This window comes from Oncorhynchus kisutch, linkage group LG3 (genome assembly GCF_002021735.2).
Source record: "Oncorhynchus kisutch isolate 150728-3 linkage group LG3, Okis_V2, whole genome shotgun sequence".
NCBI classification, from domain to species: Eukaryota; Metazoa; Chordata; class Actinopteri; order Salmoniformes; family Salmonidae; genus Oncorhynchus; species Oncorhynchus kisutch.
The window spans coordinates 32476887-32603417 of NC_034176.2; the positions used below are offsets into that span (position 1 = coordinate 32476887).

General features: G+C 45.5%; 4 protein-coding genes across 7 annotated transcripts; 3 read left to right on the top strand and 1 right to left on the bottom strand.

Moving 5' to 3' along the window:
• The first annotated feature begins 36142 nt into the window (after positions 1-36142).
• On the top strand, positions 36143-48216 carry rgmb (repulsive guidance molecule BMP co-receptor b). The gene is made up of 3 exons (XM_031804472.1): positions 36143-36906; positions 44409-44932; positions 46839-48216. Exons 1-3 carry the CDS (start codon positions 36798-36800, stop codon positions 47589-47591), a joined length of 1386 nt encoding a protein of 461 aa, XP_031660332.1. The 5' UTR covers positions 36143-36797; the 3' UTR covers positions 47592-48216.
• Positions 48217-57435: 9219 nt separating this feature from the next.
• On the top strand, positions 57436-74414 carry erap2 (endoplasmic reticulum aminopeptidase 2). 2 transcript variants are annotated; one of them, XM_031804473.1, is made up of 20 exons: positions 57436-57508; positions 58374-58948; positions 59046-59215; positions 59410-59548; positions 59639-59773; positions 59865-59985; positions 60205-60359; positions 61048-61161; positions 61295-61426; positions 61575-61706; positions 62071-62142; positions 62258-62433; positions 62550-62629; positions 63204-63387; positions 66861-67017; positions 73019-73203; positions 73363-73524; positions 73597-73737; positions 73968-74049; positions 74172-74414. In XM_031804473.1, the coding sequence occupies exons 2-20, from the start codon at positions 58601-58603 to the stop codon at positions 74316-74318; spliced, it is 2832 nt and encodes a 943-aa protein (XP_031660333.1). In that variant the 5' UTR covers positions 57436-57508; positions 58374-58600; the 3' UTR covers positions 74319-74414. The 2 variants fall into 2 exon arrangements, with proteins under 2 accessions (XP_031660333.1, XP_020328707.2); XM_020473118.2 differs by having other exon boundaries at positions 57447-57639.
• Positions 74415-82894: 8480 nt separating this feature from the next.
• Positions 82895-100657, top strand: lnpep (leucyl/cystinyl aminopeptidase). 2 transcript variants are annotated; one of them, XM_020473171.2, is made up of 22 exons: positions 82895-83309; positions 87340-87434; positions 87575-87777; positions 87919-88030; positions 88268-88525; positions 88769-88959; positions 89140-89278; positions 89517-89651; positions 89778-89898; positions 90149-90300; positions 90500-90613; positions 90705-90842; positions 90979-91119; positions 92939-93099; positions 93181-93269; positions 93458-93641; positions 93964-94120; positions 94219-94403; positions 94717-94878; positions 95952-96092; positions 96298-96379; positions 96474-100657. In XM_020473171.2, exons 1-22 carry the CDS (start codon positions 83288-83290, stop codon positions 96603-96605), a joined length of 3114 nt encoding a protein of 1037 aa, XP_020328760.1. In that variant the 5' UTR covers positions 82895-83287; the 3' UTR covers positions 96606-100657. The 2 variants fall into 2 exon arrangements, with proteins under 2 accessions (XP_020328760.1, XP_020328768.1); XM_020473179.2 differs by having other exon boundaries at positions 90979-91110.
• A 7372-nt stretch (positions 100658-108029) lies between these two features.
• slc14a2 (solute carrier family 14 member 2) lies at positions 108030-121471 on the bottom strand. Of its 2 annotated transcripts, XM_020463286.2 has the most exons (10): positions 121344-121470; positions 119660-119731; positions 113130-113325; positions 112334-112523; positions 112107-112235; positions 111383-111575; positions 110608-110755; positions 110352-110486; positions 110172-110221; positions 108030-108775 (listed from the first exon to the last, which is right to left on the bottom strand). In XM_020463286.2, the coding sequence occupies exons 1-10, from the start codon at positions 121365-121367 to the stop codon at positions 108398-108400; spliced, it is 1515 nt and encodes a 504-aa protein (XP_020318875.1). In that variant the 5' UTR covers positions 121368-121470; the 3' UTR covers positions 108030-108397. The 2 variants fall into 2 exon arrangements, with proteins under 2 accessions (XP_020318875.1, XP_020318884.1); XM_020463295.2 differs by lacking the exon at positions 119660-119731 and having other exon boundaries at positions 121344-121471.
• Between the last annotated feature and the right edge of the window lie 5060 nt (positions 121472-126531).

A 126531-nucleotide genomic window follows, 5' to 3' on the forward strand; every position in this document is an offset into this window, starting at 1 on the left:
AGCTGACTCTACCATCCCTGGCTGACTCTACCATCCCTGGCTGACTCTACCATCCCTGGTTTACTCTACCATCCCTGGCTGACTCACCATCCCTGGCTGACTCTACCATCCCTGGCTGACTCTACCATCCCTGGCTGACTCTACCATCCCTGCCTGACTCTACCATCCCTGGTTGACTCTACCATCCCTGGCTGACTCTACCATCCCTGGTTGACTTTACCATCCCTGGTTGACTCTACCATCCCTGGCTGACTCTACCATCCCTGGCTGACTCTACCATGCCATCCCCCCTGGTGTCTGTGCCATCTTTCCTTACCTCCCCTCTCCGTGGCTTAGCTATGTCTGAGTGCTGCCAGGCACAAGACTGCAGCCAGAATTTACTGATGTGCCCAAAGCTTCACTAAACATGCGGTTTGTGTGTGTGTATTTGTGTGTGTGAATGGTCTGGGATGGCTGTGGGAAAGGATTAGGCAGCTTTAGTTAGGCTTTGTATAATAAGCAGCGCTATGCCTGCTCCGGATGGAAACCACCCAACACACACACACACACACACACACACACACACACACACACACACACACACACACACACACACACACACACACACACACACACACACACACACACACACACACATGCACATGTACACAGACACGCACATGCACACACACACACAGATACACGCACACACACACAGACACACACACACAGACACACACACACACACAGACACACACACACAGACACACACACACACACACACACACACACACACACACACACACACACACACACACACATGCACATGTACACAGACACGCACATGCACACACACACACAGATACACGCACATGCACACACACACAGACACACACACACAGACACACACACACACACACACACACACACACACATGCACATGTACACAGACACGCACATGCACACACACACACAGATACACGCACATGCACACAGACACACACACACACACACACACACACACACACACACACACACACACACACACACACACACACACACACACACACACACACACACAATGATGGAATCATCTCTGCTGTTAACTACCTCTGTGAGTTTGGGTAGTTTTAGTGTGGAGTGCGTGTGTTAGGGTGGAGTGTGTGGGTTAGGGCTCCCTGGCTGTGGTAATTGGGGCCGATGGAGCAGAAAGCAAGGGATAAAGTGAATGATGAAGGGACAGATAAAGAGAGGGAAGAGAGGGATGGAGTGCTGCACATCGCCTGGAGGAGAGCCACTCTGATTGGCAAACTCAACGCGTGGTGTGTGTGTGTGAACAGCTTAGCCCTCTCTCTGTGGATCAATTAGATGTAGGAGTGTGGACCCAGGTGTGGATCACTCCTCATGGTAATAGGGTTTAGATTGGTGTGTGTGTGTTTAGATTGGTGTGTGCGTGTGCAGTGTGCGTGCTAGCGCACTGTGTGTTTTACTCAATGTTCTACTAATTTAGCAGAGAATATGAATTTGAAACTTGGATTATACCTTCAGATGTATTCTTTAAACACCAGACCAAAGAAATGCATATTCTAGATATTCAGTGGTTGTCTGAGAACATTGCTCAGTGACAGCTGTGTGGATCTGTGTTGAAGAAGTGGAGTTACCACTTCAGCTTCTAGAAAACTGTGAGCTGACAATTGACCATGGCTGTATGTCTGATCATCACAGTATTCTGAGGTTAGTTCAGGTTAGGTTAGTGTTCATTCAGCTAGAAACAGCCAGCTACACACACACGTACGCTCATCCTGAGAACCCTAGTGTGTCTGTCTGTGTGTTTGTTATGTGTGGGTGTGTATTGCTGAGTCCACGCATGTGTGTGTGAGGTGCTGTTTGATGTTCAGGAGAGGTTAATACATGTGCATTTGTATGAGGCCCCTGCAGCTGCTAGCCCCTTCCTCTGTCTCCATGTCTCTCTCTCTCTCTCTCTTTGTTCCTATTTGTCTCTTTCTTTCTCTCTCTCTCTCTTTCTCTCTCTCTCTCTCTCTCTCTCTCTCTCTTTCTCTCTGTCTCTCACTCTCTAGGTCTCTCTCTATATATACTGTATATATATATATATATATATATATATATATATATATATATATATACTGCATGTCAATTACATGATAACATATAGGTAAGTAGAAAGATGGATGGACGTGCATAAGACTGGTTATGTGGGTCAAAATTATAATCCCATTTCACCTTTATGAATGATTGTCTTTTTGGACACTTCCAGAAGTGTAAAAAAAAAGTTTGATTTCACCTAATTTTAACATTCTGTCATAAGGAGCACATATAAAAATCACTATAGTACATGCCTTTAAGTACATGCCTTTAAGTGGATCATAAAGTAACAGGGTGGACCGTAACAGGGTTGACGATTAAATCAGCCATGAATCCCCTTGTGCCAGGGGGAATGGAAGTTTGTTAAATTGTTCAAACCTTTCTAGCCTGTCTATCTATGTGTAACAGGGTTGACGTGTTGTGTTCGACCCGCTCAGTTTTCCACCGGAAAACATCAGAGAAATTGCCAAAATGAGTAGAACCAGCTCACCTGCTTTTAGGCTATGATTTGACTATTAGTGAGCTACAATCTTCATAGAAATCACAGAGGGACATGTCTAAATGCAGAATTTGGGCACTTTAGCAAGTCTTTATTCATATAAAAAAAATGGAATTCTCCATGCAGTCTATATTAAATGGCACTTCATTTAATATAACAGGCTTTTAAAATTAAATATTGGTGCACGAGAGAGAGAGAGAGAGAGAGAGAGCGAGAGAAAGAGAGAAAGAGGGAAAGAGGGAAAGAGAGAGACACGGAGGAGAGATAAAGAGATGGAGTGGGTGTCGTAAAAGAGCGAGAGAGAGTTGAGACCACTCCTGGGAGCGTAAATGCTTCCTCATCAGTAAACAGTGAATAATTCATATATATATTTATATATATATACACATACAGAGAGAGAGAGAGAGAGAGAGAGAGAGAGAGAGAGAGAGAGAGAGAGAGAGAGAGAGAGAGAGAGAGAGAGAGAGAGAGAGACAGGTAAATGATATTCGTGTCACAGACCTTCCATTTTTACAGCAGACAGCCCAGTCCTGAGTGGACGCTTTTATTATTCACTACACTATGAACTCTCAGAGACCCTCAAGACCTCAAGTGTGTGTGGTGTGTGCGTGTGTGTGAGAGAGAGAGGGAGATAGATAGAGAGAGAGGGAGATAGAGAGAGAGAGAGAGAGAGAGAGAGAGAGAGAGAGAGAGAGAGAGAGAGAGAGAGAGAGGGTGAACAAGAGGACAAGGTGGGGCAGCACGCAAAGCTCCCCTAACGGTGACCCCAGCACACACTCGGCTCTCTGCCAGGGGGAAATGGATTGAGCAGACTTCTGTCTGAACCAGTGGTGTAGTTCTGACCCAGATACACACCCTCATGGGAACCAAAACAGCGAAGAAGTTTAGCCTCGCTCTTCAGGGCTCTTAGTATCGCTGTTTCCCTCATACAGGGCTGGCTCTACCTTGAACTCCACTACATCTACAGTATATACCATACAGTAATACAGTAGCATCCACCATGTCCCCTTTAAATCAGGAGCTGTAGGAGATCGACCTCTACATTGGAGACAAGTATAACTAAAAGTGCATGGTGCGTCATAGACAGAATCTCTACTGACTTGTATTGACATTATAACCTCTGACCCCTGAACATGACTCCTGACACAGGCGTGTCAGGGATGTACACTATTCTACACAATACTGTGCTTATGGTGATGTTGATGTCATAAATATGATAGATGACACAGAGGCTGAAGCAGTCAGCAGTTTGTTCACCCCTCACACACAACTCACTGCATTATCACACACAAACACGCAAACACAAAAACAGCATGTCCTGCAGACTGGACAAGCTGAATATTTGCAATATATTCTGTGTTTCATAACTCCAGCCAGTACACTCTTATTATGCTACTGTTATTACAGAGATGCTGCTTGGTTTTGACAATCTGGACGAAATACAATAAGCAAGTGGAATAGTAATAATAACAATATTTTACCAGCTCACATTGTACTCTTCTCCAGTGGTGGAAAAAGTATCCAATTGTCAAAAGTAAAGTTACCTTAATAGAAAATGACTCAAGTAAAGGTGAAAGTCACGCAGTAAAATACTACTCCAGTAAAAGTATTTAGTTTTAAATATACTTAAGTATCAAAAGTAAATGCAAAAGTATGAATAATTTTAAAAAATCCTTATATTAAGAAAACGAGATGGCAAAATCTTCTTGTTTTTAAAATTTACGGATAGCCAGGGGCACACTCTAACACTCAGACATAATTTACAAACAAAGCATTTGTGTTTAGTGAATATGCCAGATCAGAGGCAGTAGGGATGACCACGGATGTGTGTGAATTGGCCCCTTTTCTGTCCTGCTAAGCATTCAAAATGTAAGGAGTACTTTTGGGTGTCAGGGAAAATGTATGGAGTAAAAAGTACATTATTTTCTTTAGGAATGTATTGAAGTAAAAGTAAACATTCTAAAAAATATAAATAGTCAAATAAAGTACAGATACCCCCCAAAAAACGACTTAAGTAGTACTTTAAAGTATTTTTACTTTGTACTTAAGTACACCACTCAATATTTGATCACAGTATTATTTAGCATTGACATAAAACAGCCAGACAGTAATATGATGAAGGCCCACTGATATGAAGGAAATGGGTTTTGTCCCATTGTTTCTGTAGTGATTGTGTGTGCGTGTGTGTATGTGTTGTGTGTGTGTGTGTGTGTGTGTGTGTGTGTGTGTGTGTGTGTGTGTGTGTGTGTGATGAGTGCTGTCTGGGGCATTGACCTCTGCCCCAGTGTTCCTTTAGATCAAGCTCAACTCAGGACACCTATCTTCCTCCAGCAGAACCCTCTCTTGTCTCAACACAGATCTGAAGATATGACAGAGAGTGAGAGAAAGACAGAGAGTGAGAGAAAGACAGAGAGTGAGAGAAAGACAGAGAGTGAGAGAAAGACAGAGAGTGAGAGATGTGAGAGAAAGACAGAGAGTGAGAGAATGACAAAGAGTGAGAGAAAGACAGAGTGAGAGAAAGACAGAGAGTGAGAGAGAGACAGAGAGTGAGAGAAAGACAGAGAGTGAGAGAAAGACAGAGAGTGAGAGAAAGACAGAGAGTGAGAGATGTGAGAGAAAGACAGAGAGTGAGAGAATGACAAATAGTGAGAGAAAGACAGAGTGAGAGAAAGACAGAGAGTGAGAGAGAGAGAGACAGAGAGTGAGAGAAAGACAGAGAGTGAGAGAAAGACAGAGAGTGAGAGATGTGAGAGAAAGACAGAGAGTGAGAGAAAGACAGAGAGTGAGAGAAAGACAGAGAGTGAGAGAAAGACAGAGAGTGAGAGAAAGACAGAGAGTGAGAGATGTGAGAGAAAGACAGAGAGTGAGAGAAAGACAGAGAGTGAGATATGACAGAGAGTGAGAGAAAGACAGAGAGTGAGAGAAAGACAGAGAGTGAGATATGACAGAGATGTGAGAGAAAGACCGAGAGTGAGAGAAAGACAGAGAGCGAGAGAAAGACAGAGAGTGTCACGACTTCCACCGAAGGTGGCTCCCCTTACTGTTCTGGCGGCGCTCGGCGGTCGTCGTCACCGGTCTACTAGCTGCCACCGATTCCCTTTTCAATTCTGTTAGTTTTGTCTTGATTGTTTTCACCTTGTTACTTATTTGTTGTTAATTATGGCCTATTTAAACTTCCAGGGCCCGCATGCTTTTGTGCCGGTTTATTCTCACTGTCAGTGGTGAAATTGTTTTGCTTATACGTATTTTGCTGTCTGTTATTTTCCCTGGTTTCGGGGACATACCTGATTATTGGTCATTATGCCTGTTTGTTGGCTAGATCCAGCTTAATAAACGTATCTCTGCGCCTGACTCCACACCCACCACTCCTAGCTATCCGTGACAGAGAGAGAGAGAACTGTCGTTGTCATGTTTCTCTTTCTCTCGAACGGGTGACTTTAACTGTCACAGAAACCCTGAAGAAAGAGCATCAAACAAATGAAGCTCCCAAGTGGAGCTGAAGGACGGGACTGAAAACAAACAAAGGATAACTATGTCAAATATACTGTGTCCGTAAAATGTGTTTAGTATAAGCTGGAAGTAGAAGCCTAAGTATTGTTGTCCATTAGTTTAGGGGGTGTTGGTATGGTTAGATGAAAATAATACATGGAAATCCATGTCAAAATATATATGATATATGTATTTACAAAAAATGTATATGGAGGAATAGAAATAATGCTGACAATTACATTGATGGAAGCCACAACCTATCTGCAATATTAAAGCTGATCCCCCCCACCACAAAAAAAGGAAGGAAGCTCCTCTTTCTATCTCTCTGCAAGAAACCTCTCTCTCTCTCTCTCTCTCTCTCTCTCTCTCTCTCTCTCTCTCTCTCTCTCTCTCTCTCTCTCTCTCTCCTGTCTCTCTCTCTCTCTCTCTCTCTCTCTCTCTCTCTCTCTCTCTCCTTTCTCTCTCTCTCTCTCTCTCTCTCTCTCTCTCTCCTGTCTCTCTCTCTCTCTCTCTCTCTCTCTCTCCTGTCTCTCTCTCTCTCTCTCTCTCTCTCTCTCTCTCTCTCTCTCTCTCTCCTGTCTATCTCTCTGTCCCGTATATGTTGTAGTTTGGGTGTTTGTGGATTGGGGGTGTGTGTGAGGGGAAGCACATACTTAGACAAACACAGTAAGTCAGGCAAGTTTTTCACAGTGGAGTGGTTGAGAGAGCTCTGTGCAGGGTTCACACACACACACACACACACACACACACACACACACACACACACACACACACACACACACACACACACACACACACACACACACACACACACACACACACACACACACACACACACACACACACACACACACACACACACACACGCAGACCCAGCTGCAATCTGAGTGGAGTATCATTGAACAGCATATATTCGTCTTCCTGGGTGTCTCAGCTCATGCCTCTGTGTGTCTGTATGCTAGGAAGCTAAACGCTGTACACTCACACAGCTGTGGTCACCTACTGACAGTTACTATGTTGTGTGTGTGATAGACAGGATGAGCTGTACCCAGGTGCATGGCTGGAGGGGGAATGGAGAAATGGGGGAGAGGAAAAGGGAAGAGAGAGAGAGCGAGAGAGAGGAGGGTTACCAGTTGGGGCCTGGGTTTGTGTTTGGGTGTGAGGGGGTCGTAAAATCATAGGAGAGGAAATCAACGCTGAGCTACACACACACACACAAACTGAATTCTACATAAACTTACCACCTGCACCTGCTTCTCGACACCACATCACCACACAACTCACCCTCACACCAATATCCCCTTCTTCATCACCAGTGCACCAGTTCACAAGATCATCCTCGGCCTCCCATGGCTCCAACGCCATAACCCGTTGGTTATGGTCGAGGATGAGAATGGTTGAGGATGAGAATCACGGACTGGTCACCCGAATGCCGGAGGACCTGTTTTCCTGTTCCCTCTCATGCTGTTGCCCCTGTAATCTGGGACGTAGATGTGGACATTCGCCAGGCTAGACAGAGGGAACCCGCTCCCACTACCTGTCCTCCTGAGCGGATCTACATTCCCACAGGGATAAGGGAGCGCCTGGGCACACACAGCTGTCATCGTTGGACTTCCTGGTATCACCCATACTATACAATCACTCTCAGAGAAGTATTGGTGGCTCACCTTGGTGCCGGATGAAACTCGTTACGTCAACTCCTGTTCTGTCTGTGCTCAAACTAAGTCCCCCTGGCACGCTCCAGCAGAGAAACTCCTTCCCCTTCCCGTCAGTCCATTGACTTTGTTACCGATCTCCCCTCCTCTGAAGGTTTCACCACCATTCTGGTGGTTTAGATAGATTTTCTAAATCCTGTCGTTTTATTATTCTCTCTGGTCTCCTCACAGCTTTCCAGGTCGCTGAGGCACTATTCCAGCAGGTCTTCTGACATTATGGCCTTCCGGAGGACATTGTCTCTGACCATGTGCCCCAATTCACATCACAGGTATGGAGAGCCTTTATGGAGAAGCTCGGGGTAACAGTCAGCCTCACTTCCAGGTATAGGCCTCAGTCCAACTGGCAGGTGCAGAGAATGAACCAGGAGCTGGGGAGGTTCCTGAGGAGTCAATGCCAGGACCTGCAGGGAGAGGGGGCCCGATTCCTTCCATGGGCAGAGTACGCCCAGAATTCGTTACGTCACTCCTCCACCGGGATTACTCCCTTCCAGTGTGTTCTGGGTGTCGAGCCGGCTCTGGCTCCGTGGATCCCGGGCCAGACCGATGCTCCTGCGGTTGATGAGTGGTTCAGGTGCACAGAAGAAGTGTGGAGCGAGGCTCACGTCAGACTTCAGTGCGCCGTCCACCGTCAGAAGGAGCAGGCAGACCGCCACCGCAGTGAGACTCCAGCGCGCCGTCCACCGTCAGAAGGAGCAGGCAGACCGCCACCGCATTGAGACTCCAGCGCGCCGTCCACCGTCAGAAGGAGCAGGCAGACCGCCACCGCAGTGAGACTCCAGCGCGCCGTCCACCGTCAGAAGGAGCAGGCAGACCGCCACCGCAGTGAGACTCCAGCGCGCCGTCCACCGTCAGAAGGAGCAGGCAGACCGCCACCGCATTGAGACTCCAGCGCGCCGTCCACCATCAGAAGGAGCAGGCAGACCGCCACCGCAGTGAGACTCCAGCGCGCCGTCCACCGTCAGAAGGAGCAGGCAGACCGCCACCGCATTGAGACTCCAGCGCGCCGTCCACCGTCAGAAGGAGCAGGCAGACCGCCACCGTAGTGAGACTACAGTGTTCCATCCTGGGGATTGCATCTGGCTATCTACCAGGAACCTCCCACTCCGCCTGCCCTGCAAGAAGCTGAGCCCCTGGTTTGTGTGGCTGTTCAAGATTCCCCAGAGTGTCAACGAGGTGACTTATAGGTTACAGCTTCCCAGTGATTACCATATCTCACCTTCTTTTCATGTCTCCCTTCTCAGGCCGGTGGTTCTGATGCTGTCCATCACAACACCCCTCCACCCCCCCTGGACGTCGAGGGAGGTCCCGCCTATGCCGTCATATCCCTACTGGACTCCCAACGTCGTGGAGGTCGGCTCCAGTACCCGGTGCCCTGGGAGGGGTACTGCCCAAAGGAGCAGTGTTTGATTCCGGTGGAGGACATTCTGGATCCCAACATCATCCGTGATTTCCATCTTCGCCGCAAGGACCGACCCACTCCTCGTCCTCTGGGCTGTTCCTCTGGCCGGCGGCGTCTTGCAGCTTGAGCCGCGCATTGGGGGGTGGGGGTGGGGGGGTACAGTCATGTCTACTCCCGGTCCTCCCCTCCGGCGTTTGACGTCGCTGGTCTATTAACCACTGGTCCTGGGAATCATCATTACGCACACCTGTTCTCCATTATCTCACTCATTACCTCCCCTTTATTTGGCAGTATTGTTTCTGTTTCTGTTTGTTCATGTCTAGATGCTACTCCTACGTCGTATCGTTCCATGTTTGTTGTTATATTAAACTTACCACCTGCATCTTCTTCTCGACTCCCAGTGTCTACGTTACAGGATGAAACAACTAAAAAAATCCTCGGTACACACTACCCCATAATGACAAAGCAAAAACTGATTACAATTTTTGGGGGAAAATGTATTAAAAATAAAAAACAGAAATGACTTATTTACAAGTATTCAGACCCTTTGCTATGAGGCTCGAAAATGAGCTCAGGTGCATCCTGTTTCAATTGATCATCCTTGAGATGTTTCTACAACTTGATTGGAGTCCACATGTGGTAAATTCAATTGATTGGACATGATCTGGAAAGGCACACACCTTTCTATGTAAGGTCCCACAGTTGACAGTGCAAAAACCAAGCCATGAGGTCAAAATATTGACATTTTTTATTTTTTATTGAACCTTTATTTAACTACGAAAGTCAGTTAAGAACAAATTCTTATTTACAATGACGGCCTACTCCGGCCAAACCCGAACGACGCTGGGCCAATTGTGTGCCGCCCTATGGGACTCCCAATAAAGGCTGGATGTGATGCAGCCTGGATTCAAGCCAGGTACTGCAGTGATGCCTCTTGCACTGAGATGCAGTGTCTTAGACCACTACACCACTCAGGAGCCCTGGGGAAGGGTACCATCATACCATCCTTCTTAAATGGAAAAAGTTTGGAACCACCAAGACCCTTCCTAGAGCTGGCTGGCCACCCGGCCAAACTGAGAAATCGGGGGAAACGGGTCTTGGTCAGGGAGGTGACCAAGCTCTAGAGTTCCTCTGTAGAGATGGGTTAACCTTTCAGATGGACAACTATCTCTACAGCACTTCACCAATCAGGCCTTAATGGTAGAGTGGCCAGATGGAAGTCACTACTCAGTAAAAGGCACATGACAGCACGCTTGAAGTTTGCCAAAAGGCTCCTAAATATTCTTAGACCATGAGAAACAAGATTCTCTGGTCTGATGAAACCAAGATTGAACTCTTTGGCCTGAATGCCAAGCATCATGTCTGGTGGAAACCTGGCACGATCCCTATGGTGAAGCATGGTGTTGGCAGCATCATGCTGTGGCTATATTTTTCAGCGAGAGGGACTGGGAGACTAGTCAGGATCAAGGCAAAGATGAACGGAGCAAAGTACAGAGAGCTCCTTGATGAAAACCTGCTCCAGAGCGCTCAAGACCTCAGGACAATGACCCTAAGCACACAGCCAAGACAATGAAGGAGTGGCTTCGGGACAAGTCTCTGACCTTGAGTGGCCCAGCCAGAGCCCGAACTTGAACCTGATCGAACATCTCTGGAGAGACCTGAAAATAGTTGCGCAGCAACGCTCCCCATCCAACCTGACAGAGCTTGAGAGGATTTGCAGAGAAGAATGGGAGAAACTCCCCAAATACAGGTGTGCCAAGCTTGTAGCATCATACCCAAGAAGACTCAAGGCTGTAATCGCTGCCAAAGGTGCTACAACAAAGGACTGAGTAAAGGGTCTGAATACTTATGTAAATGTGATATTTCAGTTTTTATGTTTATTCAATTAGCAAAATATTCTAAAAAACTGTTTTTGCTTTGTAATTATGGGATATTGTGTTTAGATTGATGAGGGAAAAAAAGCAATTTAATCTATTTTAGAATAAGGCTGTAACTTAACTTGAAAAAGTCTTGGGGTCTGAATACTTTCCGAAGGGACTGTATATGGTTACAGGGTGTTATGTGATTTAAGGCACAGCCAGAGGGAGAGTGAAGCTGTGAAATATGAACGCTCTCATTAGCACAGTTCCACTGAGAGTTCGTTAAGGTTTCAGGCCAAACGAGCATTTAATGTGTGACATGATTTAATGAGATGATCATTCTACACTCTCTGTCTCGCTTTTTTTTCACCCCAGTCCCAATTCTCTGGTCTTTCTCCTGAAGAGTGCATTTGTGTCCTCATTTGAAGGCTTTTGAGTGGTGTAAGTATGGACAGAGGAGTTTCCACCCTATATTCTTAAACTGGCAGGCCTTTGATGCTCATTTGATTCTTTGGTCCGCTGCAGAGATAGTCAACATTACAATTATTACAGACATGTGGTGATCTTGTTGACAGAGATTGTATGACTGGCATTGTTTAATGTTTTTTTTATGATTGATATATAGAAATGAATAGAAAGCCTATTAGTCTTATGACCCTATTTCCACATGATTCCCTCGCTGTGTGTCTGTGTCTCAGTGTGGCAGCATTGATGTGAATTGACACATTGATAAAAAATATATCTGTCTGAATTATTCAGCATGTTATTTTAGTGTCAGCATGTGTGTGCGCTTGTGTGTGTGTGTGTGTGTGTGTGTGTGTGTATGTGCGTGTGTGCGTGAGTGAGTGAGTGTGTGTTTAGGTGTGTGTACGTGTGTATTTGGAGGTCAAGGGATTCACTGAAGTCTGGTTGTCACAGAAATCTACTTGAATAATAATGACTCCACAGCTGAGTCCCTCTGAGGGAGAGAAAGTGAGAAACAGAGAGAGAGAGAGAGGGAGTTGTAGAGGGGTAGAGAGAGGGGGGAGAGTGAGATACACACAGAAACATTCACATTGGAGCTATGATAACGTATACTGTAATGCATGTCTTTTAATGAGTAGCTCAACCTGACTGTCTGTCTGTAGCCGATGAGAAACACAACTTTCCATGTCTGACTAAAGCATCTCACTGAGACCAGGCTGTTTGTGTATGTGTTTGGTGTCCAGGGAGCAGTACAGTAGAGTCTGGAAGAACAGCTGTGGGGAGATCTGGGAACTGAGACATGGTTTTTCCACACACACACACACACACACACGCACACTTTAGTGTGTATTTCACATTATTTCATCAGCAGCAGTGCTGAGGATGTTTTCTTCACTAATGCGACACAAAGAAAATGTGCTTCTCGGCGAGAGAGAGAGAGAGAGAGAGAGAGAGAGAGAGAGAGAGAGAGAGAGAGAGAGAGAGAGAGAGAGAGAGAGAGAGAGAGAGAGAGAGAGAGAGAGAGAGAGAGAGAGAGAGAGACACAGACAGGGCGGGGGGGACTCATTAAGGAGACAATAGAGTTGAGGGGAATTCGATTTTTTTGTAAAACATGTTTCATATGCAGGATCCGCATCAGACATCAGCAATGGATCTGTGATGCAGTCAAGGTGTGTGACAAGGGGTCTAACAATAAGAATTGTGGTGAAATATTCTCCTCGGAACTAGTCTCCATAACAAAGCTGTTTGGATCTCAGTGGGACTCCAACACCCACGATGCCTCAATCTGTCTCACATGTCAGGAGATGAAAGACATGCTATAACACACTGCTCTTCTGTGGGACACACACTGGAGCTACAGTATGCTGTGTGTGCTGATTTACACTGTTTTCATCATCTAACCCTATACACTGAGTGTACTAAACATTAAAAACACCTTCCTAATTATTAGTTTACACCCCTTCAATTTCTCAGGCATGGAATCCACAAGGTGTTGAAAGAGTTCCAGAGGGTTGCTGGCCAATGTTGAATCCAATGCTTCACACAGTTGTGTCAAGTTGGCTGGATGTCCTTTGGGTTGTGGACCATTCTTGTCTCAGGATGGTAAGTTGGTGGTTGAAGATATCCCTCTAGTGGTGTGGGGGCTGTGCTTTGGCAGAGTGGGTGGGGTTATATCATTCCTGTTTGGCCCTGTCCGGGAGTGTCCTCGGATGGGGCCACAGTGTCTCCTGACCCCTCCTGTCTCAGCCTCCAGTATTTATGCTGCAGTAGTTTATGTGTCGGGGTGCTAGGGTCAGTTTGTTATATCTGGAGTACCTCTCCTGTCCTATTCGGTGTCCTGTGTGAATCTAAGTGTGCGTTCTCTAATTCTCTCTTTCTCTCTTTCTCTCTCTCTCTCGGAGGACCTGAGCCCTAGGACCATGCCCCAGGACTACCTGACATGATGACTCCTTGCTGTCCCCAGTCCACCTGGCCGTGCTGCTGCTCCAGTTTCAACTGACCTGAGCCCTAGGACCATGCCCCAGGACTACCTGACATGATGACTCCTTGCTGTCCCCAGTCCACCTGGCCGTGCTGCTGCTCCAGTTTCAACTGTTCTGCCTTATTATTATTCGACCATGCTGGTCATTTATGAACATTTGAACATCTTGGCCATGTTCTGTTATAATCTCCACCCGGCACAGCCAGAAGAGGACTGGCCACCCCACATATGCTCTCTCTAATTCTCTCTTTCTTTCTCTCTGAGGACCTGAGCCCTAGGACCATGCCCCAGGACTACCTGACATGATGACTCCTTGCTGTCCCCAGTCCACCTGACCGTGCTGCTGCTCCAGTTTCAACTGTTCTGCCTTATTATTATACGACCATGCTGGTAATTTATGAACATTTGAACATCTTGGCCATGTTCTGTTATAATCTCCACCCGGCACAGCCAGAAGAGGACTGGCCACCCCACATATGCTCTCTCTAATTCTCTCTTTCTTTCTCTCTGAGGACCTGAGCCCTAGGACCATGCCCCAGGACTACCTGACATGATGACTCCTTGCTGTCCCCAGTCCACCTGACCGTGCTGCTGCTCCAGTTTCAACTGTTCTGCCTTATTATTATACGACCATGCTGGTAATTTATGAACATTTGAACATCTTGGCCATGTTCTGTTATAATCTCCACCCGGCACAGCCAGAAGAGGACTGGCCACCCCACATAGCCTGGTTCCCCTCTAGGTTTCTTCCTAGGTTTTGCCCTTTCTAGGGAGTTTTTCCTAGCCACCGTGCTTCTACACCTGCATTGCTTGCTGTTTGGGGTTTTAGGCTGGGTTTCTGTACAGCACTTTGAGATATCAGCTGATGTACGAAGGGCTATATAAATACATTTGATTTGATTTGATTTGACATTCTGGATACACATGGGAAACTATCAGTGGCGACCCGTCATTCAGGGCAGGTGGAGCAAATATATTTTTTGGGGGACTTGCCTGTTTTGCATGTTATTTTGACATTAATACATGTCACATATCAGTTTGCAAACAGGGTAAAACAAATATAACAATGAGTTAATAAAGCTGCATACAAACATGGTCTCTTTTTTGTTTTCTTGAGTAAGGCAGCTCCACAATACAGGTGTTTCAGCCTAGCTCAGTGCTTTCTATTGTGGTGGGGCAAGCCAGCAGAAAATACGGAGCGTTGCACCATGATTGGCTCAGTGTTCTGTCACTCATTTGGACACCATGTCACCACCAAGTCTAAGGGTAGAGCTAGAACATTCTAGCCCCTTGGGTGCTGCCGTAGAGTTACATTAGAAGTGCCCATCCAAGAAGGCTCAAAGCCATTGACCACAGATAAAATGACATCAAATCACATTATATGTACAATAGCTTTGATTGGACTGATCATGTCAACATCATACTTTACATTTTTTTTAGCTAGCAGTCATCATCATGAATCAAGTCGACAATCTAATAGCAAATCCTTTTTAATCTTTGTCACATGGAGATGAATAATGAAAATAAATTATAGATAAAATGTATTGGTGCTCATCGGCCATAAACATTACACAACAAGTTGGAAATCGCAAATTTAACAATGAGTGGTTTGGAACGAATCAGTGAAAGTGGCTAACTACAAGCATTGCAAAGCAATCACTAGCCTGCTATTCAGCGGAGTGGCTGTGTGGTCCCAAATCTGGGATGAAGTGGCTAATTTCCAAGTTTAAAATGATAAACATTCAACATTGTCCATGCTGTCAGTGAAGCATGATTTGTGCCACGCTCAAAACAACTGTTAACCCGGGACTGTGAAAATTTGACTTCAGTGAGTTCAAGACAACTGGGAAGTCGGGAATAAATTAGCTCCGACTGGGAAAATATGTTTTCAATGGTCACCCAACTCGGAATTCTAAATCCGGCCTTTTTCCATGTCATCATAGATCATCATGATTTAACCTTATTTTTTTCAGAGTTCCTAGTTGTTTTGAAAGCACCATGAATCCATAGAATGCAAGACTTTGATGACGAAATTGTCCCATGAAGGACCGCCGCACCACCTTCCAAAAATGTACTGTATGGTGCTGCATAAATGATGCAATATGCCAGGGAGATATGTATACAGTAGCTAAGAAAGTAATGCTAAGTATATGTTGTGTAGTAAGATGTTAGTAGTCCATGTCTCTCACCCTAATAATTTGCTATATTTGCCCTCTTAATTTCGCCTATTGTTCTGACTTGGTGGTGCACTTGTTTTAGAGAAATGTAATCATTGAATATTGTAAGAGCTTTCATTGTCTGCTTATATGCCCCCTTTATTTATCCTACGGTTCTGACTTGGTGTACAGAGAGAACACTGTAAGAACGGCCCATGTTCTGAATTCTGTTGCTGTACATTTCAAAAGTGCTAAACAAATAGTTATATTGACTACGTCTGTCCTAGCTCGCTCATGAATGTCTTAATCGAAATGTCGGATTGCCTCTTATCCGCTTGACATCCCCTTTATTCCATAGTTTGTACATCTCATTTGTCATTAGAAACCACATTTGTTTAAGCAAGTCAGCGACATCAGCTGTTTTTTTAAAGGCAGGTTAAATAACAAATTAGGCTGAGTGAACTGTTTCGCAGCCAGACAAGGCTCCGCTGAGAGCCAGCTGAAGCAGTGGTAAACTGTTGGGACTGCTGTTGGGACAGCTTTATGTAGGCCCTAACAGTTTGTGGGCACCGTTTGTTACTGTTATAGTGCAATTAATGTATTGTTTAGTGTATTTGCTTTGCTGGTATGCATCCCCCCTCCCCCCTCAAAGATTTACATGCTAAAGCCGCCACCGGAAACTATTGAGCGTTTTAAACCCAGCGGCATTGCAGTTCTTGACACAAACCGGTGTGTCTGGCACCTACTACCATACCCCATTCAAAGGCACTTCAATATTTTGTCTTGCCCATTCACCCTCTGAATGGCACACATACACAATCCATGTCTCAATTGTCTCATGGCAACAACAACAAAAAATTCCTCCCCTTCATCTACACTGATTTGAAGTGGAGTTAACAGGTGACATCAATAAGGAATCATATCGTTCACCTGGATTCACCAGGTCAGTCTATGTCATGGAATGTTTTGTACACTCATGTACAATGTATGTTAATTAATTCCCCTGGGACCCGACTTTCTCCTCTCCTCTCAGTGCTTCCCTTCTCAGGATTGTTTTCTCATTCAGGTGAGATGTGTGGACTGCTACTATCCCCCTCTCTGTGTGTTGTCTATGTCCCTGTCGCATAGCTGAGAATATGTGTGTACACCCATTCTGTCTATCTGTACTATGGAGTTCTGTCTGAGCTAGATCCAGTCTGTATGTTTGTTTTCCATTAGATATGCTTTGTTAAACATACACACAACATAGCTCAGATTCCAATTATAACGCATAATGACACGTAATTACACTGATTAGAAAATATTTAACATCCACATGAGATATAAAATGCACATAATCCAATGTGTAATATTAATTTGTGATATTCTAGCAATAGAAGCGGTCTATTTTTGCATCTGCAGACTGTAGTGCTATTGGTTGGAGACTGGCATACAGTACTCTGATCTGTTGCCTATTGTGAAGACCCCCACACACACACGCACACACACACGCTGTGGGTAATGAAATGCTTCACAGCTCGTTTGGCTTCTGCTCTTCAAAAAGAGCTGCACGGCACTGGGTCTAAAATACAACTATTAGATCTATAATGACTCTCCTGCCTACTCCCTATGGAACTACACACACATACCCACGCATACACGCACGCACGCACATACACACACACACACACACACACACACACACACACACACACACACACACACACACACACACACACACACACACACACACACACACACACACACACACACACACCCTGTTAATTCTATGCATTATACATTCCACCCATCTGCCACTCAGAGCTCTCAATCCCATAGGGGGGCAGAGGAGGAGAGGGAGAAGAGAGGGGCTCCCTTCATCTGTTTTTAACAGCTGGAAAAAGGAGGGAAGGTTTAGCATGATCCTACAGATGTAGGATCTTAATTTGAGCCTGTTTGCTCAAGTTGGAAAATAGTCCTGCAGCAACAGGAAATGGGAATTGTTAAGTGGATTATAATTAATGGATGTCTTTGTAGGGGATGATACATTTTTCATTAGGGCAAATCAAGTCTAAAACTTAAAAGAATGAATGACAAACTTTAGAAGCCTTCGCAGGAAATTATCATTAATAAAGGAGTGATCAAATTAAGATACTACATCTGTATTTAGAACTCTCTTTCTCCCCCAAACCTAGTCACATTCCCTCTCTCTATTCCCCATCTCTCCTCCTTTCTCAGCCCTCTTTCTCTCAACGGCCTCTCCTCCTCTCTCTCTCCTCTCCTCTCTCCTCTCCCTTTCTCTTACTCTCCATCTCCCCCCTCTCTTCCTCTGTATATCTGTCAGGAGCCTGGCTGGTGGAATGTGAGGCCTTCACCTGTGTTTGGGCCTCATTAACAAACACCCAGAGAAATACACTATGTGTCTGCTCTATGAGTGATTTATACACACACATACCACCATCTCTTTCTCTCTCTCGCACACTCTTTCTCTCTCTCTCTCTCCTCTCCCTCTGTCTCTCTCTAGCTCTCTCTCTCTCTCTCTCTCTCTCTCTCTCTCTCTCTCTCTGTTCTTCTCTGCTCATATTCCTACATTACACATACACCTGCTTTGTCTGTCTGTATGTATGTCTGTGTTCCATTCTCCGGGGGATCAGGAAGCTGCCTGGAGACCAGACCATCTGCAGCCTGGAACCTCACTATACCTCCGATCTGATCCCTCCATCTGGGAGAGAGCGAGAGGGAGGAGAGGGAGACGTCTGTGAATGAGCCTGTCTCATTGTCTCAGAACCATGATGACTGTCATGAGATGCTGTGTTGCATCCTTGCAAGAATCAACTCAACCCACACCTCCATCAGGTGTGTTGCCTAACCTACACCTGTGTAACAACCCTGCCTCTGACTTCTTTTTTATAAGTGTGCAACAAGCTCTCACAGTCTCACTTCAGAATCCGACGTTTGTCCATAAACATCAAATTTAGAAGGTTAAGTTTAGCATTAATTCCAAATGTTTAAGGTAAGGGTTAAGGTTTGGGATAGGGTTAAACCAAAAACAACGCAACTGTTATGTTTAGTAATTAATTCCAAATGGTTAAGGTAAGGGTTAAAGGTATACTTCAGGATTTTGTCAATGAAGCCCTTTATCTACTTCCAGGTGGCAGGTAGCCTAAGAGTTAGAGCGTTGGGACATTAACTTGAAGGTTGATTGTTCGAATCATGAGCCGGCAAGGCAGTTAACCCCCACAATAACTGGGGCTGATACATCTGATGTCGATTAAGGCAGCCCCAGCACCTCTGTGATTCCCTCACCATTGCCCCTCACCATTCCCTCACCATTGCACCAGGCTGGTTTTGAAATCATCTCCCAACGTCCTGGCTACCTGGACGGACGTCCAATTTTGCCTTGGATCTTGAGCAACTTGGCTGGTGTGTGTATACAGTGGGGTTCGAAATGATTGACACCCTTGATAAAGATGAGGAAAAATTACTGTTTAAAATAAATAATTCAAATACTGAGCTATACTGAACAAAAATACAAACGCAACATGCAACATTACAGAGTTACAGTTCATATAAGGAAGTTAATCAATTGAAATAAATAAATTAGGCCCTAATCTATGGATTTCACGGCTGGGCAGGGGCGCAGCCATATGGCCGACCCACTGGGGAGTCAGGCCCAGCCAATCAGAATTAGTTTTTTGTTCAGTGTATATTGTATACTAAAACAAATTGGGAAATTATATAATTTTATACTAATACAATTGCTCAGAGAAAGAGATTTCGTTTAGCAAGTAATACTTTTTTCTCTCAAAATTTTTTTTTCAATACCTTTCAATACCTCACCTTGCAAGGATAACGGCACTGAGCCTTTTTCTAAAATGTTTTATGAGTTGGAGAACATATTGGTAGGTGTCTTAGACCATTCCTCCATACAGAATCCTTCCAGATCCTTGATATCCTTTATCTGTACTTAAGGATGTGTGAGACAGACACACAGCTGCCCTGACAAACAGACACACAAACATTCATCCAATCCGACCACTAACTGCATGATCCTCCTCTGCCTTATTACATTCCTCAGCTGTTCCACTCAGTGTGTGAGTATGGTCTGGATGAGGACACAGGTTTTGTTGTTTTCAAGTGGCACTGTCCTGCTTTTATTAGTAATATGTACAGTATACTCATGGTATACATCGTTCAACCAAATACTCCCAGGTTCCTTCTCGACAAGGCAACAACATTAAGAAATCTTTAAAAAATAAGAATACCAACATAAAGTGAACATATATATATATATATATTGTAGCATAAATATAATACAGGAAGGAACTATTTATAGTACAATATTTACACGTGTATTGAGGAAGGGGTGGGGATGGGGGACAAGTGTGAGTCTGGTAGCAACAGTTGTGATGTGTGCTAAGATGCAGAGAATCAGAGCAGGTGGTCAGTCCATTTCAAGTGTTCAGCAGCCTGATGGCTTGTAGATAGAAACTCATGCTCCGATACTGCCTGCCCAATTGTAAGAGAGAGAACAGCTCGTGGCTGGATGGTGTGGGGACCTTGATGATGCTGCGTGCCCTCCTCAGGCACCATTTCGAGTAGATGTCCTTGATGGGTGAAAGCACGGTCACAGTGATGTGCTGGGCCATCTTCGCCACCTGCTAGAGGGCCTTGCGGTCTTGGGTGATGCAATTTCCGTACCAGACCAGGACGCTCAGAATGGTGCAGCGGTAGTATTTGGAGAGGACCTGGAGTCTCCTTAGGAAGCAGATTTGATTTGATTTATTAGTATCCCCATTAACCGACATCTAGTCTTTCTGGGGTCTGGTCCGACATATAATGAAAAAGACATTACAGACAGAAGACTCTACATTTTACAGTGCCTTGCAAAATTATTCATCCCCTTGGCATATTTTCCTATTTTTTTGCACTACAACCTTTAATTTAAATGTATTTTATTTGGATTTCATGTAATGCACATACACATAATAGTCCAAATTGGTGAAGTGAGATGAAAAAAATAACTTTAAAAAATAAAAAATAATAATAAAAAACGGAAAAGTGGTGCGTGCATATGTATTCACCCCCTTTGCTATAAAGCCCCTAAATACGATCTGGTGCAACCAATTACCTTCAGAAGTCACATAATTAGTTAAATAAATTCCACATGTGTGCAATCTAAGTGTCACATGATCTGTCACATGATGTCAGTATACACCTGTTCTGAAAGGCCCCAGAGTCTCCAACACCACTAAGCAAAGGGGCACCACCAAGCAAGCAGCACCATGAAGACCAAGGAGCTCTCCAAACAGGTCAAGGACAAAGTTGTGGAGAAGTACAGATCAGGGTTGGGTTATAAGAAAATATCTGAAACTTTAAACATCCCACGGAGCACCATTAAATCCATTATTAAAAAATGGAAAGAATATGGCACCAGAAGAAACCTGCCAAGAAAGGGCCGCACACCAAAACTCACAGACCAGGAAAGGAGGGCATTAGTCAGAGGAGCAGCAAAGAGACCAAATATAACCGTGAAGGAGCTGCAAAGCACAGCAGAGATTGTAGTATCTGTCCATAGATCGACTTTGAGTCGTACACTCCACAGAGCTGGGTTTTACGGAAGAGTGGCCAGATAAAAGATAAAAGAAAAAAATAAGCAAACACATTTGGTGTTCGCCAAAAGGCATGTGGGAGACTCCCCAAACATATGGAAGAAGGTACTCCCGTCGGATTAAACTAAAATGTAGTTTTTTGGCCATCAAGGAAAATGCTACGTCTGGCGCAACACCATCCCCACAGTGAAGCATGGTGGTGGCAGCATCATGCTGTGGGGGTGTTTTTCATCGGCAGGGACTGGGATACTGGTCAGAATTAAATGAATGATGGATGGCACTAAATACAGGGAAATTCTTGAGGAAACCTGTTTCAGTCTTCCAGAGATTTGAGACTGGGACGGAGGTTCACCTTCCAGCAGGACAATGATGCTAAGCATACTGCCAAAGCAACACTTGAGTGGTTGAAGGGGAAACATTTAAATGTCTTGGAATGGCCTAGTCAAAGTCCAGACCTCAATCCAATTGAGAATCTGTATGTATGACATAAAGATTTTTGTACACCAGCGGAACCAATCCAGCTTGAAGGAGCTGGAGCAGTTTTTCCTTGAAGAATGGGCAAAAATCCCAGTGGCTAGATGTGCCAATCTTATAGAGACATACCCCAAGAGACTTGCAGCTGTAATTACTGCAAAAGGTGGCTCTACAAAGTATTGACTTTGGGGGATGAATAGTTATACACACTCAAGTTTTCAGTTTTTTTGTCTTATTTCTTGTTTGTTTCCCAATAAAAAATATTTTGCATCTTCAAAGGGGTAGGCATGTTGTGTAAATCAAATGATACAAATCCCCCCCCAAATCTATTTTAATTTCAGGGTGTAAGGTAACAAAATAGGAAAAATGCCAAGGGGGTGAATATGTTCGCAAGCCACTGTACATACATTTAAAAACATTAACATGTAGCCAGTGTGTGTGTGTACATCAATTAGTTACACATACATGTCAGTACATACACACAACATGTAGGTCACATGGGGAAGAGGAGTTGTGCCGTCAGGTGTTGCTTTGTTTGTTTTATGAAACCATGTTTGCTGTTCATTTGCACTATATACTGTAAGATGAAAAAGAGTTCCATGCACTCATGGCTCTGTACTGGACATGGGGACTGTGAAAAGACCCCTGGTGGGATGTCTGGTGGGGTAAGTGTGTGTCAGTGCTGTGTGTAAGTTGACTATGCAAACAGTTTGGATTTTCCAACACATTAATGTTTCTTATAAAGTCAGTCTTTCCTCAACTCTTAGCCAAAAGTTTAAGTGGCTTCATTAGCTGTGTTTGCTGATATGTACAGTGCCTTGCGAAAGTATTCGCCACCCTTGAACTTTGCAACCTTTTGCTACATTTCAGGCTTCAAACCTAAAGATATAAAACTGTATTTTTTTGTGAAGAATCAACAACAAGTGGGACACAATCATGAAGTGGAACGACATTTATTGGATATTTAAAACTTTTTTAACAAATCAAAAACTGAAAAATTGGGCGTGCAAAATTATTCAGCCCCCTTAAGTTAATACTTTGTAGCGCCACCTTTTGCTGCGATTACAGCTGTAAGTCGCTTGGGGTATGTCTCTATCAGTTTTGCACATCGAGAGACTGACATTTTTTCCCATTCCTCCTTGCAAAACAGCTCGAGCTCAGTGAGGTTGGATGGAGAGCATTTGTGAACAGCAGTTTTCAGGTCTTTCCACAGATTCTCGATTGGATTCAGGTCTGGACTTTGACTTGGCCATTCTAACACCTGGATATGTTTATTTTTGAACCATTCCATTGTAGATTTTGCTTTATGTTTTGGATCATTGTCTTGTTGGAAGACAAATCTCTGTCCCAGTCTCAGGTCTTTTGCAGACTCCATCAGGTTTTCTTCCAGAATGGTCCCGTATTTGGCTCCATCCATCTTCCCATCAATTTTAACCATCTTCCCTGTCCCTGCTGAAGAAAAGCAGGCCCAAACCATGATGCTGCCACCACCATGTTTGACAGTGGGGATAGTGTGTTCAGGGTGATGAGCTGTGTTGCTTTTACGCCAAACATAACGTTTTGCATTGTTGCCAAAAAGTTCAATTTTGGTTTCATCTGACCAGAGCACCTTCTTCCACATGTTTGGTGTGTCTCCCAGGTGGCTTGTGGCAAACTTTAAACAACACTTTTTATGGATATCTTTAAGAAATGGCTTTCTTCTTGCCACTCTTCCATAAAGGCCAGATTTGTGCAATATACGACTGATTGTTGTCCTATGGACAGAGTCTCCCACCTCAGCTGTAGATCTCTGCAGTTCATCCAGAGTGATCATGGGCCTCTTGGCTGCATCTCTGATCAGTCTTCTCCTTGTATGAGCTGAAAGTTTAGAGGGACGGCCAGGTCTTGGTAGATTTGCAGTGGTCTGATACTCCTTCCATTTCAATATTATCGCTTGCACAGTGCTCCTTGGGATGTTTAAAGCTTGGGAAATCTTTTTGTATCCAAATCCGGCTTTAAACTTCTTCACAACAGTATCTCGGACCTGCCTGGTGTGTTCCTTGTTCTTCATGATGCTCTCTGCGCTTTTAACGGACCTCTGAGACTATCACAGTGCAGGTGCATTTATACGGAGACTTGATTACACACAGGTGGATTGTATTTATCATCATTAGTCATTTAGGTCAACATTGGATCATTCAGAGATCCTCACTGAACTTCTGGAGAGAGTTTGCTACACTGAAAGTAAAGGGGCTGAATAATTTTGCACGGCCAATTTTTCTGTTTTTGATTTGTTAAAAAAGTTTGAAATATCCAATAAATGTCGTTCCACTTCATGATTGTGTCCCACTTGTTGTTGATTCTTCACAAAAAAATACAGTTTTATATCTTTATGTTTGAAGCCTGAAATGTGGCAAAAGGTCGCAAAGTTCAAGGGGGCCGAATACTTTCGCAAGGCACTGTATATGGTTGACTCATCAGCATACATGGACACACATGCTTTATTTAATGCCAGTGGCAGGTCATTGGTAAAAATAGAAAAGAGTAGAGGGCCTGCGGTACACCACACATTACTTGTTTGACATTAGCGAAACTTCCATTTAAAAAAATATATTAGATAGATAGCTCTGAATCCACTATATGGCAGATGTTGAAAAGCCATAACACATATGTTTTCTCAACAACAGGTTATGATCAATAATATCAAAGGCTGCACTGATGCTGTTGCGCCTTTATGACAAGAGTGGAGAATCTCTAAAACAATGGGTTAAAGTTATGTATTGTAACTCTAGGTGTAAAATAGTAAATATGGCTACATCTCAGAGTATTAAACTGTCAAGTGGAGAAAAACAAGGTTGTCCATGATCAGCATATCTATTTATTAAGGCCATCGAAATGTTGGCTATTAAAATTACATTGAACAATAATATCAAGGGTCTAGAAGTCCAGAGCTTAAAATCAAAGGTGTCATTTTATGCTTATGATTAATATTTTCTTTTAAATCCACAATTTAGATCCCTCCAGCATCATAGAGGATCCAGATAATTGTTCTAATATCTCTGGAATACAACCAAATTATGATAAGTGTACTGTTATGTATTGGATCACAAAAAAATACAACTTTTACATTACCGTGTAGTTTGTAAAATATACTGTGTCCATAAAATGTATATAGGTTCAGAACTTTTGTGAAACAGCACAAGTTGAAAACTATAAGTCAAATACAAATCTAAACTGGATGGTCTTCAGAGGTAGATGGGAGGGGTTGAGGGTCACTGAAGGATGGGACTAAAAACAAATAAAAGATAACTATTGTAAAATATACTGTGTCTGTATGTATAAGTTGGAATGGAAGCCTGATTTTGTTGACCATTAGTTTAGTTGAATTAGGGGAGGGGTGGTAGGGTTAGGGGAAAATATATTTACAAATATTTTTTAAAGTGTTGGTGTTATTGGTCCATGACAAGCCCTCAGTGATGTGGATGCCAAGGAACGTACAACTTGTGACTCTCTACTACAGTCCCATTGATGTGGATTGGTGCATGTTCCCTCCACTTCCCAAAGTCAAAAATCAACTCTATCAGAACTGAGGATAAGACCCAGATGCAGACAGCTAGTCACAGATAAATATTGACCCAAACAGGGGGCAGGCAAAAGACAGGTCAAAGGCAGGCAGAGGTACGTAATCCAGGGCAGAGTCAATAAGGTACAGAACAGCAGGCAGGCTCGGGGTCAGGACAGGCAGAGGTTCGTAAACGTGCCAGAGTCAGGCAGGTACAGAACGGCCGGCAGGCTCGGGGTCAGGGCAGGCAGAATGGTCAGAACTGGGGAAACTAGGAAACAGAACTTGAGAAAGCAGGGAGACAGGAAAACACGCAGGTAAGACCTGGCAAGACAAGAAGAACTGGCAACAGACCACCAGAGAACACAGGTATAAATACACAGGGGATAATGAGGCAAATGGGTGACACCTGAAGGTGTGTCAAAGACAGATGAAACAGATCATGGTGTGACAAACTCCTTTGTTTTGTTGACATCGACAGAGAGGTTCTTGTCATGACACAACAATGCAAGTTCACAGACCTCCTTCCTAGGGTTCCCCTGTGTTAAGAGTAAGTGTGGAGGAGGTGTTGTTGCCAACCCTCACAGACTATGGCCTGTAGTCTGCCGATCAAGAAGTCTCAGATCCAGTTGCAGAGAGTGGTGTCCAGATCCATGGCTTTTGGGGTCAAGCTTGGAAGGAACAATAGTGTTGAATGCTTAACTGTAGTCAATTAACAGCATTCTCACATAGGTGTTCTTCTTGTCCAAATTTGTTGCGGCTGTGTGAATAGCAATGGAAATAGAATCTTAAGTGGATCTGCTGGAGCGGTAGGCAAATTGGAGTGGGTCCAGTGTGCCTGGGATGCTGCCCTTGATGTGGGCTATGACCAGACTCTCGAAGCACTTCATGATGACAGAGGTCAGCATGACGGGCAATAGTCATTTGGGCATGTCACCTTGTTTTTCTTGGGCACCGGGACGATGGTGGTCTCCTTATTCATGCAGCTGGGCAGCCTGGGACAGGGGTAGGTTTAAGATGTCACAGAAGACACCCACCAGCTGGTCATCACACACTCTGAGGCTGCGGCCAGGGGGCCGGGACCAGAGATGAACTCACTCAGGCAGTGCCTTTTTTCAATGCTGAATTGAACTTCATTGAGAAAACAGAAAGGTGTCAATGTTTTTTTACCGTAAACATTCTTTCTGAATTTAAAAGTAATCCAAGTAATCATCTAGTTTTTTTTAAAGTATCTGTAATCGGATTACAATATATTTGCTTGTAGCATAAATTATTACAGTTGCAGTTTTTTTGTAATCAGATTACATGTAATCAGTTACTCCCCCACCCTGTTTGTCTATCGGCTGCCTGTTTCAGATGTTGTAGATGCAAGGCCTAAATGAGAGGAAAAGATGGGGGAAAAGAAGAGGAGGAGAAGAAGAAAATAAGACATTGAGGAGGGTGAGGTGAGGACAAGATTGCTCCAGAGAGTGAAAGGGAGGTGGAATAGGATAATTAGGGATGGAGAAGGAGAGAAGGAGAGTGATGTGGAATAGGAGCTGTGTTGTCTTCCCTGCCAGGGGGCCGGGACCAGCGATTAAGGAAGCTCTTTGTATGGCTGGGAGAGGCACAGCTCTGCTCTGCTCTGCTATTGGTCCAGAATAATGTAGGAACCAATCAGAGACAAGATATCTGTGTCACATCCACCCCAACCATCTTACACATTCTTCAACAATGTGATTTACATATCTATCTCATCTATCTCTCTTTTTTCTCTACCTCCAGTTCCTCTTACACTCTCTTTCTCTTTCTGTCTCACCTGATGAGTGTTATCTAGACACACAGTCCAGTCTGATAGCTGAGTGTAACCTAAGGTACTGAGCGGTAAGGCACATGTGAGGTAAGGTGAGTATGTAAGGTAAGATAGGTGGTAAGGTAAGATGTACTGTAAGAGACAGAGATATCCAAGTGAAACACACCATTATAGGGTTGAGTTACCTACTAACCTCACAACACAGAGACACATGTTGTCATAGGGAGCTTTATCATTGGCTCTCATCAGGTCACATCAGATACCTGTGACTATCGTACTCTGACCACCCCAGTGTGTGTTTGTGTGTGTAGCTCAGCGTTCTGCTGTCCTGTGATTTTATGAACCCTCACACCCAAACACAAACCCAGGCCTGGTAATGGCCCCTTGTGTGTGTGTATGTGTGTGTGTGTGGTGGGGGGAGGGGGGTTGTGTGGGGTTCTTTGCTATTTAGCACAATAATAGCTGCTGTCAGTTCCCAGGTGAGTCCCAGAGCTAGGAGTCCCGAGACTGTGGTCTTATTCTGTTCCAATCCTACTCAGGCAGGTAAATGAAAATTACAATTAAACTGTTTGTATCTCTTATCATCCATGTACCAGTAGACAAAAGAATCTGTCTGTGAGGCTGTATTTACTCAGGAAGGGCCTGGCTAATGGCTGGCTCACTGTGTCTCTGTGACCCCTGCTCTGGATAGACTTTGGGGTCAGACTGGAGCAACAATAGCTACTTACACAGGTCACAGGTGTTCCCTGACCTGGTTTTAAAAACTGAGACATACAGTTGAAGTCGGAAGTTTACATACACTAGGTTGGAGTCATTAAAACTCGTTTTTCAACCACTCCACACATTTCTTGTTAACAAACTATAGTTTTGGCAAATTAAATAAATCATTATCTCTACTATTATTCTGAAATTTCACATTCTTAAATTAAAGTGGTGATCCTAACTGACCTAAAACAGGGAATTTTTACTTGGATTAAATGTCAGGAATTGTACAAAACTGACTTTAAATGTATTTGGCTAAGGTGTATGTAAACTTCCGACTTCAACTGTACAGTATCAGTCAAAAGTTTGTACACACCTAATCATTCAAGGGTTTTTCTTTATTTGTACTATTTTCTACATTGTAATAACAGATATGGAATTATGTAGTAACCATTAAAGTGTTAAACAAATCAAAATATATTTAATATTTGGCATTCTTCAAAGTAGCCACCCTTTGCCTTGATGACAGCTTTGCACACTCTTGGCATTCTCTCAACCAGCTTCATGAGGTAGTCACCTGGAATGCATTTCAATTAACAGGTTTGCCTTGTTGAAAGTTAATTGGAATTTCTTTCCATTTCTTTCCTGAATGCATTTGAGCCAATCAGTTGTGCTGTGAAAAGTTAGGGGTGGTATACAGAAAATAACCCTATTTGGTAAAAGACCAAGTCCATACTATGGCAAGAACAGCTCAAATAAACAAAGAGAAACGAAAGTCCATCATTACTTTAAGACATGAAGGTCAGTCAATCCGGAAAATGCCAAGTACTTTAAAGGTTTCTTCAAGTGCAGTTGCAAAAAACATCAAGCGCTATGATGAAACTGGCTCTCGTGAGGACCACCACAGGAAAGGAAGACCCAGAGTTACTTCTTCTGCAGAGGATACGTTCTTTAGAGTTAATTGCACCTCAGCTTGTAGCCCAAATAAATGCTTCAACGAGTTCAAGTAACAGACACATCTCAACATCATCTGTTCCAAGGAGACTGTGGGAATCAGGCCTTCATGGTCGAATTGCTACTAAGAAACCACTACTAAAGGACACCAATAATAAGAAGAGACTTGCTTGGGCCAAGAAACACGTGCAATGGACATTAGACTGGTGGAAATCTTTCCTTTGGTCTGATTAGTCCAAATTTGAGAATTTTGGTTACAACTGTCATTTCTTTGTGAGATGCAGAGTAGGTGAATGGATGATCTCGGTATGTGTGGTTCCCACCGTGAAGCATGGAAGAGGAGGTGTGATGGTGTGGGGGTGCTTTGCTGGTGACACTGTCAGTGATTTATTTAGAATTCAAGGCACACTTAACCAGCATGGATACCACAGCATTCTGCAGCTACAACAGGGCAATGACCGAAAACACACAAGAAGGAGAGTGATGGAGTGGTGCATCAGATGACCTTACCTCCACAATCACCTGACCTCAACCCAATTGAGATTGTTTTTGGATGAGTTCGACCACAGAGTGAAGGAAAAGCAGCAAACGTGCTCAGCCAATGTGGGAACTCCTTCAAGACTGTTGGAAAAGCATTCCTCATGAAGCTGGTCGAGAGAATGCCAAGAGTGTGAAATGGTGCCGAAGAGGATTGGCTGATGTTTTACATGCTCCTAACCAACTGTGCTATTTTGTGATTTTTTTTGCATTGTTTGTCATTTATTTTTTAAACTTATTTTGTACATAATGTTGCTGCTACCGTCTCTTATGACCGAAAATAACTTCTGGACATCAGAACAGCGATTATTCACCTCGAACTGGAATGAGTCCAACGAGTCCAACGAGAAGGATATACTGCTTTCCCGGGAACAGGCCCAAATCCACGTCATTCTGCGTGAAGAAAAGACGGAGTTAAAGGGGGCGGAGGTCGGGCCTTCTGAGAATTCGTAGGCGAGTGAGTAAACTCCCACTGCCATCCGTTCTATTGGCCAACGTGCAATCATTGGAAAATAAAATTGATGACCTACGATCAAGATTACCCTACCAACGGGACATTAAAAACTGTCAAATCTTATGTTTCACTGAGTCGTGGCTGAACCACGACACGGATAATATAGGGCTGGTGGGATTTTCCATGCACCATCCATCTCCATATTCAACCTCTCCCTGACTGAGTCAGTAATACATGTTTACATGTTTACATGTATTACTACATGTTTCAAGCAGACCGCCATAGTCCCTGTGCCCAAGGAAGTGAAGGCAACCTGCCTAAATTATTACTGCCCCATAGCACTCACGTCGGTAGCCATGAAGCGCTTCGAAAGGCTGGTCATCGCTCACATCAACAGTATCCTCCCGGAAACCCGAGATCCCCTCCAATTCGCATACCGACCCAACAGATCCACAGATGACGCAATCTCAATCGCACTCCACACTGCCCATTCTCACCTGGATAAAAGGAACACCTATGTGAGAATGCTGTTAATTGACTACAGCTCAGCATTCAACACCATAGTGCCCCAGAAGCTCATCACTAAGCTAATGACCCTGGGACTAAACACCTCCCTCTGCAACTGGATCATGGACTTCCTGACGATCCACCCCCAGGTGGTAAGGGTAGGCAACAACACTTCTACCACGCTAATCCTCAACACTGGGGCCCCTCAGGGGTGTGTACTTAGTCCCCTCCTGTACTCCCCATTCACCCACGACTGGGTGGACAAACACAACTCCAACAACATCATTAAGTTTGCTGACGACACAACAGTGGTTGGTCTGATCACCGACAACGATGAGACAGCCTATGGGGAGAAGGTCAGAAACCTGTCAGTGTGGTGCCAGGACAACAACCTCTCCCTCAATGTGAGCAGGACAAAGGAGCTGATCGTGGACTACAGGAAAAGGTGGACCAACAGGCCCCCATTAACATCAACAGGGCTGTAGTGGAGCGGGTCGAGAGTTTCAAGTTCCTTGGTGTCCACATCACCAACGAACTTTCATGTTCCAAACACACCAAGACAGTTGTGAAGAGGGTACGACAAAACCTTTTCCCCCTCAGGAGACTGAAAGGATTTGGCATGGGTCCCTAGATCCTCAAAAAATTCTACAGCTGCACCATCAAGAGCATCCTGGTTGCATCGCTGCCTGGTATGGCAACTGCTTGACATCTGAACTTGACGCACTACAGAAGGTAGTGCGTACGGCCCAGTACATCACTGGGGCCAAGCTTCCTGCCATCCAGGACTTTTATAATAGGCAGTGTCAGAGGAAAGCCCCAAACATTGTCAGAGACTCCGTCACCCAAATCATAAACTGTTTTCTCTGCTACCACACGGCAAGCAGTACCGAAGTGCCAAGTCTAGGTCCAAAAGGCTCCTTAACAGCTTCTACCCCCAAGCCATAAGACTGCTGAACAATTAATCAAATGGCCACCAGACTATTTACATTGACCCCCCCCCCCCCCCTCCATTTGTTTTGTACACTTCCGCCACTCGCTGTTTATTATCTATGCGTAGTCACTTCACCCCTACCTACATTTACAAATGACCTCGACTAGCCTGTACCCCTCACATTGATTCGGTGCCCGTACTCCCTGTATAAAGCCTTGTTATTGATATTTTATTGTATTATTTTTTACTTTAGTTTATTTGGTAAATATTTTCTTAACTGTTCTTGAACTGCACTGTTGGATAAGGGCTTGTAAGTAAGCATTTCACGGTAAGGTCTACACTTGTTGAATTCGGTGACAAATTGTCACGTGTACTCCCTCGCCGGCCTCTAGGTCACCAGGCTGCTCATTATGGCGCACATCTGTCACCATCGTTAATCACACCTACGCGCCATCAGGCTCACCTGGACTCCATCACTTCCCTTATTACCTTCCCTATATATGTCACTCCCAGGTGTAATTGTTTCTGTTACAATTTCATGTCTGTGCGTTGTTCATGTTTCTTGTTTTGAATTATGTTGCGTTTATTTATTATAACACTCACTCCCTGAACTTGCTTTCAGACCCTCAGCGCACATCGTTACAGAATAACGCCTCACCTAAGGGAAGCATCAGGGAGTGTTTTTTAAAAATTGTTTTGGTTTCGGTGGGAATGACGTCAGGTCCGGGAGCCGCTACAGGCTTTCATGCCTCAGCCAGATCGCCAGGCTCTCCTGCCTCTGTCGGCTCATCAGGCTCTCATGCCTCAGCCGGGTCGGACCGCCAGGCTCCCCTGCTTCCACCGGCTCGTCAGACTTTCATGCCTCAGCTGGATCGCCAGATTCCCCTGCCTCAGCCGGTCTGTCAGGTTCCTGTGTTCCAGCCGGTGACAGGTTCCCGCGCATCAGCAGGGGTGACTGGTCCGCTCCTGATCCCCGGGATCGTCACCTTGGTCGGCGTCCTGCAGCTGGAGCCGCGCGTCGGGGATAATGTCACGTGTGCTCCCTCTCCGGCCTCTAGGTCACCAGGCTGCTCATTATGGCGCACACCTGTCACTATCGTTAGGCACACCTGCGCGTCATCAGACTCAGCTGGACTCCATCACTTCCCTGATTACCTGCCCTATATATGTCACTCCCTTTGGTTCCTTCCTAGGCATTATTGTTTCTGTTCCTGTGTTATGTCTATGTGTTGTTCGTGTTTCTTGGTTTGTATTGTGTTGCGTTTATTTATAAAAACATTCACTCCCTGAACTTGCTTCCCAACTCACAGCGCACATTGTTACACAAATAAAGTTTGATTCGATTTTGATTTGAGTGTGCAAAGCTGTCATCAAGGCAAAGGATGGCTACTTTGAAGAATCTAAAATCTAAAATCTATTTTGATTTGTGAACACTTTTTTGGTTACTACATGATTCCATATGTGTTATTTCATAGTTTTGATGTCTTTACTATTATTCTACAATGTGGAAAATAGTAAAAATAAAGAAAAACCCTTGAATGAGTACATATGCACATACATACATACACAGACACAGACACACACAAACACACACACACACTCATATACACACTCATATACACATACACATATGCAGGTGTTCCCTGGCTAACAGAGGTGTGAGTCATGGAGTGACAGAAGGGCTGTTTGAGGGAATGGAGAGAGGGAGGGAAAGACGGTTAGATGGAAGGAGGGAGGGATGGAGGTGTGGAGGTGAAGAAAGGGTGTGTGTGTGTGTGTCAGTTTCAGCCTCCCCTGCTCTCCAGGCTCAGCTGTGGATGTAATTAAATGGATTAGTATGGAAATATGAATTTAGCTTGATGAATAGAGTCAAGTATGTGCACAGTTCGAGTGTGTATTTGTGTGTCTGTGTGTGTGGTTAGAATGTGTGTGTGTGTATCTGTGTTTAGTAAGAGATGTTACATTAGCCTTAATGAATAGCAGATGAGAGCTGTAATTGAACCAAGCAACATTTGTACCTGTTGCTGAAATGACAGACCAGGTAAAGAGCGTTTACCTGGTCGCTCCAAAATAACATTTGTGTTTTCTCCCCTCTGAAATAGACTAATGTTGAGATAATTATCCACATCATGTCATGTTGTGTAGAGCCAGCTATGTGACTCAATCCCAGAAGATGTGAAGAGACTGTCCCCAGAGCAGAGAGGAGCTAACAGGAAACAGCAGATGTAATCTAATATCAGTGTCTGGTTAACGAGGATAATTTCCTCTGGCCATGTCCGACGAGTTTAGTTGTGTGTGTGTGTGTGTGTGTGCTGAAGGACAGTGGGGCGTATGTGCGGTGTGTGCTGTGAGTATGGGGGGGTGTACATATGAGTCATAGCTGTAGTTATTACATGATCGGACTCCCTGCATTTGCCTTTTATTGCACTGACTCTATGCACACTCACTGGACTCTACCCACACACTCACACATACTTACACTGACATCCCAACACACACACGGCATAGCACACGGACACATGCATACTGACAACACACACACACATTCACACTCACCACATATGCTGCTGCTACTGTCTATTATCTATCATGTTGCCTAGTCAATTTACCCCTGCACGCGTATCCGTACATAGCTACCTCAAATACCTTGTACCCCTGCACATCAACTCAGTACTAGTCCTCCCTGTATATAGCCATGTTACTTTTACCCTTTATTGTCATCGGTTATTCACTGAGAATTTATTCTTCATGTCACTATGCATTTTAGAATGTTTGTATCTTAACTCTGCGTTGTTGGAAAATGACCCATAAGTGAGCATTTCACTGTTAGTCGACACCTGTTGTTTCCGAAGCATGTGACAAAGTCAAATGTGCTTTGATTTGACCAACCTATAACACACACCAAACATACAGGTAACTGCCAAAATAGAGGATAACTTGAGCAAATGAGAGATACAAAGTATATTGAAAGCAGGTCCTTCCACACAGGTGTGGTTCTTGATTTGATTATTAAACACATAAAACATTCCATCAAGCTTAGAGTCCTGTATAAAAATACCCAGTTGTTCATTACCTGGGCTACCATGGCAAGAAGAAGAGATCTCGTTGAAGGAGGGTTCTCAAAGGAGCATAGGGGTTTTAGGGTGTGTGTGTTTGTGTGTGTCTCAGTCACATGATCTCAACCCAACTGAACACTTATGGGAGATTCTGGAGTGGCACCTGAGACAGCGTTTTCCACCACCATCAACAAACCACCAAATCATGGAATGTCTCGTGGAAGAATGGTGTCGCATCCCACCAATAGAGTTCCAGACACTTGTAGAATCTATGCCAAGGTACATTGAAGCACCTGGCGGCACTGGCGGTTTGCGGTGGCCCAACGCCCAATTCAGACACTTTATGCTAGTGTTTCCTTTATTTTGGCCGTTACCTGTACCACACCATCCACAGAGCCGCTCTGTTCCATACTCCGGCAAGCCTACAGAACACACACACACACACATCGTGACCACACTGAGTAGAAGTGATGTTAATTTGAACAGAGATTCCTACTGGTGTCTAAGTGTTCCCAACACCTGGCACATTCCAGCTGGACTAAAGGAGAGGATTAACAGACACGCACGCGCACGCACGCACACACACACACACACACACACAGTGTGTTGCTGTGAAGCAGAGAAACCTGAGATAGACTCACAGGAAGCATATGATGAGGCAGAGAGAGGGGTCATAAATTATGAGTGTCGGTTTGAAGACGTTTCGCCATGATAGAGTGTCATCATAATAATGAGTTAGGGCTAGTAAAACTTCACATTGTCTAAGTCTTTGTCTGGCTTCTGGAAATAGTTTTTTTCAGGCTAGTAACAGCTAGACCTACATATAGCCATAAGATGATCCACAATGACTTAAAATGCCTTACTGCATCTATACATTATCATTATTATTTTTAATAACTGAACACTGTTCCTCTCTCTCTCTCTCTCAATTTAAGGGACTTTATTGGCATGGGAAACATATGTTTACATTGCCAAAGGAAGTGAAATAGATAATAAACGAAAGTGAAATAAACAATAAAAAAATTGCAGTAAACATTACACTCACAAAATTTCCAAAAGAATAAAGACATTTAAAATGTCGTATTATGTAGATTATGTAAATATTTTCTTAATTTTGGGTCAGTCACAGTGGTCAGGTATTCTGCCCCGTTTAGGGCCAAATAGCATTCTAGTTTGCTCTGTTTTTTTGTCAATTCTTTCCAATGTCAAGTAATTATCTTTTTGTTTTCTCATGATTTGGTTGGGTCTAATTGTGTTGTTGTCCTGGGGCTCTGTGGGGTCTGTTTGTGTTGGTGAACAGAGCCCCAGGACCAACTTGCTTAGGGGGCTCTTCTCCAGGTATATTTTTCGGATGAAGGCTTTGTTATGGAACGTTTGGGAATTGCTTAATTTTAGGTGGTTGTAGAATTGAAATTCTCTTCTCTGGATTTTGATAATTCGCGGGTATCGTCCTAATTCTATTCTGCATGCATTATTTGGTGTTTTACGTTGTACACAGAGGAGTCTCAATTTGGTGTTTGTCCTATTTTGTGAGTTATTGGTTGGTGAGCGAATCCCAGACCTCACAACCATAAAGGGCCATTTGTTCTATAACTGATTCAAGTATTTTTTTAGCCAGATCCTTATTTCTATGTCGAAATGTATGTTCCTTTTGATGGCATAGAAGGACTTTCTCGCCTTGTCTCTCAGATCATTCACAGCTTTGTGGAAGTTACCTGATGTTTAGGCCGAGGTATGTGTAGTTTTTTGTGTGCTCTAGGGCAATGGTTCTCAACCCTGGTCCTGGGAACCCAAAGGGGTGCACATTTTAGTTTTTGCCCTAGCAGTACACACCTGATTCAAATCATCAAAGCCTTTCGATGAGTTGATCATTTGAATCAGCTGTGTAGTGCCAGGACCAGGATTGAGAACCGGTGCCCTAGGGCAACGTGTCTAGGTGGAATTTGTATTCTCTCTCTCTTTCTCGCTCTCTCTCTCCCCCGCGAAGCCCAAGGCTGACAGGGCGGGCGGGTCCTGCTCTCTCAGAGGCGTGTTTTCCGCAAAAGGGTTGGTTGATTTGCTATCGATCTGAGGAAGAGAGGAGAGGGGAGGATTCTTAGGTGAGGCCTGGAGAGAAAGAGAGAGAGAGAGAGAGAGGGAGAGGGGGCGAGAGAGAGAGAGATAGAGAGAGAGAGAGAGAGAGAGAGAGAGAGAGAGAGAGAGAGAGAGCGGAGCCGAGATTTATTGCTACAACAAGACTAAACTCAACCAGGACGGAATAGCGCTGCTAGAGACAGGAAATCTGATGCAGGGAGCGAAGAAGGAGTGAAAGTGTTTGGTGGAAGGACTGCTATTTTTCAATCGCTACTGTTTTTCCCCTTTCCTCCTCCTCTCCTTTTCTTTCCATTCCTCCTCCCTGACCGATCGCATTCCGCGTAGAATCTGCACTTTAATGCCCCTGCGCACCCGAGGAGTGGAAGGAGAACAGAGCGAGGGAGAAGAGAGCGAGGGAGAACAGAGCGAGGGAGAAGGAGAGCAGAGGCCTGACTTTAACGGAAACCCCGCCGCCGCACCTCACCCCTCTCCCCCGTGGCTGCCTGTCCCCTCTCCCCTCCTGGCCCTGCATGGACGGGGATGGGGAGAGCCGGATGTTGTTACCGCGGGGCTGAGCGCCTCGCATCCTCGCCTTCCCTGCGACCGCTGCTGCTGCTGATCGTCGCTCTCTGTTACGGGGCGCACAAAGGTAGGCTAACTAGATAACTTCAAATGTTGTTAATTTTCCTCAGTAGCCTCATCGGGACCTAGTTCCTTGTCCGCGGAAAACTTCAGATCGAGCGCTGTGAATGTGACTTAACAGTTAGAGGCTAATGGTGAGTTAATAACCAGTTAATAATGCCAAAACTAGGTATTTCGGATTGGCCTAGCATTTGGTTAAGATTAGTCTATAGTGCATTTTATAGGCCTGTGTGTTGTAGCCTATTGGAGTGTATTCGAACCTGAACCTCCCGTTGTCGTTGTGTTATTGTCTGATATTGCTTGTCTCTTTCTCTCTCCCGCGGACCGCGGTAGCGCAGCAGTCAGAAGGGAAAGTGTTTCCTCCCCCATCGCTCTCTTGTTTCTCCGGAGTTTCTCCAGTGGTGGCTCTGCCGTGGGTCGCTATGGCTGATAGAGAAAGGGAAGGGTGGCTCTGCCGTGGGTCGCTATGGCTGATAGAGAAAGGGAAGGGTGGCTCTGCCGTGGGTCGCTATGGATGATAGAGAAAGGGAAGGGTGGCTCTGCTGTGGGTCGCTATGGCTGATAGAGAAAGGGAAGGGTGGCTCTGCCATGGGTCGCTATGGCTGATAGAGAAAGGGAAGGGTGGCTCTGCCGTGGGTCGCTATGGCTGATAGAGAAAGGGAAGTGTGGCTCTGCCTTGGGTTGCTATGGCTGACAGAGAAAGGGAAGGGTGGCTCTGCCGTGGGTCGTTATGGCTGATAGAGAAAGGGAAGTGTGGCTCTGCCGTGGGTCGCTATGGCTGATAGAGAAAGGGAAGGGTGGCTCTGCCGTGGGTCGCTATGGCTGATAGAGAAAGGGAAGTGTGGCTCTGCCGTGGGTCGCTATGGCTGATAGAGAAAGGGAAGTGTGGCTCTGCCGTGGGTCGCTATGGCTGATAGAGAAAGGGAAGGGTGGCTCTGCCATGGGTCGCTATGGCTGATAGAGAAAGGGAAGTGTGGCTCTGCCGTGGGTCGCTATGGCTGATAGAGAAGGGAAGGGTGGCTCTGCCGTGGGTCGCTATGGCTGATAGAGAAAGGGAAGGGTGGCTCTGCCGTGGGTCGCTATGGCTGATAGAGAAAGGGAAGGGTGGCTCTGCCGTGGGTCGCTATGGCTGATAGAGAAAGGGAAGTGTGGCTCTGCCGTGGGTCGCTATGGCTGATAGAGAAAGGGATGGGTGGCTCTGCCGTGGGTCGCTATGGCTGATAGAGAAAGGGAAGTGTGGCTCTGCCGTGGGTCGCTATGGCTGATAGAGAAAGGGAAGGGTGGCTCTGCCTTGGGTCGCTATGGCTGACGGAGAAAGGGAAGGGTGGCTCTGCCGTGGGTCGCTATGGCTGATAGAGAAAGGGAAGGGTGTCTCTGCCGTGGGTCGCTATGGCTGATAGAGAAAGGGAAGGGTGGCTCTGCCGTGGGTCTCTATGGCTGATAGAGAAAGGGAAGTGTGGCTCTGCCGTGGGTTGCTATGGCTGATAGAGAAAGGGAAGGGTGGCTCTGCCGTGGGTCGCTATGGCTGATAAGAGAAAGGGAAGTGTGGCTCTGCTGATGTCTTGGTGTCAGGTCCTTTACATCCAGCCAGACTAACAAAGGCTTGTTGACACAGTTTTAAAATAATGTAGGCTTATAATAATAATGGGAATGTAAATTATAATTCGGTATAATTATGTCACAAATGTATACATTTTAGCCTACTTTTCCTTTTAATACACAAAAGAATATGAGTTCAGTGTAATAGGACCAAATGGAGACAATAGAATAGAATGAAATGTAATAAACCAGAAAAGAACAGAACCATATGGAAACAGTGTCATCAAGAATCTGTTCTTAATTGAATTCATATGTATCAATAAAGGTTAAATAGAAAACAAAACAGAATAGAATAGAATAGAACCATATAATCTGGAATATATTAGAAGGGAATCAAATCATACAGAAACTGTGGGATTGGTAAATAGAATAGGCTAGAATACCAGAGGGTGGTAGTAGGCTACTTGAAGTCATCCTATAGAGGCTGGGTTTGCCCTTGTGACCCAGAGCTAGCTGACTGCTGTGCCTACACAGAGAGGCCTGTTCTGGACTGGCACTGTGACAGCCCACCACCCCTCTCTGGATGTCGCCCAGCCATAACCCAGACCCCAGGCCCTGTCATCCAGCCCGCGCTCATTGACTCTTGAGTGTATTTGTGTGTGTGTGTGCGCAGCAGTCACACCTCTGGTAATTCATTTAACACAGTCCCAGGCAGCTGGACATGACACTGTCTGTGCATAGTTCTGTTCAGTAGGGGGATGGGGACGGTTTGAGAAGCATGAAAAGCACGTTGACGCTCCCTGCCAATAAGAATTTACATTTTAAATCAGTTACATTTCAAATGATCTATTTAGAAGTTGGTCCTATTTCACTTTTCTAAGTTACTTCAGGACACCATATAACACATTTTACATTATAATTGCATTTAATTGATTGACACTTTTAATTTGTCATCATGTCCTGTCTCATTGTGAATGTCAGATGTTGCAACGAGGAGATATACACAACACACTATTTAGATGACTTGGTGTGTGTGTGTGTGTGTGGCTAGCTAGTAACAAGACTTGGTGTGTGTGTGTTATAGTGTGTGTGTGTGTGTGTGTGTGTGTAGCTAGCTAGTAACAAGACTTGGTGTGTGTTATTGTGTTGAGGGTGTGGTGTGTGTAGCTAGCTGGTCTGTGTGTTATTGTGTTGAGGGTGTGGTGTGTGTAGCTAGCTGGTCTGTGTGTTATTGTGTTGAGGGTGTGGTGTGTGTAGCTAGCTGGTCTGTGTGTTATTGTGTTGAGGTTGTGGTGTGTGTAGCTAGCTGGTCTGTGTGTTATTGTGTTGAGGGTGTGGTGTGTGTAGCTAGCTGGTCTGTGTGTTATTGTGTTGAGGGTGTGGTGTGTGTAGCTAGCTGGTCTGTGTGTTATTGTGTTGAGGGTGTGGTGTGTGTAGCTAGTTGGTCTGTGTGTTATTGTGTTGAGGGTGTGGTGTGTGTAGCTAGCTGGTCTGTGTGTTATTGTGTTGAGGGTGTGGTGTGTGTAGCTAGCTGGTCTGTGTGTTATTGTGTTGAGGGTGTGGTGTGTGTAGCTAGCTGGTCTGTGTGTTATTGTGTTGAGGGTGTGGTGTGTGTAGCTAGCTGGTCTGTGTGTTATTGTGTTGAGGGTGTGGTGTGTGTAGCTAGCTGGTCTGTGTGTTATTGTGTTGAGGGTGTGGTGTGTGTAGCTAGTTGGTCTGTGTGTTATTGTGTTGAGGGTGTGGTGTGTGTAGCTAGCTGGTCTGTGTGTTATTGTGTTGAGGGTAGGGTGTGTGTAGCTAGCTGGTCTGTGTGTTATTGTGTTGAGGGTGTGGTGTGTGTAGCTAGCTGGTCTGTGTGTTATTGTGTTGAGGGTAGGGTGTGTGTAGCTAGCTGGTCTGTGTGTTATTGTGTTGAGGGTGTGGTGTGTGTAGCTAGCTGGTAACAAGGCTCCACAGCTGTCTTCTCATAGTGCTCATCACCACCGGACGCATCAGACCAGCTGGGGAGTCATCAGCTATCACTCCTGATATTATATTGCAGTGTCATTACCGCCAGCCATCCCCACAATTTACCGTTATTCAGCCCTGTGTGTGTGTGTGTGTGTGTGTGTGTGGACTGAAACAGAAGTGAGTGTTGTCTGAAGCGGAGGCCAGAGCAGCTGTGTATTGTCCCACAGTCAGTCACAGTTATCAGTACGTTCATACTAGACTCACTGCACAAAGACCAGTGTGATCAGAAAGACCTGGAGACGCACGCGTTTGCTGTGGAGTTTTACTCTCACGATTCAGCCTGAGAATGAGAATGTGTGTAGTCGTTCACTCATTGTATCTGTGAGTAACTCTCTGTGTGAGTGGGTGAGTGAGTGAGTGAGTGAGTGAGTGAGTGAGAGAGAGAGAGAGAGAGAGAGAGAGAGAGAGAGAGAGAGAGAGAGAGAGAGAGAGAGAGAGAGAGAGAGAGAGAGAAGTGGGCTCTGGATCCTTGGTGTTTAAGTAAATACAACACTGATAAAATAAAAGCGTTTACTTTAAAACTGTAAATCACCCAGTCCTCCATCGGTAACACAATGGAAAGGCCAAGTGCTTTATTATCTAAATGTTGAAAGTGTGGGCGACGTAGAGAGACGACATGGTGCATGTGACCATGAGGCAGAGAATGATGTGGGTGCTGGAGATGGGGGTATGAGCAGGTGGGTCTGGGCAGGGTCATGTCCTTAATGTTTGTTTGTGTTTGTATGCTGTCATTTGTATGTGTATGTTTTGTATTGTTAGAAAAAATATATACAACACGGATCAGTGGCTGGGAGGAGAAGTGACTCCTGGACAAGGAGAGGGGTGGGCTACGTCTGGCCTCTGCCTACACACGGCTGAGTGAGACTGAGTCGGGATCTCTCACCAGGAGTCCAGTTTGAATGTGTCATTCTGTAAACACTGGGATGTAGAAAACTCATTTGTCCATTAAGGGAAGCCTGGAAGGGTCAGACGATAATGTTAGCATTGTGTGGATGTGTGTGTCTGTGTGTGTCTGTGTGTGTGTGCGTGTGTGTGTGTGTCTGTGTGTGTGTGTGTGTGTGTGCGTGTCTGTCTGTGTGTGTGTGTCTGTGTGTGCGTGTCTGTGTGTGCGTGTCTGTGTGTGTGTATGTGTGTGTATGTGTGTGTCTGTGTGTCTGTGTGTGTGTGTGGATGTGGATGTGTGTGTGTGTGTGTGTGTGTGTGTGTGTATGTGTGTGGATGTCTGTGTGTGGATGTCTGTGTGTGGATGTCTGTGTGTGCGTGTCTGTGTGTGTGTATGTGTGTGGATGTGTGTGTGTGTGTGTGTGTCTGTGTGTCTGTGTGTCTGTGTGTCTGTGTGTCTGTGTGTCTGTGTGTGTGTGTGTGTATGTGTGTGGATGTGTGTGTGTGTGTGTGTCTGTGTGTCTGTGTGTCTGTGTGTCTGTGTGTGTGTGTGTGTGGATGTGTGTGTGTGTGTCTGTGTGTCTGTGTGTGTGTGTGGCATCCAGCTGTTATTTGATCTCCTTATTTCAGTAAAAATCTGTTTGAGATGGCGAAGGTGGAGATTGATCGACACAGAGATACCAACTGTACGTAGACACACTCCACCTGGAGAACTAATTGAATCATCAGTCATACTGTAAAAATAGAGTTGGATTCATGATGAGGATTTGGATTAGTTCTAAGGCTTTGGGTCTAGGCTTTTAGAGGTGTGTGTGTTTGTGGCTGTGTGTTAGCTGAGGAGTAGTGTCAGTATTTAACACACTGGAGGGACATTCTAACCCTGAGTGTGAGTGGAGTGATATATTGTGTACCCTCCCTCTAATACCCACCACAATACTGCCCCCACCTGGTAGGATCAGGTACTGACACACACACAACCCTCTCACCACACAGCCCTGAGAGCGATAGTGAGAGAGGGTTGGCTTTCTGCAAACATTCCTCTTCTCCTTTCTTATCCCTTTATCATATGGTTCAGTGCATTCACACCAAGAAAACTATGGACGTGTTTGCTTTATCTCTGTATACACCAGGGGAGCTAGGCCTATTGTTAGCATTAGTTCTATGTGTGAATAGACCTATGCTGCGTGTGTGTTCATGTGGCTGTGTGTGTGTGTTCATGTGATTGTGTGTGTGCTGGTGTCTGTTTAGTAAATCATGCCATAATCAGATGAGCTTTGACAGTGCGTGTTGTTGGCAGTGGAAGCAGAGCCAGTGTGTGTGTTTGTGTGTTTGTTTCTGCATTAGAGAGCCTCTGGTCTAATCTAATAGGAGCTCACTGTGGCTGATACATTAGGCCTGGCCTCTCCTCCTCTTCTCTTCTCTCCTCTCTCTCTCTCTCTCTCTTCTCTCCTCCTCTCTTCCCCTTCTCTCCTCCTCTTCTTCCTCTTCTCTCCTCCTCTTCTCTCTCTCTCTCCTCCTCTTCGCTCCTCCTCTCCTTCTCTTCTCTCTCTCTCTTCCTCTTCTCTCCTCCTCTTCTCTCTTCCTCTTCTCTCCTCCTCTCTTCCTCTTCTCTCTTCCTCTTCTCTCCTCCTCTCTTCCTCTTCTCTCCTCCTCTTCTCTCTCATCCTCTCCTCCTCTTCTCTCCTCCTCTTCTCTCTCTCTCTCTCTCCTCCTCTTCGCTCCTCCTCTCCTTCTCTCCTCCTCTTCTCTCTTCCTCTTCTCTCCTCCTCTTCTCTCTTCCTCTTCTCTCCTCCTCTTCTCCCCTCCTCTTCTCTCCTACTCTCTTCCTCTTCTCTCTTCCTCTTCTCTCCTCCTCTTCTCTCTTCCTCTTCTCTCTTCCTCTCTTCCTCTTCTCTCCTCCTCTTCTCTCTCATCCTGTCCTCCTCTTCGCTCCTCCTCTTCTCTCCTCCTCTCTTCCTCTTCTCTCCTCCTCTTCTCTCCTCTTCTCTTCCTCTTCTCTCCTCCTCTTCTCTCTCTCATCCTCTCCTCCTCTTCGCTCCTCCTCTTCTCTCCTCCAGTTCTCTCTTCTTCTCCTCCTCTTCTCTCTCTCTTCTCTCGGTCAGGCTGACACTGAGACCTCTGAAGAACTTCGAGATCTTTCCTCTTTTATAGCTCAGACACACCAGGACAACCAACGGTTCAAAGCAGTGGGTGGATGTCGTATCACCCCTGACCAAGATATCAAACTTCTTTCAACAACAACAAACGATGAGACCATACCATGAACACAGGGCCATGATAGTCTGGAGAAGGACAAGCTTCATCAGACAGCATAGAGGATCTAACAGTGTGGATGTGTGTGATCTGTTATTCTTCCACTCTGTGTCTCAGCCTTATCTCTGGCTCTGTGGGAAAGTCTGCAAGTCTCTATTTGAGTCTCTCAGCACTGCTCTTTGTTCTGGTTTCTAAAAGTCATAAAGCAGTGTTACTGTACACACACACGCATGCACACACGCACGCACACACACACACACACACACACACACACACACACACACACACACACACACACACACACACACACACACACACACACACACACACACACACACACACACACACACACACACACACACACACACGCCTGCCCGCCAGCCTGTTCTTTCTCAGCTTTACTGGTTTAATATAAACAGGCCAGCAGCGTTGTGTTAATTTGGGCCATAGAGATCAAAGCTCCTAACCGACCTGACTCTGTGTGTGTGTGTGTGTGTGTGTGTGTGTGTGTGTGTGTGTGTGTGTGTGTGTGTGTGTGTGTGTGTGTGTGTGTGTAAATGAATACGAGAGCTTTCCTAAAGATGTATGTCAAGCCGAAGCCAAAACCCCATGACTATGAGTTTCTATGACAGCCTTGGTCTGGCACACATACCATCTGATACCATCTGATACCATCTGCACCACGTGTTCTCTATGGGTCTTTGGTACCATGAAGGAACATTGATGTTCTACATGTATTTCTGTATTAGTGCTGTAATAATAGAACTGTAATACTATTGTAGTTGTACCATAGTACTGACTGTTAGTATGTGTGTGTTTCTCCAGGTCATTGCCAGGTGGCCACCCCTCAGTGTCGTATCCAGAAGTGCACCACAGACTTTGTGTCCCTGACGTCTCACCTGACCCCAGCGCTGGAGGGCTTTGACGTAGAGTTCTGTAAGGCTCTGAGGTCCTACAGCGCCTGCACCCAGAGGACAGCCAAGTCCTGCAGGGGCAACCTGGTCTTCCACTCTGCCGTCCTGGGCATCTCAGACCTCATGACCCAGAGAAACTGCTCCCGTGACGGGCCCACCTCCTCCACACACCCCGAGATACAATCAGAGCCCTGCAACTACCACAGCCGCACCCAGCACACTCACCCACACCCTCACTCTCACACGCACACTCCCACGCGGCCGGGTTACCTGTTCTGCGGGCTGTTTGGGGATCCCCATCTGCGGACGTTTAAGGACAGCTTCCAGACCTGCAAGGTGGAAGGGGCGTGGCCGCTGATTGATAACGACTTCTTGTCTGTGCAGGTGACCAACGTTCCTGTGGTAACAGGATCCAGCGCCACAGCGACCAATAAGGTGAGGGGAAACCCTTACGGTATATTACAGTGTATTGAAATGAAAGCCTCGGCACTTAACTAGTTAAAAAAAGAACGAATAATAACTCCTTCCTACATGGTTCAGAACAGGTGCAAGTCCACAAAGTAGAAAGTTATACACAAATAAATACAGGAAGACTGTTTTGTTTCAATATAAAACAAAAACCTTTATTTGGAGCATGTTCCATCTTGTAGTGAATTAGTATATCGAGAAGAGAACAGGCCCCGGTATAGAGCCCTGAGGTACTCCCTCGATAAGACGTCTGATAAATGGAGGTTCTTACCCAGCTCTCCACTGAAGCAGCAGTGTTGTAAAGATGCAGTAAACAGTACATTCTGGGATGGGAGAAAAGAGGTTGAGAGTGACGTACAGAGTAAATAAGCCATCTAGTATGAAGAGCTTTGCAGCTGCAGCCTAGCCCAGATAGGTTTTATAGCAACCCCCTTCTCTCTCTTTTTGAAACCTCTTTTTACGTGATGCGTTTTCACTTTGCAGACTGTGTTAGTCTTTTTTGTGTTCTAGTTTGAGTTTACTGAATGGCTGGTGTGTGTGTCTATATTCACCTCTGAGCTGCTGTGTCTCAGAGAAAGAGCTCTTTTCGTCGAGAACACACACACACACACACACACACACACACACACACACACACACACACACACACACACACACAGGTGCGAGGAGAGCAGAGTGAACAGTTGAGTCTTGTGACTAACACTTGTGACTAACGTGGTGTTGGAATCCTAACTTAGTTAATGGCTGCTTATAGCATGACCCCTAATACCCTGAAATGAGCGGCGCGTGAAAGGAACCTCTATGTGTGTGTCAGCAGAGGGTCCGAGACCTTTCACACACATATGGCTTTAAGCAGGTTACGGTCGAGAACGAGGGGCGCCATACCATAAAAAGACAAAAAACGCACACACACATGGACACACAACACAGACACAGACACACACACATGGACACAGACACACACACATGGACATATGGACACACAACACAGACACAGACACACAACACAGACTGAGAATGTCTTTAGACGTCACTAAGTCAGTTCTGTGGTGGCCAAGTGGCCATGTTTCCCCCCACCCAGGGGATAGTTGTACGACTGGTGCTCTGACCCTGTGTCAGGGGTGGGGCTCGCTATTCGTTCTAATTATTAGCACACACACACCCATGACTGCGCCTGCAGCTCCTGGCCTAATGGCTGCTCAGGCCTCATCCCTCATCGCTGACAACTGGACAAAGCAGTCATTCATGCTATCACTAATGCTAACCCTAAAACTGTGTGGCTATGGCCACAGCCTGGCAGATACAGTTGGAGGACCCGGCTAAGGCTAACACCATGCCACTGCTAGCCGTTAGCCTGGGTGTGTTTGCTTAGCTGTGTCTGCTAATCACGGCTTGTTAAAAAGTAATTGGGTCATTGCTAAAATGGATTCTGTGGCGAGTTAATGGCATGAGTGTTTGTGTGTGTGTGTAGGTGTGTGTCTGTGTGTAGGTGTGTGTGTGTTTGTGTAAGACAGAGTTGGGCTGAGCCCTCTGACAAATATGATTTCAGCTCGTTTTCAGGGCACATGGGTGTGTTTGTGTGTGTGTGTGTGTGTGTGTGTGTGTGTGTGTCTGTGTAACCAATAAATAACACAGTAAAAGCCATTTATAGTTTATATTGTAGTGTTGTATATTAGTTGCCAGTGTGCAGTCAGTGTCCTCTTTGCTGCAAAGAATTGGGGTTTGAACAAAACAAGTGAAGGTCAATATCCTTGCCATGTTTGTAATGTAAGATATTATAAAGTGTCTGGAAAACCTGTTTTTAACCTGTTTTACACAAAGATCAAAGTTATTGTGTGCCTGGTCATACGATGACCTTTTTGTGTGCCCATAGATCACCATCATATTCAAGCCCTTTGAGGAGTGTACAGACCAGCGTGTTTACCAGGCAGTAACAGATGACCTGCCCGCTGCCTTCGTAGACGGTACCGTGAGCAGTGGGGCCCCCAACCACAACGTTAACGGGAATAACGGTGACTCTACCGGTAAGGTACGGGCGCTGTGGATCTCGGAGCGTAGCCCCGGTCACCACGTGGAGCTGCACGCCGGCTACATCGGCGTGACGGTTATCGTACGGCAGCTGGGGCGCTACCTGACCCTGGCGGTGCGCATCCCGGAGGAGATGGCCCATGCCTACGACGCTACGCAGGACCTGCAGCTCTGCCTCAACGGATGTCCCACCTCGGAACGCATCGACCGGGGAGGTCACCTGCCACTGCCTCTCCCTCTACCCCCTCCAGCCCTGGGCTTACATCTCCAGCAGCCACACGGCCAGGGCAAGGGCCAGCCCTCCCACACGGCTCCCTACAGCGCCCCCCAGAGGTTCAGTGTGGAGGGTGCACGGGCACGCTGCAGGGAGCAGCTGGAGTTACAGGATATTTATTTCCACTCATGTGTGTTTGACCTCATGACCACCGGGGACGCTAACTTCACGGCAGCAGCGTTCAGTGCTCTGAAGGACATGGAGAGTCTCCACCCCCACCGGGAACGCTGGAGGATCTTCCCGCAGAGCTCCGCCGACACCTCCCAGCCTATCACATGGCTCCTACTGCTCACTCTCTTTGCGCTCAGCTCTGCACTGGTATAGCGTGTGTGTGTGTGTGTGTGTGTGTGTTCATATAGAGCCCCTAGCTGAGCTGTAGGATAAAGTTCCCTCTATGCAGATCTAAGGTCAGTTTTGTGTTTTCCCCTAACGGTTATGATTGAGGAGGGTAAACTAAGCTGATCCTGGATCTGTGTCTAAGAGAAACTTCTAACCAGAGCCCCTCTGGAGATTTCACTTTTTCTTCTTCTTGGTGAAAAGAGAATAGTTGACTGAACACCCTAAGGCATATTACTGCCATAAAGGAGTCCGCAGCTGGCATCTGAGCAGATTCCACGCCACTCCTGTGTTCTTCCCATCTCTGCTGTGTGGGACCTAGCAGGCTTCCTGGAGATGATGACCTGTCTATATGTGAGGATTACCAACCTGTGTGTATATTGTAGAAACACAGTCCAGACTGTAAATAGTGTGTGTGATGTATCCTGGAACGCTGGATGACGTGTTTTTTGGTTTTTATTTTTGCGTGATTTTGTTGTGATAGTTTTTATACCTCATAGACAGAGGAAGTTGTTTTAAGAGAAGCACTTTATTTAGATTTTTTGCTAAATCCACACCAGTGTTCCCCCTCTCCCCTTCTCCCCTTCCCCTTCCACCCACCCCCCTCTCCCCTTCCCCTTCCACCCCACCACTCTCTTCCCCTTCCACCCCCCCACTCTCTTCCCCTTCCAGCCCCCACTCTCTTACCCTTCCCCCTCCCCCCCCTCTCTTCCCTTCCCCCTCCCCCCTCTCTTCCCCTTCCACCCCACCACTCTCTTCCCCTTCCACCCCCCCACTCTCTTCCCCTTCCCCCTCCCCCCCTCTCCCCTTCCACCCCCCCACTCTCTTCCCCTTCCACCCCCCCACTCTCTTCCCCTTCCCCCTCTCCCCCTCTCCCCCTCTCCCCCTCTCCCCTCCCCCCCTCTCCCCCTCTCCCCCTCTCCCCCTCTCCCCTTCCACCCCCCCTCTCTCCCCCTTCCACCCCACCCCCCCACTCTTCCCCTTCCACCCCACCCCCCCTCTCCCCTTCCACCCCACCCCCCCTCTCCCCTTCCACCCCCCCTCTCCCCTTCCACCCCCCCTCTCCCCTTCCACCCCACCCCCCCTCTCCCCTTCCACCCCCCCTCTCCCCTTCCACCCCCCCTCTCCCCTTCCACCCCACCCCCCCTCTCTTCCCCTTCCCCTTCCACCCCACCCCCCCTCTCTTCCCCTTCCACCCCACCCCCCCTCTCCCCTTCCACCCCACCCCCCCTCTCCCCTTCCACCCCCCCCTCTCCCCTTCCACCCCCCCTCTCCCCTTCCACCCCACCCCCCCTCTCTCTTCCCTTCCACCCCACCCCCCTCTCCCCTTCCACCCCACCCCCCCTCTCCCCTTCCACCCCACCCCCCCTCTCTCTTCCCCTTCCACCCCACCCCCCCTCTCTCCCCTTCCACCCCACCCCCCCTCTCCCCTTCCACCCCACCCCCCCTCTCTCCCTTCCACCCCACCCCCCCTCTCCCCTTCCACCCCACCCCCCTCTCCCCTTCCACCCCACCCCCCACTCTCTCCCCTTCCACCCCCACCCACCCCCCCTCTCCCCTTCCACCCCACCCCCCCACCCCTCTCCCCTTCCACCCACCCCCCCACCCCTCTCCCCTTCCACCCCACCCCCCCACCCCTCTCCCCTTCCACCCCACCCCCCCACCCCTCTCCCCTTCCACCCCACCCCACCCCCCACTCTCTCCCCTTCCACCCACCCCCCCACTCTCTCCCCTTCCACCCCCCACTCTCTCCCCTTCCACCCCCCCACTCTCTCCCCTTCCACCCCCCCACTCTCTCCCCTTCCACCCACCCCCCACTCTCTCCCCTTTCCACCCACCCCCCCACTCTCTCCCCTTCCACCCACCCCCCCCACTCTCTCCCTTCACCCACCCCCCCCACTCCCCTTCCACCCACCCCCCCACTCTCTCCCCTTCCACCCACCCCCCCACTCCCCTTCCACCCCACCCCCCCTCTCCCCTTCCACCCCACCCCCCCTCTCCCCTTCCACCCCACCCCCCTCTCCCCTTTCCACCCACCCCCCCACTCTCTCCCCTTTCAACCCACCCCCCACTCTCTTCCCCTTCCACCCCACCCCCCACTCTCTTTCCCCTTCCACCCACCCCCCCACTCTCTCCCCTTCCACCCCCCACTCTCTCCCCTTTCCACCCACCCCCCCACTCTCTCCCCTTCCACCCCCCATTCTCTCCCCTTTCCACCCACCCCCCCACTCTCTCCCCTTTCAACCCACCCCCCACTCTCTTCCCCTTCCACCCCACCCCCACTCTCTTCCCCTTCCACCCACCCCCCCACTCTCTTCCCATTCCACCCACCCCCCCACTCTCTTCCCCTTCCACCCACCCCCCACTCTCTCCCCTTCCACCCCCCACTCTATTCCCATTCCACCCCACCCCCCACTCTCTTCCCATTCCACCCCACCCCCCACTCTCTTCCCCTTCCACCCCACCCCCCACTCTCTTCCCCTTTCAACCCACCCCCCCACTCTCTTCCCATTCCACCCACCCCCCCACTCTCTTCCCCTTCCACCCCACCCCCCACTCTCTTCCCCTTTCAACCCACCCCCCACTCTCTTCCCCTTTCAACCCACCCCCCCACTCTCTTCCCATTCCACCCCACCCCCCACTCTCCTTCCCATTCCACCCCACCCCCCACTCTCTTCCCCTTCCACCCCACCCCCCACTCTCTTCCCATTCCACCCCACCCCCCACTCTCTTCCCCTTTCAACCCACCCCCCACTCTCTTCCCATTCCACCCCACCCCCCACTCTCTTCCCATTCCACCCCACCCCCCACTCTCTTCCCCTTCCACCCCACCCCCCACTCTCTTCCCCTTCCAACCCACCCCCCCACTCTCTTCCCATTCCACCCCACCCCCCACTCTCTTCCCCTTTCAACCCACCCCCCCACTCTCTTCCCCTTCCACCCCACCCCCCACTCTCTTCCCCTTCCACCCCACCCCCCACTCTCTTCCCCTTCCACCCCCACCCCCCACTCTCTTCCCCTTCCACCCCACCCCCCACTCTCTTCCCATTCCACCACACCCCCCACTCTCTTCCCATTCCACCCCACCCCCCACTCTCTTCCCCTTCCACCCCACCCCCCACTCTCTTCCCCTTCCACCCCACCCCCCACTCTCTTCCCATTCCACCCCACCCCCCACTCTCTTCCCCTTCCACCCCACCCCCTCACCATTTCCCCCTCCCCAACCCCTCAAACTCTCCCCCTACATGGCCCTTCTTTAGAGTCTAAGGGGCCATATCAATGACCCCTCTCTCCCCTGCCCCCTACCATCCTCCAACAGCCCAAGCTGTGGATTTCATCTGCAGTTTTGTCACTCACAGTGCAAATCTCAAATGACACCTGATTCCCTGCAGTATGCTACTTTTCACCATAGGGAGATAGGGCATGTAGTGAACTAAACAGTGAACTATATAGGAGATAGGGAGCCATTTGAGACAGTTAACCAGCTCACTAACACAGTGAGGTGGAACCTCTGTTTTAAAGCAGAGATTCCAAAGGCAGTTGAGTTGATTTAGCCTCTGTTCTATAATAACTTAATGTGAGCTATTTTCTGTTGAATGTATTCTGTATGGTACCATAGCAGCTGTTCAGAACAGTTTCAGATCCACAATTACCGTTCAATGTTTGATTATCATTTACAGTATATCTGCAAATACTGTGTGTGTGCGTGTGTGTGTGTGTGTACGTGTGTGTGTGCGTGTGCGTGTGTGTGTACGTGTGTGTGTGCGTGCGCGTGTGTGCGTGCGCATGCGTGTGTGTGTACGTGTGTGTGTGCGTGTGTGCGCGTGCGCATGCGTGTGTGTGTGTGTACGTGTGCGCGCGTGCGTGTGTGTGTACGTGTGCGTGTGTGTGCGTGTGTGTGTGTACGTGTGCATGTGCGTGTGTGTGTGTGTGTGTGTGTAAGTTAGCGTGTTTTACCTGGCTTATTGTCTAAGGACTGAAGAGACAGTCCTCTTTATGAACATATTCACTGTCCACTGCTCGTTCACACTGCTGTATTGACTATGACCTGCTCTTACTGAGTTTTCTCATTTCAGCTGGTGGTAACAGTTCAATCCATTTACCAAACAGCTTTTTGACTATCAGCTTTTCTATGTTGTGTGTTTCTCTATGAGTGTTCAGTTTGCTTGCTGTTGCAACCAAAGACAACCACACACCCCCTCCGAACCCAAACCGTAACCTCTCTACCCCCTAACCCCCTTCCTCCCTACCCACCTCTAACTCTTAGTAAACTTGCTACTGTAGATGGACTCTGTTTTGCTACTCCTGCCAGAGCTGACGGGCTGCTCCCGGATTGGGATACACGGACTAGGCTTTAGTAAACTGTAGACCAGGGTTGCACAACTCCAGTCCTGGAGGGAAGTAGTATACGCAGGTTTTTAGTTCCAGCCCAGCACTAACACACCTGATTCAGCTAATCAAGATCTCGATGATTGGTTGATTAGTTGAACCAGGCAAGTTATTGCTGGGGTGGAACAGAAGCCTGCATATACTGCAGACCTACATAACTACCTGCTATAGGCAGGGCACTGGGACTTCAACAGGCCGAGACGAAGTCACACGCGCTGATGGGATATATATGCCCTCATATTAAATGACAAAGCAGTGTCTGGTGGGAAATGTATGCTCAGTCTGCCTCTGGCATTGTGAACTCTTAACTTGTGTGTGAGTGTCCGTGTGGTGAAGAGTGACTGCTCAATGTTGAAATACGTAACTTATGTATAAACGTAGTGTCTGTTAGAGGAAGGTACGCTCCATATTCTGGCTGTTTCAGATGTGATTGTACTGCCACCTAGTGGCGCTCCATTGCTATGTCAGTGTTTTACTCTTATGGAGGCACTAATGAAAACCTGGGAAAAAAATGTACATTTGTGCAAGTGTTTTATTTAAAAAACAATAAATGAAAAACGGACCCAATGTGTCTTTTTCTGATGTATTTTGTCTTTGACTTGCCTTGTGTCGTTGTTTACAAGAAATACTTCTACAGACCAAATAATATTGTTCTACAGCTGATTTGCTTTTGTATTGACATATCTTACATTATCTCACATTGAATCGAGCTCTAAGACCAGAGACAATCTGTATTGTCGAAGTTCAGCGCTGTAGCGCGATTAAAATTTAACGGCAGTGTTCAAGCATTCGTGGAGACTGCATTCACGGTTAACGCTGCATATATCGGCTCAATTGGAAATGACCTTTACATTTCAAGCGGATTGAATGGAGCCCTTAGTGTTTCTAACTGACGGAGAATTAGGTCAGAGTGGAAGCCAGTTGTCTCTATGTGCATCTGTCTGGGATGATCACATACCACAGGTTCATACACACACACACACTCTGTAACTGTCACCCTAACATTCACAGGGACACCTGCGATCTCCAACAATCTCCAAGTTTCTGAGAAGCGCGCCGAAACTCATGAACACACAGCTACTCTAGGAGACGTCCTCTGCAGATCCACCCAATACTGGACATCCTCTCTTCTATGGTCAACATCATAGTCAAGATTTAAAAGACATCCTCTCACGCACGCGCGCGCGCACACACACACACACACACCGAGCCCTACCTGTGAAGGTGGCATGGTGTGTCCTGATGACTCTGGCTTGGCAGCGGTGACTGACTAAACAGCTGTATGACGTAGTGGTCGCCACCGTTACTATCTCCACGGCACTACGGCCACTGTTCTGTTCCTCCCCGGCAACACTGTAGAGAGCACTGGCAGGACTCACTGGTCGCCACCGTTACTATCTCCACGGCACTATGGCCACTGTTCTGTTCCTCCCCGGCAACACTGTAGAGAGCACTGGCAGGACTCACTGGATGAACATGTCAGAGAGAACAGAGGTGTCAAGTCATTAGACCGTCATGTTGGAAAGGACAGAGATAACAAGATTCTCATAAATGTTAAGCAAGTAACATCAGGTCGTGTGTGTGTGTGTCTGTGTGTGTGTTGTGTGTGTAGGCTTACCTTCCCTCCCCAAGTAACATCAGGTCGTGTGTGTGTGTCTGTGTGTTGTATGAGTAGGCCTACCTTCCCTCCCCAAGTAACATCAGGTCGTGTGTGTGTGTCTGTGTGTTGTATGAGTAGGCCTACCTTCCCTCCCCAAGTAACATCAGGTCGTGTGTGTGTGTCTGTGTGTTGTATGAGTAGGCCTATCTTCCCTCCCCAAGTAACATCAGGTCGTGTGTCTGTCTGTCTGTTGTGTATGTAGGTCTACCTTCCCTCCCCAGGTGACATCAGGTTGTGTGTGTGTGTCTGTCTGTGTGTTGTGTGTGTAGGCCTACCTTTCCTCCCCAAGTAACATCAGGTCGTGTGTGTGTGTCTGTCTGTGTGTGTTGTGTGTGTAGTCTTACCTTCCCTCCCCAGGTGACATCCAGTTAACCTCCAGGTGACCCCTACTCAGGTCAGAGGTGACACACACCAGCAGCGTCCAGCCCACCCTCTCACCTGCCAGGGAGGCCAACACATCACCATGTACTGGCCCTGTGGTAAGGTGGAGAGGGGATGGGAGAGGGGGAAAGAGAAAGACAGTCTGTAATAGTGTCAGACTCAACCAGTCAGTCCTTTTGTTTTTACTCAGTATGTTCACAAACTAAAAAAGAACAAACCAACAAAAAACTATCGAGAACAAAATACAGTGTGTGAAGATATATGTTTAAGTGAGTTAGTTAGTCGGTCAGTTCTTTAGTTAGCCACAGACTGTTCACTCTGTCACCATCTGGCAGGCGGGATCAAAGCATTGGGTCTTGGACCAATAGGCTCCGAGACAACTTCTACCACCTGGCCATCAGACTGCTGAACAGCGAACCCTAGCTATCTACCTGCACCTTATTCAATTATTTTCCCCTTAGAGACTATTTGCACAGACTAAATTCTAACCTGAACCCTAATTGTAACGTTAGCCTCACACCTAACCTAACACGCACACACACACACACACACACACACACACACACACACACACACACACACACACACACACACACACACACACACACACACACACACAGTCAACTCTGCTGTTCTATTATATACTATGTATTCAACTGCACGACCAAGATACTGCCCACTTTTGACACAGCACATTCAGTATCTATTATGCTATTGTATCTATACTGTATATCATAACGTGTACATAAAAGGATATTACTACGACATTACCTCTTCTATTACTTGTTATTTTGTATTTGACTTGTATTATTGATATTGATTATTGTACTGCAATGTTGATGGAACTGGCACAAAAGCATTTCGCTGCACCTTTTATACCTGCTGTAAACTGTATGCGTGATGAATACAATTTGATTTGATTACTTCACAAGTTGTTACTCACCAGTCCAAATGTAGAGAATGGGGAGGCAGAGGAGAATCCTATGTTGTTCTGTCATGTCTGTGTGGCTGATGAGCATCCTCCTCTATGGCACTGTTATGCGTCTGTGTGAGAGAGTACATGAGTTGTGAGAGTGTTTGAGTGAGTGAGTGAGTGAGTTTGTCAGTAGTATTCCACAGGGTGGTGACATGTCACTGAGCTGGGCAGCAGTGCATTGTGGGGGATTACCAGCCCCTAGTCATGTGACCTCACACCCGCCACAGAATCTCCCCACAGATTGAGAGAGCAAGAGAGAGAGAGAAGACAGAAAAGCTATTTCACCTCTGCTCTTTCACAGAGTCGTTCTACTGGTATCATGTTTACAAAGTGTTGTGTCTATAGTTCAGAGGTCCATAGAATCCTACTGTAGTGTACAATAGGGAGATCTCTGGTTGTGTCCTCTACTGTGTGAGTAGATCAGTAGTCTGCCAGCAGTAGATCAGTAGTAAACAGGTAACCACAGAGGACACCTGCAGCTCTGGGCTGTTAGATATGAGGTGAGAGGCTGATCATAATAATCATCCCCAAAGTACACCTGCATACACAAACACACACACGCACGCAAGCACGCACACACACACATGCACACACACACACCAAGGTTTGGTCTCAATTCAGGATTTTGGAATTGACTCTCAAATAATGAGTTGAAATTCAAATTGGCCACACCCCACAGGATGTAACATTTGAATTTGAGTCTGAATAACAGGAAGTAGAATTGAATTCAGTGCAATTCAAATAAATTACACTCTGTCATAGAACACAAGAGTTTCATTGAATTTGACAGGTCACACTTCCAGAGGTCAAAGAATATATCACTTTTCAATATTTCTATTCTCTTTTAAACTTAGTGCTTCCAATACCCAATTATATTTCGCCCAAACATTTAATTTGTTTGGCTTCTTTTTGAAGGCCTCAGGGTCAACTAGTGCATTCTGGGAAATGTAGTATTTTCCACATATTTAACAAGATTGAAGTGGTTAATTAAATATAATAACTTAGACTATTGGCATGTTGATTTTTACTTGATAATTCAAATCAACTGTTTCAACAATATTTCATATTCATTTATAAACTGGGTTGTTCGAGCCCTTTATGCTGATTGGCTGAAAGCCGTAGTATATCAGACCGTATACCACCGGTATGACAAAACATGTATTTTTACTGCTGTGATTACATTGGTAACCAGTTTATAATAGCAATAAGGCACCTTGGGGGTTTGTGGTATATGACCAATGTCACGCCTGCTCCAGCTCCCCCTCCCTAGTGCTCATTACGCACACCTGTCACCATCGTTGCATGCACCAGCGCTTCTTTGGACTCACCTGTACTCCATTACTTTATTGATTGCCCCTCCTATATCTGTCTGTTCCTCAGTTTGATACCCGTGTCAGCCATATTGTCGTTATGTTTCCCCTGTTCAGACGCTGTCCTTGTTTGTTTTTTGTCGGTTATTTATTAAATGTTCACTCCCTGTATTTGCTTCTCGTCTCCCAGCGTCTGTCCTCACAGCCAATATACCACAACTAAGGGCTATATCAAAGTACTGCGCGTTGCACCATGCATAAAAACAGCCCATAGCCGTGGTATATTGGCCATATACCACACCCCCTCGAGCCTTATTGCTTAAGTATATAATGATCTTTTATGTGTATATTTGTAGACTACACCTAATATAGAATAGAAGAGGGATTTGAATTTAATTGAATTTGACTGAATTGAATTCCTTTAATAAAAATGTGAATTGCAATTCTGTATCCTGTTTACTACTTCAATTCAAATTCTATAATTTAATTGGAGTTTATGAGGCATTCACAATTCAATTCTGAATTGAGCCGAACTCTGACACACACACACACACACACACACACACACACACACACACACACACACACACACACACACACACACACACACACACACACACACACACACACACACACACACACACACACACACACACACACACACACACACACCAATTCCTACCAAGAGCATCACTTCAGGAACCTCCTGGTACTGTCAGAATGCTAGTTGTGCACTATGGACGAGACACATGGAAAGTATGTGTTCTTGCAGTGTGTGTATACAGGAGAGACAGTGTGTCGGATATAGTATGTTGGCCTCCAGTATGAATTGGGTGGTGTTGTTGTGGGGGTAGTGTGGATTAACCACCTGGTTTCACCCGCCTCACCAGCTGACAGGTTAAATACAGACACAGCTATATATATACATATATACAGTCCTAACATCAGCCTGGAAAATATGAAGAAACACTCTAATAATATCACTGCAGTCAGTAATGCATGGACAATCTAAACCATCCTATACGAGGGCTGGACTGGTGAAGAAAGGAAAAGTTGACAAAAAGGGAAGGTCACACACACACAGCTGCTGTACTCGTGGGGATAGGAAAGGGGGCGGGAGCATGAAAGAGAAAATGAAAGCTGTCAGCAGAGACAGAGAGCGAGGGAAGGATGATGCAGCTCAAATGAGGTAAATGAATAAAAACATGGAATGAACCTCCGTCTACACCTCCATCCAACTCAGGGAACATCTGGGGTGCCAGGGCAACATGATTTCTGTTCTATGGTGATAGTGTTGGACTTGTTAACATCAAAACAAAGGTATTCATCTGTTTAGGGGGTGAATGTGCATTTGTGTCTGTCTATCCCAGTATCAGATTACAATTACAGTCCTGTCCTTCTCTATTGTAGCCTGCCTGGACAGCTAGGGTAACTAACAACCAGTCCTTCTATATTGTAGCCTGCCTGGACAGCTAGGGTAACTAACAACCAGTCCTTCTCTATTGTAGCCTGCCTGGACAGCTAGGGTAACTAACAACCAGTCCTTCTCTATTGTAGCCTGCCTGGACAGCTAGGGTAACTAACAACCAGTCCTTCTCTATTGTAGCCTGCCTGGACAGCTAGGGTAACTAACAACCAGTCCTTCTCTATTGTAGCCTGCCTGGACAGCTAGGGTAACTAACAACCAGTCCTTCTCTATTGTAGCCTGCCTGGACAGCTAGGGTAACTAACAACCAGTCCTTCTCTATTGTAGCCTGCCTGGACAGCTAGGGTAACTAACAACCAGCTATCTCTTCCACTCACCATGTTGTTTTTTGACATGTAACACACTGGGCTTGCTGCCTGGCTGTAAGCGTGTGTATCATTGCATAGAATAGATAGCAGCCTTTCTCGACCAGACCGGAATTGAAATTGTTCAGCTTCTTGGCTATATAAAATCAGACCTAATTAATTCAACACATTACCACTTCATTACTGTGTGAGATCCTAGATGAAATAGATTCACTGTAAGAAAAAGAAAAAATAACATAGCTCCTTCTTCTGTCTTCCTTCAGGTTCAAGAAATAACTTCTGGACATTTCTCCTAGCCTGTTGCTGTAAGGTTAAACATTTCCGTCTAACCAAAGAGAGACTACGTTCCTCCTGAAGTGTAATTATCAACAGCTATCCTCCCTGATGTTTCTCTACATTCTGAAAACCAACTGAGTGCCTGCAGACTGTTTGATGCTCTCAAGAGTGATCCTTATCCTTACAGTAGTACTCCAACAACATTTCCACCATAATGGTCAGGTTCTTGGTTCTGGCCCTCCTGTCTCTGGCTGGTGTGACCCAGACCTCCGCTAGCCCGACCCAGGCATCTGAGCCCCCTAACCCCACTGAGGAGCAGCCTCCCTTAGGTACAGGAAGCCTCTCATTCCCTTGGAGCCACCTCCGTCTTCCGGGGTACATTGTTCCGCTGCACTACCACCTCCTGCTCCACCCTAACCTCACCATGCTCAGCTACAGCGGTACTGTCCGGATAGAGCTCCAGGTTCAGAACAATACCAACTGGGTGGTGCTGCACAGCAAGGGGCTCCGTATCACTACAGCAACCATGTTGGACCAGAACCTGGCTCACCTGTCAGACAAGGTAGGCTACTCCCTCAGAACTAAACCGTTTGTAACGATGTCCCACTTTTGTCTTCTCTGACATGTCCGTCTAATTACTACTGCATGTGTGTCTTCAGGTGCTCCCTGTGCTCCACAATCCTACCCATGAGCAGACTGCCATCTTCTCTCCCAGAGTGCTTAGCGGTGGGCAGAAGTACTTCCTATTTCTGGAGTTTGGGGCGGAGCTAGGAGAAGGCTTCTATGGCTTCTACAGGAGCACCTACAGAACCAGCAGCGGAGAGACACGGTACGGAGCGTGTGTGAGTGTATCTCCCTCTCTCTCTCCATGGGAGGGAGAAAGGCTGTGTTGTGCATCACTCCCTAACCAAATGTTTTTTTGTGAGACATCACATGATAAACAACTTGTAATGTCTCTCTCTCTCTCTCTCTCTCTCTGCTCTCCACTCTCTCTCTCTGCCCACCCTCTATCTATCTCTCCAGGAACCTGGCCTCCACTCATTTTGAGCCCACCAGTGCTCGGATGGCGTTTCCTTGTTTTGATGAGCCGAGCTTCAAGGCTAATTACTCTATCAGTATCAGGAGGAGCCGGGCACACACCGCCTTGTCCAACATGCCTGTAGTGAGTTAACACACAAAAGCAACACGGTGGCAGGTGGATCATAGTATGTGAGTGTGCATTACAATGTGTGTGTGTGTGTTTCCCCTTTAGGAGCAGACAGTGGTCCTGGATGATGGTCTAATGGAGGACCGTTTTGCTGTGAGTGTGAGGATGAGCTCCTACCTGGTGGCCTTCATCGTGTGTGACTTCAGATCTGTCAGCGCAACAACGGCCTCAGGGGTCAAGGTAGGTGGGACAGGGGTGTGTGTGAATGTGTGTACGTGTGTGTGTACAGGCGGTATGTGTGATTTCAGAACATCACTGTCATATGTTTCAGGTATCTGTCTATGCTGCTCCTGAGAAATGGCAGCAGACCCATTATGCTCTGAAGGCTGCAGTCAAACTACTGGAGTTCTATGAGAAATACTTCAACATCAAATACCCACTACCTAAACAAGGTAACTAAATATATCAATATCAAATACCCACTACCTAAACAAGGTAACTAAATATATCAATATCAAATACCCACTACCTAAACAAGGTAACTAAATACTTCAACATCAAATCCCCACGACCTAAACAAGGTAACTCAACGGTGCTGATGACCAGGGTTCAATAGCAGTTGTTGAAACAAGTAAGGTAATCATTGAAGTTGCTACCTTCCCCCCCTCCAGACCTGGTTGCTATCCCAGACTTTCAGGCCGGAGCGATGGAGAACTGGGGTCTGATCACCTTCAGAGAGACCAGCCTGCTCTTCGACCCCGCCACCTCCTCAGGCTCCGATAGGGTCTGGGTTACCATGGTGATCGCCCACGAGCTCGCCCACCAGGTGAGAGCCGGACAGAAAGTTGTTCAGGGTGTTGAACAGGAAGTAGCAGGTCATGGCAGGAAGTGAACCTTGGTAGTGTGAAGAGGGATTAGACTTTCATGTCATAAACCTCTGCATTCTTTGGGAAGTGTATCCTCACTGGGAGACAAATATATCTCCACACAGTGAATGGACCTGAATGAAATGACTGGAACAGATAGATGTCTGTCCTCCTCTTCCTCTGACATCTCTCATTGTCTGTCCTCTTCCTCTGACATCTCTCATTGTCTGTCCTCCTCTTCCTCTGACATCTCTCATTGTCTGTCCTCCTCTTCCTCTGACATCTCTCATTGTCTGTCCTCCTCTTCTGACATCTCTCATTGTCTGTCCTCCTCTTCCTCTGACATCTCTCATTGTCTGTCCTCCTCTTCTGACATCTCTCATTGTCTGTCCTCCTCTTCCTCTGACATCTCTCATTGTCTGTCCTCCTCTTCTGACATCTCTCATTGTCTGTCCTCCTCTTCCTCTGACATCTCTCATTGTCTGTCCTCCTCTTCCTCTGACATCTCTCATTGTCTGTCCTCCTCTTCTGACATCTCTCATTGTCTGTCCTCCTCTTCCTCTGACATCTCTCATTGTCTGTCCTCCTCTTCCTCTGACATCTCTCATTGTCTGTCCTCTCCTGCCTGCCCGTTTGTCTGTCTATCAGTGGTTTGGCAACCTGGTGACCATGCAGTGGTGGAATGACATCTGGCTGAACGAGGGCTTCGCCAGATACATGGAGTACATCTCAGTCAACGCCACATACCCCAAACTCAGAGTGGTAGGATCCTGTTACTCATATGTTGTACACATCCCTACTCCAACTTCACAGTAGTATTATTGATTAGTATGAATGTTTCACATGTCCCTGAGGGATATTCCTGTTGAAAAGGTGCCCTTTTTTTATCTCTCAGGAGGATTATCTGGTGGACACCTGCTTTGCTGCGATTGGTCGAGACTCTCTTAACTCCTCCCGTCCCATCTCCAGTGCGGCTGAGAGTCCCACACAGATTGAAGAGATGTTCGACACAGTATCCTACGACAAGGTAGACAAAAACGCACATCTTTTTTCCATCAAATTTATTTTATCAACCCCGTCTTTGCTTCAAGGGAGGGAGTAAGGATGAGTGTCTAAAGTATTGGATCAGGGCCACAGTGTTAATGTACTGTACTGTTTATGTGTTTATCCACCAGGGTGCATGTGTCCTGCACATGCTCAGACACTACCTGACTGACCAAGTGTTCCAGAGTGGAATCGTGCGCTACCTTCGCAGGTACAGCTACAGCAACGCTCACAACCAGGACCTGTGGGACAGCCTGGCCAATGTGCGTAGATCGTTCAAATGATATATATTTTATTATAAACTGGTTCCAGCCCTGAATGCTGATTGGCTGACAGCTGTGGTATATCGGACCATATACCACGGGTTTGACAAAACATTTATTTTTACTGCTCTAATTACGTAGATTTATAATAGCAATAAGGCTCCTCAGGGGTTTGTGATATATGGCCAATATACCATGGCTAAAGGCTGTATCCAGGCACTCCGCGTTGCGTCATGCATAAGAACAGCCCTTGGCCGTGGTATATTGGTGATAAACCAACCCCCCCGTGCCTTATTGCTTAATTGATCCCTCTGTGTAGGATGATTTAGTGTGTAAATGTAAGGTGCCGTGTTGTTGTTCTCAGACGTGTTCAGAGGAGGAGGAGTTCAGCTCTGGAGAACACTGTTACAGCAGCAGGCAGGCAGCTAAGAACGCAGTAAACACACCTCTCTTTACACAGCAGTACATTACATTACAATACCAACAGTCAAGTCTCACCATTGATTTAAGAGTGTGATGTTTACGTGTGTGTGTGTGTGTGTGTGTGTCAGTACCTGTACGCTGGGGAGCACCTGGACCTGACATCCATGATGAACACCTGGACGCTGCAGACAGGTGTGCCCTTGGTAACGGTTACTAGGCAGGGGTCTCATCTCCTGCTGAAACAGGAGAGGTTCCTGAGGACCGCACATCCTTCTGATCCAACATGGCCCAGCCTGCAGCAGGGGTAAACACACACACCACACACACAAACACACACACACACATTCTCTGTGATTGTCATGTGCAGTGAGGTCATATTCCTGCGCCTCATCCCTCCCCTCGTTGATCTCTCTGTGTTAGGTTCCTGTGGCACATCCCTCTGACATACAGGACTGACACCTCAACAAGTATCCACAGACACCCAATGACCACACTCACAGGTAAGACACCTAATGACCACACTCACAGGTAAGACACCTAATGACCACACTCACAGGTAAGACACCTAATGACCACACTCACAGGTAAGACACCTAATGACCACACTCACAGGTAAGACACCTAATAACCACACTCACAGGTAAGACACCTAATAACCACACTCACAGGTAAGACACCTAATAACCACACTCACAGGTAAGACACCTAATGACCACACTCACAGGTAAGATACCTAATAACCACACTCACAGGTAAGACACCTAATGACCACACTCACAGGTAAGACACCTAATGACCACACTCACAGGTAAGACACTTAATGACCACACTCACAGGTAAGACACCTAATGACCACACTCACAGGTAAGACAACTAATGACCACACTCACAGGTAAGACACCTAATGACCACACTCACAGGTAAGACACCTAATGACCACACTCACAGGTAAGACAACTAATGACCACACTCACAGGTAAGACACCTAATGACCACACTCACAGGGAAGATAGTTGTGGTCTCGCTCGTGAGGTTTCACTAATTCATTGATTGCCTAGTCTCTCCTCTCCTCAGACAGTGTGGAGGTGGGGGAGGAGGTGGGCTGGGTGAAGGTGAATGTGGACATGGCTGGTTATTACCTGGTCCACTATGATGGTTCAGGCTGGGACGACTTGATACAACTACTGAAGGACAACCACACAGCTCTCACCTTCATGGACAGAACACACCTCATACACAACGCCTTCCAACTCACCACGTAAGAAACCTACCCGTGTGTGTTGATATATGAATAGACGGCCTCCCGGGTGGTGCAGTGGTCTAGGGCTGTGCCACCAGAGACTCTGGGTTCGCACCCAGGCTCTGACGCAGCCAGCCGCGACCGGGAGGTCCGTGGGGCGACGCACAATTGGCCTAGCATCGTCCGAGTTAGGGAGGGTTTGGCCGGTAGGGATATCCTTGTCTCATTGCGCACCAGCGACTCCTGTGGCGGGCCGGGCGCAGTGCACGCTAAACGGGTCGCCAGGTGCACGGTGTTTCCTCCGACACATTGGTGCGGCTGGCTTCCGGGTTGGATGCGCGCTGTGTTAAAGAAGCAGTGCGGCTTGGTTGGGTTGTGTTTCGGAGGACGCATGGCTTTCGACCTTCGTCTCTCCCGAGCCCATACGGGAGTTGTAGCGATGAGACAAGACAGTAACAATTGGATACCACGAAATTGTGGAGAAAAAGGGGGTAAAAATATACAGTGCCTTGCGAAAGTATTCGGCCCCCTTGAACTTTGCGACCTTTTGCCACATTTCAGGCTTCAAACATAAAGATATAAAACTGTATTTTTTTGTGAAGAATCAACAACAAGTGGGACACAATCATGAAGTGGAACGACATTTATTGGATATTTCAAACTTTTTTAACAAATCAAAAACTGAAAAATTGGGCGTGCAAAATTATTCAGCCCCTTTACTTTCAGTGCAGCAAACTCTCTCCAGAAGTTCAGTGAGGATCTCTGAATGATCCAATGTTGACCTAAATGACTAATGATGATAAATACAATCCACCTGTGTGTAATCAAGTCTCCGTATAAATGCACCTGCACTGTGATAGTCTCAGAGGTCCGTTAAAAGCGCAGAGAGCATCATGAAGAACAAGGAACACACCAAGCAGGTCCGAGATACTGTTGTGAAGAAGTTTAAAGCCGGATTTGGATACAAAAAGATTTCCCAAGCTTTAAACATCCCAAGGAGCACTGTGCAAGCGATAATATTGAAATGGAAGGAGTATCAGACCACTGCAAATCTACCAAGACCTGGCCGTCCCTCTAAACTTTCAGCTCATACAAGGAGAAGACTGATCAGAGATGCAGCCAAGAGGCCCATGATCACTCTGGATGAACTGCAGAGATCTACAGCTGAGGTGGGAGACTCTGTCCATAGGACAACAATCAGTCGTATATTGCACAAATCTGGCCTTTATGGAAGAGTGGCAAGAAGAAAGCCATCTCATCACCCTGAACACACAGTCCCCACTGTCAAACATGGTGGTGGCAGCATCATGGTTTGGGCCTGCTTTTCTTCAGCAGGGACAGGGAAGATGGTTAAAATTGATGGGAACATATCCAGGTGTTAGAATGGCCAAGTCAACGTCCAGACCTGAATCCAATCGAGAATCTGTGGAAAGAACTGAAAACTGCTGTTCACAAATGCTCTCCATCCAACCTCACTGAGCTCGAGCTGTTTTGCAAGGAGGAATGGGAAAAAATGTCAGTCTCTCGATGTGCAAAACTGATAGAGACATACCCCAAGCGACTTACAGCTGTAATCGCAGCAAAAGGTGGCGCTACAAAGTATTAACTTAAGGGGGCTGAATAATTTTGCAGGCCCAATTTTTCAGTTTTTGATTTGTTAAAAAAGTTAGAAATATCCAATAAATGTCGTTCCACTTCATGATTGTGTCCCACTTGTTGTTGATTCTTCACAAAAAAATACTGTTTTATATCTTTATGTTTGAAGCCTGAAATGTGGCAAAAGGTCGCAAAGTTCAAGGGGGCCGAACACTTTCGCAAGGCACTGTATATACAGTGGGGCAAAAAAGTATTTACTCAGCCACCAATTGTGCAAGTTCTCCCACTTAAAAAGATGAGAGAGGCCTGTAATTTTCATCATAGGTACACTTCAACTATGGCAGACAAAATTTGGGAAAAAATCCAGAAAATCACATTGTAGGATTTTTTATGAATTTATTTGCAAATGATGTTGGAAAATAAGTATTTGGTCACCTACAAACAAGCAAGATTTCTGGCTCTCACAGACCTGTAACTTCTTCTTTAAGAGGCTCCTCTGTCCCCCACTCGTTACCTGTATTAATGGCACCTGTTTGAACTTGTTATCAATATAAAAGACACCTGTCCACAACCTCAAACAGTCACACTCCAAACTCCACTATGGCCAAGACCAAAGGACACCAGTTACAAAATTGTAGACCTGCACTAGGCTGGGAAGACTGAATCTGCAATAGGTAAGCAGCTTGGTTTAAAGAAATCAACTGTGGGAGCAATTATTAGGAAATGGAAGACATACAAGACCACTGATAATCTCCCCCGATCTGGGGCTCCACGCAAGATCTCACCCCGTGAGGTCAAAATGATCACAAGAACCGGTGAGCAAAAATCCCAGAACCACACGGGGGGACATAGTGAATGACCTGCAGAGAGCTGGGACCAAAGTAACAAAGCCTACCATCAGTAACACACTACGCCGCCAGGGACTCAAATCCTGCAGTGTCAGACGTGTCCCCCTGCTTAAGCCAGTACATGTCCAGGCCCGTCTGAAGTTTGCTAGAGAGCATTTGGATGATCCAGAAGAAGATTGGGAGAATGTCATATGGTCAGATCAAACCAAAATATAACTTTTTGGTAAAAACTCAACTCGTCGTGTTTGGAGGACAAAGAATGCTGAGTTGCATCCAAAGAACACCATACCTACTGTGAAGCATGGGGGTGGAAACATCATGCTTTGGGGCTGTTTTTCTGCAAAGGGACCAGGAAGACTGATCCGTGTAAAGGAAAGAGTGAATGGGGCCATGTATCGTGAGATTTTGAGTGAAACCCTCCTTCCATCAGCAAGGAAATTGAAGATGAAACGTGGCTGGGTCTTTCAGCATGACAATGATCCCAAACACACCGCCCGACAATGAAGGAGTGGCTTCGTAAGAAGCATTTCAAGATCCTGGAGTGGCCTAGCCAGTCTCCAGATCTCAACCCCATAGATACCTTTGGAGGGAGTTGAAAGTCCGTGTTGCCCAGCAACAGCCCCAAAACATCACTGCTCTAGAGGAGATCTGCATGGAGGAATGGGCCAAAATACCAGCTACAGTGTGTGAAAACCTTGCGAAGACTTACAGAAAACGTTTGACCTCTGTCATTGCCAACAAAGGGTATATAACAAAGTTTTGGGATAAACTTTTGTTGTTGACCAAATACTTATTTTCCACCATCATTTGCAAATACATTTATTAAAAATCCTACAATGTGATTTTCTGGATTTTTTTTCTCATTTTGTCTGTCATAGTTGAAATGTACCTATGATGAAAATTACAGGCCTCTCTCATCTTTTTAAGTGGGAGAACTTGCACAATTGGTGGCTGACTAAATACTTTTTTGCCCCACTGTATATATGTGAATAGACAACACAAACAGACTTTTATTTCTGACGTCATCTCTCTATACTACTTCGATAGGGCAGGTCGGTTATCACTCGATAAAGCCTTGGACCTTATTGGCTACCTGCGATCAGAAAGTCACACCGTGCCCTTACTCGAGGGGTTGGGCTACCTGGAAGCTTTCTACAGGATAGTGGAGAGGAGAGACATACCTGATGTCACACAAAACCTCAGGGTAGGACACATACACATTCATGTGCACACACACACACACACACACACACACACATCACATCACACAAACACATAAAACAATTCTAAAAACATTCTGGTTCAGTTGCGGAGTTTGAGTGAGTGTGTGGTCTGATGTCCTCTCCGTGTGTGGTCTGATGTCCTCTGTGTGTGTGGTCTGATGTCCTCTCTGTGTGTGGTCTGATGTCCTCTGTGTGTGTGGTCTGATGTCCTCTGTGTGTGTGGTCTGATGTCCTCTGTGTGTGTGGTCTGATGTCCTCTGTGTGTGTGGTCTGATGTCCTCTCCGTGTGTGGTCTGATGTCCTCTGTGTGTGTGGTCTGATGTCCTCTGTGTGTGTGGTCTGATGTCCTCTCCGTGTGTGGTCTGATGTCCTCTCTGTGTGTGGTCTGATGTCCTCTCTGTGTGTGGTCTGATGTCCTCTCTGTGTGTGGTCTGATGTCCTCTCCGTGTGTGGTCTGATGTCCTCTCCGTGTGTGGTCTGATGTCCTCTCTGTGTGTGGTCTGATGTCCTCTCCGTGTCGGGTCGGATGTCCTCTCTGTGTCGGGTCATATGTCCTCTCTGTGTGTGGTCTGATGTCCTCTATGTGTGTGGTCTGATGTCCTCTGTGTGTGGGGTCTGCTGTCCTCTCCGTGTGTGGTCTGATGTCCTCTCCGTGTGTGGTCATATGTCCTCTCTGTGTGTGGTCTGATGTCCTCTATGTGTGTGGTCTGATGTCCTCTCTGTGTGTGGGGTCTGCTGTCCTCTCCGTGTGTGGTCTGATGTCCTCTCCGTGTGTGGTCTGATGTCCTCTATGTGTGTGGTCTGATGTCCTCTATGTGTGTGATCTGATGTCCTCTCTGTGTCGGGTCTGATGTCCTCTCTGTGGCGGGTCTGATGTCCTCTCTGTGGCGGGTCTGATGTCCTCTCTGTGTTGGGTCTGATGTCCTCTCTGTGTCGGGTCTGATGTCCTCTCTGTGTCGGGTCTGATGTCCTTTCTGTGTCGGGTCTGATGAACTCTCTGTATCGGGTCTGATGTCCTCTCTGTATCGGGTCTGATGTCCTCTCTGTGTCGGGTCAGATGTCCTCTGTGTGTGTGGTCTGATGTCCTCTGTGTGTGATCTGATGTCCTCTCTGTGTCGGGTCTGATGTCCTCTCTGTGGCGGGTCTGATGTCCTCTCTGTATCGGGTCTGATGTCCTCTGTGTGTGTGGTCTGATGTCCTCTCTGTATCGGGTCTGATGTCCTCTCTGTATCGGGTCTGATGTCCTCTCTGTGTTGGGTCTGATGTCCTCTCTGTGTCGGGTCTGATGTCCTCTCTGTATCGGGTCTGATGTCCTCTCTGTGTCGGGTCAGATGTCCTCTCTGTATCGGGTCTGATGTCCTCTCTGCATCGGGTCTGATGTCCTCTCTGTGGCGGGTCTGATGTCCTCTCTGTATCGGGTCTGATGTCCTCTCTGTATCGGGTCTGATGTCCTCTCTGTATCGGGTCTGATGTCCTCTCTGTGTCGGGTCTGATGTCCTCTCTGTATCGGGTCTGATGTCCTCTCTGTATCGGGTCTGATGTCCTCTCTGTGTCGGGTCTGATGTCCTCTCTGTATCGGGTCTGATGTCTTCTCTGTGGCGGGTCTTATGTCCTCTCTGTGGCGGGTCTGATGTCCTCTCTGTATCGGGTCTGATGTCCTCTCTGTGTGTGGTCTGATGTCCTCTCTGTATCGGGTCTGATGTCCTCTCTGTATCGGGTCTGATGTCCTCTCTGTGTCGGGTCTGATGTCCTCTCTGTATCGGGTCTGATGTCCTCTCTGTGGCGGGTCTGATGTCCTCTCTGTATCGGGTCTGATGTCCTCTGTGTGTGTGGTCTGATGTCCTCTCTGTGTCGGGTCTGATGTCCTCTCTGTATCGGGTCTGATGTCCTCTCTGTGTCGGGTCTGATGTCCTCTCTGTGTCGGGTCTGATGTCCTCTCTGTGGCGGGTCTGATGTCCTCTCTGTGTCAGGTCTGATGTCCTCTCTGTGTCGGGTCTGATGTCCTCTCTGTATCGGGTCTGATGTCCTCTCTGTGTCGGGTCTGATGTCCTCTCTGTGGCGGGTCTGATGTCCTCTCTGTGTCGGGTCTGATGTCCTCTCTGTGGCGGGTCTGATGTCCTCTCTGTGGCGGGTCTGATGTCCTCTCTGTATCGGGTCTAATGTCCTCTCTGTGTCGGGTCTGATGTCCTCTCTGTGGCGGGTCTGATGTCCTCTCTGTGTCGGGTCTGATGTCCTCTCTGTGTCGGGTCTGATATCCTCTCTGTATCGGGTCTGATGTCCTCTTTGTGTCGGGTCTGATGTCCTCTCTGTGTCGGGTCTGATGTCCTCTCTGTATCGGGTCTGATGTCCTCTCTGTGTCGGGTCAGATGTCCTCTCTGTATCGGGTCTGATGTCCTCTCTGTATCGGGTCTGATGTCCTCTCTGTGGCGGGTCTGATGTCCTCTCTGTATCGGGTCTGATGTCCTCTCTGTATCGGGTCTGATGTCCTCTCTGTATCGGGTCTGATGTCCTCTCTGTGTCGGGTCTGATGTCCTCTCTGTATCGGGTCTGATGTCCTCTCTGTATCGGGTCTGATGTCCTCTCTGTGTCGGGTCTGATGTCCTCTCTGTGGCGGGTCTGATGTCCTCTCTGTATCGGGTCTGATGTCCTCTGTGTGTGTGGTCTGATGTCCTCTCTGTGTCGGGTCTGATGTCCTCTCTGTATCGGGTCTGATGTCCTCTCTGTGTCGGGTCTGATGTCCTCTCTGTGTCGGGTCTGATGTCCTCTCTGTGGCGGGTCTGATGTCCTCTCTGTATCGGGTCTGATGTCCTCTCTGTATCGGGTCTGATGTCCTCTCTGTATCGGGTCTGATGTCCTCTCTGTGTCGGGTCTGATGTCCTCTCTGTATCGGGTCTGATGTCCTCTCTGTATCGGGTCTGATGTCCTCTCTGTGTCGGGTCTGATGTCCTCTCTGTGGCGGGTCTGATGTCCTCTCTGTATCGGGTCTGATGTCCTCTGTGTGTGTGGTCTGATATCCTCTCTGTGTCGGGTCTGATGTCCTCTCTGTATCGGGTCTGATGTCCTCTCTGTGTCGGGTCTGATGTCCTCTCTGTGTCGGGTCTGATGTCCTCTCTGTATCGGGTCTGATGTCCTCTCTGTGTCGGGTCTGATGTCCTCTCTGTGTCGGGTCTGATGTCCTCTCTGTGGCGGGTCTGATGTCCTCTCTGTGTCGGGTCTGATGTCCTCTCTGTGGCGGGTCTGATGTCCTCTCTGTATCGGGTCTGATGTCCTCTCTGTGTCGGGTCTGATGTCCTCTCTGTGGCGGGTCTGATGTCCTCTCTGTGTCGGGTCTGATGTCCTCTCTGTATCGGGTCTGATATCCTCTCTGTGTCGGGTCTGATGTCCTCTCTGTATCGGGTCTGATGTCCTCTCTGTGGCGGGTCTGATGTCCTCTCTGTATCGGGTCTGATGTCCTCTGTGTGTGTGGTCTGATGTCCTCTCTGTGTCGGGTCTGATGTCCTCTCTGTATCGGGTCTGATGTCTTCTCTGTGGCGGGTCTTATGTCCTCTCTGTGGCTGGTCTGATGTCCTCTCTGTATCGGGTCTGATGTCCTCTCTGTGTGTGGTCTGATGTCCTCTCTGTATCGGGTCTGATGTCCTCTCTGTGTCGGGTCTGATGTCCTCTCTGTATCGGGTCTGATGTCCTCTCTGTGGCGGGTCTGATGTCCTCTCTGTATCGGGTCTGATGTCCTCTGTGTGTGTGGTCTGATGTCCTCTCTGTGTCGGGTCTGATGTCCTCTCTGTATCGGGTCTGAGGTCCTCTCTGTTTCGGGTCTGATGTCCTCTCTGTGTCGGGTCTGATGTCCTCTCTGTGGCGGGTCTGATGTCCTCTCTGTGTCGGGTCTGATGTCCTCTCTGTGTCGGGTCTGATGTCCTCTCTGTATCGGGTCTGATGTTCTCTCTGTGTCGGGTCTGATGTCCTCTCTGTGTCGGGTCTGATGTCCTCTTTGTATCGGGTCTGATGTCCTCTCTGTGTCGGGTCAGATGTCCTCTCTGTATCGGGTCTGATGTCCTCTCTGTATCGGGTCTGATGTCCTCTCTGTGGCGGGTCTGATGTCCTCTCTGTATCGGGTCTGATGTCCTCTCTGTATCGGGTCTGATGTCCTCTCTGTATCGGGTCTGATGTCCTCTCTGTGTCGGGTCTGATGTCCTCTCTGTATCGGGTCTGATGTCCTCTCTGTATCGGGTCTGATGTCCTCTCTGTGTCGGGTCTGATGTCCTCTCTGTATCGGGTCTGATGTCTTCTCTGTGGCGGGTCTTATATCCTCTCTGTGGCGGGTCTGATGTCCTCTCTGTATCGGGTCTGATGTCCTCTCTGTGTGTGGTCTGATGTCCTCTCTGTATCGGGTCTGATGTCCTCTCTGTGTCGGGTCTGATGTCCTCTCTGTATCGGGTCTGATGTCCTCTCTGTGGCGGGTCTGATGTCCTCTCTGTATCGGGTCTGATGTCCTCTGTGTGTGTGGTCTGATGTCCTCTCTGTGTCGGGTCTGATGTCCTCTCTGTATCGGGTCTGATGTCCTCTCTGTGTCGGGTCTGATGTCCTCTCTGTATCGGGTCTGATGTCCTCTCTGTGTCGGGTCTGATGTCCTCTCTGTGTCGGGTCTGATGTCCTCTCTGTGGCGGGTCTGATGTCCTCTCTGTGTCGGGTCTGATGTCCTCTCTGTGGCGGGTCTGATGTCCTCTCTGTATCGGGTCTGATGTCCTCTCTGTGTCGGGTCTGATGTCCTCTCTGTGGCGGGTCTGATGTCCTCTCTGTGTCGGGTCTGATGTCCTCTCTGTATCGGGTCTGATGTCCTCTGTGTGTGTGGTCTGATGTCCTCTCTGTGTCGGGTCTGATGTCCTCTCTGTATCGGGTCTGATGTCTTCTCTGTGGCGGGTCTTATGTCCTCTCTGTGGCGGGTCTGATGTCCTCTCTGTATCGGGTCTGATGTCCTCTCTGTGTGTGGTCTGATGTCCTCTCTGTATCGGGTCTGATGTCCTCTCTGTGTCGGGTCTGATGTCCTCTCTGTGTCGGGTCTGATGTCCTCTCTGTGGCGGGTCTGATGTCCTCTCTGTATCGGGTCTGATGTCCTCTGTGTGTGTGGTCTGATGTCCTCTCTGTATCGGGTCTGATGTCCTCTCTGTGTCGGGTCTGATGTCCTCTCTGTATCGGGTCTGATGTCCTCTCTGTGTCGGGTCTGATGTCCTCTCTGTGGCGGGTCTGATGTCCTCTCTGTGGCGGGTCTGATGTCCTCTCTGTGGCGGGTCTGATGTCCTCTCTGTGGCGGGTCTGATGTCCTCTCTGTATCGGGTCTGATGTCCTCTCTGTGTCGGGTCTGATGTCCTCTCTGTGGCGGGTCTGATGTCCTCTCTGTGTCGGGTCTGATGTCCTCTCTGTATCGGGTCTGATGTCCTCTCTGTGTGTGGTCTGATGTCCTCTCTGTATCGGGTCTGATGTCCTCTCTGTATCGGGTCTGATATCCTCTCTGTGTCGGGTCTGATGTCCTCTCTGTATCGGGTCTGATGTCCTCTCTGTGGCGGGTCTGATGTTCTCTCTGTATCGGGTCTGATGTCCTCTGTGTGTGTGGTCTGATGTCCTCTCTGTGTCGGGTCTGATGTCCTCTCTGTGTCGGGTCTGATGTCCTCTCTGTATCGGGTCTGATGTCCTCTCTGTGTCGGGTCTGATGTCCTCTCTGTATCGGGTCTGATGTCCTCTCTGTGTCGGGTCTGATGTCCTCTCTGTGTCGGGTCTGATGTCCTCTCTGTGGCGGGTCTGATGTCCTCTCTGTGTCGGGTCTGATGTCCTCTCTGTGGCGGGTCTGATGTCCTCTCTGTATTGGGTCTGATGTCCTCTCTGTGGCGGGTCTGATGTCCTCTCTGTGTCGGGTCTGATGTCCTCTCTGTGTCAGGTCTGATGTCCTCTCTGTGTCGGGTCTGATGTCCTCTCTGTGTGTGTTTTCCGCAGAAGTACATCCTGTGGTATTTCCGTGATGTGATTGACCGTCAGACGTGGAGCGACAAGGGCTCTGTGTCTGAGAGGCGACTGAGGTCGGAGCTCCTTTCCCTGGCCTGCCATCTAGGAGACCTCCCCTGTTTGAAGCAGGCCCAGCGCAGCTTCACACACTGGCTGGACTCCAACAGCACGCTTAAGTATGTCTCTCTGCCTGCCTATCTGTCTGTCAGCTATTTGAGAGTGTGGTTACATCCCTTTGACAGTAACATACCAGAAATCCACGACCAATCAAAGGTGCAAACGTTGCCTGACTGCAGAAGTAAACCATGTCCTGTCTGTGCCTCTCCATCCACCAGCCTGCCTGCAGACATGGCAGAGACAGTGTATTCAGTAGGGGCCCAGGAGGACACGGGCTGGGCGTCTCTCCTCCAGACATACACCCACTCCCTCTCAGAGACGCACAAACGCAAGATCCTCTCTGCCCTGGCCAGCAGCCGAGACACTAACAAACTAACCAGGTGTGTACAGTCTTCTATACTCGGTCAATTCAATATTTGACATTACATTCAGTGTGTGTGTTTCTACCCCAGGTTGTTGGAGCTGGGTCTAGAGGGAGAGGTGATCCGTACCCAGGACCTGGACTCCCTCATCGCCATGGTAGCCAGGAACCCAAAGGGACATCATCTGGCCTGGAGCTACGTCCAGAAATACTGGAGCACCCTGGTGGACAAGTAGGTGGTCGAGAGGGAGGGGATAGAGGGAGGGAGGGAGGGAGGGAGGAGAGAGGTAGAGAAGGAAACTAACACTAAGGATAAATAGGTGGAGAATGAGAGAGGGAAAGGGAGAAAGATTAACTGAGAGACTAATACTGATGACAAAGTAGGTAGTAGTAGGCCAGCAATCCCATAGCCTGGGGGCTTTTGCCAACCTGTGGTGTTTTGCTGTTGTTTTTACCCTGCAGGTTCCAGTTGGGATCGTTCTCTATTAGAAACATCATCATTGGTACCACAGCCCAGTTCTCCTCCACAGAGGAACTCACTGAGGTGAGATTACTGATCTTTCCATGGCAATATCATTTGTTGTCAGAAGCATAGTTCTGTTTGAGCGAGGGAGAGGCATGGCCCATAACCCACGGCCATGCTTACCAGGTGTGTGTGTTCCGCAGGTGCGTGTATTCTTTGAGTCGATCCATGAGCAGGCATCTCAGCTGAGAGTGACTGAGGTTGCCATGGATAACATCCAGAAGAACATCCTCTGGCTGCAAAGGAACCTGGGAACTCTGAGGAGCTGGCTGGACCAACAGATAGACTGAAGAAAAAGAGAGAGGCAGAGGGAGGGGAGGGGGGGATAGGGAGAGAGAGGTAGAGGGAGGGGGGATAGGGAGAGAGAGACAGGGAAAAGTGCTCTTTGGGAGAGAGAGAGAGAGAGAGAAAGAAAGAGAGAGAGAGACAGGGAGGGGGATAGGGAGAGAGACAGACAGAGGGAGGGGGATAGGGAGAGAGACAGAGGAAGGGGGATAGGGAGAGAGAGAGGGAAGGGGAGAGAGAGAGAGAGAGAGAGAGAGAGAGAGAGAGGGATGGGGGATAGGGAGAGAGAGAGAGATGGGGGATAGGGAGAGAGAGGGAACAAGTGGCTCTTTTGGGAGAGGGAGAGAGAGAGACGGGATGGGGGATAGGGAGTGAGTGAGAGACAGAAGGGATGGGGGATAGGGAGAGAGTGAGAGACAGAGGGATGGGGGATAGGGAGAGAGACAGACACAGAGGGATGGGGGATAGGGAGAGAGACGACCGAGGGAGGGTGAATAGGGAAGAGAGAGAGACAGATGGATGTGGGGATAGGGAGGAGAGAGAGAACAGATGGATGGGGGGATAGGGAGAGAGAGAGAGAGAGAGACGAGACAGGGAGGGGAATAGGGAGAGAGAGAGACAGAGGGAGGGGGATAGGGAGAGAGAACAGAGGGAGGGGGATTAGGGAGAGATAGACAGGGAAAAAGTTGCTCTTTGGGAAGAGAGAGAGAGAGACGGGCTGGGGGATAGGGAAGAGAGGAGAGAGACAGGAGGGATGGGGAAGGGAAGAGAGAGAGAAGAGGGTGATGGGGTGAAGGAGAGAGAGACAGTACACAGAGGGGATGGGGGATAGGGAGAGAGAAGACAGAAGGGAGGGGCGATAGGGAGAGGAGAGAGACAAAAGATGGATGGGGGGATTAGGGAGAGAGAGAGAGAGAAAAGACAGATCGAGAGAGACAGAGGGATGGGGGATAGGGAGAGAGAGAGGGATGGGGGAGAGGGATGGGGATAGGGAGAGAGAGAGAAGGGATGGGGGATAGGGGGGGGAGAGGAGAGAGAGAGGGATGGGGGATAGGGAGAGAGAGAGGGATGGGGGATAGGAGAGAGAGAGGGATGGGGGATAGGGAGAGAGAGAGGGATGGGGGATAGGGAGAGAGAGAGGGATGGGGGATAGGGAGAGAGAGAGAGAGGGATGGGGAATAGGGAGAGAGAGAGAGAGGGATGGGGGATAGGGAGAGAGAGAGGGATGGGGGATAGGGAGAGAGAGAGGGATGGGGGATAGGGAGAGAGAGAGGGATGGGGGATAGGGAGAGAGAGAGGGATGGGGGGATAGGGAGAGAGAGAGGGATGGGGGATAGGGAGAGAGAGAGGGGATGGGGGATAGGGAGAGAGAGAGGGATGGGGGATAGGGAGAGAGAGAGGGATGGGGGATAGGGAGAGAGAGAGAGGGATGGGGGATAGGGAGAGAGAGAGGGATGGGGGATAGGGGAGAGAGAGAGGATGGGGGATAGGGAGAGGAGAGAGGATGGGGGATAGGGAGAGAGAGAGGGATGGGGGATAGGGAGAGAGAGAGGGATGGGGGATAGGGAGAGAGAGAGGGATGGGGATAGGGAGAGAGAGAGGGATGGGGATAGGGAGAGAGAGAGGGATGGGGGATAGGGAGAGAGAGAGAGGGATGGGGGATAGGGAGAGAGAGAGGGATGGGGGATAGGGAGAGAGAGAGGGATGGGGGATAGGGAGAGAGAGAGGGATGGGAGATAGGGAGAGAGAGAGGGATGGGGGATAGGGAGAGAGAGAGGGATGGGGGATAGGGAGAGAGAGAGGGATGGGGGATAGGGAGAGAGAGAGGGATGGGGGATAGGGAGAGAGAGAGGGATGGGGGATAGGGAGAGAGAGAGGGATGGGGGATAGGGAGAGAGAGAGGGATGGGGATAGGGAGAGAGAGAGAGGGATGGGGATAGGGAGAGAGAGAGGGATGGGGGATAGGAGAGCGAGAGGGATGGGGGATAGGGAGAGAGAGAGGGATGGGGGATAGGGAAGAGAGAGAGTGATGGGGCGGGATAGGGAGAGAGAGAGGGATGGGGAGTAGGGAGAGAGAGAGGGATGGGGGATAGGGAGAGAGAGAGGGATGGGGGATAGGGAGAGAGAGAGGGATGGAGGATAGGAGAGAGAGAGGAGGGGAATAGGGAGAGAGCGAGAGAGGGATGGGGGATAGGGAGAGAGAGAGGGATGGGGGATAGGGAGAGAGAGAGAGGGATGGGGGATAGGAGAGAGAGGAGGATGGGGGATAGGGAGAGAGAGAGGGATGGGGGATAGGGAGAGAGGAGAGGGATGCGGGGATAGGGAGAGAGAGAGAAGGGATGGGGGATAGGCGGAGAGAGAGACAGCGGTAGGTAAGAACATGCTTCTGATTAGAGCTTTGTTTTTATTTTATTTATTTTAGGATAGTTGTGTGTGTTATATAATTTGGTTCATGATTTTCAGTTTATATTAGGGACTTGGAATTGGTTTTTGTTGAATTTTATTAAAATGTTTAATAATGAAGTGTTGTCAAAGTGCTCTTTGAAGAGCAGTAAGAAGACCAAGATCATGTGGAATTACACAGAGTAAGAGCAAATGAAATACGAACAGAAAACCAATTTGTAGGTGTCAACAGTGAATGTAGGAGAAGCCTGAAAAGGCAAAAACAGCAGTCTCTGTATGTGAGACAGAATGAAGCTTGGTCTCACACACTACAACCTCACAGCCACTAGAGGGAGGGGACTGCTGAAGATTCAGTAGGAAACATACAGTTGCATTCGGAAGTTTACATACACTTAGGTTGGAGTCATTAAAATTCATTTTTCAACCACTTCACAAATTTCTTGTTAACAAACTATAGTTTTGGCAAGTCGGTTAGGACATCTACTTCGCGCGTGACACAAGTAATTTTTCCAACAATTGTTTACAGACAGATTATTTAATTTATAATTCACTGTATCGCAATTCCAGTGGGTCAGAAGTTTACATACACTAAGTTGACTTTGCCTTTAAACAGCTTGGAAAATTCCAGAAAATTATGTCATGACTTTAGAAGCTTCTGATAGGCTAATTGACATCATTTGAATCAATTGGAGGTGTACCTGTGGATGTATTTCAAGGCCTACCTTCAAACTCAGTGTCTCTTTGCTTGACATCATGGGAAAATCAAAAGAAATCAGCCAAGACCTCAGAAAAAAATTTGTAGACCTCCACAAGTCTGGTTCATCCTTGGGAGCAATTTACAAACACCTGAAGGTACTACGTTCATCTGTACAAACAATAGTACGCAAGTATAAACACCATGGGACCACGCAGCCGTCATACCGCTCAGGAAGGAGACGCGTTCTGTCTCCTAGAGATTAAAGTACTTTGATGCGAAATGTGCAAATCAATCCCAGAAAAACAGAAAAGGACCTTGTGAAGGTGCTGGAGGAAACAGGTATAAAAGTATCTATATCCACAGTAAAATGAGTCCTATATCGCTCAGCAAGGAAGAAGCCACTGCTCCAAAACCGCCATAAAAAAGCCAGGTTACGGTTTGCAACTGCACATGGGGACAAAGATCGTACTTTTTGGGAAGAAATGTCCTCTGGTCTAATCAAACAAAAATATAACTGTTTGGCAATAATGACCATCGTTATGTTTGGAGTAAAAAGGGGGAGGCCTGTAAGCCAAAGAACACCATCCCAACCGTGAAACACATCTCAAGACATCAGTCAGTAAGCTTGGTCACAAATGGGTCTTCCAAATGGACAATGAGCCCAAGCATACTTCCAAAGTTGTGGCAAAATGGCTTAAGGACAACAAAGTCAAGGTATAGGAGTGGCCATCACAAAACCCTGACCTCAATCCTATAGAACATTTGTGGGCAGTACTGAAAAAGCTTGTGCGAGCAAGGAGACCTATAAACCTGACTCAGTTACACCAGCTCTGTCAGGAGGAATGGACCAAATTTCACCCAACTTATTGTAGGAAGTTTGTGGAAGGCTACCCGAAACGTTTGACCCAAGTTCAACAATTTAAAGGCAATGCTACAAAATACTAATTGAGTGTATGTAAACTTCTGACCCAGTGGGAATGTGATGAAAGAAATAAAAGCTTAAATAAATCATTCTCTCATTATTCTGATATTTCACAATCTTAAAATAAAGTGGTGATCCTAACTGACCTAAGACAGTGAATCTTTACTAGGAATAGCTGTCAGGAATTGTGAAAAAACTTAGTTTAAATGTATCTGGTTAGGTGTATGTAAACTTCCGACTTCAACTGTATGTGTGTAAACATGTTGTACACATATCTATGTTTTTCATTTGGCTGGGTGTTCTGAGTGTTGGTTTACTCAAAAAACAGACATATCGTGCATGCATATTGCTTGAATCATGGATGGAGGGATGGATAGAGAGGCAATGAGAACCTCAGAATCTCTCCTCTGTTGTCTTGGCAATAGCCTGGAAACAAGTGGATGGTGCTGACCTGATACTTGTTCTGGAAATAAACAGAAAAAGCTGTTGGAGAAGTACAGTGCCTTCAGATAGTATTCATACCCCTTGACGTATTCCACATTTTGTGTTACAGCCTAAATTAAAAATGGATTAAATACTTGTTTTTTTTTTCAGAATACACGCAATACCCCATAATGACAAAGTAAAAACATGTTTTTAGAAATCTTTGTACATTTATTGATTTAATTTTTATTTATTTTTATGTTTAGGGGGTAGATCAGCTTTAATACTGCAGATTGTGTGTTCTATCAATGTAATTATTTGCATAATTTCCTATTCCCCATATATTTTTGCTTATTTATTTGATATATTTTCTGTTATTATTTTCCCCTAACCCCACCTCCCATCCCCTAATTGGAGTAAACTAATGGACAACAATACTTTGGCTTCTACTTCCAGTTTAACATACTATATACATTTGACAGAAATGGTACACGGACACGGTACATTTTACATTAGTTATCTATTTGTATTTTTTATTTTACCCTTCAGCTACCGTCAACCCCTCCCATCTATCTCTAAACACCATCCAGTCTTGACTTCTACATGACAAATATTTTCCTGTGCTGTGATGTTCCACAAAAGTTCTGAACTTTTCTATTCTCATAGTTTCCACAGATTCTAAATTAAAGATGAACACCTTTACTAAAAGTACTATTATATTATTGATTGACTGGCTATGACTTTTTAAGTCACCCAGCAGTGCTATTTGCACATTATTCTTTTTTTATTCTTCAAGCTCTGTCAAGTTGGCTGTTGATCATTGCTGGACAGCCAATTTCCATAGAAATTTTTGCCATAGATTTTTGCCATAGATTTTCAAGATGATTTATGTCAAAACTGTAACCAGGCCACTCAGGAACATTCAATGTTGTCTTGGTAAGCTTCTCCAGAGTATATTTGACTTTGTGTTTTGGGTTATTGTCCTGCTGAAAGGTGAATTTGTTTCCCAGTGTCTGGTGGAAGCAGACTGAACCCGGTTTTCCTGTAGGATTTTTCCTGTGCTTGGCTCTATTCCATAATTTTTATTTAAAAAAAACTCCCTAGTCCTTACCAATGACAAGCATGCCTATAACATGATGCAGCCACCACCATGCTTGAAAATATGAAGAGTGGTACTCAGTGATGTGTTGGATTAGCCCCAAACATAACACTTTGTATTCAGGACATAAAGTCAATTTATTTTCCACATTTTTGGGAATTTTACTTTTGTGCCTTATTGCAAACAGGATGCATGTTTTGGAATATTTGTATTCTGTATAAGCTTCCTTCTTTTCACTCTGTCATTTAGGTTAGTATTGTGGAGTCACTACAATGTTGATCCATTTTACATTTTCTTCTATCACAGCCATTAAACTTGGTAATTGTTTTAAAGTCAGCATTGGCCTCATGGTGAAATCCCTGAGCGGTTTCCTTCCTCTTTGTAAACTGAATTAGGAAGGACGCCTGTATCTTTGTATTTAAATTCAATTTAAATTAAATTGTAACCTTTATTCAACTAGGCAAGTCAGTTAAGAACAAATTCTATTTACAATAACAGCCACCCTGGCCAAACCCTAACCTGGATGACGCTGGACCAATTGGAAGACGCTGGCGCCACCTTATGGGACTCCCAATCACGGCTGTGATACAGCCTGGAATCAAACCAGGGTCTGTAGTTATGCCTCTAGCACTGAGATGCAGTGCCTTAGACCGCTGCGCTACTTGCGAGCCCAAGTGTATGTAGTGACTGGGTCTATTGATACACCATCCAAAGTGTAATTAATAACTTCACCATGCTTGATTTGATTTGATTTGAGGGGTGTGTGTGGGGTACAGAAATGAGGTAGTCATCAAAAACGAATGTTAAACAATACTATTGCACACAGAGTGAGTCAGTTCAACTTATAATATGACGTATAATATGTTTTTACTCCTGAATGTATTTAGGCTTGCCATAACAAAGGGGTTGAATACTCAAGACATTTGAGCTTTTCATTTTTTATTAACTTGTAAAAAATTCTAAAAACATAATTCCACTTTGATGGGATGGGCTATTGTGTGTAGGTGAGTGACACAAAATCAAATTTTAATCTATTAGTCATGGGATGTGAACACTTTCTGATGGCAATGTACAACTTTCTCACACTACTGAAACAACCACTTCCTGAAAACACACACACACACACACACACACACACACACACACACACACACACACACACACACACACACACACACACACACACACACACACACACACACACACAACGATTCCGTTCCCTTGGCTCCTTTGACCCATAGTGAACTTCTTAGCTATTGCACATTTACAGATGCACACCCATGTAATGTTTCTGAAGTGCTGTGACACACTGAAGTGCTGTCAAGCATCCATCTCTACATTGAATAGCTGTCTGTGGCGACTGACTGTCTATTGATAAAGACAGGGACATAAGTAGCCAAAGCTCAGTCACATGCTGATTGTGGGCCATGGGGACATCATCTTACTGCATGTGACTCCTGACCTCCTGAACAGTGTGTGTGTGTGCATGTGATTGAGAGAGAAAGAGAGAGAGAGAGAGAGAGAGAGAGACAGGCCAGTGTAATAACTCCCCCGAACTCTGTCCTCGGGACCCCAAGGGGTGCACATTTAGCTTTTTGCCCCTAGCACTACAAAGCTAATTCAAATAATCAACTAATTATCAAGCTTTGATCATTTGAATCAGCTGTGTACTGTTACTGCAAAAACCAAAAAGAGCACCCCTTAGGGTCCCGAGGACCGAGTTTGGGAAATGCTGGGCTATATTGTAAAATTCATGAAAACTAAAATTAGCTTTTTGGTCTTCATTTAAGGTTAGGGTTAGGCATAACGTTAGCAGTGTGGTTAGGGTTAGGTTCAAAATCACATTTTAAGAAGATAAATTGTAGAATTAGGCGGGGGTGACGACCCACAGGGAGGGTCAAACACAGAGGTCTAACTGTCTTTTAATCACAGGCGGCACCTTAATTGGAGAGGACAGGCTCATAGCCTAGTGCAGTGTAGCCTAGTGGTTAGAGCATTGGACTAGTAACCGAAAGGTTGCAAGTTCAAATCCCCGAGCTGACAAAGGTACAAAATCTGTCGTTCTGCCCTTGAACAGGCAGTTAACCCACTGTTCCTAGGCCGTCATTGAAAATAAGAATTTGTTCTTAACTGACTTGCCTAGTTAAATAAAGGTTAAAAAAAAAAAATATTGTTTTGCATTAACCACCAGAGTGTGTGTGTTTCAATCTGAACAGACAGAAGCCCTTTATTTGCGGTAATAAAGCTGTAGGGCCATAAAGCAGACAGCTTCAGCAGAAGGGGTAGTTACTGAACCTACAGCAAGAACCTGCTGGTCCTTATCAGATTGAGCACACACCCCACATAAGGAGCCCTATCAAGCACAGGCTTGACCAAGCAAAAAGTTGAGTGAATTAAAACGAAATGTAAAAAAAAGGAGGCACATAGGGTTGAGTTGTGGGATAAACTCAACTGACTCACATAATGTAGGCCAACTGGAGTGTCCCCTGCAGTTGCTAGTGTGAATATTGCACAGAGCCTTTAGAACAGATAAACAAACTACTGACGGCCTACCCCGGACGATGCCAATTGTGCGCCGCCCTATGGGACTCCCGATCACCGCCGGTTGTGATACAACCCCGGGATCGAACGAGGGTCTGTAGTGACACCTCTAGCACTGAGATGCCATCCCTTAGACTAACTCGAGAGCCAATAGTAATGACTGGAATGGAATAAATTGAATGGTATTTAACACATCAAACACATGGTTTCCATATGCTTGATACCATTCCATGTACTCCATTCCAGCCACACTTTTTATTTTTCCTGAGAATTAACAACAATATGTGTACGATGAGGATGTTCACAACATTTAATAATGGATTCACAAAAAAAGTACATGGAAAATCCAGTACAATAAGATATCGTTGACACGCACACGAATTTCCCAAATTCTAGTTTGTTTTCACAGCAAGCGGTAGGGATTTGTCTTTTTACCTTCGAGCCACCACTCTTAGCCCCCCGACCAATAGAATTCCGGTAAATACATGACAGAAATCTGTCAATAACTGCCCGGAGAGAAAGGGAATGGGACGCTATCATTGAAATGCATGGCGAACAGTTTGTTGACAGACCATCGTTTGGACGATTGACCATAGTCATTATTTTATTCCGTAAGCTACTAACTTCACCGATTGTGACTCGTATCTATAATTCAAAAACGTTAAAGCATGGAGAGGAAAGTTGTGGCCGCTCTCTAGTGTCAGAAGTTAGCTAGCAGCCAAGCTAGCTAGCCCACTTAGCCTGGCTGTACAGTCACCTGATCTGACAAGCTACTGATAGCATCAGTCTTTTTGGTGGCGGAGTTTGGTCCGCAGTGGTTCCCTCGTCCTCCAGCGGGGTGTTGTTATTGGTGAAGTGAGGACAGTTCAGCTCGTCCAGATATCTTGTCATGGAGGACCCATTTGACAGTGGTAAGGAATGACGACGCTCGCGTATCCAGCAAACTGCTACCTAGACTTTCTAGTCAGACACATTCTCTGTAGTAACTATCAGTTGAGCTTGTAGTAAGGTTAGCTAGATAGCCGAATGTTTCAAGTCAACAAATGTCAGGCTCTTGATTGCCAAAACTGCTCCCTGGCTAACGGACTATTCAGCAATATATGCACTTATAATGATGGGTGTGTTATCTGATAGACGCCTGGCCTTGAGTACAGTAACTACATTCGGGTTCGGCTGAATAAACCGGGAGTCTCTTAGCTAATGTGTCTTATGTGACATTCACTTGGGGACACAAACACATTCCCCATTCGGGCTGAGGTCAGGGTTGACTTTTGACTCTTGTCACCAGAGGGATTTATTTAGCTAGCCCATTTAAAGGCTAGCTAGCTAGCTACATATTAGCCATCTAAAGAGCAGGGAATTTAAATCTTATGGCAGCCAAGTTCCTACTGTTATCTGAGGGGAAAATCTGAGCAAACCTGTTGGATTGAAAAACTCAATTGCACTGACACCCCATCTTCTCTTTGTGCTTATTGGGACATTAGTCTTATTGTTCAGCCTTGGCCTACACTTTGCCCTACCAAGGAAGGTGAAGAAATCCAACTCAGATTGGTTTACATTTTCTGCTGCTCGAATATGCTAAATCCTCTTGTTTTAGAGGCTAGGCCAAGCTGTGTTAGCGTTATTTACAGTCTTGACTGGAGGCTGCATTAGTTCAGTAGATTGTTTATGTTCTAAAGACCCATAAAATGTCCTTTTAACTCAACTGTTTGCTTGGTCAAGCCTTTTGCTTTTGATAGGGCTCCTTATGTGGGGTGTGTGCTCAATCTGATAAGGACCCGCAGATTCTTGCTGTAGGTTCAGTAGCACTACCCCTTCTGCTGAAGCTGTCTGCTTTATGGCTCTACAGCTTTATTACCGCAAATAATAAATAAAGGGCTTCTGGTTGTTCAGATTGGAACACACAGACACATATACTGGTGGTCAATACAATCCATAATAGTCAATGGAAACACTGCTACTCAATAGACAGACACTGCTATATTTCTCTGAGTGCTTTTGCCTAATTGAAACATGTTCCATGTACAGTTGAAGTCGAAGTTTACATACACCTTAGCCATATACATTTAAACTCAGTTTTTCACAATTCCAATTAATCGGAGTTAAAATTCTATGTTTTAGGTCATTTAGGATCACCACTTCATTTTAAGAATGTGAAATGTCAGAATAATAGTAGAGAATTATTTATTTCATCACATTCCCAGTGAGTCATTAGTTTACATACACTCAATTAGTATTTGGTAGCATTGCCTATAGATTGTTTAACTTGGGTCAAATGTTTCAGGGAGCCTTCCACAAGCTTCCCACAATAAGTTGGGTGAATTTTGGCCCATTCCTCCTGACAGAGCTGGTGTAACTGAGTCAGGTTTGTAGGCCTCCTTGCTCACACATGCTTTTTCAGTTCTGCCCACAAATTCTCTATAGGATTGAGGTCAGGGCTTTGTGATGGCCACACCAATACCTTAACTTTGTTGTCCTTAAGCCATTTTGCCACAACTTTGGAAGTATGCTTGGGGTCATTGTCCATTTGGAAGACCCATTTGTGACCAAGCTTTAACTTGACTGATGTTTTGAGGTGTTGCTTCAATATATCCACACCATTTTCCCCTCCTCATGATGCCATCTATTTTGTGAAGTTTTGTGAAGTGCACCAATCCCTCCTGCAGCAAAGCACCCCCACAACATGATACTGCCACCCCAGTGGTTCACGGTTGGGATGGTGTTCTTCGGCTTGCAAGCATCCCTCTTTTTCCTCCAAACATAACAATGGTCATTATAGCCAAACAGTTATATTTTTGTTTCATCAGAGCAGAGGACATTTCTCCAAAAAGTACAATCTTTGTTCTCATGTGCAGTTGCAAACCGTAGTCTGGCTTTTTTATGGCGGATTTGGAGCAGTGGCTTTCTACCTTCAGGTGTTTGTAAATTGCTCCCAAGGATGAACCAGACTTGTGGAGGTCTACCATTTTTTTTCTGATGTCTTGGCTGATTTCTTTTGATTTTCCCATGATGTCAAGCACAGACACTGAGTTTTAAGGTAGGCCTTGAAATACATCCACAGGTACACCTTCAATTGACCCAAATTATGTAAATTAGCCTATCAGAAGCTTCTAAAGCCATGACATCATATCTGAAATTTTCCAGAAAATGTTTAAAGGCACAGTCAACTTAGTGTATGTGAACTTCTGACCCACTGGAATAGTGATACAGTGAATTATAAGTTAAATAATCTGTCTGTAAACAATTGTTGGAAAAATTACTTGTGTCATGCACAAAGTAGATGTCCCAACCAACTTGCAAAACTATAGTTTGTTAAGACATTTGTGGAGTGGTTGAAAACAAGTTTTAATGACTCCAACCTAAGTGAATGTAAACTTCCGACTTCAATTGTATGTTATTTCATTAGCCTACTTCAATTCGGAATGCACAAGGCCTACATGGAAAGCCTAACTGATGGGTGAATCCTGTCCCGGACACAGACTGCAGTAGTATGGAAATGAAATGCCAGGAGATTATTCCTTGTTCAGCTGACACAGGTTGTTTTCACTAACGCAGCCCAGAGGAAAGGCCTCTTGCCTGGCCTTATCTGCCCTGAGGCACCAAGTATACCTGGTCTGGGCTCTGCCTGGGGTGAGTCTAGTCCCAGCACCACTATGGCCTTGAACTTCAGGTCTGTGTGGTCCTAGCTAAGTCATATATGATAAACATATAAGTCTGTAGACTGTCTGTGGATCTGTGTCTGTTTGTTTGAAAACAGGAAGAGTCTGGTGAGATGCTGCTGACACTTTCAGTTTCGTTGCTGCTTCAGCTATAACATTAGACCTTGCTGTGTCAATTTGAGGTGCACTCATTTTGGTCTTAGTAACAGTTACCACATTTTTAGAATGGCCTCATTTGACACACAATACTAGTTCTAACATGGACAAAAATGTTGCTATGGTTCTTATTTTGATTGGGGTATTATTAAATATGTGCCAGCAGCATACCACCCTTCATCCCACTGCTGGCTAGCCTCTGAAGCTAAGCAGGGTTGGTCCTGGTCAGTCACTGGATGGGAGTCCAGATGCTGCTGGAAGTGGTGTTGGAAGGCCGGTAAGAGGCACTCTTTCCTCTGGTCTAAAAACAATATCCCAATGCCCCAGGGCAGTGATTGGGGACATTTGCCCTGGCCCTCAAACCATTATGGCCACCTAATCATCCCCAGTTTCCAATTGGCTCATTGATCCCTTCCCACCTGTGTTTTCAGTCAACTTACCTGGTAAAATAAATAAATATTCAGCTCCATATCAAGGCCTATTAATAGAAGCAGAATACTCTGCAGACCACAGGACTTCTGAATCAGGACTAGATCTGCTGCACGGAGGGATAGGATGAACTCTGATGGCTTCAGTTAGCCTTCTCCTAGTCACTCAGTCTAGGCAGCTGGGCCCTACCAACACGCGTGCATGTTCTCACACAATGGAACACGCGCAATAGAACGTACTAGGTGTATGAGATGGCTTTTTTTATAGTGTCATCGGTTATGATGATACTGGCTCTCTGTTCACTTACACGCAACACCCACTATTCACTGACACACACTGGGACTTCAGGGTGTGTGTGAGAGCTTTGTTTGCACCCTGCCCTGCATTCACCCACCACTGAATCAGAACACACATAGGGGCTCAGTCCCTCTGCACGCTTTTATTACAGGAGAAAAATGGGACCCTTTACAAAGAGGCACAACGGGACATTTTTTTACAGTTCGACTACTGTTGTAATTGTTGTTATTGAATTAAATAGTTGACCATTTCTCTGTTTTTCTGAGGAGATACTGGGGAGAACCAAATGAAAGGGAGCTCCACGCATGCACGTTTTATTGAACGTGTGTGTACGTGTGTGTACGTGTGTGTGTGTGTGTGTGTGTATATTAACCTTTTGTTTGCTTGTATGTGTAACCAGAGCGAGCGTCCCTGCCCAGGAACATGATAGAGAACAGTATGTTTGAGGAGGAACCTGACGTGGTGGACCTGGCCAAAGACTCTACAGCCTTCCCGGTAATGATATACTATACAACACTGACATTAACCCATCCCCTCATCACTATTCCCTTTTTTTCTTCCAACTGTTTGTTTTTCCAGATTTTTATATCTTGCCTTCTCTTTTTATTTTCTCTCTCTTCTTTCGCCTCCTCCAGGAGTTCCCGGCGTTGGACCCAGATGAGGTGGTGTATGAGCCCCGTAGCTCCCGTCTGCTGGTGCGAGGTCTGGGAGAGAACGACCTGGACGATGAGGAGGAGGACTATGAGTCGTCAGCCCGTCTACTGGGCATGTCCTTCATGAACAGAAGCTCCACCCGCAGTCCTAGCGCCTCCCCTTACATCAGACAGGCTCCACCCAGGTTACTTTTCAAGTCGAAATAAACTTGGTTTAAAGTGCATTTAAATATGACAGGCACTTTACAGTAAAATAGAAACAATACTAAAGATGGATATTATATTTATAGATTATTAAATTGTTTAATTTGTTGTTTTTTGGCCAGGTCATGTTCCCGCCCCTCTGCCCGTATGCTGGTGGTGGGCGTGTTCATCTTGGTACTGGTCACGTCCATGGCGATGGTTCTCTATTTCCTGCCTGGCTGTACCTTCACTAAGGTGTGTGTGTGTGCCTCCTTGCGTTTGTGTGTGCCTCCTTGCGTTTGTGTGTGCCTCCTTGCGTTTGTGTGTGCCTCCTTGCGTTTGTGTGTGCCTCCTTGCGTTTGTGTGTGCCTCCTTGCGTTTGTGTGTGCCTCCTTGCGTTTGTGTGTGCGTGCTTGCGTTTGTGGTTACTGCATCGGCCTCCACAGCTACGGGGTGGTGTGTGCGTTCACTGTGTTGATCCTCTCTCCCCAGACTGGCTGTCCTAAGGCTAACTCCTCCACTCCTATGGAGCTGGTCTATCCTAAAAGCACCAATGGGGAGCTGTTTCCTTGGAATGAGCTCCGCCTCCCAGCCAGTGTACGACCTGTAAACTACGACCTCTCCCTGACCCCTAACCTGACTTCCATGACCTTCACCGGCCGCACCATCATCAACATGATTATACAACACAACACCAAGCGTGTTGTTTTGCACAGCTCCGAGATCAATATCATCAAGGCAACCTTTCAGGTAACAATGCTACGAACATTGACTATTTAATCGGAAATGGTAATATTATTTTATTATTGAAAACTTAACTGTTATTGTTCTTATGTAACTTCCTTACTTGCAATGTGAAGAGAGTAAGAGTTGCTTTCCCTGTGGAGATAAATGACGTATTACTTAGCAAGGGAAACATCATTAAGCTAAATGTTTTTACCTAGTTAGATTGTTTCACCTTGTTAAATACTGTTTTTACTGTAACCCTTCCAGGTTGGAGAGGGTAAGAGTGTTGAGGTGAAGGTGTTGGAGTATAAACCATGGCAGCAGATAGCTGTCAGCTTCCCAGGGGATCTGAAGGAAGGCCAGGTGTGTGTGTTAACATTGGACTACACAGCCAACCTTTCACACACCTACGACGGCTTCTATAACAGCTCCTACAATGACAAGACTGGAGCCAAGAGGTATGCAAAACACTCTAAAGACTATTTACTAAAGTTTGTCCTAAAAATAACAACATAACTCTGTGTGAATGCAGTGAGACACATTCTTTAAGTGTGAAAACTTGAGTGTATGTTGACCTTTAGTAAACTTCAAGCCTAGTCCGTGCTCTCTGTGACTGAGTGATTCTATTCAACCCTCAGGGTCCTAGCTGCCACACAGTTTGAGCCTCAGGCAGCCAGAAAGGCCTTCCCCTGTTTTGACGAGCCGGCCTTTAAAGCCACTTTCCTGGTCAGGATCACCAGAGAACCTGAATACATCGCTCTGTCCAACATGCCCAAGGTACACTGTGTGTGTGTGTGTATGCGCGTGTGAGTTTGCGTGCACCTGTGTATTTTTAAGTTGTCAACACATTTTGTAATGTATATTTACATCAAATGATTATTGGAGACGCTTCACATGAAGAATGCCAGTGTGTAAACCATCTGTTAATGAAACTATGCACTAACTACTGTAAGTCAATCTGGATAAGAGCGTTTGCTAAAATATAGATGTAATCTAACTGTGTTGTGTTTCCCAGGCTAAGACGACTACATTACCCAGCGGCATGCTGGAGGATGAGTTTGAGCAGACTAGTGTTAATATGAGCACCTACCTGGTGGCCTTCATTGTAGCCAACTTCACCAGCATCACTAGAAATGTGTCCAATACACTGGTACGTACAGAGTCCCTGTCCTATGGCCTGCAACACACTAGAATGCAACTCTGTCTACTCTGTGCCTACCCCCCACAAATTTGTTTCTATTGTATTTATTCCATGTGTATGGTGTGTGTGTTGCAGGTGTCGGTGTACTCTGTGCCAGAGAAGAAGGAACACACACAATATGCTCTGGACACCGCGTCCAGGTTGCTGCAGTTCTACAATACTGTATTTGACATCGACTACCCTCTGAGGAAACTGGGTGAGAGGAGAGACAGAAACACACAGACAGACACTCTGCCCTCACACAATTAGCTCAACTGATGAACACCTTTTACATTTAGTAGTTAAATAAAGGTTCAATAAAAAATCTAAATGAGGCCAAAAGATGAATAAAAACAATGTGAGGGAAAAGTCTGTCTTCAATTATGTGACACAAAATACACATTGGTATTGACCCCTCCACGTTTCTGTATCTCGCTCTCTCTCTCCGCTCCTTTCTTTCTTCCCAGACCTGGTTGCTATCCCAGACTTCCTGGCGGGAGCGATGGAGAACTGGGGTCTGATCACCTTCAGAGAGACCAGCCTTTTGGTACAAAACCAGTCCTCTCTTCTCGACAAACAACTAATCGCTAACGTCGTAGCCCACGAACTCGCTCACCAGGTGTGTAGACGATTCCGCGGCGATGGGGAACGTGTGTGTGTGTGTGTGTGTGTGTGTACACGTCGGCAGTCTTAATGCTGTGTTGACGTTTGGTTAAGAAGCGCTGCTGTTCTTATGCAGTTGCTTTAACAGTGTCTAATGCTCTTCTGATACTGTTATAAAGCTGCCGTAACACTCTTCTAATGCTGCCATGTGTCAGTGGTTTGGGAACCTGGTGACGATGCGCTGGTGGAATGACCTGTGGCTCAGCGAGGGCTTCGCCACCTACTGGCAGTACGCATCTCTAATGACAGAGTTCCCACAGCTGTACCTAGTAAGTAGTACCACGTCACGTGTAAGTGCTGTGCAAGGGGTCAATGTAGATTAAGTTGGCCGTGGTAGAATGACCTCTCTTCCGTCTCCAGGGCAATGTGTTCCTGGAGGAGCGGTTCAAGGCGATGGCCAAAGATTCTCTGAACTCCTCCCACCCAGTCTCAGTGTCGGCCCAGGTGAACACACCTGAACAGGTGTCTGAGATGTTTGACTCGATCACCTATGAGAAGGTACTTCGATTACATTATTCGCCTTTACTTACAACTTAATTGATTAGTATAGTGAATGATATCGAGTCCTATGGTCACAGCAGTGATGTGTGTGTGTGTGTGTGTGTTGTCTTTGTGTGTGTTTGTTTGTTTCTAGGGTGCGTCCCTCCTGCTGATGTTGAACTCCACCCTGCCAGACGGTCAGTTCAGGAAAGGTCTCCTCGAGTACCTGCGTCAATACAGAGGATCTAACACTGTTACTGATGACCTCTGGAACAGCATCACACGGGTAGCAGTGGTCTGTCTGTGAAACCCTGTCTCTGTTTCCTGATTTTTAGTTATTTTCACAGGTTCCTTTTTTTGTCTGCAAAATCTGGTGTAGTACCCTTCCCCCTTTCACACCATCACCCTGCATGCGTATTGTGTGTGGCGATGTCTTGTCTATTGTGTTAGTACTACTGATGGGGATGATTCTCCAGCTCTCTCTGGCCCAATGTGACAACTAGTAATATAAGTAGTAGGGCTGCCCCTTACAACAACAACAAAAGATTGGTCGACTGAGGAAAAAATGAAACGTGTATTTTTCCATATGTTTGAATACAATCTACTGTATCTAGGCTACTGCTTTAAACACAAATCACCGTTACGCTCCTGAAGTTGCCGGTAATAGGCTACACCAGCCGTCGGCAACCTTTTCCGTTTGGAGTGTTAAGTTATCGTACCATTTCTACTGATCTGCGTGCAAGTTATAATTTTCATATAATGTAAAAGTAACATCCATTGCCAATATATAAAAATACCCAACATAAAACCAACAAATAAAAACATTGCAGCCTGCAGGTAGATAATATCCTGATAAGTATCTAAGAATCACATTGGCTACGTATGGCCTGTCTACAAGTAACTTGAAACATTGTCAGCTATTAACTTGGTCTGGCCCCGATGCTCGTGCTAGCAAACTTCCGACACTGTATCAAATCTGACCATGTCCTCCTGATTCCTGCTTACAAGCAAAAACTAAAGCAGGAAGTAGTCGTGACTCACTCAATGCGGAAGTGGTCAGATGACACATACTAAGCTACAGGACTGTGTTGCTAGCACAGGCTGCAATATGTTCCAGGATTCTTCCGATGGCATTGAGTACACCACATCAGTCACTGGCTTTATCAATAAGTGCATTGACGATGTCGTCTCCACAGTGACCGTACGTACATACCCCAACCAGAAGCCATGGAATACAGGCAACATCCGCACTGAGTTAAAGGGTAGAGCTGCCGCTTTCAAGGAGCGGGACTCTAACCCAGACGCTTATAAGAAATACCGCTATACCTGCCGACGAACCATCAAACAGGACTAAGATTCAATCCCACTACACCGGCTCCGATGCTCGTCGGATGTGGCAGGGCTTGCAAACTATTATGGACTTACAAAGGGAAGCACAGCTGTGAGCTGCCCAGTGACACGAACCTACCAGACGGGCTAAATTACTTCTATGCACGCTTCGAGGAAAGCAAAACTGAAGCATGCAGGAGCGCACCAGCTGTTCTGGATGACTGTGTGATCACGCTCTCTGTAAACGATGTAAAACCTTTAAACGGGTCAACATTCACAAGGCCGCAGGGCCAGACGGATTACCAGGACGTGTACTCAGAGCATGCGCTGACCAACTGGCAATAGTCCCTGTGCCAAGAACACCAAGGTAAACTGCCTAAATGACTACAGACCAGTAGCACTACAATTGACCGTTGCAGCTCTAGCAGGGCAGAAATTTGATGAATTGACTTGTTGGAAAGGTGGCATCCTGTGACGGTGCCACATTGAAAGTCACCAAACTCTTCAGTAAGGCCATTCTACTGCCAATGTTTGGCTATGGAGATTGCATGGCCGTGTGCTCGATGTTATACACCTGTCATCAATGGGTTTGGCTGAAATGGCCAAATCCACTAATTTGAAGGGGTGTCCACATACTCTTGTATGTATAGTGTATTTGCCACTGCTTGACTAAAAACATTTCTTCAACCAACAGCCTATCGATCAAACAATCGACCAGTTGATTAAATTGTGTTAGCCCTAATTAGTGGACATATATCATTGATTATTGTTTCTGGATGTGCCAGGTCCAAGTGCTTCCCCAGCAGGAGAGTGTGTCAGACATGATGAGAACATGGACACTGCAGAAAGGCTTCCCATTGGTTACCGTCAGCCGCAAGGGTGGTGAGGTGACCCTCACACAGGAACACTTCCTGCTCTCCACAGACAACACCACACACACCTCCAGGTGAGATGCATGCACACACATATGCTCGCGCACACACACACACACACACACACACCAACCCGTTTTTTTTTTTGTCCTCAGCCTGTGGCACATTCCTGTGACATACGTGAATGACAGCTGTAGCTCCGCCCCTTCCTGCAGACAGATGTTCACTCTGAGGAATAAGACCGGTATAACACATTCAACTTCTGTACATTGAGCTGGGTAGCTGTCATTTAGTTTGACTTAATGTTATGCATTGTCTAGTTCGTGTGACAGGCTTGTATAGTACTTAGTGATGTTTGGCCTGCTGGTTGTGTGCTCTGAGGTAAGAGCATGTTCATGTGTCTGAGTGCATTGTTCTGTGTTTTCCTCTTAGCGACTCTGAAGGTGTCAGAGAGTGTTAAGTGGCTGAAGTTGAACTACATGAACACAGGCTTCTATATAGTTCACTATGGAGACGAGGGCTGGGCAGCTCTCATAGACGCTCTAAAGACTGACGTCAGCACACTCACACCCCACGACCGCGCTTCGCTCATACACAACATCTTCTCCCTGTCCAGGTCAGTGTGTGTGTTTGTACTGTGGCATGGTCCACTCAATGGAGGGAAATACTCGCTAGATGATATCTCTCAGAAGGATGGGATTTCATTTTTTTCAGACTGTGGTCGTTGCTGTAAAAAAAAAAAGTGTTCTCAGTCAACCTACCTGGTAAATAGTTAAGAAATGGATGAATTGGAGGCCTTTCTTAATACTCTGCCTGGACTTGTACGATTACCTGAACATGTCATGTTAGATGTTTTGGATGTTCAACTGAACAGACAACGGACACAAATAGACTAAATTGATTCATATCTATTCATTTTTTTCTCTCCCGCTCATCAGGCTGGGTCGTGTGTCCTTCCGTCAGGTTCTCAGCCTGTTGGACTATACTACCAATGAGACTGAGACTGCTCCTCTGACAGAGGCCCTATCACAGCTCAGCTCTGTCTACAGACTACTGGACAAGAGACCGGAGCTAGGACTGGTGGCCCGCATGAAGGTACACACTAGATTGTCAGGTACCTTGTTCTGATGCCTAGTCCCACAATTTGGGACAAACTGACTGTGCTAACGTTCTCTTTGTAATGTGTGTTCCAGGCGTACATCTTGGGTCATTTTGGCCCTCTGATGGACAGTCAGGACTGGGGAGTGGAGGAGAGCGTCTCCAGTCAGGAGCGGAGGTCAGCCCTTCTAGAGGTGGCATGTAGTCTTGGACGGCAGAACTGTACTGACCAGGCCACGGCCCTCTACGAACAGTGGACCAACTCCAACCAAACCAATCGGTACACACATGGACTGAATGAAAATGGTTCAAACGATGTAGTAAACAACAGTTGAACTAAGCTCATGAGGCATTTATGAGGCATTTATAATATTCTTCAAGAATCAATGGCTATATATCATGAATGTAAAAGGTCCAAAACGTATGTATTTATCGTATATTGCCCCTTTATGGATATAAACAATGAAGACAGGCTTGCTTGTTTAAAAAAAATATATACTATTAGATATTTTGGCTGCCATTGTCTTCATCAGAAATGAGTAAAGCTAGTGATGTGATCTTGTGGTAATGTAGTGATGTGTTGTCTCTTCCAGCATCCCAGGTGATCTTCAGCGAGCAGTGTTTTCTGTAGCAGCCCAGTCTGACTCTGGTTGGCTGTCTCTGCTGGACACCTACAGACTCACCACTTATGACTCGGAGAAACGCAAGATACTGCAGGCCCTCGCCTCCACACAGGACCCACGACGCATCGTATGGTGAGAGAGACCGAGTGTGGTTGGGGGGGGGGGGGTAGTAGAGGTCTTCACGGATCCACCTGTACCTGAATACCCGCGACCAGAATTCAAAATGGTTTCACTGGTCTGAGTCGGATCTGATATGAATGTCTCAGGTATGTGTAGTTTTAACTGACCCATTCAGATCCGAACGCGACTGCTGCAGTGGAGGGAGAGCGAGAAATCATGTCATTTATGCTGCTGGTCTTTGCTTTTCCTGAGAGTGGTGCTGGTTGGAAGCAATAAGCTACAGTCATAGCCTCCGTGTGGGGAAAAGATTAGGAGATATCTAATCAATGATGGAATGGAAAGTTAAAGGAGAAGGATGAGCTACAACAATCAAGAGCCAACAGGTAGGCTGCTACTTTATATTCTGAATGAGTTGAGTTGTTGTTTGTAACTGTAGGATGAGAAAGCGCATGCAGCTTCAATTAGCCTAGATGGTTAGTTAACCAGGTTCTCCTGGTTTGATGCAGTCAAGACGGGTACTATGTAATCATATTGGATGATAAATAACTTAGCTACAGTATGGCAGCCTTTAGTCTACTATAGTGCGAGTCGGCTTGTTTGGTTGCGGTCTCTCTCTCCCTCCCTGTACCCTGTGTCACCCGCACAGCACTGCCCCTGCTAGATCGTCACCTCTCTCTACCTCCTCGCCAATGTGCTTAATCAGCTCTGGGTTAGTAAAGTAGCTTAAATTGATTTTTCTGCTGCTTCCCTCACTCGGGTCGGGTCTGGATCCAACGAGGTCTAAACGGAACCGATCTAGTTGTCCTCGGGTCCGTTCGGGAACGGGTCTGTATATTAAAAAACATATATATTGGGTCTGGACTGGAATTCCCCAGGTCCATTTCAGAACGGGTCCAGCTTTTTGGACCAGTGAAGGCCTCTAGTCCATGGTACTTAATCAATCAATATACAGACGATTAACTGGCCAACTTAACCTCTACCCAGAGGTTGTGCGGAGAGTCACAGTTGTAATTAAGCTGTTCCCAGATATGTTTGTAGCGGCCTGTGGTGTGTCTCTGCAACACTCTAAACACATCCTCCTTCAGGATTCTGAATACGGTGCTCGAGGGAGGGATTATCCACACCCAGGAGCTGCCACTGGTCATCAGCACTGTGAGCGACGGCTTCGCTGGCCACTTGTTCGTCTGGGACTTTGTCAAAGAGAGCTGGGACAGGATCATAGAGAAGTGAGTGCCCGTAAAGAATAAGATCAATTATACGTTTACATACTTACACCGTCAACATACAGAAATGGACACATAAACAATACAGTTTCCCAATTAGAATCTATGGCCCTGTTTTGATTGCATGATGTGGAAATGTGGCCTGTTTGGATTGGCTGTTGTGAAGATGTGGCCTGTTTTAATTGGCTGTGTGTGTGTGTGTGTGTAGGTTTCCAGTGGGGTCCTATTCCATCCAGAGCATCGTCAAGTCCACCACCTCCCAGTTCTCTACTCAGACACACCTGGAGGAAGTGAGCTGACACCTCAGAACCATGCTGACTATATCATGTCTGTGTATCAGATGCGTAGAGTCCTCTTCTCTCATGTCAACTCTTGTCTGTGTAGGTCCAGGGTTTCTTCTCCAGTCTGAAGGAGCGGGGCTCTCGGATGCGTAGCGTCCAGGAGGCTTTAGAGACCATCAGACTGAACCAGCACTGGATGGACAGGAACCTCGCAACACTTAGAGACTGGCTCTAACATGGCCGCTGGGCAACTGTAGCCGTGTTGGCATGGCAACAGCAGCTTTTGCACTGTCGTAGGGCTTGTCTCAGATCTCATATTCCCCTTATTGTTCCTACTTTTTAAAACTACTTTTCGCTAGGGGTGGGCACAGTTAATCGAATATCCGGATATACGGACAGACTTGAGTGTTCATTTTTGGAAGAATCAAAATTAGAAGCTTGTTTTTTTTATCAATGGAAAAAGCTTTGTCTAAATTAAATTAAGCAAGGCAACAGTAAACATGTTGTCCCCCACAAATTATGCAGAAATCTAAATGGCAGAAAATCCATCATGGCGGGTCTTATTGTCTTTGTGAGGAGGGGAACCTCTGTACCGAATGTCATGACATTAGGTCAAACGGGTGAGGGGCGTGACCTTTCATAGTTTGAAAATGCAATCTTGTTATAGCGCCACCAACTGGCCTTAACTGTAATTTTGTAAATGCTGTATCTCTATGGCAATACGCATTATTCCCCCAAGTTTGGTCAATCGGACCAGTGCTATCTGAAATATTGGGCGTAAAGACAGATCGGGGAGGACAATTATACTTGGGACATTTTTACCTACAAGGATATACAGATAACTGCCAAAATAAAGTACACACCAACATAATGTCTTAATAGGGCGTTGGGCCGCCAGAACGGCTTCAATGCGCTTTGGCGTAGATTCTACAAGTGTCTGGAACTCTATTGGAGGGAAGCGACACCATTCTTCCGTGAGAAATTCTATAATTTGGGGTTTTGTTGATGGTGGTGGAAAACACTTGTCTCATGCAACGCTCCAGAATCTCCCATAAGTGTTCAAGAACGGGTGACTGATCCACCCACCCACACTCTTTAAACCCCCTATGCTGCTTTGACACCCCTCTTTCAAAGTAACAGATATCTTCTAGCCATGGTGGGCAACTGGGCATTTTTATACATGACCCTAAGCATGATGGGATGTTAAATGCTTAATTAACCCAGGAACCACACCTGTTTGGAAGCACCTGCTTTTTAATATACTTTGAATACCTCATTTACTCAAGTGTTTCCTTTGTGTTGGCAGTTACCTATACCATGACATATGAAATTCTTAATTTAATAAAACAACATTTTGAATGTAGCTAGTTTTTATAACGGTGTGTTGCGCTACTGCTGCACATTTAGGCCTCCAGGCTGCCCTGACATCGGCATGCTAGTTTTCCCATTTCAAATAGCGATTTACAGGCACTCATCTTACTGAGTTTTCACAATACCTGACAGATCATTGAAAAACACTCGCCAGAAAACCTTTTTGTGACCGACTCGGTTCCATCTTGGTGAAAATCAGACTTGATGTTAGCCAACCTCCTGGAGGACAGCAGCATGTCCGCTGTTTACCTCTGCCATGTGCATTTCCGTCATTCTGATTGGTCGGCAGTCAATATCCGGATATCCGAAAAAGTATCATGATATATTATTTGAATAGTAAAATAATTTCAAAGGCCCATCCCTACTTTGCGCAATGATCAGAAGTAGTGCACTTTACTGTATAGGGAACATGGTGTTATTTTTAGGCTTGTCCTATGAGTTTATTTAGCTCAGGGTGAACTCAAATTCCTCTCTATGCTGTCGAGCAAACTTCCCCTACAGCTTTCACCACGACACCATGCCTGGATATAGCAGCCCGTCTCTCTTTCAAACTCGACGTGCTTCACATTGTATGGCGGTAACTCGCCCCTTCCGCCACATAGTGTATGTGTAGCAGCCACCTGAGAAATAAGGAAAGGGAATACAGGAAGAGAACATGCTGTGTGTCATCAACGCTGGCCACGTGTCATCAGTATGGGTCACCTGTGAAACTCATGGTGCAGTGACTAACTGCTCTCTCAGACCCTGGCCCTGACACCAACCTCCTCATGACTGTCCTACTGACTGTGAGCAGTGGGGGAGATGGGAGAATGTCTGTTGAAGGCCAGAGTTGGGCTACAGAGCTGATACACAATACTACCCAGGCTTCAGCCAGAACATGTACGGCTACCAGTAACATGTTGAAGGAACATGAAAATACCTTCTCACTGTTTAGATGCTCCCAAAGTTCTACTGTACCACATTTCCACCACTAGGTCTTTTATTTAGACCTCAAGAAGTATTGGTTGGATAGTGGGAACGTTGCTGAAACGTTGTTTGATGAATCTTGAAGCATCCCCCCCCCCAGCACTCCCTGTGAGCACTTCTTCTGTTGATGTAACTTTATTTGTTACATTTTGACAGTTAAAGGAAAACTCCACCCAAGATTGATCTTTTGGTATTTATTTCATTAGTCCATTGTTGATCTGGTCCCAAAACTGCTTTTCTACTTTTCCTTTGCATATGAGGCGATCTGTGTACAGAATATTTCACTCTCACAATGCTTGTAAAGATGTCATTATTATTACTCCTATCTCTACCTTGCTTTTTGCATGTCCTATTTTGTGTGAGCAGATCTCTCACTTGTTGTTTTAATTTTGGTTTCTGTTGTGTGTGTGTGTGTATATATAGTGTGTACAGTGTGATACCACGTAGACATAAGAGTCCCGATCAAATGGTTTTGTTTTTACTAAATAATGACTTATAATGTTGGCTCACTTCAATGCCTCATGTTGGAATATGGCAGGGTTTCCCAAACTCACCAAAAAGGTGAATGTTGGTGAATGTTGTGGTTAGTATACAGGGTCGCCTGATTATGTCTGTCTTTTCCATTAAAGGACTTGACAGTGAGGGACCCAACAGTGTTGCGTCTGTAGAGCTGGGTAGAGTCGTTTTCTATGCCGTGTCTGTAGTCCAACAAAGTGTGGATAATCAGAAAGTAATTTCACCAGTTTAAGTTCTGTGATTGGTTAGCCTGGCTCAGTCAGGGCTAGGTTACGTTGTCTCGCTGTGTGTGAGGTTTATGGTATTCAGTTCTGTATGGGAGCCTTGTTGTTGACGTTATTGTTTCAGCCTCCCGGCTGGCTCTGTTAGAGTTCCCTGTAGGAACAGATCTAGGGCCAGTTACCACCACCAAAGCCAATGAAGACCCTGGATCTGTGTTTAGGGGCATCTTTGTGCTACCTCCTCTGCTACAGCAGCACTGGTCAACCACTGAATGTCCTGAAGGAACTCTTCTATTACAAAACAGCATGACCAATGACTGAGTGTCTAGCTAGGTCCTCTTCTAATCTAAAGCCTCAGATGTCTATGTCTCTTGTTGGTACTGGCTCATTCTGAAGGAGGATTCCCTTCCCTGTCTCACTCTGAATGTTATGTCATGTTGAAAACATTGGAAAAACCAGGTCATATTGGTGGTTATGATATTTATTTTGTATTTAACCCATATTTCACCAGGTAAGTTGACTGAGAACACGTTCTCATTTACAGCAGGGACCTGGGGAATAGTTACAGGGGAGAGGGGGGATGAATGAGCCAATTGATAGCACTATGAAATCAAATATGGTAGCTTTGGTACAGAATTGTGAATCATATTGTTGATTTTTAGATGTTAATCATTCACTCACTCACCAGAAAACAACAGCCCGTACTGTACCTCAGAGCTCAGGGAGATATGTTAGTAACTGTTAACTCTTCACTGAACCTACTGGCATAAAGCCTACCTAACACTGCCACAAAGATGACATGTTATATAACCAGTCATCATTACAGCTGATGCAATCTCATGAAAATGGCCTTTTCCACTACCATAACTCAAACTATTATTTAGGTTTGTTAGATTTTATATCAAGTTAATTAGCCAAAGCCTACATAATGACTGTTTGTTTTCTATGTCAGTCTTACGACAGTGTTATAATGCCTTATGACAGACGGTTTAGGTGAAGTGTATAAAGACCCAGATGGAGGTGGCATGTCTCTAGATTAGATTATGATTCTATGTTAGTGTATTCCTATGCCAAGCTCACCTTGAGATTGTTGCTCATCATTTTAAACTTTTTTTTGCACTGGGGTTGAATGATGGTGAAAAATGTAAGGCTCTTCATGCCATGAAAAAAAAATTATATATATATATGAATAAAATTGTTTTCATGACTTTCATTGCTCTGTATTTTGTGTTCAGCGGGTCAAGTGTTAGCTTGGGATTTATCCAAATGTGCTACAGATAGGAATGTAATGTAGACTATACATAGAGTTGTTAGGACTGTATGCTTAATTACACAACTAGACCACCAGAGGCTGCTCTTTCCCCCCTCTCCCAGTGACGTCTCACTGTCTTCAGTCTTGCTCGTCATATTTGTGTGGTGGAGGGCTCATTTTAATACACCATAGATCATGTGTCTTATCGTTCCTTTTCCCCACCACGAAAACACAATCTTTAAGATAATTTCTGTCATGTTTTGTACTCCAGACACACAACTGCACCACCTATCGCACCTTCACAAAAAACATGAAAACATGGCTAAAGGCCAATCCGACTTGAACATAATCGCTAGCTGTGTATTTCAGTTTTCCATGTGTGTAGTTTGTGAGATGTGGAAACACTGTTGCTTTTGTGTTTTGTGCTATTGTGTTTTGTGCTGTCTACATGATACGTGTTGCTTGTCCTATGTTGCTCTGCGTGTGCTCACTACTCATTGTTTTTAATAACCTTCCCAGGGACTGCAGTTGAAAATTAGCCGGGTAGCTAAAACCGGCACATGTACTGAAACGTTGATTAATGTGCACTGTCCCTGTAAAAATAAACTCAATCAATTCCTGTCATACACTGGAAATGGGGCTGTGTAAAAAAATAATTCACCACCCCGTTCACGAAAATGGTTCGCTCCTACAGAGCAGTGGGTTGCTATATAAAGCAGGCATTGAGGCATTGTTACTGTTCATTTGAACGTTAGGTTACTCGTATTATCATTGGTGCTATGCGCGCCGTTCACAGAAACGGCCAGCCTCCTTTTCACGCACGATAGTGTCTAGGATTTACTGAGAATGGTGCGACAAAAACAAAACATCCAGTCAGCGGCAGTTGGGTGAAAACAGCTCGATGAGAGGTCGAAGGAGAATGGCAAGAATTGTGCAAGCTAACAGGCAGGCCACAAACAGGAAAATAACTGCGCAAAACGGCATCTCGGAACGCACAACTCCTCGATCCTTGTCACGGATGGGCTATTGCAGGAGGACACCACGGCGGGTTCGACTCCCATCAGCTAAGAACAAGCAGCTCCAGTTGGCACACGATCGCCAACACTAGGCAATTGAGTGGAAAAACATTGCCTGGTCCAACGAATCCCGGTTCCTTCTGCGTCATGCTGATGGCAGAGTCGGCATTTGACATAAGCAGTATGAGTCTATGGCCCCATCCTGCCTGGTGTCAACAGTGTGTGGATTGTTTTCCTGGCACACGTTAGGCCCCCTAATACCAGTTGAATAACGTTTCCATGCCCCAAAGAATTCAAGTCTTTCTGGGGAGAAAGGGGGTTCTGTGTATATCGACAGAAAGTAAAAACACTACTTAAAGTTGGCCCCAAAGTAACATTACTCGGCTGTACATGGTAACTACATAATTGTATTTGTAATGATATAAATGGGTGGCATTTAGATTTCATTGAATTAAAGTTACATGTAATGACAGACATTTGTGTTTACAGTGCCTTTGGAAGTTATTCAGACCCCTTGAGTTTTTCCACATTTTATTAGGTTACAGCCATACTCAAATGTATATAAATAGTATTTTCCCCCCTCTATCTACACACATCTAAAAACATGTTCTTACATTTTTGCTAATTTATTACAAATAACATCCTTTACTCAGTACTTGGTTGATGCACCTTTAGCAGCGATTACAGCCTTGTGTATTTTTGGTATGACGCTACTAGCTTGGCACACCTGTATATGGGTAGGTTCTACCATTCTTCTCTGCAGATCCTCTCAAGATCTGTCAGGTTGGATGGGAGCGTTGCTGTACAGCTATTTTCAGGTCTCTCCAAAGATGCTTAAATCGGGTTCAAATCCGAGCTCTGGCTGGGCCCAGAGAGACTTGTCCCGAAGTCACTCCTGCATTGTCTTGGCTGTGTGCTTAGGGTCGTTTATCCTGTTGGAAGGTGAACCTTCACCACAGTCTGAGGTCCTGAGCACTCTGGAGCAGGTTTTCATCAAGGATCTCTCTCTCTACTTTGCTCCGTTCATCTTTGCCTCGATCCTGACTAGTCTCCCAGTCCCTGCCGCTGAAAAACACTCCCACAGTATGATGCTGCCACCACCATGCTTCACCGTAGGGTTGGTGCCAGGTTTCCTCCAGATGTGATGCTTGGCATTCAGGCTAAAGAGTTTCATCTTGGTTTCATCAGACCAGATAATCTTGTTTCTCATGGTCTGAGAGTCTTTAGGTACCTTCTGGCAAACTCCAAGCGAGCTGTCATGTGCCTTTTACTGAAGAGTGACTTCCTTCTGGCCACTCTACCATAAAGGCCTGATTGGTGGAGTGCTGCAGAGATGGTTGTCCTTCTGGAAGGTTCTCCCATCTCCACAGAGAAACTATAGAGCTCTGTCAGAGTGACCATTGGGTTCTTGGTCAACTCTCTGACCAATGCCCTTCTCCCCCGATTGGTCAGTTTGGCCAGGCAGGCCAGCTCTAGGAAGATTCTTGGTGGTTTCAAACTTCTTCCATTTAAGAATGATGGAGGTCACTGTGTTCTTGGGGACCTTCAATGCTGCAGAAATATTTTTGTACCCGTCCCCAGATCTATGCCTCGACACAATCCTGTCTCCGAGCGCTACGGACAATTCCTTGAACCTCAGGGTTTGGTTTTTGCTCTGACATGCACTGTCAACTGTGGGACCTTATATATCCTCTATATAGACAGGTGTGTGCCTTTCCAAATCATGTCCAATCAAAGGAATTTACCACAGGTTTACTCCAATTAAGTTGTAGAAACATCTCATAGCAAAGGTTCTGAATATTTCTGCTTTTTTTTTTAAACATTTCTAAAAACCTGTTTTTCGCTTTGTCATTATGGGGTATTGTGTGTAGATTGCTGAGGATTTTTATTTAATCAATTTTAGAATAAGGCTGTAGCACAACAAAATGTGGAAAAGATCAAGGGGTCTGAATACCGTCCGAAGACACTGTATTTATTTATAGGAAAAGTGAACATTAATCAACATCAATATTACAATAATGCAACATCCATGTAAATGTGCCTGGGATAGCCAAAAGCTCATTTGCACCCAGCTGACCCCAGTGATCCTCAACACTGGGGCCCCACAAGGGTGCGTTCTGAGCCCTCTCCTGTACTCCCTGTTCACCCATGACTGCGTGGCCATGCACGCCTCCAACTCAATCATCAAGTTTGCGGACGACACCACAGTAGTAGGCTTGATTACCAACAATGACGAGACAGCCTACAAGGAGGAGGTGAGGGCCCTTGGAGTGTGGTGTCAGGAAAATAACCTCACACTCAACGTCAACAAAACAAAGGAGATGATTGTAGACTTCAGGAAACAGCAGAGGGAGCACCCCCCTATCCACATCGATGAGACAGTACTGGAGAGGGTAATACAGGAGGCTGAAGAAATTCGGCTTATCACCAAAAGCACTCACAAACTTCTACAGATGCACAATCGAGAGCATCCTGTCGAGCTGTATCACCGCCTGGTACGGAAACTGCTCCCCCCACAACCGTAAGGCTCTCCGGAGGGTAGTGAGGTCTGCACAACGCATCACTGGGGGCAAACTACCTGCCCTCCAGGACACCTACACCACCCGATGTCACAGGAAGGCCATAAAGATCATCAAGGACAACACCCACCCGAGCCACTGCCTGTTCACCCCGCTATCATCCAGAAGGCGAGGTCAGTACAGGTGCATCAAAGCAGGGACAGAGAGACTGAAAAACAGCTTATATCTCAAGGCCATCAGACTGTTAAACAGCCACCACTAACATTCAGTGGCTGCTGCCAACACACTGACTCAACTCCAGCCACTTTAATAATGGGAATAGCCACTTTAAACAATGCTACTTAATATAATGTTTACTTACCCTACATTACTCATCTCATATTTATATGTATATACTGTACCCTATCATCTACTGCATCTTTATGTAATACATGTATCACTAGCCACTTTAAATTATGTCACTTTGTTTACATACCCTACATTACTCATCTCATATGTTTATACTGTACTCGATACCATCTACTGCATCTTGCCTATGCCGTTCTGTACCATCACTCATTCATATATCTTTATGTACATATTATTTATCCCTTTACACTTGTGTCTATAAGGTAGTAGTTTTGGAATTGTTAGTTTAGATTACTCGTTGGTTATTACTGCATTGTCGGAACTAGAAGCACAAGCATTTCGCTACTCTCGCTTTAACATCTGCTAACCATGTGTATGTGACAAATAAATGTGATTTGATTTGATTTGAGAAGGCCGATTGACCGAGTTTACTGTGTCGAAAATGGACAAAGCAGTTACTGCCGTTGTTATCCTGGAGGTGCTTTCCTTGAGCATGATATGTCAAAATATTGTAGAGGTGGGGATGGGCAAGGCCATGCAGGATCTGAAAGAAAAGACGTGCATCTACACACTGCTTAAAGCTGTCCAGATTGAATAAATGATGTTTGTGAAAGATGTGACAATGGTGGTAATGGTTTGATTTATTATCAGAAACCGTAAGTGTTTGTAGAGTTTTATTCAATTGGTTTCAGAATAGTAGCTCTTGCTTGTGACCAGCATGTGAGGCAATATCTCAGATGTGAGATCTAGCATGCATATATAGTTTGGCGGCCTCCAGGGGAAGATAAGTTCTTATAAACCTCAAGCTGGATAATCCGAACTTGAACCTCTTTACTCGTTTCTTAAATGTCAAGTTGGAGTGTAACGGCTGTCGGTGGAAGAAGGTGAGGACCAAAGAGCAGCGTGGTACTTGTTCATGTTATTTATTTAAACTGAACACTATCAAACAAAAAGCACAACCGAAACAGCTCCGTCAGGTGCAAACCACACTAAACAGAAAATATCATCACCCACAAGGGTGAAAACAGGCTGCCTAAGTATGGTTCTCAATCAGGGACAACGATTGACAGCTGCCTCTGAGAACCATACCAGGCCAAACACAGAAATACCAACTCATAGAAAAACAAACATAGACAACCCACCCAACTCACGCCCTGACCATACTAAAACAAAGACATAACAAAAGAACCAAGGTCAGAACGTGACATGGAGTCCAAAATGACGCAACTTTCAGACTAGAACAGCTCTTTGGGAAGAATGAATGGTTTTCTTAAAGAAGTACATACAAACAGTCTTGTCAATATTTAAATGCAGGCAAGAATCAGTCATCCATTTAGAAACCTGTATCATAGCTTCAGTTAACTTGTTTACTTGTTTGTTTTTGAGTGTACGTACAGGACTGTATCATCTGCATGTTCACTTGTGGGCAAGCAAGTGGGAAATTGTTTATATAGATAGTAAACAGAAGGGGGCCTAATATTGACCCTTGTGAGACCCCAATGTTATAGTAAATAGAGTCTGACTGAGTGTCCCCCAGACAAACCCTTCTATTATTCAGATAAGAATACATCCAACTAATGGCTTCCGTGGACACATGAAGGGAGGATAGTTTGGATAACAGGACCTCGTGATTCACAGTATCAAATGCCATCCAAAAAGACATCGCCGACTTCACCACTTATATCCAGTTTAGATTTAATACACTCCAGAAAATGGCAATTGGCTGTTTCGGTAGAATGGTTAGTTCTGAATCCAAATTGCATTTGATATATGGAGTTGCCCTGATTGAGATGATCAGTCAGATGATCAGCCACCCTTGATAGCACTGGAAGAATGCTTACAGGTCAGGACTTTTCCACCAGTGTTGGGTCACCAAATTTTAAAACATGACATTTTCATACACAACTGAATGCATTCAACCGAAATGTGTCTCAACCCAACCCCTTTCAATCAGAGAGCTGCGGGGGACTTCCTTAATTGACATCATGCTCGAGCAGAAAGGAAGATTGTTCCACCTTGCAGGCTCGTAATTCAAACCAGTGGCCTTTTGGTTACTGGCTCAACGCTCTTAACTGCTAGGCTACCTTAACCCTACATGTTATATGTACCCAACTTCTTAGGGCTAGGCGTCCAGCTAGCGGGACAACTTCCAGTGAAACTGGAGGGCGTGCAATTCAAATAAATAATCATAAAAATGTATTATGGATATTAAACATTTAGGTACATACAAGTGTCTTATATTGGGTGAAAGCTTACATTTTTGTTAATATAACTGCACTGTCCGATTTACAGTAGCCATTACAGCAAAAGCATGCCATGCGATTGTTTGAGGACGGCGCCCCACATCAAAATATTTTACCACCGGCACAGGTTTAATAAATTCAGAATAGTGATGAAATATTCACTTACTTTTTGAAAATCTTCCTCTGAAAAATCTTGTCATCCAAAGGGTCCCAGCTATAACATGTAGTGTCGTTTTGTTAGATAAATCCTTCTTTATATCCCAAAAAGTCAGTTTAGTTGGCGCCATCGATTTGAGTAATCCACTCGTTCAACATGCAGAGAAAGGAATCTGAAAATCTACCCCTAAAGTTTGTTTCAACAAGTCAAAATATGTTTCTATTCACTCGTCAGATACCCTAAAATGTAAACAAACTATAATATGTCTTACGGAAAGAAGTATGTTCAATAGGAAACCAATCTTAGCAGGTGCATTCTGTATTCATCGTGCACGCATACACGAATTTCCAAGACTGTGTCCCTGTACTAAAACTCATATTTCTTATTCGTTTTGGAAGTTACAAGCCTGAAACCTTGAACATAGACTGCTGACACCCTGTGGAAGCCATAGGAATTGCACCCTGGGAGTTAGAATTCAGATGCCCCTATACTTTCCATTGTAAGAGCATGGGCTCTCAAAAAAATCTATTCTGGTTGGTTTTTCTTCGGAATTTCTACAAATTGCAAAGTGTTTTCTTTCCAATGGTACCAATTATATGCATATTCTGGCTTCAGGGCCTGAGCAACAACAGGCAGTTTACTTTGGGCACCTCATTCAGGCTGAAATTGAGAAAAAAGGGTCCTATTATTAAATTAAGAGTATTTGAACTGGTGAACTGCAACTTCCCTGCTGTACCCTAGCTCTTATCCAATTGACCATTCAATAATAATCTTCTAGTACATTAACTACAGTAATTATGCATTATGTAATGGCATGTTGAGAATGTGCTACCTGATACCATTATACGGGTCTGTGAGGTCAAACCCATTGTATGTGTGCCAATGGGCTTGACCTCCTTACGTTCTTACAGTGCATACCACTATATGGGTAGTGTGTGTCTGAGGGTGGTGTGTGTCACTGTGTGTATGAGGATTGGTATGTGTGTGTGTCACGTGACTACTCGAAGATACATATGATGGTGGCATTTTCAAAGAGCAACTACCCTGAGCTTTTGTTAGAAAAATATACTTTTATTAGAACTCAAACTAAGTAAGTATGAAAGTACATAACTGTGGTAATATCCACTGTATAGCAAAGTTAGATATAATACCATACACCGGAATGACCTACTGTAGCCCTACCTGAGTGCTAGTTACCTGAGTGCTAGTTACCTGAGGGCTAGTTACCTGAGGGCTAATTACCTGAGCATTAGGCATTTTTCAGAAGTAATAAACAATAAGATAAGTTACATACAGTATGTATAACGCTAAAACGAACACTTCAGACACCGTCTACAAACACACACACCCATCTGTCCATCACCTGAGTCTCTGCTACTCTATGTACATAGTAAAACATCTGGAGTCTGTTGATGAGCTCAGACATTTTCTGCCATGCTGCTCACTGCACCCAAGGCCACCTCCATCATCTCTTCCTCCCGAATCATCATTTTATTAATCTGCTTGCCTTCCATCCCATCACCCTTCTCTTTGCCATCCATTCTCTCCATCCTCAGCACCTCTTTATCGTTACCTAGCAGCTCCTGCTCCTTTGCCCTCCACTTTTCCTCATCTCTTTCCTTCTCCTCTCTCTCCAGCTTCTCCTTCTTTCGGAGCTTCCAGAAGAAGCGCAGGTTCCTCTCTGGGTAGGCCACGTTAGCCAGCGGCAGCTTGAATATGGTGTTGGTTTCCGTGGTAAACAGAAGGAAGGTGAGGGCGGAGAGACAGAAGGGCCAGGTGCAGGCTGGCAGGCCAAACTGAACAAAGAGAGAGAGGGAGCGAGAGAGAGTCAGATTTCAGAGATTTCAATTTTTATTTGTCACATGCGCTGAATACAACTGGTGTAGACCTTGCCGTGAAACACTTACTTACAAGAGTTAAGAAAATGTACTGGGCCAAATGTACGACCCTCTGTAGTGCCTTACAGTCAGATATCGAGCAGTTGCCATACCAGACGGCTTTTCAATCAGTCAGGATGCTCTCGATGGTGCAGCTGTAGAACTTTTTGAAGATCTGAGGACCCATGCCAAATATTTTCTGTCTCCTAAGGGGGAATAGACATTGTCGTGCCCTCTTCACACCTGTCTTGGTGTGTTGTACCATGTTAGTTTGTTGGTTATGTGGACACCAAAGAACTTGAAGCTCTCGACCTGCTCCACTACAGCCCTGTTGATGTGAATGGCCTTCCTTTTCCTGTAGTCCAAAATCATCTCCTTTGTCTTGATCATGTTGAGGGAGAGTTTGTTGTCCTGGCACCACACTGTCAGGTTTCTGACCTCCTCCCTATAGGCTGTCTCATCGTAGTTGATGATCAGGCCTACCACCGTTGTGTCGTCGGCAACCTTACTGATGGTGTTGGGGTTTTGCTTGGCCACACAGTTGTGGGTGAACAGGGAGTATAGGATGAGACTAAGCACGCACCCCTGAGGGGCCCCCGTGTTGAGGATTAGCGTGGCAGATATATTGTTGCCTACCTTTACCACATGGGGGCGGCCCGTCAGGAAGTCCAGGATCCAGTTGCAGATTGAGGTGTTTAGTCCCAGGGTCCTTAGCTTAGTAATGAGTTTTGAGGGCACTATGGTGTTGAATGCTGAGCTGTAGTCAATGAATAGCATTTTCACATAGGTGTTCCACTTGTCCAGGTGGGAAAGGGCAGTGTGGAGTGCAATAGAGATTGCGTCATCTGTGGATCTATTGGGTGGTATGTGAATTGGAGTGGGTTTCTGGCATGCTGGTGTTGACGTGAGCCATGACCAGCCTTTCAAAGCATTTCATTACTACAGACGTGAGTGCCATAGGTTGGTAGTCATTTAGGATTATGGTCAGATTTGTCAAATGGAGGGCGAGGGAGAGCTTTGTATGAGTCTCTGTGTCGAAGTAAAGGTGGTGTAGAGTTTTTTCCATCTGGTTGCACATGTTACATGCTGGTAGAAATGAGGTAAAACGGATTTAAGTTTTCCTACAATCCCTGGCCACGAAGAGCGCCACCTCTGAATGAGCATTTTCTTGTTTGCTCTTAGCCTTATATAGTTAGTTGAATGCGGTCTTAGTGTGTTTTCAAAATGTGTTTATGTGCCCCACATTGTGTGAATGAAATTTGGCTACTGTATAGATAAAAGCATGACTGCCATATTCTCATAACATTGTACTTACTGTGGACATGACATTAGCGATGGCTGAGCCCAGATATGCACAGAAGAAAGCTGGTGAAGAAAAGGCAGTCAAATTCAGTCATATTGCTACAGTACCACCCATCCAAACCGTTAAGGCCTTTAACCAGTCATGTGACACAGAGACAAGAGGTCCCCAGTTGGCATTACAGTTTGAACTCACCACAGGTGATTGCCAGCAGGTGTACCTGCCAGGTGAGAGCGTAGAACATCCCTCCAATAGCGATGCAAGCTAGAACACAGTTATACCCCCACAGACCAAAGTAGATCGCCTCAAATGGAGCTGCCAGGGCCAGACCTTCAGGAAAAGAGCCCACACTGGAATTCACTCAGCTGTACGATACTGTCCACTTCAAATACCTAATCTGGAACACTTGTGTTGTGTGTAGCCTGGTGGTTATGTACGTGTGTGTGTCTACCTGAGACCATGCCGACTGCGGATCCAATGGTAGCGTGAGCACAGGTGATGGGAGAGGAAATGAAGAGAGCGACCATGAAGATTCCTCCTGTCCAGGGGTTATCACACCCATACACCTGGCCTATACCTACTGGCACTGCTGTGAACAGCTGAGGAGAGAGACAGAGAGGTGATCAGACTCGCGTGTATGTGTGCATGCGTGTGTGGCCAGGGGCAATCACGTCATCAAAACCCACAGGCACCATACCACAGATGATCTGAGTGACACAAACACACCTTCTGACTCACATAGAAATCAGAATTGGACAAAAATAGTATGATGGTTGAAACCCTCAACGCATGCACAAGAATGTATCCATATTTTTTGTCATTTTGAAAAGTTCTCAGAGTCGGACAAAACCTCTAAACTACATCAGCAGCGTAGCCTAGTGGTTAGAGCGTTGGACTAGTAACCGAAAGGTTGCAAGTTCAAATCCCTGAGCTGACAAGATACAAATCTGTCGTTCTACCCCTGAACAAGGCAGTTAACCCACTGTTCCTAGGCCGTCATTGAAAAGAAGAATCTGCTCTTAACTGACTTGCCTAATGAAGTAAAATAAAAATCTCAGTATGTATGTGAACTATTTCTTGCATGTGGCCATTCCAGATAGATGGAATTCCTAGAGCTACTGAATGACTCAGCCTGGAAGTTTCTAGAATACTCCTGAACCACACAACACGCAGAAACACACACATGCCTTGTTTATTCACACACAACACCCTGCTTTGTTTATTACCTTAGCTACATTGACCTCAGCCCAGGTGATGTTGGCTAGTTCTGTGCGCGGCTGGATGAGGACTTGGGGGAAGTGGTGGTTGTAGTGGCCAGTAGCCACCATGTGGAGACATACCAGGATGTTGAAGGGAAGAGTGAACACTGGCAGGTCCCAACGACTGTTAATGGACGCCAACGCACTGGACACTATAGGGCTGGAGGAGAGGAGGTTAATGTATGCTGCTCAACCACAATGATACATAATAACCTCTAATCTCTCCAGTAGTCACAAGTCACAGTCACAGTCGAGGTCAAATCTAGTCAGGCATCGTCAAATCTGGTTTTTACCATGTGGGGGAAAGTTATTTCCCTGTCCGTTCTGAGAAATGGTGATTGTCACAAGTCTATTAGTGCACTGCAGATTCTGGCTCGATATGTGCCAGTAAGACAGGACCATAATCACTGACATTAGTGAAAGTGGGTTAGACAAGGTAGAAAGAAAGTCAGGAATGTCCTTTTGACCCGATGATGTGAGGCAGACATGAATAAAGCTAGAAATAATAGAGGCCAAAAAAGTGGGTCAGTTTGACGTCATGATGTGATTCTGATCTTAATGGGCCAGATAGCCATCTTTTCCTGGTACTGAAAAGATGACATTATTCACATGTTTGATTCACGTGCAAAACCCCATGAGACGGTGGTTATCAGCTCATCTGATGGGTATCTGGTGGCACAATCTAACTCACCAGGTCATAGACATGACGATGTTGGGCAGCAGGAGCCACCAGTACCAGTCTCCAGCGTTAGAGAACACAGCCATCAGCAGCCCCACCAAGATCCCATTGTAACCATACAGCCCCGCTGCAATCGCACCCCTAAAAGAGAGACAGACACACACACAGTCAGAGATTGCATACGCACGTGTTCACTCACGTGCACGCACGCTCAGACACACACACACACACACACACACCTGCTCTGTTGCAGTATGAGGGCAGAGATGGTGGCGAAGAGTGTGCCCACGAAGCCATTGAGAGCCCACCAGCGGTTCTGCAGGATCAGCCCAGCAAAGATCACTAGGCCACTCAGAGGATTGTTGACAAACATGACCTGGGCAGCACCACGGAGAACCCAGTCTAGCAGCTGGAGCAGGAAGAACTGTTCTGGAGGGGGAGAATGGAGATGGGCAGCGGGTGAGGGAGAAAGAGAGAGTCATGTTCATAGAAAAAATTGGATATATGTTTCTTTGCACACAAAGCTATAGATAATCTGGTCATTGTATGCAGGTTTCTGTATTCTCACACACATACATGTACATACAGTCCCCAACACAGGTCCTATACAGGCTGTCAATTTGTAGAGAGATTTCAACAGAGCTGTATTGTATACCTTGCTGCATTGTCTAAAGATTATGAATGTCTTTCTTTTTCGGTGTTGTCACAGTCCTTTTTGGGACGGTCCTGGGCTTGGGACGGTCTGGACGTGTTTTCTCTGCTCATGGACATTGCCATTGGACATAGAGTCAGAACCACACACTGTACAGTAAAATATGGAGTTCTAGTGTCTGTCCCTGTGTTGGATAATGACGAATGATGTATTTTCTTTGCTGGAAAAGCATTCTGTTGAATTCACCACCTCTAGGTATATATTAAGTGATTTGAAAAATGAAGTTTTTATTTAATGATTTGTCAATGTTTTTGAATAACTGTATATAAGATAAACTTAGCCTATTTGGAGAAGTGCCATGTTAAAATATAATCCATACTTACTTTTCATCCACTCTGCAAACACCTCCATGTCTCCTGAGATGTAGGACAGTAACAGTAGCAGCCGGGCCTTGGCCTTCTGTTGGTAGGTGGGGACTGCAGACTTCCCAGCCTCTGCGTTTTCCCCCTGAGCCGCCTTCTGCTCCCCGCCCCCTGACACCTCTGGATCTGGGTTGGCCATCAGTGGCTGCTGCTCTTGCTGCATGGAGGAGAAGAACAGAGAGTTAAACTTGCTGTAAAGCTGGACCCAGACAAAGAGCCAAGTCTATACATGTGTCAACTACTTCGACACAACATAGAAAACATTCAACATTGTTAAATTGTACAAATATTATACTGAACAAAAAATATAAATGCAACATGCAACAATTTCAAAGATTTTGCTGAGTTACAATTCCTAAAAGGAAATCAGTAAATTGAAATGAATTCATTGGGTCCAAATCTATGGATTCCACATGACTGGGCAGGGGTTGCAGCCATGGGTGGACCTGGGAGGGCATATGCCCACCCACTCGGGAGCCAGGCCCACCCACTGGGAAACTAGGCTCAGCCAATCAGAATGAGTTTTCCCTTACAAATGTAAACAAATTTGTGCACAACATTTTTGATAAATAAGCTTCTTGTGCGTATCGAACATTTCTGAGATCTTTTATTTCAGCTCTTGAAGCATGGGACCAACACTTTACATGTTGCATTTACATTTTTGTTCAGTTTATGTACAGTTCTTTCTATTGATAATGGTGTACCCTGTTATTTTATCTTGTTCTGTCATTCTTTCCTTCATCAACATTTTAGTAGGTGTAGCTGCTATTATTTTGTTTTAGTTAGCGCTTTGTGCATAATCTCCTAAAAACAACCCTCTGAGCAGCCTGGTGTTGTCTTAAAAAACCACACACAAAGTGAATAAAATCGAATAAAATACAATTGTATTTGCACCTAATAACAACACTTTACAGACTTTACATACTTTACAGGTCGGCAGCGTAGCCTAGTAGTTAGAGCGTTGACCTAGTAACCGCAAAGGTTGACCTAGTAACCGCAAAGGTTGACCTAGTAACCGCAAAGGTTGACCTAGTAACCGCAAAGGTTGACCTAGTAACCGCAAAGGTTGCAAGATCGAATACCGAGCTGATAAGGTACAAAGTCTGTCGTTCTGCCCCTGAACAAGGCAGTGAACCTACTGTTCCTAGGCCGTCACTGAAAATAAGAATTCGTTCTTGACTGACTTGCCTAGTGAAATAATGGTGAAATAATGGAAAAATAAAACAGTGATATGCGTACTTATGAGCCCATTCTCAACAGTGCAGAGATAAAAGGGAGACAAATATTTGCTGAATAAAAAAAGGAAATAGTAAAACAATGAGGCAGTATACAAAAAGTAGCAGTACTGAGTCAATGTGCCAGGATACCAAGTAATAGAGGTAATAGAGGTAATACAGTATGTACACTACCGTTCAATAGTTTGAGGTCCCTTAGGAATGTCCTTGTTATGAAAGAAAAGCACATTTTTTTGTCCATTAAAATAACATCAAATTGATCAGATCAGTGTAGACATTGTTAATATTGTAAATGACTATTGTAGCTGGAAACGGCTGATTTTTAATGGAATATCTACATAGGCTCATTATCAGCAACCATCACTCCTGTGTTCCAATGGCACGTTGTGTTAGCTAATCCAAGTTTATCATTTTATAAGGATAATTGATCATTAGAAAACCCTTTTGCAATTATGTTAGCACAGCTGAAAACTATTGTTCTGATTAAAGAAGCAATACAACTGGGCTTCTTTAGACTAGTTGAGTATCTGGAGCATCAGCATTTGTGGGTTCGATTACAGGCTCAAAATGGCCAAAAACAAAGAACTTTCTTCTGAAACTCTATTCTTATTCTGAGAAATGAAGGCTATTCCATGCGAGAAATTGCCAGCAAACTGAAGATCTCGTACAACGCTGTGTACTACTCCCTTCACAGAACAGTGCAAACTGGCTATACATGTTCTCTCTAATTTATTTTCCACAATGAGCAAATTTCTATTTGATCATAATGTAGGCCTACCAAAGGGGCCTACCATCAAAAAAAATGGAGAAACATGAAAATAGCTGTTCTATCATTCAGCCTACAGTAGCAGCCAATGTGTGGTGTTAAATGTATGGCTACATTAAATGAGACATTTGAAAAAAAACATGCAGGGCTTGATATTAACCTGTTTATCATCTTGTCACTCAGACAAGGAGGTGACTGAAAATGTTATTGTGTTGTTTGATGCAAAAAAAAGTATTATTCTTCCCATACTATTGTTACAGAGAATAAGACAAATTATGCTACCCTCTGTCTACTGGCTACTTAGATTATTCAAGCCTGTCTCAAAATACAACACTGCCCCTTTAAGACAAAAAAAGCTCTTTACCTGACTTGCTTTTTAAAAACGATGTCTAGAAAGGTACACATACTATACTCTTGTAGGAAGCAATCACTCCCCTATTGCTGACTACAAATGATCTATAACTGGGCTAATAACTCACTAACTAGCAAAGGATATGAACAAAATGTGCATAAGTGGCTACATTCAGCTCTTGCTTTGATCCCAAAACAAGCACATCTACTCAGGACCACAGCTGTAAACGCAGTCCAGTTTGAATTAAATGGCACAGATCATCCATACATGGCAATGGTCATATACAGAGCATTCGGAAAGAATTCAGACACCTTTACTTTTTCCACATTTTGTTACGTTACAGCCTTATTCTAAAATTGATTAAATTGTTTTTGTTCCTCATCTATCTACAGTTGAAGTCGGATGTTTACATACACCTTAGCCAAAAACATTTAAACTCAGTTTTTTACAATTCCTGACATTTAATTCTAGCAAAAATTCCCTGTCTTAGGTCAGTTAGGATTAACCACTTTATTTTAAGAACGTGAAATGTCAGAATAATAGTAGAGAGAATGATTTACTTCAGCTTTTATTTCTTTCATCATATTCCCAGTGGATCAGAAGTTTACATACACAATTTAAAGGCAATGCTACCAAATACTAATGAACTTGGGTCAAATATTTTGGGTAGCCGTCCACAATCTTCCTACAATAAGTTGGGTGAATTTTGGCCCATTCCTCCTGACAGAGCTGGTGCAACTGAATCAGGTTTGTAGGCCTCCTTGCTCGTGCACACTTTTTCAGTTCTGCCCACAAATGTTCTATAGGATTGAGGTCAGGGCTTTGTGACGGCCACTCCAATGCCTTGACTTTGTTGTCCTTAAGCCATTTTGCCACAACTTTGGAAGTATGCTTGGGGTCATTGTCCATTTGGAACAACCATTTGCGACCTCAATATATCCACATAATTTTCCTCCCTCATGATGCTATCTATTTTGTGAAGTACACCAGTCCGTCGTGCAGCAAAGCACCCCCACAAGATGATGCTGCCACCCCCGTGCTTCACGGTTGGGATGGTGTTCTTCGGCTTGCAAACCTCCCCCTTTTTCCCCCATACATAACGATGGTCATTATGGCCAAACATTTATATTTTTGTTTCATCAGACCAGAGGACATTTCTCCAAGAAGTAAAATCTTTGTCCCCATGTGCAGTTGCAAACCGTAGTCTGTCTTTTTTATGACGGTTTTGGAGCAGTGGCTTCTTCCTTGCTGGACGGACTTTCAGGTAATGTCGATATAGGACTCGTTTTACTGTGGATATAGATCATTTTGTACCTGTTTCCTCCAGCATCTTCACAAGGTCCTTTTCTGTTGTTCTGGGATTGATTTGCACTTTTTGCACAAAAGTACGTTCATCTCTAGGAGACAGAACGCTTCTCCTTCCTGAGCGGTATGACGGCTGCGTGGTCCCATGGTATTTATACTTGCTTACTATTGTTTGTACAGATGAACGTAGTACCTTCAGGCATTTAGAAATTGCTGCCAAGGATGAACCAGACTTGTGGAGGTCTACAATTTTTTTCTGAGGTCTTGGCTGATTTCTTTTGATTTTCCCATGATGTCAATCAAAGAGGCACTGAGTTTGAAGGTAGGCCGTGAAATACATCCACAGGTACACCTCCAATTGACTCAAATGATGTCAATTAGCCTATCAGAAGCTTCTAAAGCCATGACATCTTTTTCTGGAATTTTCCAAGCTGTTTAAAGGCACAGTCAACTTAGTGTATGTAAACTTCTGAACCACAGGAATTGTGATAAAGTGAAATAATCTGTCTGTAAACAATTGTTGGAAATATTACTTCATGCACAAAGTAGATGTCCTAACCGACTTGACAAAACTATAGTTTGTTAACAAGACATTTGTGGAGTGGTTAAAAAACGAGTTTAAATAACTCCAACCTAAGTGTAAATCAAATTTTGATTTGATTTGATTTACACTTAGATTGGAGTCATTTAGACTCGTTTTTCAACCACTCCACAAATGTCTTGTTTGATTTGATTTGATTTTAAGTGTATGTAAAACTTCCGACTTCAACTGTACACACAATACCCCATAATGTCAAAGCAATAACAGGTTTTTAGACATTTTTGCAAATGTATAAAATAAAAAAAAACGGAAATATCACATTTACATAAGTTTTCAGAACGTATACTCAGTACTTTGTTGAAGCACCTTTGACAGCGATTACAGACTCAAGTCTTCTTGGGTATGTTGCTACAAGCTTGGCACACCTGTATTTGGGGAGTTTCTCCCACTCTTCTCTGCAGATCCTCTCAAGCTCTGTCATGTTTGATGGGGAGCGTCACTGCACAGCTACTTTCAGGTTTTTCCAGACATGTTCGATTGTGTGCTTAGGGTTGTTGTCCTGTTGGAAGGGCACCCTTCACCCTACTCAGGTCCTGAGCGCTCTGGAGCAGGTTTTCATCAAGGATCTCTCTGTACTTTGCCCCGTTCATCTTTCCCTCAATCCCGACTAGTCTCCCAGTCCCTGCCACTGAAAATCATCCCCACAGCATGATGCTGCCACCACCATGCTTCACCATAGGGATGGTGCCAGGTTTCCTCCAGATGTGACGCTTGGCATTCAGGCCAAAGAGTTCAATCTTGGTTTTATCAGACCAGAGAATCGTGTTTCTCAGAGTCCTTTAGGGGCCTTTTGGCAACCTCCAAGCAGGCTTTCATGTGCCTTTTACTGAGGAGTGGCTCCGTCTGGCCAGTCTACCATAAAGGTCTTATTGGTGGAGTGCTGCAGAGATGGTTGCCCTTCTGGAAAGTTCTCCCATCTCCACAGAGGAATTCTGGAGCTCTGTCAAAGTGACCATCGGGTTCTTGGTCACCTCCCTGACCAAGGCCCTTCTCCCCCGATTGCTCAGTTTGCCGTCAGAGTTTGGACGTTCCAAACTTCATTCATTTAAGAATGATGGAAGCCACTGTATTCTTGGGGACCTTCAACGCTGCAGAAATGTTTTGGTACCCTTCCCCAGATCTGTGCATCGACACAATCCTGTCTCGGATCTCTATGGACAATTCCTTTGACCTCGGCTTGGTTTTTGCTCTGACATGCACTGTCAACTGTGGGAACTTATTTAGGGTATGAACACTTTCCGAATGCATTGTATGTCAATGGTCTATATTGGCCTACTGCAGCTCTGATTGGCTGTGCCGCATGGTCTGTGTAGGATACGGTCTCGTGTGCAACAGAGTCATGAGAAATAGAGTCCAATAGAGTCCTGGGTTCTACCTACAAATAAATATCTTGCATAGTTCATTTTGTTTCGGTATGATGTATTGAAAGTGGCTAATATTGCCTTGATTCTCTCACAATTGCCACAGTAAAGGGAAATGTTGATAGTGTTAACTAACAGGAAAAAAGAAGAAGATCAATCCTGTGCTTCTCTCAGTAGGCTGATAATTCTCTACGCTCTGCATGGCAGTCCTTGGGAGCTGCTCGGCAGTCTCAGGCTACTGCGAACCCTCACACACATACAGCTTATAGGGAACATTGCATGTGGGTTGGGGTAAAGTGACAAGGCAATCAGGATATAATGAACAGAGTAGTAGCATAGGTAAAGTGTAGTATGTGTGAGTGTGTGCATATAGTCTAGTGTGTGTGCATAGAGCCAGTGCAAGGGAGTCAGTGTAATACAGTTAAGATAAAGACAATTGTCCACGTAGCCATCTGATTAACCATTCAGCACACTTATGGCTTGGGGGTAGAAGCTGTTCAGGTGCATTTTGGTCACAGACTTGGCACTCCATGACCACTTGCTGTGCGATAGCAGAGAGAGTCTATGACTTGGGTGGTTGGAGTCTTTGACATTTTTTAGGGCCTTACTCCGCCTGGTATACAGGTAGGAGTTCGGCCCCAGTGATGTACTGGGCCGTACGCACTACCCTCTCTATCGCCTTGCAGTCGGATGCTGAGCAGTTTTCATACCACACGGTGATGCAGCCAGGTGTTGTCGTACACTCTTCATGTGTTGGTGTGGTTGGACCATGATAGGTCCTTAGTGAGGTGGACACAGTGGAACTTGAGCTCTCGATTGATGTTATCATCATGATTATGACACACAAAGACCCGTCTATGGCCTAGCTTACCTTTGACTGGAATGTGGATGCAAGTTCTTGCGTTAAGGCACTATAGAAACTGGAGATATTCTTGGGAATATCCTACAGAAGATAAGTCATGTTAAAAAATATTATAATATAATATTAGTGTACACCACTAATTGGTGTAGGTGCTGCACAGTAAAACAAATTCAACATGTAAAAAGTCAATTCAGCTTAAATATCTAAGTTGTCTGGACTTCAAAATGGGAAGGTGTTGAGCTGGTGTGGAATACTCCACAAACCTAATGAATAAAACAATGTTAAGTGAACTGAAATAGTGAAACTGAACTGAAAGTTTGCCATAACAACACAAATAGCTGAGCTGATCACACAAGAGAGTTCAGTTTGCTGAGATCAGCAACGTAAAATACTGTGTTGGCTTAAATACGTGCCTCATTAATATATTACCATGTGTGCTTTTCTGCATGATGTATTTAACTTTATTTTTTTATCAATTTACATGTCAGGAACCAACAACTTAAACATTTATTTTAGAGGCTGAAATATGATGCATTAACCCAGATATATCAAAAAGTGAAGTGGATTTGTTCAAACCACTAGTGAGTTTGTTTTACCTGTTTATCTGGTGTGTGGTTAGTCAGAGCAAATTTGTAAGAACCCACTGTCTGCTTTCAACCAATTATTTTTAACAGCCATCTGTCAAAAACATAAATATTTCCATAATTGAGCAAACAGCTATTTTATAGGTAATCCAACTTCGTATCTCTTGTAATGACTAAGGGGACAGTCGTGGACCTGGGTTTGAGTTCATGGAGTTAAAATAGTTTAGCTGAGGATATTCTTACATCGTTAAATTGGGAGGACTTGAAATAAAACGTTTTAAAAAGATCAAGTTAACCAGCTGCAATATCATTTCCAGTTTACTCAACTGTTGAGACAACTTAAGAATGCATGTTGGCAGAACTTTTCTGCCCCCCAAAGTTAAGTGAACTAGAAATTGTATTGTGTGGTTGCCTTGATTTTTAAAAAGTTGGCTGAAAACACTTTTTACAGTGTGCCCTTTAGAAGAATAAATCTCAGTGAACTAAACGAAAGAAAGAGGTGCAACTCTACTGCATTCGAAGAGCAGTGTGAAGAGCAGTGTGAAGAGCAGTGTGAAGAGCAGTGTGAAGAGCAGTGTGAAGAATGCAACTTCTTCTTGAATGCACACATTGAGTCAAACACAGGTGTCCCTCGACAACGTGGGCAACCAATAAAAAGTTGCATTCACACTGCTCTTCGAATGCATTCTGAGGAAGGTCTAAGGACCAAAACATGCATGCTTCAGTGCATTTGCTCTGAAGCTTTCCATTTCTTTTATCATATTAATATTCTACTTGAAATAAATGATGTAAACAAAGGCTCAGAAGCGTGAATGAAAGTCACACAGTCTTCTCATTTGCAGTGAGATTTATATTATAACCAACATTTAGTTCTGTTCTGTCATCAGTACCTCACCTTAAAAAGTGGCCATTGTTTATTTCTTTATAACGTTACTATTTAACATGATCCTTATATAATACTATCTACGTAGGATGAAGTATTGGCATGTCCAACTTTCCCTTCTTTTTTTTATACACAGATCTGTGCCCTTCTGCAACGACAGAAAATGTTGCCTCCATTTAGACAGAAAGGAAGACGAGAAGGATGAGTAGTGCAGTGTGTGTCCTACCTTTGTGCGATGTGGTCCAGGCATATATGTTTCCAGTAGGGCAGGGTGCTGTGTGTGGCAGCTGCTGTGAAGCTGTGCTGTAGCAGGGCTTTTTATACCTCGCACAACATTCCTACTCTCCTTCTCCATGAACAAGAGCGATAACGTTCAACCACGCGCAACTTAACTTTGATATGGAATGTGTGTGTGTGTAAGAGAGAGATGGCCTTGACCTACGGGTGTTCTATCAGCAGGTCCTGTCCAATAGCCAGCCACACAACTGTTAGCATCATGACTTTTGACCTGTGAGAGATTTACCCTATAGAGAGAGTTTTATCATTTTCCATACAGTGTTTCAATAAAACTTGAAGTGCACAATTCATTTTTTAAATCCAATGGCAGATTGTGAGCATGTAGAAAATGTGTCACTCTTACAATTTCATTATCCTTATGCGTAAGACAAAGGATCAGACATTGAGGCATTGCATGCAACATTGATTAAGATCACCTATTTTATGTGACTTGCCAACTGATCACTATCGCCCTTCTCCTTGAAATTCATCAACTAACGGTGTGTATCAATGATATTCAGATAATGAGTGGAATATTGTTATACAGAACCCAGGTATTTCAGCAGTGCATTTTACACTACACTATTCCAAACGGTAGAGTGACTCTTTCCACTTTGTTCTATTGAAGAACACTGGTTGATGTAGAATGATGATGTAGTATTTGAAGCCACATCCATATAGCATTTCGTTTAACCAACATAAATGTATGTCAAATGTCCACATTTATGAGGTAAAAATATAGAAATTGACAGTGTTCAGCAGTTATGTAGCTCTATACATTAACTAGGCACTACATCATTTTATTGTTAACAAATGACAAGAACATCATATATAAAGTAAAGTGAATATTGCATTAGATACTTAGATTGAAAATGCATCCACATTGAAAGAGTCATTTGGTGCAGTGAACAAGTGACTTTGTACTCAGCAATTGAAAATGTGTTTAGAGTTTTGAAACATGAGCCATTTGGATGATCTGTTTAGATGTTTGTGCTTAGGATTGTGAAAATGTACCACATACATGTGAAAATTGCACCAAAGTGAACTGCAACTTCACTCACACCTTCCTCTGAGTTTGTTCAAAGGAATTCCCATCCCTTCAACTATTTAAATCTCTGCAACTATTAGGAAAGGTGGATACATAGTCAGTTGTACAACTGAATGCCTTAAACTGAAATGAAGGTTAAACAGAGGGTTAACTGCCTTGCTCAGAACAACAGATGTTTACCTTGTCAGCTCAGGGATTCAATCCAGCAACCTTTCGGTTACTGGTCCAACGCTCCAATCCGCCAGGCCTCCCGCCAGACTACCTGCTGCCCCTAACATCTGTGACAGACCGGCTCGATTTTGTCTTATGGAGCAAAATTTGAAAATGTGTTTTTTACAATGGATTAAAGTAGAGACTCAGAGCTAGAAAATGGTATATCATATACTACAGTTAACCTGTTGGGAAAGTCATTCTGCTTTGAAAGTTGGTAAACTTGTAAAATCACTTCTGAGAAAATTACCCTTGAATGTTTTGGTACACATACTGGAGAGTTCTTCTTTGTCTACACCCATTCAGCATCGTTCACACCCTCTTAAGCTTTAGCCCCACTCATCTCTTTAAGGATTCACATGTGATGCCATGTACAAAACAACCAAAGATTTCAAAGGCTGGTTTTACTACGGGTGTCTTCGTAAATTCAGTCTGGAGTGTCAGAGTGTTTTCTGGGCATTCGTAAACTCAGGGCGTTGTCAGATTGTCCGTTCGTAAATTCAGAGCGTTTTGCTCTCGGTGCTTTCAGAGCACACACTGGATGCTCTAGCCGAGTAGAAGGGTTGATTAGAGTGTTCTGTTTTAACAACAGCAGTCAAGCACCCAAGCTAACTGGCTAATGTTGGCTAGCTTGCTAGCTACTTCCAGACACAAATGAGAGAACAGCTATGGTGGTAAAAAATGACAAACTTTGTTATGCACATGCGCTGTATGAGCCTTAAACTTGTACGTTTCCCCGGTCTGTTTCTCTCATGTAAGAAGAAGACAGTATTTTTCCTCTATTGTTTTTGAGTAACTTGGTCACGTGGCCAAAGACAAAGAGCCTCTGAGAGTGACCACAGTTTCTGGGTCCATCCTGTTCTTTTCCCATCTTTCAGGAGCACAGCTGTGTGGAGATAATGAAGAGAACAGAGGCTAGCTTGAGCAGCAGCAACAATTCTATCAGCAGAAAGCAGTAACAAAACTGGCATTATCACTTGTTTGTACGCTATATTCCCATCATGATCTCACACACCTGTAGACAAAGGTTATAAAAGCTGGGACCCAACTCTTGTTTGTTGGGATCTTAACTCTGCACCTTTTGAGTGCCAGCTAACAGTACACTTTAACTTGAAATGAAAACGACTTTCTGACAAAATTAGAAACGTGTAATATCTGAAATTGTAGCTAGCTAGACCATCTTATCCATGTACATGGATGGACGCTTCACCCTCTGTCCTGGATGCCATGGTTGACAGGTGTTTTAAACAACAGCCTTCTAAATCAAATCAAATCAAATCAAATTTATTTATATAGCCCTTCGTACATCAGCTGATATCTCAAAGTGCTGTACAGAAACCCAGCCTAAAACCCCAAACAGCAAGCAATGCAGGTGTAGAAGCACGGTGGCTAGGAAAAACTCCCTAGAAAGGCCAAAACCTAGGAAGAAACCTAGAGAGGAACCAGGCTATGTGGGGTGGCCAGTCCTCTTCTGGCTGTGCCAGGTGGAGATTATAACAGAACATGGCCAAGATGTTCAAATGTTCATTAATGACCAGCATGGTCAAATAATAATAAGGCAGAACAGTTGAAACTGGAGCAGCAGCACGGCCAGGTGGACTGGGGACAGCAAGGAGTCATCATGTCAGGTAGTCCTGAGGCATGGTCCTAGGGCTCAGATCCTCCGAGAGAGAGAAAGAAAGAGAGAAAGAGAGAATTAGAGAGAGGACACTTAAATTCACACAGGACACCGAATAGGACAGGAGAAGTACTCCAGATATAACAAACTGACCCTAGCCCCCCGACACATAAACTACTGCAGCATAAATACTGGAGGCTGAGACAGGAGGGGTCAGGAGACACTGTGGCCCCATCCGAGGACACCCCCGGACAGGGCCAAACAGAAAGGATATAACCCCACCCACTTTGCCAAAGCACAGCCCCTACACCACTGGAGGGATATCTTCAACCACCAACTTACCATCCTCAGACAAGGCCGAGTATAGCCCACAAAGATCTCCGCCACGGCACAACCCAAGGGGGGTTGTGTGTTTTCTTTTCGACTCCATCTGCATATTTGTAATCACCAGCCAGAATCTTCTCCATCTCCTTAGCTATCATACTCTAATTTCACTGATTTCAAAACTTGGTCCTGCAGAAAGTGGAGAGCAACACATGCAATTCTTCTACGTGATATCTTTCAAAAAATCCAAGTTGGAAAGGATTACCTATACCTACTGATCAGCTAATGTTATAGACAGAAGTGTGCTTTATGGCAGACCAATCCGAACTCATCTATCGGAATGTCCAGCCCACTCATTATTTCAGCCAATCATGGCTAGCGGGAAGGTTTCTGACTTTTTCCGTGGCTAAACCAACTAGGCTCATAACTTAACACTTTTATTTGTATTTACAGATGGCATACAAGTTTGTTATTAAGGCACATGAAAGTTCATATGTTCCAGAAGGCATTTTGATTTAAAAAAAAGTTTACGTTCAAATGGCTCTCCGCAAAGTTTTGTGTAACAAGTCATATTTATTCTAATGCATTCGCGTAGTACTATGCCCAACAACAGTCACTATAAGCTGCACTCCCCTAAGTATTTATTTGGACAGTGAAGCTAAAACCTTTCATTTGGCTATATACTCCAGCATTTTGGATTTGAGATCCTTTATATGAGTCGAAAGTACAGAATGTCATTTTTCATTTGAGGGTCATTTCATACATATGTTTCACCATTTAGAAATGAATGGTTAATAATGTATTGTGTCATTTTGGAGTCACTTTTATTCTAAATAAGAATAGAACTTGTTTCTGAACAATTCTACATTTAGTGTGGATACTACCGTGATAACAGATCATCTTGAGTGGATCCTCATGAATAATGATGATGATTGGAAAAGTTACTCAAGCAATGATACATGAGAGGCCATGTGTTATGGCATTTTTAGCATGGCTATGATGTGGTCATTGCCATGAGGGGAAGCCGAGTGTATTATTGCTTCTATACAACGGGTTACCAGCATTAAAAAAGATGAGACAGTGGGTCTGTAAAAGTAATTGTAGTAGTAGTAGTAATAGTGCGTTGCTAAGTAACGATGTAAACGATGGCCCTTTTTATGAATGTGGTCATGTGTATGTGGTCTAGTATTTCATAGGCAGGATAGACTCCAACAATGGAAATTCCAAACCACCCGTTGTATAAAGAGTCACACACATCCACACACAGAGGCATAAATATCATACACCCCCCCAAAAATTATGCTAACTTCCCCTGTTAATGGTAATGGTGACTGGTTAGCATGTTTTGGGGGTATGATCGGTGTCTCTGTAACTTTCTCATTCATCATTATTCACAATGAATTCATGATTGTCTGTAGTCATGGTAGTATCCACATGACTGTACAAGCGTTTAGGAAAAGATTATATTCTTTTGTACAATAAAAACCATTAATTTCACACCATAACCAGAAACACAACCAAAACAAACTGCAAATGCATCCAAGAAGTTTGTAGAGTCACAAGCTTGATGTAGTCATCGCTAGCTAGGAATGTGGTATCAAATACTCAACTTTGAACTACTTTAATAATACACTATAAGTGAATTTGTTCAAATACTTATGAGATCTTAAAATGGGGGAACTAGATACATAGAGGGCTTTCATTTCTAAACGGTAAAACAGATATGTATGAAAATAGCCTCAAATAATAGGTGACATTCTGTACTGTCGCCTCATATGAAACATTTGATCTGAAATCCCAAATGCTGGAGTATAGATCAAAATGAAATGTTTCAGCTTCACTGTCCAAATACATACGGAGGGGAGTGTATAATCTAACTACCATGCAGTCAGGCACATAATTATTGACAACCTTGATAAAGATGAGCAATAATGACTG

Excerpts from the sequence above, each read along its gene's own strand:
- rgmb (XM_031804472.1), top strand. The coding sequence starts at position 36,798 with ATGGGGAGAGCCGGATGTTGTTACCGCGGGGCTGAGCGCCTCGCATCC. Across the intron at positions 36,907-44,408 it reads CTGTTACGGGGCGCACAAAG|GTCATTGCCAGGTGGCCACC; the intron begins GTAGGCTAACTA and ends GTGTTTCTCCAG. Across the intron at positions 44,933-46,838 it reads GCGCCACAGCGACCAATAAG|ATCACCATCATATTCAAGCC; the intron begins GTGAGGGGAAAC and ends GTGTGCCCATAG.
- erap2 (XM_031804473.1), top strand. The coding sequence starts at position 58,601 with ATGGTCAGGTTCTTGGTTCTGGCCCTCCTGTCTCTGGCTGGTGTGACC. Across the intron at positions 61,427-61,574 it reads ACACAGTATCCTACGACAAG|GGTGCATGTGTCCTGCACAT; the intron begins GTAGACAAAAAC and ends TTTATCCACCAG. Across the intron at positions 62,434-62,549 it reads TGGCCCAGCCTGCAGCAGGG|GTTCCTGTGGCACATCCCTC; the intron begins GTAAACACACAC and ends TCTCTGTGTTAG.
- lnpep (XM_020473171.2), top strand. The coding sequence starts at position 83,288 with ATGGAGGACCCATTTGACAGTG. Across the intron at positions 87,435-87,574 it reads AAGACTCTACAGCCTTCCCG|GAGTTCCCGGCGTTGGACCC; the intron begins GTAATGATATAC and ends CGCCTCCTCCAG. Across the intron at positions 90,614-90,704 it reads AGTTCCCACAGCTGTACCTA|GGCAATGTGTTCCTGGAGGA; the intron begins GTAAGTAGTACC and ends TTCCGTCTCCAG.
- slc14a2 (XM_020463286.2), bottom strand. The coding sequence starts at position 121,367 with ATGCCTGGACCACATCGCACAAAG. Across the intron at positions 119,732-121,343 it reads CTGGACCACATCGCACAAAG|GATATTCCCAAGAATATCTC; the intron begins GTAGGACACACA and ends TATCTTCTGTAG. Across the intron at positions 112,236-112,333 it reads CTCATACTGCAACAGAGCAG|GGGTGCGATTGCAGCGGGGC; the intron begins GTGTGTGTGTGT and ends TCTCTCTTTTAG.